The 141,886-nt window shown below is 44.4% G+C and overlaps 9 protein-coding genes across 22 annotated transcripts in view; 2 read left to right on the top strand and 7 right to left on the bottom strand.

The window, feature by feature from the left end:
- The window catches only part of LOC134032553 (serine/threonine-protein phosphatase 2A 55 kDa regulatory subunit B gamma isoform-like), a 13,711-nt gene extending 8,926 nt beyond the window's left edge, over positions 1-4,785 (bottom strand). The window contains 2 exon segments of the mRNA XM_062476549.1: positions 4,036-4,226; positions 4,610-4,785. Of these exon segments, the coding sequence (XP_062332533.1) occupies positions 4,036-4,105 (70 nt within the window). The 5' untranslated portion in view covers positions 4,106-4,226; positions 4,610-4,785.
- Positions 4,786-9,088: 4,303 nt separating this feature from the next.
- LOC134032496 (zinc finger protein 648-like) lies at positions 9,089-13,428 on the bottom strand. 4 transcript variants are annotated; one of them, XM_062476477.1, is made up of 4 exons: positions 12,411-13,428; positions 12,237-12,286; positions 11,865-11,970; positions 9,089-11,734 (listed from the first exon to the last, which is right to left on the bottom strand). In XM_062476477.1, the coding sequence occupies exons 1-4, from the start codon at positions 12,700-12,702 to the stop codon at positions 10,824-10,826; spliced, it is 1,359 nt and encodes a 452-aa protein (XP_062332461.1). In that variant the 5' UTR covers positions 12,703-13,428; the 3' UTR covers positions 9,089-10,823. The 4 variants fall into 4 exon arrangements, with proteins under 4 accessions (XP_062332461.1, XP_062332459.1, XP_062332460.1 ...); XM_062476475.1 differs by having other exon boundaries at positions 12,171-12,286; XM_062476476.1 differs by having other exon boundaries at positions 12,237-12,289.
- Positions 13,429-13,740: 312 nt separating this feature from the next.
- Positions 13,741-17,510, bottom strand: LOC134032677 (zinc finger protein 28-like). The gene is made up of 5 exons (XM_062476695.1): positions 17,331-17,510; positions 16,033-16,358; positions 15,732-15,874; positions 15,585-15,645; positions 13,741-15,262 (listed from the first exon to the last, which is right to left on the bottom strand). The coding sequence occupies exons 2-5, from the start codon at positions 16,331-16,333 to the stop codon at positions 14,118-14,120; spliced, it is 1,650 nt and encodes a 549-aa protein (XP_062332679.1). The 5' UTR covers positions 16,334-16,358; positions 17,331-17,510; the 3' UTR covers positions 13,741-14,117.
- A 165-nt stretch (positions 17,511-17,675) lies between these two features.
- On the bottom strand, positions 17,676-18,686 carry LOC134032681 (macrophage migration inhibitory factor-like). Its single transcript, XM_062476703.1, has 3 exons — positions 18,484-18,686; positions 18,056-18,228; positions 17,676-17,974 (listed from the first exon to the last, which is right to left on the bottom strand). Exons 1-3 carry the CDS (start codon positions 18,589-18,591, stop codon positions 17,887-17,889), a joined length of 369 nt encoding a protein of 122 aa, XP_062332687.1. The 5' UTR covers positions 18,592-18,686; the 3' UTR covers positions 17,676-17,886.
- A 1,246-nt stretch (positions 18,687-19,932) lies between these two features.
- faf2 (Fas associated factor family member 2) lies at positions 19,933-25,065 on the top strand. 3 transcript variants are annotated; one of them, XM_062476697.1, is made up of 12 exons: positions 19,933-19,951; positions 20,192-20,347; positions 20,983-21,051; positions 21,267-21,401; positions 21,591-21,667; positions 21,776-21,914; positions 22,097-22,182; positions 22,305-22,396; positions 22,609-22,786; positions 23,192-23,363; positions 23,444-23,587; positions 23,759-25,065. In XM_062476697.1, exons 2-12 carry the CDS (start codon positions 20,285-20,287, stop codon positions 23,939-23,941), a joined length of 1,338 nt encoding a protein of 445 aa, XP_062332681.1. In that variant the 5' UTR covers positions 19,933-19,951; positions 20,192-20,284; the 3' UTR covers positions 23,942-25,065. The 3 variants fall into 3 exon arrangements, with proteins under 3 accessions (XP_062332681.1, XP_062332682.1, XP_062332680.1); XM_062476698.1 differs by lacking the exon at positions 19,933-19,951 and having other exon boundaries at positions 20,039-20,347; positions 23,790-23,953; XM_062476696.1 differs by lacking the exon at positions 19,933-19,951 and having other exon boundaries at positions 20,044-20,347.
- A 1,140-nt stretch (positions 25,066-26,205) lies between these two features.
- Positions 26,206-35,295, bottom strand: rnf44 (ring finger protein 44). Of its 4 annotated transcripts, XM_062476701.1 has the most exons (12): positions 35,211-35,288; positions 34,973-35,065; positions 32,401-32,594; positions 32,056-32,287; positions 31,696-31,863; positions 31,038-31,211; positions 30,749-30,910; positions 30,465-30,580; positions 30,167-30,254; positions 29,893-30,014; positions 29,688-29,787; positions 26,206-29,595 (listed from the first exon to the last, which is right to left on the bottom strand). In XM_062476701.1, exons 3-12 carry the CDS (start codon positions 32,505-32,507, stop codon positions 29,533-29,535), a joined length of 1,332 nt encoding a protein of 443 aa, XP_062332685.1. In that variant the 5' UTR covers positions 32,508-32,594; positions 34,973-35,065; positions 35,211-35,288; the 3' UTR covers positions 26,206-29,532. The 4 variants fall into 4 exon arrangements, with proteins under 4 accessions (XP_062332685.1, XP_062332683.1, XP_062332686.1 ...); XM_062476699.1 differs by having other exon boundaries at positions 34,973-35,295; XM_062476702.1 differs by having other exon boundaries at positions 31,744-31,863; positions 34,973-35,294.
- Positions 35,296-38,913: 3,618 nt separating this feature from the next.
- On the top strand, positions 38,914-52,935 carry cdhr2 (cadherin related family member 2). The gene is made up of 31 exons (XM_062476443.1): positions 38,914-38,967; positions 39,622-39,696; positions 39,955-40,020; positions 40,121-40,264; positions 40,362-40,411; positions 40,509-40,598; positions 42,667-42,756; positions 42,839-42,958; positions 43,142-43,285; positions 43,550-43,625; positions 43,707-43,825; positions 43,916-44,125; positions 44,244-44,399; positions 45,859-46,023; positions 46,178-46,239; positions 46,330-46,585; positions 46,990-47,229; positions 47,463-47,532; positions 47,664-48,257; positions 48,410-48,481; positions 48,747-48,796; positions 48,879-49,030; positions 49,185-49,281; positions 49,691-49,779; positions 50,045-50,113; positions 50,295-50,430; positions 50,672-50,793; positions 50,894-51,010; positions 51,150-51,233; positions 51,774-51,825; positions 51,956-52,935. The coding sequence occupies exons 2-31, from the start codon at positions 39,639-39,641 to the stop codon at positions 52,100-52,102; spliced, it is 3,897 nt and encodes a 1,298-aa protein (XP_062332427.1). The 5' UTR covers positions 38,914-38,967; positions 39,622-39,638; the 3' UTR covers positions 52,103-52,935.
- LOC134032473 (uncharacterized) lies at positions 52,605-57,933 on the bottom strand. Of its 5 annotated transcripts, XM_062476448.1 has the most exons (4): positions 57,615-57,933; positions 54,914-57,030; positions 54,528-54,565; positions 52,605-54,461 (listed from the first exon to the last, which is right to left on the bottom strand). In XM_062476448.1, the coding sequence occupies exons 2-4, from the start codon at positions 56,953-56,955 to the stop codon at positions 53,995-53,997; spliced, it is 2,547 nt and encodes an 848-aa protein (XP_062332432.1). In that variant the 5' UTR covers positions 56,956-57,030; positions 57,615-57,933; the 3' UTR covers positions 52,605-53,994. The 5 variants fall into 5 exon arrangements, with proteins under 5 accessions (XP_062332432.1, XP_062332429.1, XP_062332431.1 ...); XM_062476445.1 differs by having other exon boundaries at positions 52,605-54,565; positions 54,914-56,980; XM_062476447.1 differs by having other exon boundaries at positions 52,605-54,565; positions 54,914-57,025.
- A 3,510-nt stretch (positions 57,934-61,443) lies between these two features.
- Positions 61,444-70,843, bottom strand: sncb (synuclein, beta). 2 transcript variants are annotated; one of them, XM_062476988.1, is made up of 6 exons: positions 70,692-70,843; positions 69,570-69,703; positions 66,060-66,089; positions 65,680-65,786; positions 64,033-64,122; positions 61,444-62,247 (listed from the first exon to the last, which is right to left on the bottom strand). In XM_062476988.1, the coding sequence occupies exons 2-6, from the start codon at positions 69,688-69,690 to the stop codon at positions 62,215-62,217; spliced, it is 381 nt and encodes a 126-aa protein (XP_062332972.1). In that variant the 5' UTR covers positions 69,691-69,703; positions 70,692-70,843; the 3' UTR covers positions 61,444-62,214. The 2 variants fall into 2 exon arrangements, with proteins under 2 accessions (XP_062332972.1, XP_062332973.1); XM_062476989.1 differs by having other exon boundaries at positions 69,570-69,700; positions 70,692-70,842.
- Between the last annotated feature and the right edge of the window lie 71,043 nt (positions 70,844-141,886).

The following is a 141,886-nucleotide window of genomic DNA, read 5'->3' on the forward strand; positions in this document are numbered from 1 at the left end:
CCGTGTGTGTCCAGTAAACTGAACACATGAACACACTGCTCAGGAGCTGATAAGGTGGACGTAGAGAAGGGAGTGTTTCTGGGGACTGGAGGAAAGTGTGTGTGTGTGTGTGTGAGGGGGAGGGGTGTGTGTGTGTTTTATTTTTTGGGTGGGGGCGGGGTGTCCTACTGTTCCAATTATAGATGTCTCTGGTCTTGGTAAACACTAGTCCTTAAACTACAGCCAATATCTCTGACAGCACGGCCAAACTGACACCCAGCAGGGCGCGTGTGTGTGTGCGTGATTCACGTAGGTGTGTGTGTGTGTCGATGTCTGTACGTGTGTGGGTGTGGGTGTGTTCAATTACCCTCCAAAAAATGAAAAGAGAGGGGGTGAGGGGGGGGAGTGGGCTGCCTGTGGGAGATGTTAAATTGATCCCCATCCCCACAGTGGAGCAACAGAGGGGGATTTGAAGCTGAACAGCCAGCAGTGGGGGGTGGGGTTATTGGAACAGCGGGGGAGCTCCAACAACTGCGCAAATAACAGTGAATCTACAATAACTGTAATGAAACAGCAAGCACCCACGGACACACACACACACTTCTTTACGTGTCTAATCAGCCATGTTGAAATGTGAACTGGCGTCTGATGTTGCGTGATGAGTTGCTAAATGGGAGAGTTGCGTGCAATTTGTAGGCTCAAAATTTGTTTTAGCTCTTCGTGATCTGCCATATCGTGTCATTTGGTGGGTATAATCCCTGGGCTAAGTGAATGTGTGCTTTGGGCGTGTGTGTGTGTGTGACCCTCAGTGATAGGACTGGGGGGGTCCTCTCTATCAGACTTAAGTAGGAAAAGTGGGGGCATGTCCTCTGTGGGACTGGGGTTCGTCTAGTCAAGCGCTATTTAAGAAATAGATGGCACCGCACACACGAGCACAAGGTTGGACTTGAATGACCCAGACGTAGAGACAAAGACAGACAGACAGACACACACACACACACACACACAGTAAGCTGTCCAATTTCTTGTGACTGAGTACTTGTATTAAACACACACACACACCTTCAGTGTAGAGGCAAACGGCTCGGGCTCCAGAGGAGAGGGAAGTGATGTCGGAGCAGAGGACCTGGATGGGGTTCAACCATCCTGGGGGAGGAGTCCGGGAGAGGGGAGGAGAGGCGGGGCTCTTCAGGCTAAAGCCAGGAGCAGCCCTGTAAGAGGGGGGGGGGGGGGGGGGGCAGGGTGTGAGTTACTGCAGCGACAACCAGGAAGACCTGTGACATGAGGGTTACAATACTGGGAGGAGGGGGGGTAGGGGGTGCAAGGGGGCAGGGGGTGTGTTGGGAGAGGGGTGGGGGGGTCAAGGGTGGGGTGTGGGGGGTCAAGGGTGGCAGACTGTCTCCCCGTTTTTGTCGTTAGTACAAAACATAGTCAAATGTGTAAACAGAGCAATGATGGCGTTCTCTTCCACCATGCCCTCGTCGATTGTAAGACCTGTGGACCATTATCTGGTCACCATACTACTGACACAAATAATGTTTAGGGCAGCTGTGGCAAGGGTAGAGGCAAGTATGGAATTAGGCCCAGGGACCTGTTCAGTCATTAGTATTAGGAACTAGTTGACTAGAATGATTCTACTCATCCTATCTCCTCTGTCCTTAACCCACACAGTCAAAGGACCCAGAGAGAGAAACTGATCAAAGGAAGGAGAAGGGGAGTGTAAAGGTCAGAGGGGGAGGAGGGGGAGAGGGGAGGAGAGTGATGGGGGAGGGGTTAAACATCTCTCCCCTCAATGAATCCAGGGGAGGGAAACCCCCGTTGGGGCCCTTAGACCTGACATGGCTACAGACACACTGTTGTGTATGCATACACATACACACAGATGACGCACACACCCACAGATGCACACACACACACACAGATGCACACACACACAGATGCACACACACACAGATGCACACACACACAGATGCACACACACACAGATGCACACACACACAGATGCACACACATACGTACGCAAACATACACACATACCTTTGAATCTATAAAAGGCCACAGGCACAAACATTTAACTTAAGCACACACGCCATGACTACCAGCACATCTAAATTAACAGGGACAGACAAAAAGACACACATGTACACACAGACACACAGACACGCACGCACGCACACGTTGTCTTTGAGCAGGCTTAGTACACTGTTGGAGAATTGTTTGGCAGACACACCACTTCATCACCAGCCAATAGCGTGAGCACCATTAAAGAGGGGGGCCGAGCATGGAGGGATGGAGAGAGGGAGCAGGAGGACGGGAGGGGGGGGGGCACAGAGAAGGTAGAGGGGGGGAGGGGGGGGCACAGAGAAGGTAGAGGGGGGGAGGGGGGAGCACAGAGAAGGTAGAGGGGGGGAGGGGGGGGCACAGAGAAGGTAGAGGGGGGGAGGGGGGGGCACAGAGAAGGTAGAGGGGGGGAGGGGGGAGCACAGAGAAGGTAGAGGGGGGGAGGGGGGGGCACAGAGAAGGTAGAGGGGGGGAGGGGGGAGCACAGAGAAGGTAGAGGGGGGGAGGGGGGGGCACAGAGAACGTAGAGGGGGGGGAGGGGGGGGCACAGAGAAGGTAGAGGGGGGGAGGAGGGGGCACAGAGAAGGTAGAGGGGGGGAGGGGGGGGGCACAGAGAAGGTAGAGGGGGGGAGGGGGGGGGCACAGAGAAGGGAGAGGGGGGGAGGGGGGAGCACAGAGAAGGGAGAGGGGGGGGAGTACAGCGAAGGTAGAGGGGGGTGATGGACGGGTAGTAGAAGACAAGGCTGAAATGATGCATGTCTTTATGTTAGGAACCAACTTACAGGTGGAACAGAAACGCTAAGTGACAAACAGGGTTGTTTGTGTGTGTGTGTGTGTGGGAAAGTGTGTGTGTGTGTGTGTTAATTCTGTCGCTCTCTTGGTTTCTGCTCATCAGCAATTCAGCCAGTGAATAATCACTGACTCTGCCCTGGATCTGAGAGCATAATTAATACTGCTATTATTAGTGGGCGGAACTGACCTGTCACTCATCCCAGCCCACTACCAACAGAATGCATGTTTATTTTAATGTCCTGTTGCTATGACGATGAAGGGATGGATGGATGTGGGATGAGAGCAGAATAGCATGCAAGAATGTGAACACCTTGACCACTCCTGTGTACAGTGCTTTCAGTTTACACACAAAAACACTTACACACACACACACACACACACACACACGCATACATACATACATAACACACACACAAATCAATGAATTCATCTATGTTAAGTGAGAATGTTAAGAACTCTATATTATTATTAGAGTAATTCCCTTATGGGAAATTGGGATTATGCTAATTCACAACATGCCTATAACCCCCAGGCATTCCTCGTTATAATTCCCGCGTCTCCAAGACATGATGAACAATGTGCCGAGTGTATGCGGCCCACAGTTCAGGTCAGATTAACGGTGTAACTCAGATTAGCAGGAAGAGAAGGAGAGATTGGGACTATAATCCCATTTCTGATGCCATTATGAAACGAAGGCAACTTCCTCTCCTGAACCTGACACAGATCTCTCCATGATCTGCCACCAACACTCACTAATGCCCTCAGAAAGCGTGCATGTGTGTGTTTGCCATACAGAAGGAATAGTCTTAGACAAGGTAACAATGGGGTCATACAAACACAAATGATCTGATTTCAGGAAGAAAAACGGTCGAGAAAGAGAGAAGTACATTAGAACGATGCCAGAGAAGATGACAGGAGAGAGGGAGGGGAGGACAGGGTCAAAAGGGATGGACTGTGGAGAGGAGGGCTGCTTCAGACCCTTTGAAGGCTGGCGCAGATTCTACCCGTATCAGGGAGTTTACGGAAGCTTACACATGAACCCGGAGTAGAACTATTCTCTCTTTCGCTTGTCTCCCTCACACACACACCCACACCCACACCCACACACACACACAGGGGCACACACAGAAGCTGACGATGAGGCTTTCTCTTTTCCCTTACAATACCATCCATACACACGTACACACACAGCTGGCTCCTTACCTTCTGTCACATAGTTGTGGTGTCTGAGGAAGCTGTGGTTCAGTGTTTGGGTGTCAGTGTCCTCGCCCATCGGCAGGGCTGCTCCGTGCGCCCGTCCTGGAGGGGGCAGCGTAGATCCGTGGGGGGTGTCCCGGCCAGCGCAGCGCCCATACTGCCCAACGCCTCAGCACAGGGGCGCAGAGCAAAGCATCCTGGGACAAGGGGCCGGGCAGGAGAAGGGGGGGGGACGGGGACGGGGGGGACAGAGACGCAGACCTCTGTGAGACGGGGACGCGAAACGCACACCCTCACCCACTCTGGGAAGCACACACGGCCATAGGTTCACACGCTCGCTCGCTCTCTCACACCCACACACACACTCGGAGGTGGAAAAACGCTGGCTTCGCTTCCACCTCGATGTTCCCGGGGGGAGGGGGAGGGGAGGACGAGGCCAGCCCCGGTCTCTGAATCTGCAGTGCTGCTGCTCCTGCGCTGTGATCACACGCACACACTCACCACCCAGTCGCACTTGCCCCGCACTCCAAATCCACCACTGTCTCTGGTCAGGTCCACCACTGTCTCTGGTCAGATCCACCACTGTCTCTGGTCAGGTCCACCACTGGCCTGTCTTCATGCAGTCTCCCCCCTCTCTCGATGATGGATGCCGTTGTTGTGGTTCCGAGGGGATGAGGAATAAATCCTGTTGGCCGGTGCTGCAGTGCGAGAGCTGCCGTACGTGTGTGTGTGTGTCGAGCGTGTGTGTGAGAATGAGAGAGAGAGAGGTAGGGGGAGGGCAACTGGAGGTAGAGAGAGGGGGAGGGAGTAAGAGAGAGAGAGAGAGAGAGAGAGAGAGAGGGAAAGAGAGAGAGAGAGAGGGAAAGAGGGGGAGGGTCTATCCTGCTGTTGTGGTACTTGTGCGAGACATCAGACAAGGCTCCTCCCTGCCCGGCCAATCAGAGGTGAGCACCGATCTGCATGGCCACTGACTGCAGGTGATTAAAGAGAGCGATGGAGAGAGGGAGAGACTGACAGGGACAGAGGGAGAGAGAGAGAGAGGGCTATTGGGAGAGAAAGAGAGAGACTGAAAGCGTGAGAGAGTAGGAGAGGGAAAGCGAGAGATTTTGAGGATGGAAAAAGGATAGAAGGATAACGGAGAGAGAGGGAGGGAGGGAGGGAGGGAAGCGAGCGAGTATGCTCCTCCAGTTCAGTGAGAGGAGTGAAATACAGCTGAACCATGACACTATGGCTCCAGGATTTACTGGAAGCTGTGCCCTACAAGCTATCTCTCATTCCTTCCTTCTCCTTCTCTCTCTCTCTCTCTTTTGCTCTCCCCTCTCTCACACACAAGCACACAATTTATAATATGTGAAAGCACAGAGCAGCGGGGACAAGAGGGGAATATTGGAAGGAGTTGGGATCCAGCGAGGGAGGGAGGGAGGCAAGGTGAGGACACACATAGATACAGACAGACAGAGAGAGGTGGCGAGGGGGGAAGGGGGAGGGTAGAGGGTGATGAGGTGGCAGTGACAGTTGGTGCCATCTTTTCTTCTGGCCAGCTGCCACTAGGTTTTAACCCTCCCAGCAGGGAACAGTTGCTGTTTATCTCCCTGCCTCAACACCGTCCAACATCCGTCTCCCCCCCCCCCCCCCCCCCCAAACACACACTCAACGGACACATCCACAACACACACATCCACAATAAAAAAGACCCCCTAACCCCATAAATATGGACTTCAACCCTGAAAAACACCTTCCTCAACCCCAACCTCCCACTGAAACACCTCAAGTGTTAGGATACCGCAAGTAAGGCATGAAACCAAACAACTAACATCCTATCATTCTGTCACAGAATACAATACATATATTGAAACATTTAATATCACCCATACATACATACATGAATAGGCAAATACACACACACACACACACACACACACAAAGCCAGAGCAGGACTGTGTGTCCTTCCAGCGCTGCCGTCCCTGACGCTCTCTCTGCATGTGTGCAGACGTGAGGGACAGACCCCAGGCTCGTCTCCCGTAGCGACGATGCCACTCAACCGTGAAAGCCTTGGCCTTGGACGGGGCCTGTTGCCTTGGCGATGCTGGAACACAGCCACCGGCTTGGACCAGTGGCAGCCAGGGTGAACCTCAACAGTGTACAATTGTTCCCTCCTCTCCATCTCCACCGAATTAGCAACCTTACGAAGGTGGGATCCAAGACGGGAGGGAGGAAAGGTGAGACCCAGCCTTCCTGGATACCCATCTGGCTGTTCCACATCAGCGCAGATCGACTGGAGGAATAGAGGGGAGGAAACAGCTGCAGACTATCGAGATGCGGCCACAGGGTCCTAAATGACGGGGCAGCCCAGCCTCCCAGGGGAGAGGCCTGGGGGGGGGGGGGGGATTAGATGAAGAGTCAGTGAACAGGCTGATAAGCTGGACATGCTCCAGACCAACGGTGAAATCTCTCCTCAACAGACAACGCGTGCCAAAGCCTCCGACCACTCGAAGGAAGGGGGATGTGAGTTGGTACTGTCGATTCACTGTCGATTCACTGTCGATTTACTGACGAATCACTGTGGTGATTCAGTCGTGTTTCGCTGTCGCTGGCTGTTGCCACGCATCGCAAAAACTCTTGCTGCGAGGTTCAGTCCTGAATAAACAGGAGAAGAAAAAAAACGGTGTCTGAGTTCTAACTGGACTAGCAGGCCAGACAGCATGATAATGATCCAGCATCATCATCCATCAGGAGGCTCCAACTGTCCAATCAGACGGCTGAATCCAGGCAACTGTCTGTTCTCGCTGACCCGGCGCTCTTCCCCTTCCAACCCCCACTCCGCTCAGCCCCCGGAGTTGCCTAGCAACCCCCGGAGCAAGCCGCGGAGCCTCACTCGGAATACCCGGGAACTCCGGAGCGGAGATAATGAACTCCCACTCCACCAGGCTCTTCCCATACCCTGGATCGCCTGGAAGCCAGAAGTTCCTGGCAAAGACTCCCATCTACAGACGCAGCTTCTCCCCTGCTCTGCTCCAACCCCTTCAAAGCGTCCTACATAAGGGTATACCCACAGCTTCCGACAATCTGAGAAGACGACCAAAACCCAATCTCCAATGTGCTAAAATAGGTCAACCTAGACTTTAGAATGTTCCTAAAGGATCTCTGTTGGTGTTGAAGTGAGTGAAACCCCTCAGCCCTATGTTCCCCCCACACAAAGGGTTTAAGGTCCTGAAGACGGAGCCGTAGTGAGAAAAGTTGAGAAGATTGCATCTCTGGACTAACACTATTAGCACGCTAAGTGAGTGCTTAAGTACAGTCTGGGGCATGATGGATCAGACCAGGCCCCTTCGGTCTCAGACAGAACCGTAATCCCCTAAAGGGGGATTCAGAGCAGTAATGGCAACCCAAATGAAAATACATCCTCTAGGGACCAGACAGGCAGAGCAGATTATGATTCAGCCTTGGGCGACACTAAACCCCTTACCCCCACTGCTAATAGTAACACACACAGACACACACGCACGCTCAGACGCACACACATCCAGGGGCTGTCATTCGATTGACTTCAAGTACCCCCAACTGAGTCTTGGCAAATATTTTCATTTCTTCTACTTCCATGTTTTCGAGGGAGGGGGAGAGGGGGTTATTTTACTCCTGGGGGGCAGATGTGGATGGAATGGGACCGCAGGTGGGGGAGAGGCAGTGGGAGAATTTTCTGGAAAATGTAACCACCATCCCGAGGCGAGGGAGATAGAAACAGCTACACAACATTAAAGAACACAGGACATTACTGTGTGATCCCCGCAGGAACACAGAGCGATACACAAGAACCAGGGTGATAAAAATAAACATGAGCTCAGGCAGGCTATCTGACTAGAGTAAAGAAATGTTCGGACCCACACAGAATTCATAGTTATGGAAGATAACCAAGTATTAAAAGCATTAGTAGCATTAGTATGACTTAAAATACGCGACACACACACACACACCACAGCATGTGTCTGAATAACTGTTCATTTGTTTCCAGTCCCTCCGTGCAAAGCAGCTTATGCTCAAAAGGGTATTACACACCCGGAATAAATAAACAGAAAACATAGCAAAGCCTGTGAACCTCCCCTACACACATACACGAGCTATTTTAAGACCCAAATCTGTGTATATCTCTGTCTGACCCCTCTCTCTCTTCCTCCCACATTGAAGCTGTGTAGGGTTGTGAAAGCTCTCAGGAATCAACGCCACACAGGCCTAGTCCAACTCTCTTAGCGCATACACACCCCTATGCATCATTACGAGTCAGGCCGAGCCAAACATAACATGAAGTGACTTATTAACCAGAGCACACTGTGTCTAGAACTTCACATTATTTCTGTGTGGGGAGGGTGGGTGGTTGGAGCACTCATGCAGGTTGTGTTCTGTGGTGGGGGTGTTGAGCCCAGGAGAGGCCAGGGCAGGGCCAGGTGACCTTGGGGGAGGGGAGGCAGGGGAGGCAGGGGGATTGCCATTGGGGGTCAGAGAATGCAATATTTCAATGAATTCAAGGACTCAGCAGTCAGGGGAATACTCACCCAGGGCAAGCCTATTCAGTATTCAGCTCTGCTCTGAACGTGTGTGTATATATATAAGGGAACAAGGAAGAAATGGAGGCAGAAAAAGAGAGAGGGGAGGAAATAATCACAATCAGCCCTCCCTCCTTCCTATCCACAAGCCACGGAAGAGTACAACAGCTGAAGTAGCTTTAAGGAACAGTATCAGCCCTGGACTGTTAACACTCTGACCCTGGGCTATGAAATGACCAAGGTAAATAAGAAATAATGTGTAACCTTCCCTCTCTGCTTCCAGGGGTGTGACAGCTGTGTAGACGTCAGGGCGCGGTCATGTTTGGGAGTATATTATTTGAAAAGGATACTTTCCAGAGTTGAAACTGGGATTTATGGGTTATCCGTAAGGTAATCATGGATGTTCAGTTGGATCAAATAAAATGAACGTGTGCAGTAGAGGACTGCAGCATGAAGCTGGTGATCTAGCATGGCCTCTTTTCACCCCTCCTATACACACACATACACACAGAACGCATGCTCCCCCTGGCTTTTTTATATCATGGACAAACTCTCCTGCCCTCTGGTGGCGACAAAGGAAACTGCATTCCCTGGGCAGGGTACCGAATCTGCAATCCAGATTCTTCTGCCAAGAATGAAATGCTAATTTCTCCACACACAGCCTTCTATATAAAAGTAGGACATAGCCATCACGTTGCTTGAACCATGAATGCACTATTTATTCATGTCAATATGAATAGCAAAGATGGAAGATGGACATTATTGGAGAGAGTAGGCAATGGTTACAGTTTTCATTGATTAACAGTTTTGAACATTTGTCAACACGAGGAATGTCTTCAACGTCAAAGGAAACCGAGTATGAGTATATGAACACAGGGGAGTTACTCTACACACACACATCTCTGCATGCAACTCAATACTAAGTAGCTATAATACCTTCATCTTCCATTCTCCTCCCCCCCCCACCCCTCCCCCCTCAAGAGCAGTGTTCCAGACCAGGGCTCGGCAGCCCCAGGGCTAAATTGTGTGGCTCCCACACAATTTAAGGGCCAGTTGTACGATTTAGAGTCGGCCGCCTAAAAACGTCATAGGTCACACACGGGTTTTGGAAAGGTCCCGACGAGCGTCGCGGACCTTTTATGAACGTGCGGATTTCGTTAAACGGGGGGGAAATACGTTGTACGGCACATAGCGTTTAAAAACCAACCGTTCGTTTTGGCAGTGCCATTCAACTCCAGCAGTGGAGCCCGGACGATCAGGAAGACAGTCGAGTGAGTCAGGCGGTCCCATTAAACGTTTAAATAGCCAAAAAACGAGAGGAAAAAGGGAAGACGGAATGCAGACGTGTCAATGAAGAAGAGACGGACTCTTATTCAGCCGTAGCTGACGTGACTGGGCTGCCAGTGTGTTTGCTCTGCAGTGAGAGGATCTCCCAGAACGAAACGTCTCAAATGAAGAGACACTTTGATAGACACCACTCCTCTTTCAGTGCAAACAACCTGCCTGGAGATGGCAGGACAGAGGCGGTGGCCACAGGACTGCTTTCTGTCCTTTTACAGACCTATATGAATTGGGGGGGGGGAAGGGCTTGAATCCAGTCAACCAGAAGATCTGTTTTCCTTGTGATTCTTTTGCATTGAAAGTTGACAATAAAAACCACGTTAAAAGGCTACATCTGAGCTGCCTTTGATCTCGAAAATCAAGCTGTTCATCCACTGTGGCTACTAATGCCCCTTATTTTAGTCGAAAAAGGACAAACTTGACATCAAAAGGGTTGCGGACCCCCGGTCTAGACTCATCTAGTCTACGTAGTTTTGCTCCAATCACAAGTTCAATGAAATGTTCACTGTTCTCAGGTCAGTGTCCTCTCACTCGCATGACTACAGTTTAGGAGTGGTCCTATGTAATACAAACAATACGACAATAACAAACTATTACCATATTCATCATTTCAAGTCCAAAGTTGATCTCTACAGTATCTGGGATGAGCTTGGGGGCGGGGCTTCACTGGGGGTTCCGTCGCCTGCTGGACAGTCTTGAACGTGACGGCCCGGTCCTTCCTTCCTTCCTTCAAGTGGATCTCATAAGACGGGATAGGCCAGCTGCCTAGACCAAACGCATGCTTTCACCTATCCCTCACATGTTGAATCAGATAGTCCGGAGTGAAGGAAGGAAGGTTGTATTCTGGGGCTTTTCAAACAGAGCCAAGCTCATTCCCCTGGGGCGGCGGCGGGGGCGGCGGGGGGGGGGGAGACGCTACCCATTTGAGGGCAACGGGCTGCCGTCCTGCAGGGGGTCTAGGAAGTAGGGCGCTCCCTGGTGCACGCGGTGGTGATGCACCCTCAGGTTGCCGCGGTGAGCGAACCTCTTGCCGCACTCGTCGCAGCCGAAGGGCCTCTTGCCCATGTGGACGTCCCTCTGGTGGGCTCGCAGGTTGCCGCTGCGGGCGAAGCGCTTGCCGCACTGGCTGCAGCCGAACGGCCGCTCGCCCGTGTGCACGCGCGTGTGCACCGTCAGCTCCGACGGCGTGAGGAAGCTCTTGTCACACACGGAGCAGGGGTGCAGCCTCACGCCCGTGTGGCGCAGCAGGTGGCGCCGCTGGTGGGAGGGGTAGGTGAAGGCCTTGCCGCAGTAGGGGCAGGTGTACGGCCGCGCCCCGCCCCCGACGTGCCCCAGGGGGTGGGGGTGTTTGTGCGTGTTCGGGAGGGCGTTGGGGGTGTGGGGTCGGAGCGGGTCCCTCGCGGCGTTGGCCCGCCTGGGTCGATCCCGCGGTCGCCACGACGACGAGGCGCCCCTCTGGTTGTGGTCCTGTCGCGTGTCCCTGCCGGCCTCCGGGGCCAGGTCCTGGTCGGGGTTCTGGTCGAGGAAGAGGAGGGCTGGGTCGTCTTCCTCCTCCTCCTCCTCCTCCTCTTCTCCCTCCTCCTCGTGCCCGAGCGCAGGCCTGTAGAAGTTAGCCTCGCCGTCTCCTCCTGTGGTACCCCCAGATGGAGGATAGCCTCCCCCCTCTGCCAGCAGCTCCAGTCCAGCCTCCCCACTGCGCCCGGCGTCCAGCCCAGGCAGCCAGTCCCTCTGCGGGGCAGAGCTGGGGTCCGACCGGGCTGAGGTGCCCTGGTCCTGGAGGGGTCTGGGCCTGGGGTCATCTCTGGAGGCCTCCTCCCAATGAGATACTTCAGGGAGGAGAGCATGGGTCATTACTACTGACAAGAGTATATAGAGAACCTAGGAAAAGCCAGACCAAGTTTGAGGTAGTTTTTTTTTTTTTTTGGGGGGGGGGGGGGGGGGGGGTTCCTAACTTACACACTGGCTTGGTGCCTCTTGTGTCAGCCAGGGGGTCTCCCAGCCTCTGGCTCCCCTCTGAGGTATGGACTTCATCAGCATTTGGGCTAGGGCCTGATTCCTTAAACTGTGGAGCAGAGCAGGGAGGATTACCAAACAGGGCAGTTAGGTTGGAATGGATCTAGACAGCACCTACGGCATCCACCAACACATTCATCATGTTTGATGAGACACGTGTGGGTCTCATCAAACATGGCTGACTATGGACAGAAAACACCGCACAAGACGAAGGAAAGAAAGACCCTTCGAGGAAGGAAAGCCCCTGACCTCCTGTTTGAATGTGGCTCTTCCCTGCTCTGTCTCCTCCTTAACCCTGAAAGGGCTCTCACTGACCTCCTGATGGTGAGGATCTGTCTCGCTGAAGGCATCCTTTCCCGAGCTCCCTGCTGGACAGAGAAGAGTTACTGGGAGGAAGACTGGTTCTGATTCTGATTCTAAAACCCATTCTGATTCAAAACATAACATTTCAGGACAACGGGGTAGTGTGGACACAGTCGGTGGTCTTACCAGCTCCTGGATCAGCCCGGTGTCTGGGACTGTTATCTCCTCCTCCCTCTCTCCTGCCTGGTCCTGGTCCAGTCCCCACATCCCCTCCATCTCCTCCCTTCCTCAGTTTCCTCTCTGCCCGTTCCAGCCTGCCTCTTAGCGCCGAGATCTCCTCTCCTCTCTGCGTCAGCTCTGCCTGCTGCTCACACAGGCTGCTCTCGAATATCTTGGCGATCTCACACACCGCCGCCGCCAGGAGTGAGTCCATGACGGTGGCTAGCTGAGCGTGGAACGTATTCCTCACTGTCTCCATCGCTCTGAATACGGCCGACTATAACTTTGTTGTGGCTGTCACCGCTCACCAAGGTGTAAATAAATAGCTAAGTACAACTGACCACTTAACTGGACCTATGAATTAACCTATGATACTGTCATTCTAGGCTTTTATATGACCATTTCGCAACTATGCGGTCGGCTGGTCGCTGCTTTAAGTAAATTAAAAGTACCTGCCAGGTTCAATACAAGTCCACACATGGGAAGACACACTTCCAGTATCAGTATCTTTGGTTAGTCAAAACAATACCTTGGCAAGCATCCAATATACAACGAGTACAAGTGGAGCTATATAATTTTGTGTATAAAAGAGCATCTGTGCATGCCTTATTTGACGAGAACGTACATTTGAAAACGAATTTAAAAAACGAAATATTCGACTAAATGCACAGATGACTGAATGCAATGAATTGTAGCCAAAGAAGGCAGCCGCTGCCAGCGAGCTAGCGCAGCAAGCTAGCTAGCCAACTAGCTAAAGAAGCCAAATGAGCTGGATACCTAACGTTCCTGAAGAATTTTCTTCTAGCAGATCTTCTAAAGATATAACATCGATGAACAGCAGCCGTGTCGGTGAGAAAATTATCAGAAAACGCCGCACACTATATAAAACCCGCAGAGGTGTACTTCTTGCCAGCGTAGCGACGGGTGTGAAATGATGTGATGGTTGGGTCGGTCTCGCGATAGCCGTAGATTACACAGGATGGGGGCAGGGTTGTTTGTAGAACGATGCTTTTTAATCTTTTCATCCCATTTTCCTTACTGAAACATGCGCAAACGATGCAATGCTACGTTTAAAAAACCTTTTCGTTTTGTAATGAAAACACCGTACTTCACACTTCGGATGTTTAGTGGTGCCAACTGACTTTGTATTGTTATTTCTAGTGCCGACTAAACTGTATCCAGTGCACCACTTGCCATTCAGTGTCAAATTAGATTTATACTCATTATGTTAATCTGTGCAATTATGTAATCTAGTTAGGAATATAATTATACAGATGCTATGAGAACACCATTACTGTAAATATATTTTATTCACTTTCTATACATGTAAAATGGCTATTGAACTAAATATTTGGCTGTATTTGTCTCAGTTAATGCACAACAGCAGTGAAATAATTCATTTGATGCAATTATGTTACATGCGTAAAACTTTCATAAAAAACTACATAAAAAAAGCTTTCTTACAAAGCAAATCTAATAAGATCAAACAAACAAAATCCTTCACTAGATAAGGGACATTACTGTCATCTTCATGACATTAATTTTCAAAATAATCAAATATCCTAAACATGTAACTTTTACTCATCTGGAATGGTACGGCACTGTAGTACAATAAATGACTAGTATTTGATGAAATCATGGTTGAATTCTATAGGAGATCGGAGAACCGAGTTATCAGGCATGGAGTCGTTTATAGTGTTCCCTCAGGCTCCCCATGTATGAGAAGCCCTTTCCACAGATCTTGCAGGTGTGGGGCTTCCTTTTGTGGACATCCATCATATGTCTGCTTAGCATTATCTGGTTGGCATATGTTGTGCTGCAATCCTCACACTGCAAACTCTTGAGTGGCCCAGTGCAAATCCTATGATGTCTGGACAAGCGTGCGTGAATCCGGAAGCTCTGACCACAGCGTCTGCACTGAAGCGGCTTGTCATCGGTGTGGAGGGGTACATGTTCTTTAAAGAGGCTCTTAGTGCAGAAAACCTTCTTGCACACTTTGCACTTATAGCCATTAGAGACCCTCTTACCAAGAGTCTCCAGTACATTTCCTTTGCCCTTGGGATTCAACTTACTCAAAGCAGCTAGATTTCTGTGTCTCCTGCGAGGGTTGGTGGTGTGCGTCTGGTGTTCTGTGTTCTCCTCGAAAGGGACGGTCCAAACCAGGTCTCTCTTCCTTCCGGGATACTTCCATGGTTCGTCGTGGAAGTTTTTCACATGCATCCTTAAATAGGCCTTTGTTCGGAACTTGCGAGGGCAATGTTTGCAGGTGTGCTGTTTTGGGGAATTCGCAGAGGTAGTTCCCTCGTTTGCCAGGTAGTCAGGGAGATTCTTCTTCTTCTTGCGTGGAGAGGTAGGCGTAACGGTTTGACTGTTGGTGTTCGGTTTCCTTTCTGTGGTCCCCGTCTCCTCCTTTACCCGGCAGCACATCTTAATATGCCTTCGGAGGATACTAGGGAAGGGGAATATGTCGTGGCAGTTTGGACACTTCTTGTGCAACCATGAGTGCACTTTCAGGCCGACTTCTGTCTCGAAAACTCTCTTGCAAAATTTGCATTTATAACTTATTTGTCCTTCGTTTAACTTTGGCGGTTTCATCTGTGACATGTTGGTATTTTGGGATCTTTTGTGGTGCTTCGATTTGCGTCTTCTTTTAAGCTTCGGTGCTTCAGAGTTGATGGTGGTTTCACACTCTTCTTGCTTGATTCTACCTAACATTGCCGGATTTTGACCACAGGCATACTCTTCCGCGATCAGAGGAAGGTGGAGCTGTTGAATGCTGTCCCTGAGTCGCCCCTCCAGGCCACAGTCTGCTTCCATCCCTAGGGAGAAAGGAGAGAAAGAAAATCAGTCAAATTTCCTACTAGTACTCAATTATTGATTGGTATTTGACACACATTAACCCCTTCTCTTCTAACATGAAAATATTTTGTATTCATGTTAGATATTTTCTTCACTTCTCTCCATACAGATATGACCCCAAGGACTTTAGCTGTCTATTATCAGAAGAACAGATTTGAAAGAACAGTCTAGTTAACTTGACCCTTGAGTAAGTACAGAGCATAAATATACGAGGAACATGTGGATTTGGTTCAGAACGTATGTGGCGAATATATATATTAAGTAATAAACTGAGAAACTCACTTATACCAGGAGGACTTGTTGTAAGGGCTGTCATCAGGTGTGGTTCAAAGTCATCTTCTACCTGAAAACATAAACAATACAAATTCCTAACTGTTCCTAAATTCAAACGACTCCTGAGATGACCACCTATCATTGTTAGTCACAGACCTCCTGTTTGATGTCGGGCATGCGCCACAGTGTCACAGTCAGCGGCTTTAGCGTCACGCTTGGACACTCGTTCTCCTGTCCGGCATTGGAGGACGAGGCCAACAGCTCATCACTCTGGACAGGAGCGCACCAGTAGTCAGGAACTGTTTGCAGACACGCGTACGCATACACGTGAGAGTCAAAAAGAAAGTGAAACAGACCAAATGTCAAAAAGACAAAAGTGATATACGTAACAGACCAGTGTTTAATTACTCCAACCAACCCATCCTTCATCCAACAACGACAAAGCATTTCAAATTACCATCATCTCGTGTATCTGGATCTGTCATCATTGTGGATATGTTTTTGCTGAAGGTCTCTACGTCAACATGCAGTTCCACTGCTGGTATCCGTTTCCCCTCATCGCCCCTCAGCCTCCTCTCTGCCTTGTCCAGCTTTCCCCGGAGCATGGAGATCTCCTCCACACGCTGAGTCAGCTCCAACTGCTGCTCACACAGGCTGCCCTCGAAGATCTTGGCAATCTCACACACAGCAGTCTTCATAACGGCATCCATGATGGTCCCCAACTGCATCCTGAACGCCCTCCTGGCATAGTCTGACATCTTCACGAGCGGCAGAGCTGTCAAACTAAGTTAGTTCTGGCATTAAAAGATGGTAATATCAGGCCATACATAAGTGTGATGCTGGTTTGCTGCCCTACCTCATGGTATAGTGAAGTTTATGTATCTGGTCATGTTTACTGTGGCCCTGAGAGCTCCATGCATTGCAACCTTTTCCAAAAAAACGAATGCTAAATAGACAAAACGTTCAGCATTTAGAAACCGCGGTACAAATTCAGACAACATGACACATTACAGGCAACACAACACATTACAGAAATCTGTTACAAATATTAACACAACACATTACAGACAACACAATAACGCGTTACAATTATACCAAACGACAAGGGAGGTGTTTTCAGAGGACGCTTAAGTGATGAACACGTAACAATTATTATATTGATACATTTTAGCACACACACACCACTGACTGTCGGTCATGAGCGGTCGTAAGTGACTACGTGATGTGTTCATCACTTTACGCATCCTGAGGCTCTGGTTTGGTGTCATTACTACGCGTTTTTGTATTTTGTTGTCCGTAATTGCAGCGCGTTTCTGTAATGTGTTGTCTGAATTTCACGGGTGTTTTCTAAATGCTATTTTCTTTTTCTTTCATTTCTTAAATTGCTTGTGTTTTGTCTATTTGCGTTCTTAAATGGCAGTGCGTTGAGTTCCGTACTGGCATGTAGCCTACCAGTGCGTTAATTGGGTACCAGGGCCACTGTAGACACATACCACTATGGAATGAAGCTGGTTAGAGCTACGTCTGCAGTTAGCCTAGCTAACCCCTGGCTGGTTAGATATTTTGAATGTTTCAATATGGCTGAAAGGTTCATTCAAATGCAAAAATACATAATCATATTTCAAAGTTAGTTAGAAAATCTAAAACAGCTAGAGCATCCACGGATGCTACGTAAACAGCTAGCAAATACATTGTTGTTGAACCCCTAGATTACAGTATCAGCTAGCCTATTCAATAATAAAATAAGAAACATACACCTGATAGAATAAAGACCGTAGAAGACTCTGCACTTCAGAGTTTGTCGTCGACGTTTAGATATCAGAAGCCAACATGAACCACGAACTACACGAATTTCACATTTTAACAGTCCCAGAAATTCGATCACCCCACTGTCCCTCCGTTTTCCATGTGTTAGCTTCTTCTGGCTTCTTCCAATTCTTCAGCGTTATGTTGCGTTACCGCCACCAACTGGGCTTTCCAGAAAAATACATGCATGGTGCCTCCTTTGAACGTACTGAATTATTCTGTGGTGTGGTGAACTCTATGGATGAACTTGAAACTCGTTTTTAATTCCACTTTACAGGATCTTTAAGGTTTTGATGCTTTTGTCTGAGCATTCACTTTCAGTGTGTAAGCAGTCGGCAAAAACGGTAATTAAATTGGGCTCTTGGGTTAAGTGATGAGCACAGACAATGATTAGTAGTTCACTTATATTGAAACATTAAACTTCACATTCATTATTTTATTAATGAACTTAATTCGATATCTGGAACTGAGATAGCAAATCATTTTGGTGTTATTCACATAAAAGTTAGGGTTTTCCAGACAATATCACGCTGAAGACTGAGTTGTCATGGGCCACATTCTGGGGATTGAAGTCGAAGAAGTCGACATACATCCTAAAACAAGGTTGAGAATTTTTGTGAATGTACAGGTGAGTGGGTAATTCCATTAAAGATAAATAAGGAGGAGGGGTGTACCTGTTAGATGGAATACCAAGGTGTTTCTTTAGCAATCCACACAACAGTTTTGAGTACTTAATGTTCTGTTCCTCATTAATTCTCCCAATAGTACGGATGTCACAGTGGGCACAGGGCTCTGACGTTCCCCCAAAAGTCATGGTCTGGCTTCCAATGATGTTGATGCAAAAGTACTAATGGAGATAAAGCACATAGGAGACAACTGGACAGAATGTTTGGCTCTTATCCAACACATAGTTGGCCTTGTGGATATATGGTCGATTTAAGGTTACAAAATAAGTGGCAACTACAGTTTCAAAGTGAATCACAACTGTGTACTGTGAACTATGGACTATTATCCCTAGTATTAGTAGGATTTCAGAAGAGCAGCATGCACAAGAGCTAGGCATATCTAAAAGCAGCCTCGCTCACAGGATTTGGAAACTCACCTTTTCTGGTAAACACATTGCTTTGGCCAGTTCCACGGTCGCCTCAGAATAAAGTTCTTGCGGGACATCTTCTTTGGCCACATTGGTGTGCACAACGAAAACAGGCATTATTGCTGTTAAGATACTGAAACACAGCCAGGTAAGATGAACATTTAGCAGTTATGTTTGAAGCACCCTATTTAAATGTTGGCATGTAGGCAAGGAGTGACAGTTACAGACCTGGTAAATCCACCAATAGACACCAGAGTTTTGTTTCAACATGTGGCAGTAATTTTCAAACCTGTTACATCCTGTTTCTAGTTGGGTTTGGAAATAATTTCAGTTAAGGACAAACAGGTTTTTTAAGGACGCCTGTAGGCATTGTGTGTGTGAGGGAGGCAGGGGTAAAACCTGCCAAGTCATTTTGTATTTGTTTTACATTTTCATATAAATGTAGTTATGGAACTTTAAGAAGTCGAAGGTGAGGTGAACAATATTTGTAAATGTTACATTAAAAATGGAAACAAATATTTTAGAATAAAGTTCCACTCAACCTTATACTATTTAACCCTTGTGCTGCCTTCGGGTCACATGACCCAAAGGTTCATAACGAACCACCGTTGTGTTTACCCAATTTTACCCAATACAAAAACAAATAACAATTATTTTCTTTTAACCATTGCAATGTGGGGGGTCTGAGACAGCCCGACAGTTAAAAGAAAATGCTTCACTTTGTTTTTGTAGGAGGTAAATTTGTCGCAATACGACGGTGGGTCACAATGACTGATGGGTCAGAATGACCCAAAGATAACACAAGGGTTAAACCTAACATCGAATATTCATTTATTTAATCATGTAGTCACACATGATTTTTTTGTTGTTGTCTTTGTCTGAAATAACAATCAGGCATTATTATTTGCAATAACGCTGTAGGGGGTTTAATATTGGCCAAACAACCCAAACTAATTCCCCTGTTTGAAGGAAGATGGGAAACTGAACAGTGTATATACATGAATCAAATAATGCCAATAACAATGGAAATTGCAGTTATTTGACTCTATGGGTTAAATCAGAGCAAGAATGGTCAATGTATGGTTAAATTAAAACATACATATTATAACATTGAGAATAACAAGTGAATGAAATCAATTACAAGGCAAACAAGTTGCAAAATTAAAGCTTTTTTATCTAACCTACTCTACCTTGATTATTGTAAACCAGAGAGAGAAAGCTAAAGGTGAGGAAGCCAGAGCTTGTCCTACTCCTCCACAGAACAATGCTTCACAATTCCCTTTATACCCAAGAACAACCAATCACACCACATATTGACCCTTATTTATCAACATATGACTAGCAATGCTACAGTAAGTTACGCAATGAGGTGTGAGAGCCATCAAGTAGAGCCTGTCCAGCAACTCCAGATTTTTGCATATGAGAGGTGGGGGCCAGGTGACACCCAGCCACAACACCAAGCAGCATTCTTGGAAAGATAAGTAGAATAATACAAATACTACTACTACTACTACTACTACTAAAATATAAATAAGATACATACAAATTAAATAAATAATATTACAAACATACAACAATCATTTAACATGGTCTAATCTATGCACTCTTCTTTTCCAATAGCTTTAAAGACAAGCTATAGATAAGATCTTTTATTGAGATTTAGTTTTTATGTCACAAACCAATGTCATTCAGACAAGGTTTCCAATTATGTATACACGCCTCCCATCTGATAGGTGGCAGTAGTGCATTTGCCTTTGACCACCGAGAACGCTTACGCCTGTACGTTTCGGTAAGGGATTGGCGAGGTAAGATGGCGGCGCCAGAGGAGCAAGAATTATCTCAGGCGCAGACTGAGAAACTACTTCAGTTTCAGGTAGACAGACCCAGTTCCCTTAACATTGACACCTGTAACATTCCATTTACAATAAAGATGCATTGTGTATGTTACACTGTTGTGTTCAAGCTAAGTCACAGATGTTAAAACCTGTTTTTGCTCAGATCATTTCGATACCCCTAGCTAGGCTATCGCTAGCTATGTCAATCTAGATAGCTAGGCTAGCTAGCTACAGACAAGCTGTCAGATAGCAAGCTATATTGGAGCTACAGTGACTTGCCATATAGAAAGGAACTCCGAAATTGAGTCTAACTGCAGATTTGAGAGGCTACTAAACTTTTCCTTCACTGCAATCACGAGAAAATATATATATTGGGTTACAGGTGCTGCTAAGCACATTTGAAAATCATTTGAAGTCGTCTACATTGAGCTAATCATTATATTTAGCGATCTGGCTAAAGTTAGTTAGGCTAGCTCTAGGAGAACGTAACGCATCTGTCAAGGCAAAATGCATTGTCAGTTGGTGACTGGTTACCGTTAGACCGCTGGTCACCTCTGGTCTTTATCTTAGCCCATTTGGCATTATTATCCGTATTTGAGGTTAGCTTCCTAGCTAGTGTCTTTGTAGTTGAGTGTAGTTTTGTAATTAGTCTCTCCATTTGTTCAATTAACAGGACTTGACAGGCTTGGAGTCTATGGACCAATGTCGTCGCACATTAGAACAACACAATTGGAACATAGAGGTAAAGTCCCTCAAGCTTCTGACTTACAAGCTTGGCGACAGGACAAAGTGGATAATTAGCTGTTTGAGTCCATCCATTCATTTGTTACTGCATAGTATTGTGGGGTTAGTACCTTGTGTCATACAGTGCTAGCTAGCTATACACTTTGTATTGCTTTAATTAGACTAATACATCCTTTGACAACTTCACACAATGCATGTTCACCTCTATTTCAGGCAGCTGTACAGGACAGACTCAACGAGCAGGAAGGAGTTCCTAGTGTGTTTAACCCTCCACCCTCCAGACCCTTACAGGTCAACACAGCAGACCACAGAGTGTACAGCTACATAGTCTCCAGACCACAACCCAGAGTATGGTCATCATATTTATCATACTTTATAATAAGCACAAAACATTTTAATATTTACGATAGTAAATTCTACATTGTTTCCTTCTTGCCCATCTTATCACATACTGCCTGTATAAGGTGACATGTCCCTGCCTTCTTATGACTTTATTTGAACAACTTGTTTTTCCTCCTGGGAATTTGTATTTTTCAGGGATTGCTAGGATGGAGTTATTACATGATAATGCTACCGTTCAGATTCACGTATTACACTCTTCTGGACATATTCAGGTACTAAAAAGAGAAACATAAATAACCCTTCCCCCCAAAAAGAAGAAAAATCAATCCTGTACTTGTTTCGAGCCCCAGGACAGTGGTTATGATGTGTCCTCTTGCTAGGTTTGCTCTGCGGTTCGTCCGACCGGACCCTCGCGGACGCGTCACAGACCCTGTGGGAGATGTTGTGTCTTTCATGCATAGTTTTGAAGAGAAGTATGGTGGAGCTCACCCGGTATTTTACCAGGGTACATATAGTCAGGTGGGTCCCCTTTTAGACCCCCTTGCACTGAACCACAGACTCTGAACAACTGACGCTACAGAGTTGCCCAAACCTCAGCGTGTACATTTGCCTGCCGTCCATCCACTGATCAATTGACGTGCAAATCTGTTGTTTGTGGGGTTGTTGCCACTCTGCTGTTATTGATCCCCGTGGGCTTGTAGGCGCTGAATGATGCCAAACGTGAGCTACGCTACCTGTTGGTGTATCTTCATGGAGAAGACCACCAGGACACTGATGAGTTCTGCCGGTGAGCATTCTCTATGTCGCATCCTTGGCTGCTGTTCTGGATATTCCCCCCATTGTATTTACTTATTAGCATTGTATTTGTATTTTTTTTATCGACAATCTCTGTGATCTATGTTTTTCTAGTTCCACGTTATGTACGGAAGAGGTCATCACCTTCCTCAATGCACGAATGCTGTTCTGGGCCTGCTCCACCAGCAAGCCTGAGGGATACAGAGGTAGCCTGATGAAACCAACTGAAAAGACAGCAGGAAATATTCTGTCTCTCTCCCTTTCTCTCTTTCATGGTTTTCAGCTGGAAAAACTGTTACATAGTATGTGGGACAGGAAACTTAATATGCTATGCCAACTCTCGTGTCCTCTCAGCCACGATGAAACCTTTGGATGGAATGATTAATTGAAGAGTCTCGCCCCCTGTGTTGTGTGACAGTCTCCCAGGCCCTGAGGGAGAACACCTATCCGTTCCTGGCCATGATCATGCTGAAGGACCGTAAGATGACCGTGGTGGGGAGGCTGGAAGGCCTGATCCAGCCGGAAGACCTCATCAACCAGCTGACCTTCATCATGGAGGCCAACCAAACATATCTGATGTCAGAGCGACTTGAGCGGTAGGGACTCCGGCTGACTAGACTCCTCTCAGTGTGGGACTCAACCTTCAACCATGCCAGAGGCTTCTGATTTGCAAAGTCAACTTGTTTGTTATAGAGCAATGTCTTATTGCTAACCCCCTTTGTCCTGGCAGTTCAGTTTCTCTTTTTATGACGTTTTTATTCCTCTCTTCTTTTTTTGATGAGCAACTGAATTAAACCTGAGAAACTAGGTTAATGGCATGGACCAATGGGATCACAGGGAACCGGCAGACGCTATGCCTCTTGAGGTGTTGGTTGCAATACAGTGTTTGCTAGCATTCAGAAGGATTCGTTGCAGGGATGAGAGGAACTTGACACCCTTGTGGTGTAGTGGCAGCAGACGGCTTTCCATAAAGTGGATGTCCGTGTGTGTGTGTGTCCCAGGGAGGAGAGGAACCAGACGCAGGTGCTCAGGCAGCAGCAGGACGAGGCCTACCTGGTGTCTCTGAGGGCCGACCAGGAGAAGGACCGCAAGAGGAGAGAGGAGCAGGAGCAGAAGAGGCTTGAGGAGGAGAAGGTCCAACAGACCGTCCTCGCCGAGGAGAGGAGACGAAGGGTGAGGAGGCGTCCGTCCTTCATCTTTCTCTGCGGCCGACCCGTGGTCGATGTGCAAATGGCCGACTGCTCTCGTTTCAGAACCTGGAGGAAGAGAAGGAGCGGAAGTCGGAATGCCTGCCCCAGGAGCCTCCAGCAGATGACCCAGACAGTGTCAAAATAGTGTTCAAACTGCCCAACGACACTCGAGTAGAAAGGAGATTCCTCTTCGGACAGTCTTTGACGGTGAGTTTTATGTCGGTTGGACTCGATCACAGCATTGGGTGTCGTACAACATCATTCTTGTGTGCATGAAAAGGAGGATGGCAGTAGAGACTGGGCATGAGCCTGTGCCCCCAGCTGAAAACTGTCACTTGAACTGCTTTCTAACCCTAACCGTTTTGTTTTTGTGGTCAGGTAATATATGACTTCCTGTTCTCGTTGAAAGAAACCCCGGAGAAATTTCAGATAGTCACAAACTTCCCCCGCCGGGTGCTGCCATGCCTCCCCACCGAGGAGCAGCCCAACCCCCCCACGCTGAAGGAGGCTGGGCTCAGCCGCTCAGAGGTCCTGTTCGTTCAGGACCTCACGGACGATTAACACCCATCGATACCTCCTCCATGTGGAACTTTTTCTTTTTCGCCCCCCTTTATGTTTTATTTCCCTTTGTAAAATCGCCATTGTACGCAAGGGATCACAGATAACAATCTTACCTGGAAGAGTGTAGGTGCCCCCACCCCCATCCAGTCCAAATTTGGTTATGTTTACAGGGTTCCCACCAACCTGGAAAGTTCTTGAATTTTAAGAAATAAATAAATAAATACGAAAAACTTGGACTTGTAAGTCCCTCTTTGTAGGCATCAGTGTGTGTTTGGTAGGTAGTGTCCTCCCTCTACCTGCAGTAAGCAGACCTCTCTCCTTGCCAGTTTACCCCCCCCCCCCCCCTCCCCTCTGGCTTAGCTGCCAGTATTTTAAGTAGTACTATTGTTTTAACATACTTACTGGACTTGAAATCCATTCTGGCCATACAATACTATAATTTTGTACGAAAACATGCGTTATCTAATAATGTTTTCACTCATAAAGGCCGGACCTCCTGTTGGTCAGTCCCTAAAACACTTCCCGGGTCAATCAACTGCCGTTGGTCAAGGAGAGCAGACAAGCAAGCCCGTCACTGGTCTCAGCAGATGTCCTAGTGTCCTAAGTGTTCAAGGAACAGTGTTGTTACAGAATGACTGCATTTAACAACCATCAAGGGGCAGTGTAACCTTTTTTTGGAAACATGTTTGCTAACATGATGTATGTCTGTGGTGTGGGAGCCCTGGTTTGAGAGGAGGGCTAACATGACCCCCTTCACATGCCCTGTACATAGGTTAGATGTCTAAGAACAAGCCTAAAATTCACATTTGCTTTTTATTTTATTGTGTTTTCAGTTTTTTATGCAATCAAGTTGACTATATAATGTAATTGTTATGAAACGACCAAATAAGGGTTGATTGGTATGTCAGAGAGAAGTGGGCGGCCTGCAGTTTCTTTTGAAGTTTTAAAAAAGACAAAAAGATGCCACAGCTTTTCTATGTGGCTGTATCTATAGTAATAGTACAAGTCTGCCCATAGTGTGCCTGTGGTTATTCATAGATGCCTATTTTGCCTGTCTAACAACTGAATGGGCTGGTCATGTAAAGATGTAATTTTCCAACTATAAATTAAACATTTTAAAATGTCGTGGTACTTTTCATTGATATGACAGGACCAGCATGGTGATGCGTTTGACCTCATGTTGTGGTGTTCTCACAATTTAAACATTTAACATTGAAATGCTGACATCTTTACAGTGCGCAAATAAGTTTAATAACACAGACAGATGTGTAAGATGGAGTAGTGTAATACTGGGCCTTCTAAACAGTCCAGTATGGAGCTTTCTTCAGAGTAGTGTCCTCTCAGGGAAGCTTCATCTTCACTCCATAATCACTGACATGCAGAGATACTCGTTTTAAGGTGGAATACAATGTTTACTGATGGTTATTAATTCTGTGACTTTGTAAGTAAAACTCGGCAGTGATAAGTGAAACTAGACAGTGGCAGTTATGTTGGTATATACGTCATACATTTATTAGTGAACAACCCTCTCAAATCAGCCACAACAATTAAAAAAAATATGATTGCACTACTCGATAAAGCAGAACTAGCAACTTTCATTTAAAAAAAGTACAAATCTTAAAAATTTCAATCAGTATACAGATGTATATATAATACACTATAACTAGTTAGAATTATGTTGAATGCTACAAACAATAGGATTCCAATGGAATGAAAAAATTCTAGCATTAATAAAGAACCATTTTCCTATATATAATATATATTAGCTTTGTTTTTTGTTTTTATCTTCCCCAAATACAAACATGGCAAAATGAGGTAACTGTAAATGTGCAAGTACCAAAGCAAAATATCTTCCTAACACACAGAACACATGCCCCAGCCCTGTTGGCAGGTGGCTAGCCAGTAAATCAGGATAAGACTATTAGGGGCCAGGGAAAGTAGGAACAGTATACCAGTATACAAACCACTATCCCACCACAGCAAAAAAAGAAATAAACACAAAATAATAAAAGAATCATTGGTATCTACGGAGCAATCAATAAATCACAAGTCCTAAATAACTGGTTTTAACTGCTTATTGGAACACGATTATTTGCACCACACAAGCTGAGAGATAATTCAATAATTGGGCAACAGAAAGACTACAAGACTATTTCATTTGTTATTTTTTAATTTAGGTTATTACTAGATATTGCCAATCCCCTCCGAACCCTTGAGTGCTGTTTTTCTGAATAGGATGTCTAGATGTTAAAAGTACATTTTACAATATTAACAGTTAGAACAAGAGGTTACTAGGCAGGTGTAGATTAGCAATACTGAAATATGTATGACAACCTTTTTTTTTAGAGATTTTTTTTTATTATTCCCTTAAAATATGATTGTAACCGACCATGTTCAGGGGTATAAGTACAACATGCTTCAAGAATACATAAGACCCATTGCAAACTATTGCATTCCTGCAAGTGACAGTATAATACCTAAACGGAACATCTAGCACCATTTCACTATATGGCTTTTAATTAACTACAGTTGTTTCAAAGCGTGAAGGCTAATTTTCAGTCTCTGTGGCAATAACAGTAACACAAATATACTCTTAAATCCCAGTTTCTTCCTAGTTTACAAGTTCAGGCATTATTCTTGTTTTTTCCTTATAAAATTAACTTAGCGTAATAAAATCTTGTAGTCATTCAGTTCGATTACAAATGTGTGCAGTACAATGCGTGGCAGTAATCAGCTGAGCAGTAAGATCCAAACCCCCGAACCCAAAGCCAACTAGAGCTAAACACCAGCTGGGAGCTGGTCAGACATGCAAGAATATTGTGCACCAATAAATAGGTCCGAACCCATTTCTAGATATCTTTCACTGAAAATACACACTTTTATTTGACTTTTTTTTTCTTTTTCATGCAAACACCTTGAGTAGTTTGGAAGAGGTTTAGGTAGGATAGTGTGCGCCATGGAACATTTAAAACGGGATCACAACCGCTATGTCAGAACATGTGGTTCAAGTACAAGAACACAAACAAAATGTTTAACAGGTTTGAATAATACACTTGTAATGGTTTGCAGTGTACACATTGCCTCTTTTCTGCCAATAGTCATAACTTCTCTATTTTCAACTCTTTTTCTTCTTCTAGCATGCCTGTCTTTAAATGATGTAATATCCACCACATCTGGCAAAATTGGTATTAGTTAAATTGATTACATTAAAATATCTATGGCCTGAGGAAAACAGCCAGATGTAAATACACCCCTTTCATGGCATCCTTTCCACTGTAAATTGACTGTTTTCCTTTTTTCATATATACTGAGAGGCCCTGAGTGCTTTTATATATTTTTTTCAAACTCACAATATATGCCAGTGAACAGATATGTACACATAGATTATTTCTCAAAGCTGTGGGTTTAACTAATTTTAAAATTGCTTTTTTTTCTTAAGGTGGCACAAACGTCACAAAGAGACTCACATTCGCTATAAAACATGGCAAGGTCCCTTTACACAAGAAAGCAAGTCTCTGACCCAAGGGTTGCCTCATCAGTGCTTATTGGGGCAGGAATTGAAAGGAGTCTCCTACTTATACAACACATAGGAAAACACCCCAGATTAACATGGCGACCCCCCCCCCCCCCCCCCCCCTGAACTAGATTCAGTTTTGGAAGCCTGACCAAGATAAGCCATGAGCTGGATGTACAACAGTGTATTACACTACAAAACACTCAAGCTCCCACTTTGTCACTTGAATCCCTTCCTGATCACCATAGTTACAGTCAGCTGGCATGAGCAGGAGTGCCGCCCCGGGACTTTTAAAAGGAGTTTCAACATTCTTATGTCTTCAAAACAAGACGATTATCTAAAAACCATTCACACTGAAGCTATGCAGAAGCTTATCTTTTAAAACACCTTTACCATAGCCTAAGACCTGACCAATTTGCCAGAATAAAACACATACCATACACAATGTTAGTGCTCTAATATCCTTCACTCTGTTCTCGCTAAAAGATAATCAATAAATAACACCATTTAAAACCAGACTCAGAACACGTGGAAAGTGTTTTTTTTTCTTTGTTTTTTTCTTTAAAATTAGTAATAGGTTTGTGCTTGTCAAGGTCTTCAAGGCAGGTCTGAAATATCGAAGAGTATATATATATGTATATATATATTGAATATTTGGCTCACAAACAAAGAAAAAAGCCTGGTCTTCCAAAAACAGGAAGCAAATGTTTACTTTAAAACTAGTCACTCATTGCACATATTGCTTCTGCACATACCAACCACCCTCCACCCCCAAGTCTTCCAACAGCGATCTGCAGGGTAACTTCTTCTCCTCACCAATACAAAGGTGAAAACACATGCTCACCTTGAGTCCTGGATCCCTCTGGCTAAGCTAGCAGTCATTTTTTTGTTTGCTAGTTGTTTTTTCTCCATAATCTGATAAATATGGTGGCAATGCTTGGTTAAAATATTGCTAGTCTGAATCAACAGTCCATGCAAATCCTACTGTGCTGCCCTGAATCCAGTGGTCATACAATGCATTGTCTCTATGGACAGGAAAACACACGCACGCACGCACACACACACACACACACACACACACGGCAGGGGGACAATGAGGAGGTGGATGTGGCACTTGTAGTGAGGTTTGATGACCCCAGAAAGAGGGGTGCTGTCCCCTCCTCTTCAGGGCCAAACTGAGGGAGGACTCCCATCAACATCTCCACCCTTCCCATCCCTCCATCCAAGGTTTCGTTTGGGAACGTGTAGAGAGGGAGGGGAGAAAACTGAAACCACAGATGCATGTCCATCCTGTGCAGTCCATAACCTCAGGCTTAAGAGAAGCAGTACTACGAACCAGAGCAAGTCATACCTTCACAAAAGCATTCGCAGATTAAAAAAAAAAAAAAAAAAAAAAAAAGGATAGAACTATTGAAATCATCAATACATTATTGCAAAACATACATTATTAACAAGTCACTTGGCCTGTCTCCTACGCAAACATGCATCCATGAAGGTCTGGATTCTCCTCCAGCCAGTGGAATGGCCCAGTTTCCTACAGCCATGGTGAAGTATTCCTATTATTTGTCTGCTAATTGCACAATGTGTCCAGCCCACGTCAGGCCCAAACCTCACACCACCATCATTACAACTCCCATCAATCATGAAGAGCAATCAAAACCACCACATAAAAAAAGAAACCTTATAACCCCCCCCACCCCACCCCCAAAAAATGTAAACGGAAATAAAAACACATCATAGGTAAAATCTTTGGAATCTGCAACGCGGGGGGCAGAATAGGAGGAGGATGGCCACCCCAGGACTGGAGCTGTGCAGCTTCAGCAGACAGGAGCTCTCAGGAGACAATGAAGCACAGCAGAGGTACAGTACAACAAGCTCCAAGCACAATCCTAGATTGCTTATAGTTGAGGTGGGGCAAGAGTGGTGGGATCGGGTGGCTTCTCTTTTTCTCGTTGTGTTTATTTTGTTTGTTTGTTTTTCGCCGGAGGACCACGGGTGAGGTGGGCAGGCGCGCACCGGGCTTGTGACAACTCTCTGGTTGGGTGTGGCTTGTTCATCAAGCGCTCGGAGCCCGGACTCACTCGGCCTCGCGGTGCACCTCGGACGCGTCCGCTCGGCAGATTGGACAGGTGCGGTTGGTCTGGAAGGCAAGGTCATCCAGGTGAGCCTCGTGACAGCACCCGGTGGAGCGGAGTGGGGTGTGTCTGTGTGTGAGAGGGGGAGTCTGCTTACCTTTAACCATTTGTCGACACACTTGGCGTGGAACTCGTGGTTGCACGGTAACACCCGGAGTAGCTGCCTACACTCAAAGTCGCTAAAGCACACAACACACCTGAGACACACACACACAGGGAGAGAGAAGGACCAATGATATAGCACGGTGACGACTATGATATCAGGGTAGCATGTTGGGAGTGGGAGACTTAGCGGGGCTCACAGCGTTTGTTCAGACTGATGGTTCTCCAAATTAAGCCTGTAGGACGGAAGCTGCTCGATGTCGGCCTTGGTGAGTCCGCGAGGCTTGGCTTCCCCGAGCCGCTCGGCCAGGTTCAGTAGTGCCTGGGGGAGAAAACGCAGGTTAGGACGAGCCCCAACCACACGCCAACACACAGCATAACCCCAGAGCCCCAACATGCAGCTTTTCAGCTCTCGGAACATTCCAGAAGTGCACGAGGAGGAGCAAAGGAGTGGAGACGTGAGGCCTTATGTACCTCATAGTTCTCCATCTCCACATCGTCCACGTCCAGGTCCAGGCTGATGGCTGGACCCACAGCTGTAGGAGGCACAGGAAGCATCGACCTGAGGGAGGACAGGACAGTGAAACACCACTCACACAGAAGGCTCTTCATAAGAGCAACGCACGGCTCGCAATCTGGCAGAACCCTGATGATGTAGGGTTAAGTTCACAGACTTTACCTGTGGCTCCAAATGCACTACTGCATGGTTCTACTGTCAAGGGTGGACATTTGGCACGAGTTGTTACATGTGTTTGTGGGATGAAGTACTTACAGGAAGTAGGGCAGAAAGCCGGGGTAGTAGGGCGGAGGGGGCGGGGGAGGGGGCAGAGGTTGCTGTAACCGATATCTCTGGCCACTCACTCGTCGGGGCAGCATGTGAGGATATGGCTGAGGACAGACAATTGCATCAATTCGATGGAATCCACTATAGATTTGACTGGTTGTTGCTGTTACTAGGTGCTTCCAGCTAGACCAACAGACATTCCTTTACAAATATATACCGGAGCCAAACAGCATCCACTGTAATGAGTCAAACATAAAGTAAAGGGGTCTCACCACTCCGAAGGGCAGCTCCTGGTGCAGTGGTTCTTGGGGGAGATACTGGAGAGGCAAGGAGGGAGGCATTGCTGGTGGGTGATGGGAGGGAGGGTAAGAGAAGGTCCCTATCGGGTGCTGGTCCCCTCGGAGCTCCACGTCATTCTCTCCCCTCTGGAGAGGCTGACGAGAGACACACACACAGCGTTTAGACTGAGCACTGCCACAACTGGATATTAACCCCACGTTCTACAGAGTGCTGGGGTCCTACCGGTGTTGTGTGTGTCTGTGTCCAGGTCGCTGTACTTACCATGCGTGGGTGCTGAGGTTGTAAAGGGAGAAACTGGCTCAGAGGAGTAAGGTGTGGTGGCTGGTGGGGGGGTACGGGGGGGCTAGGGTGCAGTATAAAATGCTCACTGGAGATCAGGGGTGGGAAGGCTTGGTAAGACACTGGCAAATGCTGCATTGTGCATGCTTGGATGAGCTGGAGAGAACAGGGGGGGGGGGGGCACACAAGAAGAAAACCACAAAAAAATACTGTTCATTAATAGAGTTGAGGGCCAACCAACATGGAAGCCAGGAACATACTACTTTCCCCTAAACTCTCTAAGCCAGTTGAATACACATATGGCTATTATCAAGCTCTCCGAACATTGCATGGCAGGTGCAAGCATGTGGTAAAGCATTATGCATCACAAAACACAGAAATACAGGACATGTTGTTAGGCCAGCGAAATGATGGTTCACCTTTCAAACTTCCCACTGACAACAATGCATAAAGCATAAAGCCATCCCAAAATGAATAACCCTCTACACAGCATGAAGCACGGCATGTTGACTCAGGCTAAACAAAGTAGCTGAAAGTAGCTAGTACTTGTCCCTAAGGGCAGCTGATAGTGAGGCGCTGGGGTGGGATGGTACGCTATGTGGACGCCCCTGACATTCACGCTCTTCCTTTTCAAACTCACTGGAGGAGGAAGGCAGCAGAGCAGAGAGAGCTGTCCGCTGAACATTACCGAGCATGCTGGGAGCTGCTGAGCGTTGCACCCTGGGATTGGCTGCCCGGTGTGGATGGGGAAACCGTGGGTTGTCACCGTGGTAACTGTGTAAGATATCGGGACAGATCCTTGGTGCATCTTCGAGGAAGAAGAAAGAGGATAAAGTTATTGGAGGATGAGGCATAAAACAAAATGACTATGCATACAATGTATTGAGGGAAAGCCCAGTGTCTCCAAGTCTCTTTGACCCAGCACAGATTTGGGGGGGAATTCTAAGTCTTTTGAAAGAATGATTGCCCCCTGCTTCCGTTGCTTCCTGCTTTCGGTTACCTGCTCGTGTAGATCCACCATGATGGGGTTCTGCTGAGGGGGGGGTGCGGCAGGGTGAAGCATGCGTGGTGGTGCGCTGGTGTGGCTGTACTGACTGGAGTCATCTATAGGAACCTGCTGATGTTGCTGCTGCTGCTGGGAGAAGAGTGAGTGGTGGAAGTTCTCATCCTGGAGCAAGGAACTGTGAAGTACAGGTCTGTCTCGTCTACCCCACTGTTGTCTCACTGGCGGGCTGGGAGAGATGCAACACTCCTCGATTAGCATAATTGATGGGTGGCGTTTATTATTAGCATGGTTGCTGGTTCTTAAGAAGTGTGTGCTGCTCGACTTTAGCCAAATATTCACCTTCTCCTGAGATGCACGGGGGTGTTGCAGGGGTCTCCAAGGAACCGCCTCTGGTTTAAAGGGGCTGTGGGTGGCCGCCTATTCACTGCTATTTCCCATGGTCGCATTGGTGACGTCGTGGAGACGAGTCACGCGCTAGAAAAGGAGACCAGTGGCGTTGGAGGCACTTCTGTTTGGTAACCGATTGTCTTAACCTTGTAAAATGAGGAAAACTACGTTACAACATTGAATAGCATATTTACAGTAATTTATCATCAACAATGTGCGATCTGCTCATTTATTTAGTAGAGAATTAAATTCACCATTTACTTGGTGCTGGCTAAGGAAAACACCGATTTCTGTTGAAGTCATTACAAGCAAATTCACAAAAGGGGGCGCTGTGGTCAAATTAAACAAAAACAAGGAGGGCCATGTGCTCGGGGAAGAAACAAAGCAAGCAACAACAAAGGATGAAGAATATTAACGTTAGCTAGACTGGCTATCTAGTTAGCTCGCCACATAACGTATAGACACATGTTCTGCATAGCAAATCATAGTAAACCCTTCCACTTCTATTTTCACGTTATGTGCGAAACAAGTTATCCACTTATATGGCCTATAAGCAAAGTGAACTATTAGCTAGCTATCTGCCCAGCGGTGAATTTAATGTTGCTTCCACTGGCGACAACCACACGCAAAACGCTGGCTGGCAAGCTGCCATTGTGTTTAATTTAAAGGTAGCTCTAGTTAGTAGTTAATAAATACGTTTTTAGAATCAGCAAGTACAGTAAACTAACGTTAACTACTACTACGAAAATTGCAAGCCAGCTAGCCTACAGTACAGTATGTGGCTCTCGTCTTCCAGCTACCAGTACACAGACATTAACAGCTGGCCATTACTAGTAATCAGCAACAATAAGCCAACTTCAGCTACCTACACTTGAGAGATGAGATCGAAGTGTTGTTTTGCAATTGCCTCTTTATCCACTGTGTCTTGGAGTTTAAGTTGCGGAGACTGACAGGCAGAGGTGGAGTGGATACTTGTCCGATGTGATAGCTTATTTGGCTAGCACTAGCTAGGAAGACGGAGCGAGCAAGTCTCTAATGACAGAGCTAGCCTAACATTAGCGTTCACTAGCTATTTGTTTACATAGACTTCCGTCCTATTAGTTGTCAAATTATGAAGTCAGCTTTTTTCAAGCTATGTAATAGCTTTCTTCCAGTTAACAAATAAATGTTAACGTTACTTTTCAGAATTAGTAAATGTTTATACATTCCGATAACAATTTAATTGGCATTCCTACGCGCGTGTGGTCACTAAAAGTAAACTGCATTGTTGTGATGAAGCCACTCCTCCTCTATCCAACTACTGCGCACAACCAATCACAAGGCAGCCACCATCCCAACACAACTTGGCTATGAAGTATCTAAACAAAACTTTTTTATATCTCACATCTAAAACCATTGGTTTCAATCACCATAATTGACGGGGCAATAACCCATGCAACACATGCTTTTCTAGAGACTTGCCTATACGGGTTAATGTGCAACAATAAGCTTACGCTGTGATACAAATAAAACATAATCCAATATGCCTATACAAATATTGCAATTTAATATATGATAATTACATATTTATAAATACATATGCTACTCATATGGTATGGTAGCCTACCTATGGTACTCATATTTAGTTTGTGAACGTTTTAAAATGTTTATAGGCCTACATGTTGTGTGATGTGATAATATGAACATATTCCCCTTAATTGTGCAAATATAATTCATTAAAAATACTACAGACTACAGTTTCCGTTCCATTTGTGTAGGCCTAGTCTTCATATTAGTTATGTTTAATTCCAAGTTATGTCACCCAGGGTCTGCGGTACGAATAGGCTACTGTAGTTACATGCAACATAAACTTGATAACCTAGCCAAACCTCTATGGATCCACCAATTATGTAAAAATAAACAGCACTCGTTGTTCGCCTCGGTAAAGCATGGGTTTTGTTATAAGTGACTAGTCTTAACCCACATTGCACTTTTTGAAGAAAAGGGTTGTCTTTCTAAAGCATTATTACATGCGTATCCGTTTCATAGGTTCGCTACACTGGGTGAACGGTTATTCAAAGACTAAGGATGTGAGGATGTAAGGGAATCGGTTTTACAACTTTCCATTCTTCGTGAATGTTTTCACAATCACAATGAAATCATCATTATTTTGCACCTGCATGAGGCCTGACCATTTTCTTCACTGCAGAGCATCACTGCAATGAGGCAGACCGAAAACACTGGGACATTTTGTCTCGTGAAAATCTTTAGGCCTTGCCATAAATGTGGGCCTGTAGCCTACATCAGACAGTATCTGAAGATTGATGATTATAAAGAGCAAGGGGCTACTTTCTACTCAGCGCTGAATGTAAACATAACGTCGCTCTCAAGCAAGCTGCAAAACAAGGAGGGGCTGGAAAGACATGGGGAAAAGACGAACAGCAAAGCCCAGCGCGTAGCTCCTGGAATAACTGAGAACAAGCTATCAGACACTGAAAAGCTACGAATCCTGTAGAGAGGGAGAAAAAGAGTCCCGCTTCGTTACCTGATTGTTAGTAAGAAAGCATTTGATTCACTGATATTTCCCCTTGTAATCCTTCACATCTCGTTCATATATTCGGTGCGGTATTGTCGTCAGCTGTTCAAGTATGGAACATTCGGTGGGTTTCACCATTATTGTAAAGAAAGGTACAAACATGAGACTTGCTACTTCAAAAACATATTTAAAGAAAATATTACATTGTACTTCACGATAGCAAGTGCATGTGATATTAGCTACCTACTCTAGACGATTGTTTATAACTGGTAAAGCAACCGGACACTTGTTTGGAGTTTCGGCAGGAAAACGTTGTACCCCCATTTAGCTGTTATTGTGAGAGAGCGCTTCATCCTGTCAAGTTTACCGTAATGACTGTATTAGGGTGATAACAGCGCCACAATGTCATGTACAAGCAGATCGCAGATTATCAGAGGACATTCACTTTATTTTCTATATCGTTGTCAAAAAACCTATAGTAGCTTAATTGTCTTGTTATTTCACGTAGCCTATTTGCTATTTTCCCTATCAGATCAATCTATTATTATATTTTGTCCTATTTTTACAATTCAATCCAGTTTCGTCACAGACATTTCATATAATTAAAAGAAATGCAACAAAATACAGCACATGGAAAAAATGAATCAGTTGTTGGTTATTTGGATTAAGAATAATAATTTAAAAAACGAATCAAAGGTGGCTTTGCTTCCCTCTAGCGGGAATGTTTTAAACTTTTCTTTGAAAAAAAAGGTGATCTGCCTTTATATCAGATGTTAAAAGTATACCATTTGAAATGTCACCTCCACTTAACCTGAAATGAGCTGCTTGTATAGGCCTACGATAAATAGTATAATAAAAATGATTCCTCAGTTTCCATCATTTACACCTGTCCCCTCCCATCATATATCTGAGATAGGCTGGTGTTGGCAACAGAAGCCATGACATCTCTATTTTACAGTAGTTGGAGACATGCATAAAACAACCAAGTAACAACTTAAATGAGAAGATAATATCACAGTGGAGGGATGACAACAGTTCTGAAAGTCTGTTTGGTATAGACCTTTTTGTATATACAGTATACAGATAAAAAAAACAAACACCAACAGAAAATCTGAGAATCCCCAAAATAATGATGTGTGTGTATTTGGGGGAAAGTAGTTTGATTACTGTTTAAAAGTGAACCAAATATTAAATGATGATGTCACTACAGGAGTGGTTCACAGGCTGTAATTATGATTTGTATGTACTTATGGTGTGGACCTTTGGTCTGCAGAATGGCGGGTCACTGTTGCCTGTCATAAAATGACAGCAGTAAAGAAAACAACAGTGATGTTGCCTGTCTTTTGGCTCAGGAATAGATATTACCACGAAGCTTCAAATGGCACGGCTTATACATTTGACAAAACAGCTGGAAATCACATCTTGGTCAATGAAGTCGGTATATATATTGTTTTTTTGAGTCTTTGTTTCTGTTTACTGGAAAATGAGTGTTTACTGCCCATCCTCTTTTATTTCCAGGCACCACCCATGTTCACACTGAGGGGAGTGTCAGAATGTGTCAGGAGCCAAAGTCTTATAGGATAAGATTAGACATGACAGTATTGGCAGTTCCTCTAAAACACTATAAGATCAGAATGGGTTTGTTAGCAATGGGGTAGCAGGTCACAATCTTTCCCAACATTTTGACATTGCATGCCTTGTTTTTTTAATTTTACATATTGACCTGTGGTTGACAGAAGCCATGACATCTCTATTTTACAGTAGTTGGAGACATGCATAAAACAACCAAGTAACAACTTAAATGAGAAGATAATATCACAGTGGAGGGATGACAACAGTTCTGAAAGTCTGTTTGGTATAGACCTTTTTGTATATACAGTATACAGATAAAAAAAACAAACACCAACAGAAAATCTGAGAATCCCCAAAATAATGATGTGTGTGTATTTGGGGGAAAGTAGTTTGATTACTGTTTAAAAGTGAACCAAATATTAAATGATGATGTCACTACAGGAGTGGTTCACAGGCTGTAATTATGATTTGTATGTACTTATGGTGTGGACCTTTGGTCTGCAGAATGGCGGGTCACTGTTGCCTGTCATAAAATGACAGCAGTAAAGAAAACAACAGTGATGTTGCCTGTCTTTTGGCTCAGGAATAGATATTACCACGAAGCTTCAAATGGCACGGCTTATACATTTGACAAAACAGCTGGAAATCACATCTTGGTCAATGAAGTCGGTATATATATTGTTTTTTTGAGTCTTTGTTTCTGTTTACTGGAAAATGAGTGTTTACTGCCCATCCTCTTTTATTTCCAGGCACCACCCATGTTCACACTGAGGGGAGTGTCAGAATGTGTCAGGAGCCAAAGTCTTATAGGATAAGATTAGACATGACAGTATTGGCAGTTCCTCTAAAACACTATAAGATCAGAATGGGTTTGTTAGCAATGGGGTAGCAGGTCACAATCTTTCCCAACATTTTGACATTGCATGCCTTGTTTTTTTAATTTTACATATTGACCTGTGGTTGACATTTTTGGGGTGATATGTTTTGGTATTACCCAGTACCTGATACGTATTTCCTGTAGTTGTTGAGCGAGCCACATTACAGGAGGATGATCTCTCCCAAAGCGTCAACAAACAAACTTATTTGCTCTAAGCTCCTCTCAAAGCCATTAGTCTTCTTAATAGAATAATTGACCTATAAGTACAAGTGGACTGCATGGTACTTAACATCATCTCTAGAATTTGGTCCCTCAGGTCAACACAGTTTTCCCTTGACCTGCAAAGTTATTTTCTCTCATTAAACTCTGGTAATTTAAACTCCTCCAACTATTTAAATGTTTCATTTTTAATTTGGAGACATCTCATTTGTCGGAATAGAGCGAATTTATTAGTGTGCACCCACACAATACATTTACTTTGTTGCAATTAATCAGAAATTGTGTTAGTCCTCAGATTAGTCAAAGGTGGATACCTGTTTCTATAGTTGAACTGACTACTCTCTGAAGTAAACCGAGGGGTTCATCACCTAATATTGTCTCTGTTCAATACTGTACATTTGGTCTGGAGGCATTGTTGTCCTCCCTCGCCACAAAAAAATGTGTCCAGCATCGCTTTTGTTTCAAAGGGAATTTCTGGCAATGAGCAGAGGACAGTGCACAGGAAAATCCTTTGTGTGGCTCATGTTAATTATGAGGAGAGGTGAAAGAGGGGAAGGGGGTTTAAGGGGGAAAGCTCATTAGTATGGTAGGAGGGTCTTTACCAATTGAGAGAGAGATAGTGGCCTGCTGGTTGGTAGCCATTCAGTCTGTAGGATTTTTCATGACCCATTATGTTCTCAAACTGGACGTAAACACCACCCAGGGACAATGGAAACATCTCTTCAGACAAAAGAGGACTCCTACTCCTCCTGGTGCACTGGTATGTGCCTGGACTATGGACCAGGGTGACATGACATGGCAAACAGACACCTAGTGTCTTAATAAAGGGTTATGAGTAGGCCTTCATCTCCTCCCTGTACACCCATAGATACCTTTGAAATCAAGGGTGATTTGTGTGCACAGAGAAGTGGTAAATGCTCATTTTCCATAGTGTGAAAGTGACGTTAGTAGAAGGTTTGTGTTAACATGACTTTAACTGCTAGTAAGTATTGCCATGTCTGCGATGAACACCGATTTAGGAACAGAGATCTCATGTTAACTAATCAGCTTTGCCGTGGATGTACACACACTGTGAGAGGAAATGTGCCGTGCTGTACCGTCAGTGTATGTGTGTGTTAATCATTCACATTTACAGCCTAAGGACCACAATCTCCTGAGCAAGCAGCAACAGGCAAAGGTCTCATCGAGGCTCCTGAACTGTCCTATCATTCTGGGAGAAGCACCTGTCTGGTAGGTCTCAAAACTGTCATCTAGGTTTTACTATTTGTGTTTCACTCTTAAGTAACTGTGACTTTTTGAATACCATGTCTGAGTGAATTGCTCCTCGGGTTAAGAGGTGGGTGTTTTGGTGGGGGTGGTGAAAGTTTTGAGAGTTATGAAGTATAGAATGATTTATTTATTCCATAAATAGATTGAATGGTTGGAAGCTACTTGATTTAAACATGATAGTTTTTATATCATGTCAGAGGCCATATAAAAGCCATTTCTGAGGAAGGCTTTAATCAGAATAGTCTACGTATACTCATGGCTGTACTTCCAGATGCTCATGCTGAAACATTTTATTTGTATTGTCGATTAGAAATAAGAATATCAGCGGTATGACTTATACATGGAAACATTTATTTAAGGCCTGAATTTGTTGCTGGGAAACGTAGTCAAATATTAACTCCCATATAGCAGACTTTATAGCTGATCTCTGTCATCCAGATTTACTGATACCACATTGAACTGACTGACATTCATTTTGTGGGAGAAGCTTTCATGTAGCATCTCAATGTTGAAGAGTTGAATATCAAACACACTAGTTTGTCTGTGAGTGGGCCCATCACATTTTCAAATCATGTTATCACTGTTCAGTGGGTTACCCACATAAATGTATTCCATATTTTACTTAAGTATGGTAATAGGCTTGACAAAGGATTCACACAGCTGTGATTCCCCTTGTGAAATGTTGTAATGCTAAAGTGAGATGTACACTGTGTTAACATAGGTATTTTTGCAGCGTCGATGGCACGGATGAAGGGAAGCATGTTTCTACTATGTGTGTCAGTCCTTCTCGCATGTGGTGAGTATACTTAATACACATTCTGTTAACATGTCAGTCAAATTCAGTGTGTTCATGACAGTAGATCACAATGTAATAGGAAACACAGTCAATTTATGATGCCTTGGGTACATTTAAGAGTCTTTTCTACTTATTTAAAAAATAAGATTTTTCCCATGGCGTTTCATGAACACAGGAATATTTTTACAGTGAAGGGATTGTTTCACAGAATAATGATGATTAGTCCTTTCTTATGCGGTTTTTGTGCATTCTCAACAGCTCAAGCCAATGTCCTTCCTGACATAATAACAAATCCCATCTCTTTAAGGGAAGACCTGGCTATAAGTATGTGTTTCTGCCCTTGACACTTGTCTGGAAATATCAGTTGGTACGGTATTTATGTTTGCACTGCCACATCAAACATTTTCTCTGTTTCTCTCAACAGATGCTTTTGCATTTAAAATAGAAGCTACAGATGCAGATGGCGATCCCTTAACATACAGAATTCTAGGAGTAAATGCAATCTACTTCAATTGCGACTTTAACTCTGGGAACGTAACAATTCGGACCTCCCTGGACAGAGAAGTGGGTCTTCCTTGAATGGGTTAGTTCTTATCTGAACCTTACCATGCATGTCATAGTATAACATTAATTTTCTTTTGTGGGTTATCTTCTGTAGAATGGAGAAGAGTTCTTCCCTATCGAAGTTGCTGTTTCAGATGGAGTAAACACAGATGTAAACACAATTCTTTTAACCATTGAAAGCTCCATATAACCCATTGAACACATACACATTTCTTTAACCTTGTCCTATATTACCTTGTTTCCTTTAGGAACTAAAGCAGATCTTAATAATTTTAGATGATGCCAATGACAACAGGCCCATATTTCAAAATGCACCATACAATACAGTAATCAGAGAGGTAAGTAAATACATGGATCTTTACCATGGTAACAGTGCATCGTTTTCCACTCACACTATTAAGTACTGTTTTATTGTCAGTATAACATGTACTTAACATGTAAGCAAATTGTGTAAAAGCCTCGGATCACGTACAAATAAATGCAAAGCACCAGTCTTTCTCAGCCTCTTACTCGGTTGTAGTGAGGCTCTTTCCTATTGGTATATTACTATATTTATTGGGTGTGCTCAAGCCTTCGGCGAGAGCACAACCTTTGTTCTCTCACATATATATTATTGGGTGTGCTTTGCCTTCGGCAAGGGCACAACCTTTGTTCTCTCACATATATATTATTTTTATTATTCTTTTTGCCCCCCTAAAACTCAGTCAATATTTGGCCTACATAGACAACCTAGGTGTCAAAAGTTTTGTCTTGGTACCGATTGAGTTGCTTGTATTGGGATTTACGTTCCGTTGCATGGTTTAGGCTTAGGTTACGTTTTTGTGGCGAAAAGTGAAGCTAACGGTGGCTAATTTGCTAGCCACAGTCACTGACGTTACTAACGTCACTACGTCACTAACGTCACGAAAACTCGCGTGACTACCTCTAGCAGAACATTAGTTTAGCAGCTCGTTAACTTCTGGGAGATAGCTAAGCTAACTACTTTACTGCAAGGCAGCTGCAGAAACGCCACAAGCAAAGAGGCCAGGGTGATAACTATTTACTAATTTTACTTTGTGATATGACACACAATTGTGATGTGTAATGTACAATATAAGCTGATATTATTAAGGAAGTACATCTACTTTCGGAAACAGTAGTTTACTATTTCACTGAAGTATTAGCATCATGACATTAGCCTGTGTTGCCCGGGCAACACATACTACAGTGGTCTATGATGTAGCGTTATCTGTTTTCAATCGTTAAAATAAAAATTCCTCACATATACATTTTCGTTGTAGGATTTATTCTGACATTAGTAAACGATTTGTTGGTGAAATTACCATTACCTGTGGTTTCAAACCAGTGTTGTTCACTGCAACGCTGTAGCCTACGCGAGACACTACAAAAACATCTACACAGCTGTAGGAAGTCAAATGGCGACAGAACATGTTCGGCACTCCCCTTACTTAAATCAAAAGTCTATCTAACTACTAACCTGAACTTCATTGCCACAGCCTAAACGTTGTCAATCTGTTCATGAAAATAATTAATTTCAGTTTAAACCGTACAACGGAACGTTAAATCCAATTCAACCAACGCAATCGCTACCAAGACGAACACAGCAGTAGTCTAGTACTGTGCGGTAGTAGTACAATTTACCGGGGCAGCTTCTCCACACAGGGCTATATCGCATTTTGCGTTGTTACTGACAATGATCGCTACCAGTGAGCTTTTTATGAATGAGCGATTTTCCACTAAATAAATGTCAATCTTATTTACGTTTTGGGGGGCATATTTTCCGTTAGCAGATGGTACTGTTTGAATCGCGATTCCATCTTCTACTGCCGGGCAACGTCGTAGAATAATCTTCAAAGGGGGTTCTTTATTAATGAATGAATGCAATGAGTAGGCTAAATGCCTGAAAATATCATGAGAAGGGAAAAACTTAAAATGACGTTTAAGTCATAGAGATTAGGTCAATTTTTACACCGGTCTGCCCAATTTATTCGTTTTGTTTCAACGATGAGGCTGCCTCTTGCAGGGGAAATGAGAAGACATCTATTTCATTCTACACTTCACTCGTATTTTCAGTTGTAAATGAGCAGCAAAAAAAAAATGCTTTTAAATCTATGTCATCTTTATAAATAATAAGTATGCATTTTTATATAAAATATACAGAAATATCAGTTGTAAAAATGTCATTCAAAAACGGACCCCTGTGCAACCGATGCAAGCAAGCACACCCTACAATTTCCCCAGAAATTGTACCCTCTCTAGTTAGTATTGTATTTGCAACATTCTAAATGATAGGAATGATTGACAATGTGATTACAAGTCCAGTACATGTTACTTCATATTAAAAGCATGTTTTTGCTTGATAAGGTGACAGTATAACCTCCTGGAAATCTCCATGTGTGTTTCTAGGACACTGCTGTAGGCACGGTGCTGTTTGACGTGAATGCCACTGATGCTGACTCAGGTTCATCTGCCATTGTGTCATACAATATTGATGAAGTAAGTGATTATTGCTCAACTGGTCAAACTTATTTAGAACTCTGATATGTAAATGTCATATAATATTTGCTGTGTCCAATAGGTTGTCCCGAGTGGATCCATCCCATTTCAGATTGAAAACAGGACTGGAGAAGTCAAACTGGTTTCAAAATTGAATTACAACAGTCTAAGTACCTTCTACCAGTTAAAGATAAATGCCTCTGTAAGTAGGATTCTGAAATATGTCAGTTCAAACATTTTCATATTTTACTAATGTAACTAACCCAGTATGTCATACAGTTTGAAACAATTTTATTAGATTATAATGATTTTAAATGTAATATAATTGGGAATTGTAAAAGACCATTATTTTTCGGACTCTACATGATTGTATATTTCATAACAGGATGGTGGAGGAATTCTGAATGGTAATCGTGTAGTCCAGTCCAGCATGGCCTTTGCCTTCATCACTGTGGAGGACGTTCCAGACCTCGACCCACAGTTTCTGAGCCTTCCTTACACAGCAGGGGTCCAGGAGCACTCCCCTGGGGTACGGCTCATCCTCAACACTGACTTCACCAGTGAATGACTTTGAGTAGCTGTAGATGGAATTTGTGGGTGGGCCTCGATTTGAAATCAAAATGCCATCTCTCCTCATTTCTTCTCTGACTATGGGTAAACAGTTGACTGTGAACTGAACACATTAGTGTTGCTGAATCCTAAGAAAACACAGCATTTGTTTCGATTGTACAGAACATGTTTTCCATCTCCTTCCAAGTCCTGTTTCTGAGGCCCTGTCTTGATTTTCTCCCAGGGGACGTCTGTGATTAGCGTGCGTGCCATTGATAGGGACACAGGCATCAATGATGATATCAGCTACAGCATTGAAAGTGAGATCTTTTTCACAATGTTTTCTGAAAGGCTTTCGGTTGACTAGACTGTGATGGCTAATGCTGGTGTTTGCTTAACAGGTTCCAATGCAGCAGATTTGTTTGACATCTCAGAGACTGATGGAACCATAACTGTCAAAGGAGACATTGACCGTGAGGCTTTGCTTGACATCAATTACCAAGTAGTCCTTGTTGTGAAGGTGAAGTTAAACAATGATTCTTGATAATAGTATTGTATCTTGATTATATTATTGAATCTTCATCTACCATTTTAAACATTTGCATTCCAGGCCACTGAGGCTAATCCAAACATCCAAGGGTTCCGGGCCAACACCTCTGCTGAAGTGTCTATCTCCATCAGCGACATTAATGACAACAAGCCCCGGTTCTACAGCTGTGAGGTGGACACCTGCACTGAGACCAGCACTTTCACTGTTGATCTCCCGGAGCACTCCTCAGGGGCTGTACCCCTCACTATCACAGTCAAAGACCCGGATCAGGTCAGACTCAACACAGAAAAGACGTCTTCTATGTCACTGTCATCGCACATGCCTTCATTGAAAGGAAATTTTTGCTTCTGTTCTCGCTTGATGCAAAACACCGACTGTGTTTCTACAGGGGGTGAATGGCAGGTTCGAGCTATCGCTGGATGGAGCTGACAAGGAGGCTTTTGCCGTGACTCCTTCAAACGGAATCTCAGAGGGTCAGATTCAGATTGTGATTCGGAACTCCCTGGCGGTGGACTATGAGAAGACGGCCTCCATGGTTCTCCAGGTACAAGAGAGAGAAGAAAGAGTCATCGGATGTATTTATTTTGATGACGCGACCAATCCTTATTTCACTCAATTAAATAACCACCATTCAGACATGCCTCCAATGGTGTTTTCTGTGTTTAAAAATATTTGTTCCAAGTCGGTTGGAACTGAAATCAAAATAACTTCATCCAAATGGGCGTAGAGATATGAGACTGACTCTGCTATACAACCAGGGGTGGTTTTAGGCACGGGCGGATTTTTTCATGTCACGTGGGGGGCGCACGAGCATAAAATAAATAAATAAAAATCTCTGCGCCGCGAAGCGGTTTTCTCTTTTCTATCATTTCACTGTGTGGGGAATTGGCAAATTGGCGCCCCCTTCAGGCAGCTGCAGGCACCCCTGCTTGCTGAGAAGGTGCCGTGCACAGAAGCTGTGTGAAAAAAAGGGAGAGGGACAGACAGCTCACCTGACTGGGTCTCCCAAATGGAACGGACAATTCATAATATTATAAATATAGGCCTAAAGTTCCTGCACATTTTTTTTTTAATTGTGTGAAATGGCGAATTAAAAAAAATGGGTATAGGCTAACTTTTACGTTTGTTAGCCTTTTTGCTATGATGCTTGCTATGCAACAACAATATTTCGGTTTTAACTCAACAAACACGAGATAACATTTCACCATAATAGTGTGCTTTGCAACAAAACTGTTACAAGTTCAGTTATTATTTATTTTCATTATTTAGGTTAGGCCCTGTAATTAGCCAACGGAATTTTCAAATCTGTAGGTAGTTTCAAAGACGTACATTTGCTATTTGCTACAACTATATTTCGTGACAAAGTATAGTTTAACGTCATAACTAAAAGTGTTCCTCCCTAAAAGTTATATTAATATAGCATGTAATAACAGACATTTAGCGTGTAAGGGCATGTTTATGTAACCCTCCTATTATGTTTGGTGTCAATTTGACCCCAGGCTGTTTTAGCTGTATAGAACATAATCGGTCTTACCACAACAGCCTTTTGATTTCAATAGGGGGGGGGGGGGGGGGGGGGGCGCGGGGGGCGAAGGGCGTCTCGCCCTGGGTGTAATTCAATGTAGAACCGCCACTGTATACAACAGGTGGTCAAAACAAATGAAGTGGTTTGATGTTGCCCAATGCCAGAATTATCCCCGCTTAACTGCGATAGGTATTACCAGGATAAGATGAGCAAAGCACTTGAGATCCATTCTACCTGAGGTAATTACGGAGGTTAAGAGGAAAATGTTGCACGCTTCACACTAGGGGATTCCTACACCACAGTGGAGATGTACTGTAGGTCCAAAAGTAATGTCTGTGTTGTAACTTGACAGAATGACAGGCAATGTACAGTATATGTTACTGGCAAGACTGTGAAGCTGACACACTGTAACACATTCATGTGTTAATAGGATTATTGTGTCCAATCTTAAACCCCCAGCATGTTTTCATCTCTGCAGGTGATTGCCACAGACTCTGGAAACCCCACTGACTGCTGCTCCACGGCAACCGTCACCATACAGATCCAAGACATCAACGACAACAACCCCTCATTTATGCAGGACACCTACAACCTGAATCTGCCTGAACACAGCTCCAATGGAACCACCGTGGCCATCATAACAGTGAGTCCAAAATCACAACATCAGTGATTTATAAAGTAAAAATTCAATTTCATGTGTCGATTGCTATGTGGTCATATCCACCATTGGCCACATGTCCGCTGATTACAACCATTTTCAAAACGTGTTGATAAAGTTTGATTTTTTTTTTGCACAGGCAGAGGATCCGGACACTATGGATGTTGACAATATTCTCTACAGACTTCTTCCAGATAGCATGTATGTAACCGATGCAAACATTTTTACATTTTGTACACAGAGTAGTACTAATCATTCTTAAAGGTTTGTTTCCCCATTTAATATTTTCAGATTGAAACGTTTCAACGTGGAACCAAAAACAGGGAGAATATTTGTGGTAAACAGTGATCTGATTGACCGTGAGGTAAACTCACTGTACTCTGCAACGTTGCAAGCAAGAGACCAGGCCAACAACACAGGGACCACAGTTCTGGAGATTACACTTACAGACATCAATGACCAGCCACCAATCATCAACAGAGATTTCTATAACGAATTTGTGAAAGAGGGACCAGGCAAAGATGGGGAGCTGGAGATTTCCATATTTGTAAGCATATGTTCTACTGTACCTAGCCTGCCATCGAAACAGTACTTTAGTCCTTTGAATTACAGGTTCCTTATGCGGTTTGTCTGTGTGAAAGAAACCTCAGGTAAAATAACTGTTGAAACCCTTTACATGTTGTAGTTCTAAGTTCCAAGAAATTCCGTAAGGGTTTTCAATTCTCCCGTAAATCCTCTTAAGGATTCTATGTAATGCATATCTATCTGAGAAAGTAGTTTCCATTTCTACATTGCCTTGAGTGAGCAAATTTGGCATTTTTGTAGTTTATTCAGCAATAAGCTTTGAGTTCAAGATTAGATAACTGCAGTGGTTTGTTATTTTGAGGTGACAGAGCTTCAGAATGAATTTTCTGGATGTTCATGCATGGCTCTGTTTTTAAACCATGTCAGGCTACTGATGCAGATGATGCAGACTTGCCCAACAGCCAGATCCAGTTTGGTATTGTAAACAGTGAGTACAGTGGTAACTTCACCATCGATCCCAACACCGGCGTACTGAAGAACAACGGATTGCTGGATCGGGAATCTATTGATCCAGACCTGAATGGGAAGATTGAGCTGAATGTGACAGCTACTGACCTGGGTGTGCCAGCACTGTCAACCCGGGTCAGAGTTCTCATCAATGTGGAGGTGAGTCCACCGAAGGACCACACACACAGTATGATACATAACCACGACCTAACACTGCTCTGTTAAATCATCTATTGAATTACCGTATATTCTAATATTGTGATGTCAATGGTGATCATGTTAAGAAGATGCGAAAAAGGTTTAGTTCGTATGGTTTCTCTTGTGAAATAACGATAGTAAAATGTCTATATTGAAACTTCAAGAGGTGTACACTCTTTTGCTTGGGATTTCAGGACATAAATGACAACTCTCCAATGTTTAATGAAACTTCATATGAATTCACAGTCGATGAAGGAATGAAAGGTACAGACTGATTCGTTTGTTGGAACCCAACATTTACATGTGTCTTTACCAAATGAACATCCGAAACCAGCCCCATGCTCTGGGAGCAGGCCAGAACTTTGCCTGCTGAATTGGTTTCTTTCCATGAACAGGTGTGTTTGTTGGCTCTGTCCTGGCTGAGGATCACGACCAAACCAGGGAAAACAACCGGATCTCCTTCAGCATCCTCGACGGCAGCTTCGGCAGCTTCATCATCAAGACAGAAGCGCAGGCAGACGGAGTCTACAAAGGCAGCATTTTCGTCGATCCGGACGTCCAGCTGGACTACGAAAGCATCCACAAGTCCTACTCATTGCGGGTGAGGGCGGAAGACCTGGGCCTGCTTACAGCCACTGTGATGGTGGAGGTGATCGTGGATGACGTCAACGACGAGAGGCCCGTGTTCAAACCCTCCGTGCCCCTCAGCGTCAAAGAGAACACCACCTACACCGAGGCTTTGGGGAGGTTCAATGCGATGGACCCGGACACCAACCACTCTCTGGTGTACCAGCTGGTGTCCACCCAGTGTCGCTGCCTGGGCGTTCTGGGCCCCTGCAAGGAGGACTGGTTCACCCTGGAGCCCTCGGGGGAGATCATGCTCAGCGAGGACTTTGTGATTGACTACGAGAGCTGTCAGGAGGTGTTGATAGAAGCCCAGGTGGTGGATGTTTACACAGAGCAAGGAGACAACAGCAGCATCACTACTGGTCAGCCCGAGATTTGTTCATAGAGTAAAAAAAAAGGAGGTGTTCATTGATATATATCCGTTCGCCATTTTTCTATTTATATGTACTGTTTACAACAAATGTATGAAGTTCTTTACATGCATGTATACACATACACTGTTCTTGTATTTCAGGAAACATGGTGGTCAATATTTTAGACATCAATGACAATGCCCCAGAGTTTATAGAATCAGACAGTGTTTTAGGTAAGTCATCTTACAACACCGTTTTGGATTACCATGGTAATCCACCATTTATGGATTTAGGTGGAAATTCCATTTGTAATTTTGCAATTTATCAGACGTATGATGTATTTACTGTTTTACAATGACTGATTTATCAATTATAACTGTTTATCTGTTTTACTGTATAATTATTCAGTTTTTATTTTAACTTTTTTAAACACATTAAACAATTGCATTTGGTATGTTGGGTTTCACAGTGTGTTAACCAAACCTTTTGGCCCTACAGTTATAGTGTCAGAGAGCGCTAACAAAGGCACCACGGTCGCAGAGGTTACTGTGAGTATATGTTTGAAACACATTCATTGCATATCTGTCTTGCGGACTAGATATGAATTGAAGTTTCTCTTTCCCAAAACAGGCAAGTGATCGGGATTCTGGAATCAATAAACAAATGACCTTCGAGGTAACAGATGTGAAATTCCTGGACTTGAACAATCACATAACCCCCATGATCAACCTTTTTGGAGCCCGCACAACACAGGAAGGGGACATCTTTGTTGGAATTATTCAGTAAGTGTCCAACAATACAAATACAATACCATATCATGAACACATGTTTAACGGATAAACGCCAACTGAGTAAGTCTTATGAAAGTCAGGAAAGACACTGCAAAGATACAGCAAAGCAACATGCGAGTGAATGACAACCATTTGAACCACACAGGTCTCTCCAGGCGCTTGACATTGAGCTTAGGGGGAAGTACTTGGTAACTGTGTCAGCTACTGACAGTGGGAAACTGTCCACTGACACCGTTTTAGAGGTGAGCTCCCCTGAGACACAGCTATGTTATGTGTCTCCTTATTCTCTTCCTATTTTGTCTTTTCCTTCATATCTGCCTACTTGTCACTCTCCCTCTCTCTCTCTCTCTCTCTCTCTCTCTCTCTCTCTCTCTCTCTCTCTCTCTCTCTCTCTCTCTCTCTGTCTGTGTCTCTCTCTCTCTCTCTCTCTCTCTCTCTCTCTCTCTCTCTCTCTCTCTCTCTCTCTCTCTCTCTCTCTCTCTCTCTCTCTCTCTCTCTCTCTCTCTCTCTCTCACACACACACACACACACACACACACACACACACCCACACACACACACACACACACACACACACACACACACTCTTCTCTCTCTCACACACACACATGTATATTTGCTCTCTCCCTGATAAGCTGCTTCTTTTTCCAGATTTTCACAATTGATATATCTTTGAAGATCGAACTTCGATTCAGTACTTCGTTGGCTTATGTCAATGAAAACATCAACCCGATTAAGATGTGAGAATACAAGTTTTCCTCTTTAGACTGTCACATTACCTTACAGTAGAGTACAATTTAAACACTAAGCATGCTAACTCAACCTTAGAGTGGTTGTGAACTATCCGAATACTGTACTATGTATCTGTAAAAGGATACAACTCAAATTGATGCACTTTGTTCTGGTATTATCATGACTGTCTTTGTAAAAGCTTTTGCAATGCTGCTGACTGACTTCAACTGTGGATGAAGACCCCAATTTATATTTGTAATTTTGTTGTTTCAGCGCTCTCACAGCTGCCACAAAAGCAGCTGTTCAGGTGTTCACCATTAAGGAAGAGATAACCTCTTCAAGGTCTGTGTTCGAGGTTCAGGAAAATTGCACCTTTTTTACAATGAAGCTAAATAATATAAAAAAAAAAAAATCATTTCGTTGTACATCTTCTTCAGCTTGCTGAATTTTAAGATTTCCTCATTAAAGAGTGTGTGTGTGTGTGTATGTATGTCTCCTGACAGTATGCTATATCTTTCTCCAGGGCTGCAGGGGACACTATCATGGAGGTGTATTTTGTGTATCCCAACGGGACCGCCCTTAAGTCTACCACTGTGGAAAACATGCTGTCTGTCCCTGAGCACGCAGTCATCCTCAGTCAGTATGGTCTCAAACACATAGTAAGCTCATAGATTCATAGCACTTCTCATTTCATTAGACATTCAGCCGATCCTTTACTCATAGTCCATCCTTGTTGATGGATAAACTCATAGATTTGAATCGCTTGATGTTTAAATGAGTCCAGAACACTGAACACTGCCGGGTCTGCCTTAAGAAGAACCTGTCTGACCCTTCTGGTGTGACAGTGTGTGTGTGATGCCACTTCCTGTCTCAGCCTGTGTCCTTCCTGCCACATCTCAGGGGACAGGAGTCCAGGACGCCAAGAAGTTCGACCCGTTTCTCTTTGGCCTACTGGGCCTGGTGGCGGGCCTTATCATTGTCCTGGTTGTTTTGACAACATCCCTGGTGTGCATGCGAAGGAGGTCAGTCAGACAGTCAGTCAGACCATCAGTCAGTCAGACAGTCAGCCACTTCTGACCTACATGTGACTGCTTTTCTAACTTACTGAGGGCTCTGTCCTAGCTACCAGACCAAGCTGAAGGCAGCGAAGGCCATGAAATCTGCTGCTGCCTTGTCTGCCAATGAGAACCAGAAGACTGGGCCTGTGGTCCCTGGAACCAACAAGTACACCATGGAGGGGTGAGGACAGAGATTCTAGCAGTTTAGGGTTAAGAACCTTCTAGAATCCTCTGTATCAGTATCCTACTGTATTCTACGGTGATGAGGATCATTATCACAACCTCAGTGTGTGGACCTGACTGTGTGTGTTTGTCACCAGAGCCAACCCCGTGCTCAACCTCAACCTAGATTCTACCACCGACCTGGGCTTCGACGAGGAGGGGACCAGTTCTGACAGAGTCAGGTACAAACTGCACAAGCACACACACACACAGACATACATACATACATACATACATACGTACACATTAACAAAAACACATAAACACATTCATATTTACAAACATACACTCACACACACACACAGGGAGAGAACTGCTTACATATTTACAGCCTGCATGCAGTGATTAAAACTGGCAGATCCACACCATGGTTATGGAGGTCGCTGAACGGGACACATTCCAGTTTAACATTCTGTCACAGTAAGACCCAACAGCATGGCTTCTGTGGTGAGATGGAGAACTGGCAGACACTAAGTGACTTTTCACCCAACCTCCATTTTGTTCCACACAGTTGTCCCTTCTGTGACCATGAGCAAAACCGTTTTCTTCTTCTTAAGGGAGCAATACAATTTCAACGAATGTATCTACTTGTAATGATCTTGTATGCGATTCTTATGATTTATGATAGAATTGAAAACAAACCACAACATTACTGTAACGTGTAAAGCCTTCCTGTTTTTCTAATTGAGCCTTTTTTCCCCTCCTTTTTTTCCTCATGAAAGTCTCAATTCGTTGGACATGAGCTATTGTGAGCAGGACCCGATGCCTATGACGGTACAGCCTCATCACACATCTCTTTGTGTACACCCCCTGTCCATGATACCCACAATCCTTAGCAGCTGTGTGGATATGAAATGTCCATCTGTGTGAGACTGACCGTGTTTGTGTGTGTGTGTGTGCCCAGATTATAAAGGAGGAGGATGAGGACAACTATGTGCAGGATGATATTGAACCTCTAGGGGCAGCATTGGCCGAGCGAGGAAAGAGGAGAGACGCCGACAGTCCTCTCCTCACCTTCACCAACCCAGCCTTCAGCACTACCGACCTGTAACACAGTTACGCAGTCAACAGACTGTGAACACTGGCAGGGATAAGCCACTCCACAATGAACTCTCTCAAAAAGACGGCTTTACAATACTATTACATCTTAGTCTGTCTTTTTTATGAATTCACTTCAGGTTCTATGAAAATGATTTTGTCATTTATTTAGCATTTGCTCTGATTATTTTACAGCAATCTTGCATCACTAACTTATTGTACAACATTATTAGATTAATTGATTTGCCAAGCTGTCTTTTTGAAGTCATAATTTCTCTTAACAATAACAGTCAAACTGTTGATGCAGTAAGAAGCAATTGAAAGGTTTAAAGTATTTTGCGGAAAGCAAACAAAATGAAAAGTTAAGCTGCACATGTGAGTTTCTTTATTGTTTTACAAATGTCTGATACAGTTTTTGAATACATTTTGATTTCCAGTGTCTGTTTTTATAATTGTCTTCTTCTTTTTGTCTTTTTTTTGCATTGAAAACAATGCAAACATCTGGCACCATCTTGTAATGATACAAATGTTTAATTTAGTCTCTGTATTAGAATTTTGTGATAAATTACTTTTTGCTCTCAAAAGCAATTGGAATACAAGAATGAAATAAACATAACATTAAATGTATTTCCATTGTGTAAAAAAAAAAAATACAGACTGGCCAAACGTTCAGCAAAAGAGTGCTTATTTCTAAGATATTCCTGTTCTTGGGGCCTGAGACAGTTCTAAACGACCTTGCAAACCACTTTCCTGTGTTTAATTCGGTATAAAATTGGCCTAGATATCTATATATACATATTTGAATATATGTAGGGCAAGTGCAATTGAATAAACAGGTTTTCTCTACATGTGCATTTCCAAATTATTAACACATGAAACACCACAGAAAGATCGACACAACTTAAACAGAAATGATGTACACATACAGGTATTAAGAATTATTTCACTTCACAATTAGCCAATCAGCCACAAGTGACCACAATAATAATAAATAAAATAAAAAACATAATGATTGTGTAACTTTGTTGTGATTGTTATTTCTCAAGAACATTACCATGATTGTTCGATTGCCAATAAACACCTTATAAAATGTATCTGTATCACAATAACACACTCACATTTTAGTATGAAACACGATAGCCACACACTGTACCAAAATGATTTGAAACAGGACATCTAAAATGCACTGTTTTGTGGCTAGAAGGTGCCTCTCATGTTTACACTGTGCATCATCAAACCCTCTCCAAAACATGACCTGATCTGACTGAGATTGTGAAAAGGTTGCCAGGTCTGTTCAGTGACAGATTGTCATTCTCCAGGAACGCACACACAAACACCCCTTAATCTCTTCAATACTAGATCTGTGAGGACTAAAGACTGAACCCACACCAAGTACTTCTTTGTCTACCTTTCAACAGGAAAGACATGATCGATGGACATGCAGCTGCATGCAAACTTTCAGAGCGCAATGAGAAGCATCTGAAATGAGAAAGTTCATTTCTGTAGCTCAAAGTAAGTGAAAACGTTTAGAAGAAACACAGATAAACACAATCAAATGAAGTCACCTTTCTGTCCCTGTCTGTAACTGTCTTTCTGAGTTCCTGATTTGAAGTCGATCAAACAAAGAGTTATAAGTCGATTGCAATGAATGACCATGGCATGGTGCTCTTTGACGCTCTCAAACCTCCTCCCCGTCACGTGGACTGTACACTATTAAAAACGGATTGATTCTTCTCCTACCTTTGGTCAGACATCTTTAGAGTCAGCTAGCCTGAGCTGTAAACCTTCTCTTGAGATAGCGTGCTACACCTGCAGTCAGTTGTAATGACCTGATCCCAGGAACTGTGTCTGAGGAGGAGGGTGTGTGACGATGCTGCTAGCCTGTGCTCTCCTCTCTCCTCAGAGTCACTCGGCGGCGTGGGCTCTGGAGCAGCAGTGAGGCTGCTGCATGTTCTGCAACAGCAGGCGGAAAGGGTTGCGCCTCTGGCGGCCCCTCTTCGCCCCCCCCCTCCTCCCTGCCCTGCTTTTCCCCTCTTCCCCCTGGCCGGGGCCTCCGGCGGGAGGTGGCGTGGCGGGGAGGGGAGTGGCGGAGGGGCTGAGAGGGGGAGGGGGAGGCAGGGCGGAGGACGGCTGCTTCTTGTGTTTCTTCACCTGCTTCTCCAGGTGCTTCTGGATGGCCGAGCCCAACACGGCCACCTCCACCACGGCTCCGTACACCTCCCAGGTCATCCCCTTCTCGTCCCAGCACACCTCCTGCACCAGCTCCTCCGAGTTCTCCTCGGACTTCTGCTCTGCTGGCTTCTCTGATTTCTCCTGCTCTCCTCCTGGCTCTCCCTCTTTCTCGCCCACTTTCTCTCCCACTTTCTCTCCCTCTTTCTCTCCCTCTTTCTCTTTCTCTCTCTCTTTCTCTCCCTCTTTCTCGCCCACTTTCTCTCCCACTTTCTCTCCCTCTTTCTCTCCCTCTTTCTCTTTCTCTCTCTCTTTCTCTCCCTCTTTCTCTCTCTCTTTCTCTCCCACTTTCTCTCCCTCTTTCTCTTTCTCTCCCTCTTTCTCTTTCTCTCTCTCTTTCTCTCCCTCTTTCTCTCCCTCTCCCTCTTTCTCTCTCTCTTTCTCTCTCTCTTTCTCTCCCTCTTTCTCTCTCTCTTTCTCTCTCTCTTTCTCTCCCTCTTTCTCTTCCTTTTTCTCTCTCTCTTTCTCTCCCTCTTTCTCTCTCTCTTTCTCTCCCTCTTTCTCTCCCTCTTTCTCTTCCTCTTTCTTCACTGTCTTGTTCTCTGCTGGCTCTCCCTCTTTCTCTCCCTCTTTCTCTCCCTTTTTATCCTTTGACGTCTCATTCACCTTCTCTTTCACTCCAGTTACGTCCTCTTTGCCGTCAGTTTTCTCTTTTGTTTGGAAATTGATTCTTTCTTTTCCTTCCTTCTGTGCCTCCTTTTCAGATCCCTCATCTGCCTTTTCTTTTTTCTCCTCCTCTGACCCCCACTCTTTTACTTCCATTTCCCCCTTATTTCTTTCCCCTTCTGCCTTCCCCTCTGCCCCCTCCTCCACTCTCCTCTCCTCCGTCTGCACTCGCTCTCTCTCGCTGATTTCTGGGAAGGCGAGGGTGGTGGGCGTCCTGGGGGTCATGGGAGCCGTGGCGACAGAGCGGTACTCCACCTTTCGACCCGCATGCATCTCAACGCCCCCGGTCTCCATGTCAACAGCCCCCAGATTGGTGGAGGAGTACAGGAAGTGGAAGGCGCCGGCCCCCTCAGGGGGGGTCATGGGGCTGGTGGCCACAGAATGACACTGGACCACCTCCAGACTGACCTGGGTCTGGATGTGCTGCAGTCTGGCTGGAGATCCAGGGACCTGGTCAAGCCTCTGCAGTCTAGCACCTGGCCCTGTGCCCTCACTGGAACATGCTGTCTTCTTAATCCCTTTGCCTTCTGCTTGCTCTGAAGATTCATTTTGATTTGGGGACTGCAGCACCACATGCTCTTTGTCTGTTTGGATGTTTCCACTTGAGTTAGGGAAGGCCTTCTCTTTCTGGAGAGTGTTGTTCTCGTCTGTTGGTGGGGTTTTCCTTGTCTCATTGATTATCATTGCTTCCCCGGTTCCTGTAGCTGCCTGCTCTGTCGTTACTATGCCAACCACTGCACTGTTAACCTCCGTGGGACTGTCTTCAGCGTTCAGCTCCCCATGTTCATCTACCCTCCACAGGTCAGGTTCGGCAGAGACAGTCTGCTGTCCTGCCCCTCCCTCTTCCTCCTTCGCCTCCTCCTGGTCCTCAGGGCTGTCATGGTGGGTCACCAGGATGGTGATATCTTGATCCATGGTTCCCATCCTCTGCAGGTGTTGATGTTGCTCCTCCTCCGCAGGGTCTTCAACACTGAAGTCGCAACATCCGTTGGAATCCACCGCCTCGGTTTGGGGGCAGTTCACCGAGGTATCTGACGGCGGGTCGGAATTCGAGGCAGTCTGTTTGGTCACCTTTTTCGGAGTGGTGCATTTGGCGGCAGGAGCTAAGTGCAGGTGAGGATACATCTCCATGTGGCTCGTCTCCCATTCAGACACACGCTTGATCTTCTCCCCTTCTGCCTTCCCCTCCGCCCCCTCCTCCACTCTCCTCTCCTCCGTCTGCACTCGCTCTCTCTCGCTGGCTTCTGGGAAGGCGAGGATGGTGGGCGTCCTGGGGGTCATGGGAGCCGTGGCGACAGAGCGGTACTCCACCTTTCGACCCGCATGCATCTCAACGCCCCCGGTCTCCACGTCAACGGCCCCCAGCTTGGTGGAGGAGTACAGGAAGTGGAAGGCGCCGGCCCCCTCAGGGGGGGTCATGGGGCTGGTGGCCACAGAGTGACACTGGACCACCTCCAGACTGACCTGGGTCTGGATGTGCTGCAGTCTGGCTGGAGATCCAGGGACCTGGTGCTCTCCTGACGACCCCCCCACCACCTTCTCTCTCTCTGCCTCGGTGTCTCTCTCCTGGCTCCTCTGTTTCTTCGTGGTGCAATGGAAGGTCTCCTTCTGACTGTCTCTGTCCGTGTGTGAGGCGTCGGTCTCGGGGAGCTGTTCCAGAGATGCCCGGGGGCTGCCTGGTTCCCCTGCCTCCGTGGTGTCTGCTGGGGTTGGCAGCTCCACCGCCGAGTCTGGAGGTCCCGCCTCAGGCTGCTCTGCTGCTGGGCCACTGCTGGTCTGAGTGACGTCCTCCACGCAGCCACAGTCCAGGTCTGGGACTTCCTCAGGAGCAGGGGTGATGGTGATGTCGCAAGCGCTCCAGAAATCTCCACGGGGAGCACAGGAAGCGCTGGGAGAGCTGGGGTCCTCTCCCGGCTCAGGTTCAAGGAGGGCTTCAGCTGGACTCCTCGTCTCGTCTTTGAGGCTTCCCATCCCCGCTGACTCAACCCACGCTCACCTGCACACAAACACAACACGACACGCGGGCACTTGGTTTGGACCACTTCACTATGACAACAGACACGATGTCAACACGATCCGAATGGTGACATGTGACGACATCGAATGAGAGCGAGGGAGAAAAAGCGTCATTGTTTTGCCAAATCTACATCTCAGCGTCTTTCTCGATGCCTACGTGTGTGTCACGTCACGACTAGTCTGAAGGCACCCTGTGTTGAGCTGCTGTGTTCAGTGTGAACGAGCACAATGATTACCTGCCATCACACACATTTCTATTTGCATAATGCTTCATATTTCAGAACAGTTTAAGCTGATATCAAGGCTCCAGTGTTGTTTAGAAAGTAGCAGAAGCCTTCTGTCAGTTGAGTAGGTACACATCCAAAATAACACCCTGCGACTGGCATTATCGTCTAGCACGTACTGTAAAATATCACATCATTAGATTCCATGTGTTTTAGGTGTGAGCTAAATGTAACATGTACATAACCTGGAACAGTCTAATTAAACTGTATCATTACAGCCTCAAAAGTAATGCAGCCGAAACATGATTTTTGGTACACATGCACTGGACAAAGACAACATTGGATCTATTTTTTGGACGCCACACAATTAAACGCTGAAATGATACATACCTCAACACTCAAACCAAATATGAAGTCCGTCCATGTTACAGTGAGAGCCTTGAGATTAACGTCCGTTAGACATCTATCTGTAAATCAACACGTATCTTTGTCCCTCTATTTTTCTCTGTCTGTCTCACTGTCTCTTCTCTCTCTCTCCCTCTCTCCCTCTCTCTCTCTCTCTCTCTCTCTCTCTCTTCTCTCTGTGCCTCTCTCTCTCCTGTTGATGGCTGTTGATTGTAGCTACAGGTTTAGTTTCTGGAACAATCTTTGTGTAAAAGGCAATCCTTGGGTTGATGCTGTGCCTGGGAGTATTGAAAAGATTCAGGATTCCAGTTTCCTTGGAAACCGCTGTGGGTTTCTGGCAGTGAAAGGTAATGGTGATGAAAAAGTCTCTCTGCCTCCCGCTCTCATCAACAGCAAATGATAGTAATTAATGTCAAGTTCTCATAGCAACACTATAGTTTTGGAGTATGATTGTGCTACACGATTAAAAGAAACAAGTTAACCCTGTAGGGACAATCTATAGATTATATAAATACCCCAGCATACAGGGGAAACCTGGGCTGGTGACTTGGATGTGTCTGATCAATAAAGCCAACACTTCCGGCAGTGTTGGCCACACTGGTGAACGGCTGCATTCACACTCTGTATGTATCTGTAGAGGCATGGACTAAGGGGATAGAAACATATCATTGCAAAAACATATAGAGAGAGATGGGGCTTTCGTCTTGGGAGACCAAACGATACGAAGACACAGTGTGTGTGTGTGTGTGTGTGTGTGCATTCATGTGTGTGTACATATGTGTGTGCATGTGTATAAATGTGCGTGCATTCATGTGTGCGTGTTTGCTTGTGTATACTTGGTGATGGAAATGGTTCACAAAGTGCTCGAACATTGGGCCCAATGCTTTCAAGAAGGGATGGGATAATGTCACCGTTTTTTAAAAAGGAATGTGCGTGTGAAATCGGCATTCATACAGTATGTGTGGACATGCATGAATACCACTGTGGTGCGTGTGCGTGTGTGTGTGTGTAAAAGTGTGTGTGTGAGTTTGTGTGTGCATTAGTTTGCGTGCATGCATGTGTGTGTTTGAATATGTGTGTGTGTGTGTGTGAAAACACACTAAACACCATGCTCATGGGGAATCTGGTGGGGGAGAGCCTTGGAGGGATGAATATTCTGTAGCCTATGTCATCACCCACGCACACAAGCTTCTCTACAAAACCCCAAACAACAGTGCACAGTTTTGTGTCATTGGTGTGTCAAGTGGATTTTGTGAAATGGGTTGCACATAGCTATCATATTTCTACACATGTTGTTGTGAAATTGTCTAGGAAGCTTTTGATCCTTTATTTTCCCCGTTTCTGACGTCTTCTTCAGCAGCTCCGAGCGAGTGTTGGCTTGGCCAGAACATTGCGTTCTGCCGATAGAGTTCTCACCATCATTTCCAAGGCCTCCACCAATCCCTGGTCGTCTCTGAGTTCTGTTTCCTAGCAACCGCTAGTGTGATGTAGGGAGGTGAGCTGGCGAGGGCCAAGGTAAACTGTTGTGATAGAACAGAGATCTGGAGCCGTGCTGAACACTCCAGTCTGTATCATTGCAGGGATGGTTATGGTGATGGTGCTTCACTGATAAACTGCCCTCAGCAGGAATGCTAATTATTTGTCTCACGCTAACTGATTTATTTGTTGCCCATCTTCATTGACTGTCATTTGTACCTTCATATTCTTTCTCTTTAGATTCAATCACAGTTTCTCATCCAACACAGACAATTTGAATGTGTCGTGCTAAATGGACTGTATCATGTCTGTCAGCGCTGGTTTTCTTTTTTTGTCTGTCAAAAACGGAGGTATGACATTGGCCCAGTTTGAGAGCTCTTTCCGTCACGCTCTGTGTGTAACGTTTAAAAAGGAACACCTCGAACAAGAGAATATCTATGTTTATTGTGGATCAATTAGATATTGCAATTTGGAATTGCAGTTTCAGATTTAACACTTGATAATGAGGCAAGTGGGAAAACGGGTGTCGAGTCAGAGATGTCAGTAATGGAATGGGTCCTCTGTGTCACAGTCACAGGGATGATTTCTTTCCCATCCTCACACACGTCTTTCCTCCATCAACGTCGCCAGACTCACATCTAAAACCAGACATACTTTTTAGGTGTGTGTGTGTGTGCACTTCTGTGCACAATAATTGGCATAGAGTGCACAAATATGTGCTTGCGTGTGTGCATCTATGTGTATCTATGTGTGTACACGTGTGTCCATGTGTGTCCTCTCTGGAAGCTATTTGGTCCCCAGTTTCTGTCCGAACTCCTTGATGGTGTCGGTGGCTTTGTCTGCAGCAGTTCCAATGGTTGTCTGTGTCTGTCTGCTGGCCTCCTGGGCAGCTGGGCGGGTCAGGAGACACACAGGGGGGTTATTAACCAGTAGGACACGTGTTCTTATTACAACATCGCATGATCTCACCACAAACGCCTCTGGAATCCCGGTAGACATTTGTCACATTTGTAACGCTAACAGGTGTAATCCCTTTTCATGGGCGGGGGGGCATTTTCACTCATAAAAAAGACCTGAAGCTTTCAGTGTGTGTGTGTGCTCAGATCCATTTTTTGTACTGGTGTTGCACATCGTCAGTAATTAGCTGCAGGTCTCAGATCAGCGTGGTTCTTTACCTGTGTGGGTGGTCTCCTTGGAAGACTCTGCCACCTGCTGCACGGCGTCCTGAGCTGCCTGGACTGCAAGCACATCACACGTGGGATTCATGGCACTTCATTCACATGATTCATTTTCGCAACAGAGTCACACGGGATTCATGCTCACACAAGTCACTCCTGATTCAGATTCCAACGATTCCTATTCGCACCAGACACAGACAATTTCAATTCAAACCATCAATCATATACAGGATTTACATTCACACCACCGTCACACAAGATTCAGATCCATGCAACTCATACAGCGCACATTGTCCACATTTCTTTGAATACCACTCTTACCACCAAGTCTTTTCCAGGTCATGTTACTCTACCTGCACTCTCTGTCACGCCTTTCGTCGCTGACTGCGTAGTGCTTTTCAGTCCATCAAAAGACTTCTTGAACGAGGCCATGGCTGTGGTCGCTGCCTGTGTTCTACCGGAGGCTGGACACAGGCTGGACTTGTGGTGGGAGGAGAGGCAATTTAGTACCCTCTGTTTAGGTCGGACACCTCCCAGGTTTGCACACGCCAGCTGGATTAGCCAGACAAAACCCTGCCACAGAGGGAAGATCAGACAGGCATCCCAGCTATGGCACAGACCTGGCACGGGGACAATGCTCTCCCTCCTCCCCTCAGACCACCTCAGCACATTCTACACATCCCCTCGGCAGACAGGCCCACTCCAACATCCTGGGTGTTTGTGTGTGTGAGAGAGAGAGAGGGAGAGGAAGAGAGAGAGAGAGAGAGAGAGAGAGAGAGAGAGAGAGAGAGAGAGAGAGAGAGAGGGAGAGGGAGAGGGAGAGAGAGAGAGAGAGGGAGAGGAAGAGAGAGAGAGAGAGAGAGAGAGAGAGGGAGAGGGAGAGGAAGAGAGAGAGAGAGAGAGAGAGAGAGAGAGAGAGAGAGAGAGAGAGAGAGAGAGAGAGAGAGAGAGGAGAGGAAGAGAGAGAGAGAGAGAGAGAGAGAGAGAGAGAGGGAGAGGAAGAGAGAGAGAGAGAGAGAGAGAGAGAGAGGGAGAGGAAGAGAGAGAGAGAGAGAGAGAGAGAGAGAGAGAGAGAGAGGGAGAGGGAGAGAGAGAAAGAACAAGAAAAAGTAAGTAAAAAAGGAAAGTATATATAAAATAAACTAACAAACAAACAGGTTGTTTTCTTTACTCTCACTTTTTATTTACAGAGGATTTGTTGTCTGAGTTGACACATAAATATATTGACAATTCCTGCATTTTAAAGCACATATTGATCTGACAACCATTATGATTTCAAGACATATTATACTGACTTTAACTTGTTAAAATCTTCACACAAACACACGCACACACAAACATGTATCCATTTCTAACAGATAGTTCACTGGAATGATTTCACAAGCAACTATAAAGACACAATGTATAAAACCTTTACTTGAAAAACTTTAAATAAATAACTTGCTTTCAAAATAAATGCAAAAGAGAAACCCACAAACAGGCATTGTATACACTTAGAGGATATTATTGGAATCATATCTGCTTTCAAACTGACTTTTTTTCCATTCCCAACATCTTGTTGGAAAATGACATACATCTATCGCACATTTATGAATACAGATACACACAAGTACAAAGTCACAAGCCTGGCCCTGGTCTCACTTCGTTGGGAGGGATTCAAGGAAGTTAGACCGAGGACGAGCGCACATCTCTATAGATACCTACACCCAACACATTACAGAAGTAACATGACATTTACATTAAGTATCATAATAAAAGATCTGTCTTGGAGGAAGAACATTATTATTCTCTGGGAATGCTTGTCGTATGTTTGTTAGTTTTTTGTACTTTTTTGCAACAGGGTTTTTATTGTGGTAGTTTCAGCGCTTGTCCTTGATATTGGTAGAAACGTATTGTGCTTCTGGTTAGACGCAAACATGGAATGGGTGGACTTATGCTTCTGGCTCGTAGTCCTGGGTCTGCTCCTGTCAAGAGAGGAACACCACGATGAGAACCACACTCAGCATCTAGTGAAACGTGATAGGAGGGGAGGTTCCACATCCAAAGATCACACCATGACCAAAAGATAATATACTTTTATATATCGGGAATAATAGCTCAACTGTCTATTTTCGGAATCATTTTTTCAAAATTATTCCACACCGTGGCAAACGTTCAGCCATTATTTGGCTGCTGCGTCAATGTATCACGTTGGCCACTAGAGGGCAGGATCGAGCTGCACCACAGCAACACCAGTTCCAAGGACATGCCTTGGCATACACACATCTTCTTACTAGCCCCTATTAACACGCTGGTGTCAGTCACCGATATGATACACAATGGCTTTGGGGTGTTTATTCAGAACAAAGGAATGCGATTACTTCTGGACGCATTGTATTTTCCTCCCCTGTGGCTTTGCAATAGGAGAGGAAGTGGATTTTTTTCTACAGCTGGGAGCCTCCATATTCACATCAATGCAGGGAAGACCTGGCTCTACCCACAATGCACTGCAACATACGGCGTGTCACCACCACACCCATTCGGGCAGCGCGAGCACACTGCTTGTGCATGGGTAGGGGGAGGGGAGAGACAGAGGGGGAGGAGAGCTGGAGAGATGGAGGGGAGGAGGAACAGGAGGGATGGAGCAGACATTACTGCCTGTGTGAAATACGATGCTACACGGCGTAACGATTCAGGAGTCATTTGCATCTCCAGCTCAAATAGCCTTTTTCTCTGCCATTGATTGGAAGATTCCAATCTTGAGGGAGGAAATGGCAGCACTTTGTGGAGAGAAACACCACATCTAATGGCTCAATACATTAAATATATATTGTGCAGAACAGTGGTGTCTACTGGAGGAGTGTTTGCACACCCTGTCCACAAGCAGGGTTTGAAACCAAGTGAACAGCACACCACTCTAACTCAATGGTCTCAAATCTGAGCAGTGTATTAACACACTCAATAATGGACAGACACACGCAACAGACACACCTAACGGATATCTTCTTGCCAAATACATTTCAAAAAGCAATAATAGAAACAGGATATTAGATTTTTCTTTGAGAAAGCGTGATGTTTCGTGTCGGTAGTGTAGGATCTACAGTTGCTTCCTGGCTGGCCGTCATGGTGTGGTGGTTCATTAGTCGTTAGCCTGGACTCAGGTTTCAATGATATGAGCTCAGTAGAGTACGTCTTGCCCTTGAGAGATGCCTTCCAAAAATAACCATGTGTCTCTGACTAGCATCCCTCCCAGACACACACACACATAAACACACAGACACACAAAGACACATGAACACACACACAAACACAAAGACATATAAACACGCAGACTCTGACACATGGACACACACAAACACACACAGACACACACATGCATACATACACACACACCATGTAAACACAAACACACACACTCTCCAATTCACTTGTCGACCCTTTCTTTCTACAAACCTCAGGCTGTTAGCTACTGTTCAGACTGAGAAGTAGGAACAGATGGCAGAGACACTACAGGCATGAATCTACAGCAATAACTGGTGGGGTTATGGATGTGTCGCACATCCATACTCAATCATTCGATCCTATCGCACAGACATTTTCAAACAACCAATCCTAACACGTTGTGAAACCCACTGAATCAATCCTAACACATGGTCAAAACCAATCTACCAATCCTAACACATTTTCAAAACCAATCCACCAATCCTAACACATGGTCAAAACCAATCCACCAATCCTAATGCCTGGCCAGGTCAGCCCAGAGTTCTTACCTGCTGGGTGTCGTCGTACGTTCCTCCTTCTGGATCCATCAGTGCCTTTCCCTGGGCCTCCTCCATGGCCTCCTGCCCATACTCCTCAGGCTGTTGACACACACACACATACACCATGCACACACACACACATACACCATGCACACACACACACATACACCATGCACACACACACACACACACACACACACACACACACACACACCATGCACACACACACACAATAGACATGCACCATGCACACGAAACACACAACATTTGTATGATCCACATCTTTACAAGTGTAAGATTTACTAATCTAATTGCATCTGGCTATCTTGGAGCCACCAAGATGGATGGTGCAGGGCAATCATAATAATGGCTTTAGCTCAGATGGTTAGAACAGTACCTCATACCATCAGCCCTGTGAATAATGCTAGTGGGTCAGAACAAAGGTATTTTTAAACCCTCCATTTAATTCAATTAGGTCAGAGAGGAACTGAGCATAATCCAATGTGCTCCATTAAAGCTAGCATACTGTCACCACTTGCACCACACACCCACAGAGGCTGTGAGATCAGCCCTGACTGGAAGCAAAGTTGCTGCGCACATCAGCTAGTGGGCTCAAAGAGGCTGGTCTGGCCTTGGTGTACATATTCAGATCAATCACTGTGAAGGCTCTCTCTCTCTGTCTCTCTCTCTGTCTCTCTCTCTGGCTCTCTCTCTGGCTCTCTCTCTCTCTCTTTCTCCCTCTCAGTCTCTCTCTCTCTCTCTCTCTCTGTCTCACTCTCTCTCCCTCTCTCTCTCTCTTGGCATGTGTAAAACCATGCTTTCTCTGTCTGAGCTAGTTGTTCAGACCACGCAGCCCTCACCAGAAGCTTCTTAAGACAGGCCAGGAGAGATTAGTAGCTTAGTGAGTTATCGGGGGGATTCTCCTGTTGAGAGGGTTGGGGTGTGGTGTGGTGAGGCGTGGGCGGGGTGGGGAGGGTGTTAGCGGACACACAGGTAGGTGACCGACCGCCAGAGCTCTGTGGCTGTTGTCGTTTTCAATAGATCATCCTATGGTCAACTAGCTACTGGTGGGCAAACATAAAGAAGTGGGCTTGGAGGGAGCTAGTGACCCTCAGCTCTGTCTAGGCCTCATGTTCTTCTTGAACATGGGTTGTATTTTGGGGGGTGATCTACACTATTGAAATCCCAATACTAGAACACTGGATGACAATTCCTCCTGCCTCTTCTTTCTGTGTTTGAACTGAGAGTCAGCTGAGCGTGGAGGTGATGACTTTGGGCAAGGTCACCCGGGGAGCCGGGGGCCGGTGGGGGAGGGGGGAGAGGAGAGATGATAGTCCCACTGAGAGACCAGCAAGGTCAATAAATGCTACCTGGACATTTACACTGTGGGCCCTTAATGTGTTTCCCAGCCCTCTGCCCCCTCCTCTCTGTGTCTCCTGTCTTTGAAATCCGTCAGGGGGTACATCTTACAATGGTGAGTGGCCAGTCAGCTCTGTCATCCACCCCACTCATGGTGTGAATGGAAATATGAAAGCAGAGATGGATGACATCCACAGCATGAGAATTGCTGTGCCCATTAGATGCATCTCTCAGGAGATCAATGTCGGTTAGAGAGATGATGCGTGTTCTATGTGCGTGTGCGTGTGTTGGACATACGTTCATTTCAGTGGGGAACTCGTCCTTCTTCACCAGGCCAGTGGCAGCAGCTATGTTCCCCATGGCTCCACCAAAATTAGAGGCCTGCTCCTTCATTTTCTCAGCCCCTATCACACACACACACACACAAAGATAAAAAAAAATCAGTGCAATCAGATGCAGCCATATATAGAAATACTTGCATGCAAACAGTCTAACAAAGACACACACACACACACTACCCTGTCTCTTCTTGTTAGGCTCAAACGGCAGACACAACAGTAAACAATAACCCAGTGGCTTACTACTCTGATTTTCGAATCAAGGCTGGCTAACTTCCTAAGCGTCTTATCCTCCGACACACCTGACATCTTAGTCAGAGTACGACACTGTAGACTTACCAGAGCCAACGCTGTCTTTGGCCTTGGTGCCTGTAGACAGAGAGGAAAGATCAGTTACCACCTGTACTATAAACAAACAATCAGCTCAACTGCATGATGGAGAACTTCGTTTACAGGTGATCTATCAAGTATGATATGAAAACAGACTGCATGCAGCACGCTATACAAGGATGTTTGGCTAAACGTCATGCAATTGAATTGCATAGCTATTTTTGTGTATCAATGTTTTTTTTACAATAGATATTGCTTTGTAGCTCCATGGTAGCGTAAAGTGGAGGGTCTTCTTGTAGTGTACCTAACAGCACTTTCATGGTACATGAATTTTCAAAATGGGCTTAATCCTCACACTAAGAGTGCAGTTGCAGTTGAATAGAGGTCTGTTGAAGGATGAACAGTCATCTGAGTCTGGGGCAGGATTTACTATGTTGTTAGTTCCAGACCTGGGACTGAGGCTTCTTGCAAACAAAGATCTGATGTGCTGAGTTATTGAGAATATAACTCAGCAGGTCCCAGCCCTGTCATAACAACTCTGAGTTGCATCCTGATCCACAGTGAATGAAGTAGAATCAGTAGTGATGTACAACAGAGACCGTGAGCTCAGGGTGACCTCCTTGAGGCATTACAAGGTAGCAGGAGAAGTCGTTCAACTACAAAGCTACCTGCCATACTTGTCCTGTGTTACAGCTGCTTCTAAGCATTGCTACCAGTCTCACGTTCTTGATACAACCATGGATTAAACATTGGCCATTTGTAATATTAGGTAGCATAACCTTTACTAGATTTATTACCATGGTTTTTCTGAACCGTAACAGATCAATGTCAAATCCTTGGTAACCTTTGACATACTCCATTACATAACACAGCGCCTCGCCCGCTCGTGGGGGTGCGGCTCTGCAGTCCTGGCCGGTCCTACTTAGTCATCCTCTCTGTCTCTCCTGTCCCACATCGCTCACGACACCCTCAGGCCACGGAGAGCCGGTATAGGAGGAGAAAGGAGGCTAAAACCGTCTCTTTCTACAGCGGAGAGCCATCGCCGGTAGCCACAGGCTCATCTGAGAGAAGCTTCTACTGAAGGAGTGGCTTGGTTAAATGAGGCAGAGAGTAGATCCTGTACGCCCTGGTTGACGACCCTGGCAGACCGGAGAAGAGACCAGCTAGCCCTCCAACCGGAGACTCTCTCTGGAAACAAGGTGGGGTACTCCCCTCACCGTGACATCCCAGGGGGACGGGGGGTGTGGGGGTTACAATGAGCTCCTCAGAGCAGTAGCCTCTCACAGGAGCATCCTCACTCAAATCCCAAAACAGGGACTACACATGAGGTCTGATTTCGCAAAGCCCCCCCCCCCCCCCCCCCCCCCCCCGAGTGTCCCAAACACATAACGGTGAGGCAGTATATCTAGTGCCAAATATATGCATGGTTCAACTAAATGATTGACGTCCTCCAAAGGGAAATCACGATGAAACCTTTAGGATGTCTAACATGATTGTCCCACTACAGCACCCCCCCTCCAAAACTGATCACAGCACACCTTCAGAAACAACAGGCCCATACGTTGCCATACAGATCTATTAAGTGTTCTTCTGAATGAGCAATGTCCTCCATGCCCCTCTGCATTCCCCCCCACCCGCACATCCCCCCCAGACGACCCTGCGGCCATATGGCGGTAGTGGTGGCGGAGGGCCTGTTCCTTCCTCTCGCTGGGGAGCCCGACTGCTCAGCTGGGCGGGTGGCCTGCCGCTGCGACGGCGCGCAGCTGTCAAAGGTGCGGCGTCAGACGGATCAGCTCCTTCCCGCCCCTCCTCCACCAGGGGCCTTGAGGCGGATCGAGCCACGCTCTCTAGGGCCACCCCCACCCCCTCACCACCCTCCGTCACACTCAACACGCAGGAGGAGACAGAGGCCCCGGGGAGGGAGGGAGGCCTTTCCCTTTCCCAGCCACAGAGGAGGACTCTGGACAGAGGAGCACCGAGAGAAACAGGCCTACACATGTAGAGACTGCAGGCTCACATGCTTTCTGGGGCTGACACTGTCCTTAATATCTAGGCTAATTGGATGCCATCTCGCCGGGGACAGTTGCCTGAAATAGACCAATGTGTCTCCCATTCAGCAGAAAAATAGAGTGGGATCATATCCCATTTTGAGTACCTGTATAAAAGACTAGAATACTGTCAATGTGTAAATAGACTGATGAACTGTATAAGATTGAGTCTAAATGATTTCAAGAATGCAATTAAAGGAGAGCTTGGCTTGTACAGGGGACACGATTGACATGCGTATTGAAAAACGCATATTTGCTAAGACACAATGATGCTGAGGGCATATTTCCACACATGCCATTGAAAGGATGACAAAGGTGGAGCTGAGCTGTGGTATTGTTCACAGTGCCATGAATAGCCGCGTCTCTGTGACTCTGACTGCTTCTAATTAGGCAGCCCAACAGAGGACAACATATAGGATGTCGTCTGTGTCCCTCTGGTCCTCAGGAGGGGATCACTCGGGTCCCTGCTCCACAATCTGTCACCATGAAACCATAGAGTCAGTGACATGTGGCACTAAAACTCCCCCCCCCCTCCCCCCAACCCACATTTTCCAGTCTGTTTTGTTGTTATATTTTGTTAGCACAGCTATTACATATCATGCTAGCGTTCATAGGGCTTCTATGTAAAAGAGACCTAATGTCTCAGGGACTATAAATAGGGTATACAGAAATAAACATTAATGTGTGTATTGGATCCCAAAGCACTGGATTAGCAGTATTCAAATAACTTTGTGTTGGTTTCATCAAGATAAAAGTGGCAGGTTAAATGAAGCAATTATAGTATACATTATGTTTTACATAAATACACAAATATTACATTACGGCATTCTATCAAGAAGACATTAGCCCCTTGGCAATGTCCAGTTACTGCACAGAGACAAGAGAAGAGGGGGGAAGGGAAGTCATCAGAGCATGGGCAACATCTAACACATTTCCTGTGATATCAGCCCCTCGACAATGTCAAGTACAGTATAGCCTAGTCTACTACAGCAGGGTTTCATTTGTACTGAACTTGCCATGGAATCACTTGCAAGTGCCCCATAACGATGACATGTGACTGCAATCATCTTTCCAAGTAATATGAACATGAAGAGGTGGAATATTTGTTCGTAAACAATCTATTAGTATTTGATATTTAACTTTAAGTGATTTCATTATGAATGAAACACTCAAGAGCGACAGGCTATTAAACCGCTGTAAATTAATTGTGGAATCTCGAGCTCTACAACTTGGAGGCGAAACGTGACGGTTTAGTTCAGGGGTGGGGGAAATACCCCACCCCTTTACCAGCCAATGAACGAAGACTACAACTAACAGTGAACCTATAAAGTATCTGCTTGAGCTAGAGCGTACTTCCAGCTGATTCGTTACCTCACCCCCGAAGCAATCGCTGTCGAACACGACATACCAGCAGTAGGTGTGCTTGGAATTGCGTTGAATCCACGTAATTCGGACACATTCTGAATCTTACCGACAAACATTACTCCTTCTTTGGTCTTCTCTGCCGCTACCGCGACGCCTTCCTTGGTTTTCTCTGCGGCCACCGCCATGCCTTCTTTCGCTTTAGACAGCCCCTTCATAAACACATCCATCTTGGCCCAGCTGCTGTGGAGACATGTGTTGGACCCGTGATGAGCACTCATAATACATCCTAGCTGATCGTTGAGGAGGCCAAGGGAATCTATTGATTCTAGTGATTATTTAATGGGTGTGTTCGTAAGTATCACAGAAGAAACCGCTAAAGCTGTCACTTTCCAGTCAAGCTTCTTATTGCACAAGTAGCTATTAGTGACCTGGCTGTGACAACGACGACAGTAGCAACGCCTCCTATGGCTGGTTGTAGTGGCTACAATCCAGCCATTATAGTAAAACGCTTTATTCGCGCGTTCCCCTCACCGTCAAAGCATGAAATATTCAGAGGAAAAATATTTCAATGAAATGGTTAATGGTGCACGCGCTCATTAATTATTACTCACTTCTGATATTACTCTCAGTGGCCGCGAGTACGCTGTAAGCCCGTGCCTTTTAAATAGCGTCCGATGTATAAAAAAAATCAGCTGCCATATGTTTTTATTGTACATTTTGTTTCATGTGGATCATATGTATTTCATTGAAGTAGGATCAAGTGTGAATATATCATATTTGATGTAGGCTAGTACACGATCTTTTTCAACAAAATGTATTATATAGGCCTTGCCTATATAAGTCCATATCGCCTAAATATATTTATGGCAGACAATTCAAACGACCATTTCTGCTATAGTTTTGATTGAATTATGTCGTAATTGCGACCACTCACAAGGTGTCACCTTTGAGACCCCTTCAAAGCAAATAATGAAGCAGTCTACAATTACCAATGAATGCAACAATTGTTCTTTCGATCCTTCATCGTGTTCTCATTCAACTGTTGTAGATTCAACTTACATACCAGCGGATATATTTGATTTAGGCTGTAAATATTTGTTGTAGTTTCCAATGCCTTTGTAATATCATCCCGTTACAAGGTAGTAATATCATATATGCTCTCAAAATGCGGTTATGTCTCGACGACGCCAAGTGTCGTAGTAAAAACATGCATGCAAAGTGTTCTTACCTTTTACAAATCTGACGCGTCCCCTTATACTTCGATTGCACAGTTGATTCAAATATCGTCTGAACGTGAGATATCTGCGAACGATCACTAGGTGGGCCTTCCTTCTGATCCTCTCCACCAATAGGGACAGCCCTCTAGACCGCGCGCCTGAGACAATCACGTAGCCACCATTGAACACAGGAAGATGTCAGAGGCTGAGCACGGGAACGCGTCGTGTATGCCTGGACTGGGACCATGGCTTAATAAGCTTAGTGTAACTGGTGAACACCAAGTCCTCAATTTAAAACGACCCGCCTTGTTGGAGAAAGGAATGTGGTTTCCTACACCATGTGGCAATGTAATGGTGTAATTGGCAGCTAGTGTGCTAATTGTACACCTTGAAGCGAGAAAACCAATTGCCGCCCAAACAAAGTGATTCTGTGTATTTGTGCCTCAGCATAGGCTACGTGTTTTGTGTAGCACATGAAACACGTTTACATTGTAAAAGAAACACTTTAAGTATGTGTCACTCAGTGTACATTTAGAGATCCCATGACGCATACCTCATCATCTCATGCACAGGAACATGCAATGACTAATAAGGGAAACACAAGGAAGAGACTCTGCTGCATAGGGGTGGGAGCACTGGGGGAACGAGTGGCCTTGCATACACTGGCACATACACATTTAATTGAGCAACATTTTCAGGATAATTTCAACAGGGAATTACGTTGTTTCCGCATCCTTTCCAGATATAAGTATTAGATGGGTATTCTACACATTAATCTGAGTGGCGTTTCAGCGGACATTTAGTCATCTTTTAACGGTGTCTACGCTTTCAAATTGTTGCTGACTTTTCAACAGATCCTGCCGAAAGCTGTCCAGGGTCCTGAAAGCCACTGCTCAAGATCCCAAGTGGGACTGAACAGTCAGCAGCCTTTGCCGCTCTCCATGGTCCTGATCTTCTCAAATGTTTCATGTGCTCACTAGTGCTGTTAACTGGAAGGCATTGGCCTATTAGAGATGTATCTTATAATGACACAAACTGTCATTATAATTCCTCCGCCAGGACAGGAGGATGCCGATTGTGCTTATTGGTATTCTTCTTCTTCTTATACTAGTACCCTCTTTGGCCCAATAACTCGAAAACAAATACAAATATATTATTTTCTTGATCCGTGGGTCCAATTGACTTGAAATGTCGTACAAATGTGTAGAATTGATGTATTTACATTGTTTACTTAGGAAAAAGGAATACAATGCAAAATGGCTAAACGGAGTGTGTTTATGTTAATGTGCACATTGCCTCAATATCTGTGTTAATAAATCAAATGTCATTTTGACTGATGGTTTTTCAAACCACACAGGCTTCAAGATGACATCCCTTTGCAATACCATACACAATTTCATCATGACATGTCGAAAGATGACTGAATTACAGCTGTTTAGAATTGAACCAAATCTCACAATACTTGCCATAGGAGACACTGATGATTCTTTTATAAAATAACTGAACACGGCATATCACATTTCATATCATATTTTTGACATCTCTTGACAGTTGATCATTTGAAATTATATCTTGACAAAATATCAGCCTTCTGGACACTGGACACTCATTTGATATTACAGTTCTGGACAAAATTGAATTGAAATGAATGGCCGTGTCCAGAAGGCTGACATTTTGTCCAGATATAGTATCAAATGAATGGCCATGTCCAGAAGGCTGACATTTTGTCCAGATATAGTATCAAATGAATGGCCATGTCCAGAAGGCTGACATTTTGTCCAGATATAGTATCAAATGAATGGCCATGTCCAGAAGGCTGACATTTTGTCCAGATATAGTATCAAATGAATGGCCGTGTCCAGAAGGCTGACATTTTGTCCAGATATAGTATCAAATGAATGGCCAGTGTCCAGAAGGCTGACATTTTGTTCATACATATATAGAAAGTTTTGAGTGAGTAACAGAAGGGTTCAACTTGCCGTGGCCTCTTAAATGGAAAACTTCTGTTTCTCACTCAAAATGTCCCTTTTCTACTAAATGACAGTCTTCTGAGCACTGGCCATTCATTTGATATTATATCTGGGCAAATGTCAGCCTTCTGGACACTGGCCATTTATTAGATATTGCATCTTGACAAACTGTCATCCTTACACTGGCCATTGATTTGATATTCTACCTGGACAGTGTGTGAGCCCTCTGCCCTCAGCATGCCTTATTGTTCATGGGGAACTAAAACGTCTTAAGAAACCATCATGTGCGCAGCATCGATTTTTCTCTACAGTGACAATTTGGAAAGAATACAAAAAAAAACTTAAAGTCAGCCATTGCTCCAATTGACCTTAAATGTTGTGTACATGTATGAAATACATGCCTGTTTCATGTAAATTTTGAAATGGTTCGCAATGTAGGGGAGGAATCCGCCATTATTTGTGTGCTGGCAATTGTTTTTAAGCAAAACCAGATGTTAAATGTACAGTGCAGCTGCCTCTGTCATTGATTTCTGGTAAAGTCTCCACAGGTCTTTATTACAGTTTTTCTCAATTGCTAAAACACTAAAACCCATTGGCTGAACAAAGTTCTCAGTTGCCTGAACTCATGTAGCTAATTGTGCAGTCTGTTGTCAATACCTTAAACCATTTCACATGGTAAAACACAATTTGCAGATCTCACTTAGACTTTTCAGCAACACTCTGAACACATTCTCATTCTCAAAACACATTCTGTACTCTAATGCACATGTCATCCATACTGGTAAACAAAAATGGCAACAATCAAATACAAATAGAGAAAACATGTCATTGACAAAACACAACCACTCAAAATTGATTTAACTTGTTTCAAATGATGTGACACAACCAATATAAGCCAGTTCAGAGAGCAAACAGGTTGGTGAAGGTGGGAAAATATTGCTTGTGATGTCGACAAAGTGCTCTGAGTTGTGAGTAGTGAGATGCAGGGTACAGTACTGTATAGGGGTACGAGGAGGAGAAAGAACAAGAAAAATTGCAAAGAGCAAAGCAGAGTAGTAATTTCTGATAAATGTTGAGCTACTATGATAGAACATGTTTTCGTTCATCAAAAGACAATGACGGATAAATATGAAATTTGTTTTGAGATTACGTAAAAATGTACTTCTCCTTGAGGACTATATGTTTTGAACAATGTGTTTTCAGTTTTTGTGTTTTTTGGTGTATTGTTTACTGACTGCTTGATAGTGTATATCATTTTGATCACTTTGTTTATGATTTGAGAGCAGTGTTTGATTTTGAGGACAGGTAAATCTGTTTTGAGGCGAAAGTTTGATTTTGCAAGAGGATTCAGAGGTTTTGTAAATAGTGCTTGAAGATGAGGTTTTGTGTTTACAGTTTTGAGAAAATGGGTGACTGTTTCAAGAATGTGTTTTAGCAATTGTGAAAAACTGTATCAAGTGATTGCTGCCATCTAGTGGTACATTACTGACTGGAATACATCAAGAACATGTTTTTGCCAGTCCCCCCATCTTAGATTCTTATTTTCATCTTACAATATAGATTTTTTGCATTACAGTCATGTACTCAGTATTTCCCCATGTCTGAAACCCGGAAGGACCCGGAAGGAAGCTGTCAGGACCATATATGAGATCATGTACAAGGACTGCCTTATTGTATTGACCAGCCTTCATTTCTTTAAACCGGCTGTTGTTCTGTGTTTATTATAAAAATAATATCGCTGACCTTCATGCCTCATATATATTTTGCAACAGACCACATCTCTGTCTTTGACCTAGTCATTGTTTTGGTATGCTGTTACTCTCTTTCCTCTCAGCTGACTGACACATACTCAATTATCACACTAATATAATAATATGTACATCCCAAAACCTAAATCAGTTTCCTACCATGTTAAGCATTGTCTAGTTCCTACTCAGCTGTGTATAGCATACCACCAAGCACAGTACTCTGTACTAGTCCTACCATGTTCTTCTAATACTCTAACAGTTCTTATTCAATCCCACTGTGGCTCATGTTTTGAAACAGTCTTAACATTATCTTAGCTTTTTGTGCAATTGTTTGATTTGTCATCAATCTAATGTAAGTTTTGCGTAGCTGTTTGCTATTGTGTATCAAGCTAAGATTGATTGTTGACATTGTGGACCTTCTTGCATAAAGCTGTCCTCTCCCACCTGCCTCCATTGTAAGACCATAGTTTATGACATGGTCCACAGTTGTGTCTCTGATGACATCAGGAACTCTTATTCTTTGCCTTGTAGATCTTCCTCTATCATGTCTTCCTCTAACACCACTACCACGCATTCTTACCCCTCCTCTTACTCCTCCACCAGCGCGGAACTGTGATGTGGGCAAGCTCCATTTGCTTCAAAACTAGATTGATTATTAAATAGATCAGTGGATGGCTCACATGAACGAATGTTGAGAACTTGTGAAGGGTATGACAATTTCACTTAGAATCAACTCATCCGTTTTGATCAGCAAGCCATGTTCATGTAGAGATGGTACAAATTGTAGAAAATTACACTTACTCTTTTGCACTTGTGGCAAAACTTGTTGAACTTGCTTATGTGAATAAATAAGAAATTCAAATCTGGTGTGGACCAGAAAGTCATTGTTCCCCCCACACCTCACCCCCAGCAGAGGAACAGAAGATAAGGCTGTGTCCTAACCACACATCCCAGAGAGGCTGGTGGTGAAAGCTAAGGGCTCATTTCCATCTAAGGCGTGCCGGGTCGTAAACCAGAGCAGGTCTAATCTCACCCGGTCAGCCAGAGATTCTCACCTCCATCCCACTGGTCCTCACTATGGGATGTTTACGACGGCTGCCTCCGGCTGACGCTTTTACTTCGGATCCATTGAGCGGAGTCAATCAGACAGGGCCTGGGCACCATTTACTTTACATCAATCTACCTTCTAAAACCTAGGCAGGAGCTGAGGCCACACACTGTCTGGGATTTACAGCAGGCTGGGTCTCATTTACCAATGACAGGTGCACACACAGCACATCCACATTCTCTAGGATAAGGCTGCAGAGAGCAGGGAGGGATATGCATCTAGATGAGGGTGTGGATATTAGAACCGGATCCGGAAGCTACATGGTGTGGATCGACTTCATCAGATACTGAGCATGCACGGTAATGAAGGTTCTGGATAGTGAGAGGGACCGGTCAAAGGATGATGCTCTTCACTCTCACTAGAGGGCGCTACAGACTGTGTGATCCTCTGCTGTGGAGCCATCGAGACGTGTGCCATGAAAGGGGGAGTTGTTCACCCTAAAACCAGCAACACTGTGTTGATGAAATAAAACTGTGTTTTCAAATGTTTTGAAAATTTATCTTACGTCATTGTCAGAGATGGTAATGGACAGAACAGTGAAAAGTGATTAGTCTATTAGACAAAATCACCTGTGCTTAGGAACATCACTTCACTGGTTTCATCCTTTCACGCCCACCAATGTGTGTTTTACTGTACAAAGCACTGTCTCTATGATATGGGCCTGTGAATATGAATGCTTAATTGCTTTTGTACGTGATTTGTGCTGTTCATTAGGGCCTGCCCACACTTTCAAGATGGCCTGTCAGGCTGTTTCACTGAGATATCGCTGAGATATCACTGCCACGTTCCACAGCTTTGCAGGAGTGCGTAGGCCGTCAGTAATTCTCATCAAATATTATTATAAAAGGACATCTAGACTAGGTGATGTGTTTAGACTATTAAAGCGTTTGAAATGATTTCCCTGTTTAAAGGACATTTGCTTTTCCTACTACCTCTATTCATTTTACATAATTGTAATTGATTGTGTGTCTATAAAGGCCCTGCAGCGATAAAGGATATATTCTAATTCAAACATTATGTAGATTTTACATGTGAAGGGCTAGAAGCAAAACTTCTTGTTTATGCAGTCATCGTTCATTTCTTTTCTCAGTGTTTTTCTCTGTTCACTATAACATCACCTGAAGGGATGCCGTCTCAGTTTTAACATTCTGGAAAAAATATAAAAATGAGGTCATGGCAATTTGTGAAACTTACCGTGTCGACTCAACATACTGAAACTACTAATACTAACAAATCAAGATGATATACGTTTAGTACATGTGTCTGTGTGCATTGGTTTATAAGAATGAGCTTGTGTTTGTGGGGGGCGTGTCTTCTGTGTCTGTGTTTCTCATAAAAGGTTGGCCCTTATCATTCCTGTCATTTTTGGCAGTTACATAATCTCATTCCTTGGATGGTTGCCTGAACAATTGGCTGCTATTAATGGTCATACATAATTGCGTTATGTAATATGTGTTCTACTGTCTTAGTGAAAAGGCAAACAGCTGTGGCTATTGGCTGTTCCCATTGTACACAGAGACAAGCTGCCTGTACCCATGCACTGTGGCAGAAAACAGCATGATCACAGACAGGATCTGGTTTAAAACCAATACCAACCATCAAAATGTGCCTGAACGGTAAATAACTGTCCAATCTGTAATATTTGGTAGTCCAATGATATCCACGGAAGATCTGGTCCCCCTGCTTGGAGCCAGGGAAACGCAGTGAGGCGAAAACATGACCGAGTCAAAACACATTCCATCTGTCCTCATCTCGGAGTGGTATCACTTCCTACGGTTGACTGTGTACGTGTGTGTGTGTGTGTGTGTGTGTGTGTCGGTGTGTGTGTGTGTTGGTGGGTATGCCTTCCACCAGAGGGCAGCACAGCCTCACCAGGCTTCTGTCTGCCTGGGACAATGATGCAAGAAACACGGTGCTATGCGATGAATGGAGCAGATTCCCAGGTAGCAACTAATTGGCGAATACGGTAATACCTCACTCTCACCATCATCACTGTCACATTCTCCTACAGAAACAGATTCCAAAATGACTGCTGTACATCTTTCAACATCTCACATATGGTGTATCTAGCAGGGGGTCGATTAAGAGAAGAACTTCATGTTGAGGGTTTCAAATGGATGTGTTCATGTTGCTGCAGTTCCGAATCCAATCAGTTAGATAAATGGGTTCCGGTCTGAGTCTAATAAGAATCCAACCCACAATTTTGACGTGTTTTGTGCGTGTTGTTCCGTAATGAAGATGTCAAGTTAGGCTTTTTAGAATCAGACAGGGAAGGGGAGTCAAAGAACAATGTGTTTCACGGTGATAAGTCAGAAGTGTGGGGCAGCATTTGCACTACAAAGAGCATGTTTTGTTTGGATTTGTCAAATGCCAACTAACCCATGTAGCTCTGAAGCAGAGTGTGCTGAAATGCACTTTTAAAAATTCTTCATACATCTTTGCCAGTGCCAGCTTACCCCTTCTGAAGGAATACAGTAGGATTCAGTGTGTTTCTTCATGTCTGAAAACAAAGAGATCACTTCGGGAAATCACGTTGGGGTGCAAAAAACATTTCCACCTATCTTGCCACAAGCCCCAAAGCTAATTGTTCCTCTTGGGCTCTATTTGCCCTCAATCGTGTTTGTATCTAGCCTCTGGGTTGTGTAGGTGGAGGGACAGAGCCTCAATTTAGAATGTAGATGCCCTCTTAAAATGGATGTACACAACAACAAACTTAGCATCATAAAATAGCATGCGAAGTGGCCATGCATAAAAATTCAACATTTCACGTGCTCCCCAAAAATAGAAAGGGGGAGTGAGAATGTTGCTGCTCTGCTGGAAGTTCAGAAACAGTTCATGGATAGAGACAAAATCGGGTTATTGTTGAAAGAGGGAAATAACTAGCAGTCTGTGTCTGAAAGAACAAGGAGGATGTCAAAGCTGCATGGGACTGAGGTCTACAGGAAAAACGGGAGCCTTTGAAGTCATGCATGCCTGTTATCTTACGAGTGGGCCGACTGAGCCTTCTGTCAAATAAAACACTCTTGATTGGGAACCTGGTAAGCTAATGAGTTTGCACTTCTATCTTCTCTAATTTGTTCAAGCTTTTGTGCCAAGGCCTTTGAGAGCTTTTTGTGCCAAGCTCTGTAATGGTGTTCTCATTGTTTGCTTGAGAATCTCACTGATCCTAGTTGAACTTGGGGATTCCAAGCCATGAAATGTTTCACATGGGACAGCAAATGAGGGAGTGTACAAGGGTGATAATTAGATACTGTTACAGTCAAATTAAGATGACATCAAATCTATTTCACACGAAATCATTCTCCACAGGTATGTCATTTGAAAATGGCGACAGGGCTACATTGCAATGCAACCAGCCACCAGTTCTCCTAGTTTAGAACTTAGAGACATATTGCTCCTATCTCCTTCCCCCTCCTTTCTGTGTCTAACTGAATTTGTGCTGTAGACTTGGGTTTTCAGCTGTCCATAACCAACTAACAAAATGTTACAGCAGCAGATCAGAGGCTCTGGATGTCATGGCTGTTTTCACTTTGCACTGTTTGCTTAAGGGGGGTGGGTGGGGGGTCGGGGGGGTGGCAGGTAGCCATCATGTCTGTCTGAGCCGACTATGATGCAGGCTAAGATTTGCCTGGAAGCGACTCCTGACCTTGTTGGGGTTCTCCAGGCCTGTCCATTCCCATGTATTCAGCCATTACTGCCTGAGAGAACACCGGGGTGGTGGGGGGGGGGCGACTCAAGTGTTTTCTTCCTCCGAGCTTTACTTCTGCTCCCAGGGCTCTGTTCGGACCCCAGTGTTTATCATCCAACACAGCAGAGAGCTCTGGAGGTCCTGGTCACTACTTCTGGATCAACTGGAGTAACTTCATGATGAGTAGCACTTGTGTTCCATTAAGATACTACACAGAGCATGTCAAGTGCATCTGTGTTTAAACCCTCTGCAGTACATAAACAGTGAATGAATGAGATCCACATCTAGCTATGTGAGATAGAGCTCGAACTAGGCTGAATGTAAGATGGTTCTGAGAATATGTCTGATATTGATGTATTCATCTTGGTTATTCCTTGTGAAATAAATCACTGTTTATTACTTTGATATTACTGTAACCCCCCCCTCAAGCACACACACAGCTCACAGAATGGTGGCGTGTTCTGCGGGACTCAAGGTTGGCGTTCTTAAATAATGAAATATATCAACTTAACCACTGATGTCATGGATCAAAAAGCCAATTCCAGTTCTATTATTATGTTAGCTTAGATTGCCCAATGACTTTGTGAGGTTCAGCCTCTTGGTAAACAGATCCAAAGCTGTCCATTAAACCCTGGGAGATTATCAAGGCTCAGTCCAACAATTTGCGGATATTGTTCTAAACACCTATCTGGTGACCTTCCCCCAGCAGTTGAAAGTCAATGGGAAAGATGGCCAGGAGCCCACGGCCAGCACCTCGTTCACTTTAATTACTCTGCCGGCCAGCGATTCCCCCTTCCTCCTCCCTGTCTTTATATAACCATCTATCCCTATCAATGCCCAGGCTCCACTGATACACTCCAGATGTGCCATAGGCTTAATAGCCCCCAAGATACTGCTATCCGTACTTAGTCATGACATCCTCTCTCTATGATAGATATGCCAACCGTGAACCGCCAATTCATCGGAATTAATGGCGGAGGCTGCGGACGGGGGCTGCTGCGGCCCGCTTCACCACGCTCGGCGCTCCAAGGCTGATTGTAATGTGCCTGATTGTAATCAACTCTGTTGTATTGATACGGTGATGCGTACAAGCGATCAATGCCACTTCGAGGACTCCGCGTCGAGCGCAGAGGTTTGGTGGTGGGCGAGTGGAGCTCCTGATTCGACAGTGCTACGGTCTCCCCAGCCCTCGTTAGTCTCTCCAAACAATCCCAGCTAAACTAGTCTTTTATAATAGAGAAAGTTCAGGTTACAGGAAATAACTGGGGTCAGTTTGATTAAACAAATAATAGGCTTATGCAACTTGTTGCAGCTATAAGCTCATTAAGTGCCAATGGCACAGACTGGAAATGGTACATACAATATTATTTTGAGCAGAAATGCAATATATTTGCTTAGCTGATTAAAACATTGTGTGTACAGTCCGGTCATGTCAATACTTTCTCTTTTGTATTTATCTGTAGAAGCTTCACCCAACATGAATTCCTTTCATATCAAAATGCTTATATGTAATTAGCACAATTACATATTGGCGGCCTTTTGGGGGTGTTGGAAGATGTGTCCTTGTGATATCACAGGTTCTGTACTCACCAGGAGCTGAAGATGTATTCATATTACTATTGTGAAACAAACTTTGTCATGTTATCAACACCCAGCGGCCTTGAGTAGGACTCATAGATCAGGGTGAATTCAAATAAAATGTTGATATAAGGGAGACAGCTGACAGTTGGTATCTCAAAGACACAGGATGCCTTGCACAGTCTCTCCTTGACAGCTGTAATATTTTACCGTGATGTCCGTCACTGGGGTTTTGAGCATTATAATATGTAGCATTATAAAACAGTTGGCTCTTGTTTTAAACAAATCACGACTTGGCAAGTGTTCCCTGTGTAAATGGGGAATTTCAAGCCAAGGAAATATTTTTCATCTCAGTGAGACGGGGCTGGAACAACTTTGCTTAAGTTTGAATTTCTGCCTTCTCCTCTCAGATCCTAATCAATAAACAGATGGGCATTGTGGATGCCTCTCAGTTGTCAAGGCAATGTAGTTGTGTAACGCTGAACTTGCACCTGATCAGACAACATCCACTGTTGGACAACATGTAGGTGTTGTAGATATTTCCGGATGTTTAGGCAGCAGTCATTATATTTGTCTGCCCAGTGTACAAGCTGGTGAAGGATGAGAAGTCGCTTCGCCAAAAAGCAATTTTCCACACCTGCATTATCTTTGTCCTCAGACACAGCATTTGTTCCTAATGGATACAGGATGAAAGAACAAATTTATAAAGATGAAAAAATACATGAAAGACTTTCAGCAAAACAAGTTTCCTTTTGTGGGATTGTTTACCTTTAGCCAGGACTTTAAATAGCCAAAGAGAGCTGCCCTTTTTTAAGAAACCAGAAGGAAAGGATGTTATTGAACCTGTTACCTCAAGTGTTAGACAATTTGTCTTTCTCATCATAGTGTAAGTGCCTGTATCTGGTTAAAACCTTTTCCAGAGTAGCGATGGGAACAGGTGCTAACCTAATACTCACCTGGAAAACACATTCCAACCTCCACCCAAACATTTTAACAATCAAACAACAGTAAATTCAATAGCAGGAGGCTCAAACTGTATGTGCCCCTCACATGGGTAGACATGGGTTCTCCTTCCTGCTGGGGAAGATCTAGATCCAACAAAATACTTTTGAAATCCAAAGGATTTATTATTTGTATCCCAGCAAGATTCAGGTGAAGGAACGACAGTGTCAGATTGAGCCCTTTTATGGACAACTCTGATTCCCTGATAGTGTGTAAGTATGTTCCTCAGACAGGATGAGAAACAGTCTTGTCTCACTGGCATGTGATTGCCCTTGTGAGTCACATGCGAAAGGCTGGAAGGGTGACACCCATTGTGCGAACACAAGGAACCAACAGATGGCAATATTGCCTCTTGGAAACTCTAACCAGGACGGGTGACTTTGAGGTAGACTAAATGCTCAAGTGAAACGACAAACAAAACCCTTCAAATGACAACAAAGTCATCAAACACAAGAGTGGGTGGTGATGATGACACAAAGAGTTACCATGGTGATCCAGGCCCCTGAGGTGGACTAATTATGGTTTCAGATGAGGAGGAGGAGATGGAGACAGAAAGGGAGACAGGGGATAGGAGGAATAGAGAGAGACCCAGGTTACAGTGACTAGAGCAGTTGATTAATGGTATTGTAACTGAGTGGGGAGATTTGTGGCATTGCTTGACATTTGATTCACTTCGGAGCCTCAGCTTTTATCTCTCTAATAGTCTGAGAGGATCATGGGGATGAGATCCCCCCTTATTACAATCCCCTGGGGAAGCACAGGTGCATATTCTTCTTCTGGTCTGTCTGCATACTATACACATGTGCAATGTGGTGGGAGGGAGGGAGGGAGAGGAAGAGAGAGGAGAGGGGAGGTGGGAGGGAGGGAGGGAGGGAGAGGAAGAGAGAGGAGAGGGGAGGAGGGAGGGAGGGAGAGGAAGAGAGAGGAGAGGGGAGGAGGGAGGGAGGGAGAGGAAGAGAGAGGAGAGGGGAGGCAGGAGGGAGGGAGGGAGGGAGAGGAAGAGAGGAGAGGGGAGGTGGGAGGGAGGGAGGGAGGGAGAGGAAGAGAGAGGAGAGGGGAGGCGGGAGGGAGGGAGGGAGAGGAAGAGAGAGGAGAGGGGAGGTGGGAGGGAGGGAGGGAGGGAGAGGAAGAGAGAAGAGAGGGGAGGTGGGAGGGAGGGAGGGAGGGAGGGAGAGGAAGAGAGAGGAGAGGGGATTGAGCAACAAGAACAGAGACAGAACAGAGCGAGAGCAGGTGAGGGAGTCCTCATTTTCACAGCGAAACATCATCCCTTCCCTTTGTACAAAACCACAGACTAATCCCTATCTGTCCCAGGGCGAAGGTCAGAACGGTAATGGGGGTGCTCTGCTAGGCAGAAATCATCACCAGGCTACTACTACTTCCCCCTTCCCCGTCCCCGACCTGAGACTGCAGGACCATCCTGTCACGCTGCTTATCACGGGGGCAGCGCCCACGCGTTCCCACATGGTGTGTGTTATATGACAGCCTGCAACCAGACAACTTCCACAGGGGCTGTGTGATAAGAGCTGAGGTGCAGATAAGACTTCCAGCATGCTGGGACCCGGCCAGAAGCTCATGTCGTTTACATGGTGACGCTGGGATGGGAGTCACTCTCTAGTTCCTCTCTCGGCTCAACAACAGAGAGCAGGTTCCTGCTGTAAACTGATCAGTGTTTTCATTCGAATTGAATTCAGCTTTTGTCGCCTGATAGGGAGGATTGTTCAAGCAAAACATGACACTTAGAGGTTACACAATGACTTGTTATTGTCGGTGTGTATGCACGGCTCATAATAGAAAAGGAAGCACAAACAAAGCGCCACCTACCTATGCTGCACAGTGCTAATCAGTTGCTGAATCAGTCAGAGAGGAATGGTGTTGTGTACCGCACAGGATCTAAACACAAACCCCTTTTAGCGTCCCAATTCTTTCGTAAAACAATGTGCACAATCGTCACTTTTCATCAAAAGTGACCAAAACGTAAAACATCGAAGCAGTAATCACACCATCCTGGTAACAGTGACTCGTGTTCATTTTGTCCATCATATCAACATGAAGCAAGTTATGTGATGAGGAGACTGGTTGCAGTTTGTCAGCAGTGAGTGTGCTGGTGTAGATCTGGCTGCAGTGCAAGGTGTGCAGTGGTGTTCGTGTTGATGTTGACTATCAACACACACAGTGTGCCCAAACAAGACCTGTGTGTGCGTGCATGGACCACGATTTACTGCCACAGCCAACCCCATACGCGTGTGTGTGTGTGTGCTTTCTACATCCCTAAACCAGGCAGCTGTGAGAGAAACCACGTAATAGCAATCAGCGAAGACTTCATTAAAATGTAAATTCCACTCAGGCCTCTTGTGAGCTTTTATGACGTTTCCAAAATAGCCCGTCAAAGGCTTGATGGGGGACGCACGCGAGATCTGATGGGATCCGTGCGACTAAACTCGATCCTTGCTCAGAACGCCCGCGCCGCCCGTACAATCCGAGGGGCCGTCTGATTAGGGGACAGAGAACTCTCGGGAAGCTGGCCTGAAACCAGGCCCCGGTCCGCTTTTCACTGAGTGTTTGTTTTTCAAGAGCAGCACAAAGCTAATTAGCCAGCTGGTGCCTGTCCAGGCCGTGTCTCTCAGTCTGTCGTTTTCCCTCATCCTGCATAATGCAAACGGGTTTGTTGACATGACACGCCGCCGCTACGTGGGCCACAAGTGGACATTTGGTTTGTTGACGTTGGCCCGACGTCGGGAGACTTGGACGGTCGGGACGGCCGCTGGTGCAGGACTTCTAACTTCATCAATTATCCGTTACGATCATTCAGAACCGAATGTTGGTTCTGTCAGTCTAAATCCCCGAGGAGCAGCATTGGGAAGATACATCCAGCACAGTACAGCGCCTACATCCTTCATCCATGACATCAACATGACAGGAACAGGACAACCTTCAGGTGTTTCTCGTGAAGGGATGAGGCAGCATTCGAACTGCTGCAGCTTTTACACACTGGGTGTCATATTTATCCATGGTAATTATTGAACCGTCTGTGTTTGAACAGACTTTCCACAATCAAATTATTCAGTGTCTGTGTCTGTCTGGAAATGTACTGAATAAAGAGAGAGACAGACAGAAAGAGAGACAGATTTGAAGTGAAGCGATGAAAATGGCAGTGCGTATATAGGAGTGAATGAACAAGGACTTTATCCGTTCTGTGATGAGGCCTCAACAATTTCTTTTGGATGAAAGGTGACATCTAGGAGGAGTGCATGGGACCTTCAGACGGAGGGATAATTAGTTTCTCAGGGACATCTGGCAACCCTGGCTGGACTCGGAGGGGTTAGGCAAAGGGAGAGCTCCCCCGCTCAGGACACCAATGACAGTGAAGCTCTCTCATTTAGCTCTGCTATTCAAATCACTGCAGAGACTGCCGAGGATGATCCCTCAGGCACCGTTTAAGGGGCAAACATTAGTGGCTCTATGGATGATTCTGTCCTCCTCTGGATTGCCTTGGCTTCTCCTATCCTACTCCCAATGTCACGTCATTTGGATATTAATGAACGATTTCATTGGTGAAAATCATCCTTATGATGTTTTTTTCTGCTCATGTCTGTCTTTTCAAATCAGAATACCACCATGTGTCTCGGTCTCTCATCTCTGAGCCCAGAGGACAGTAACCCAACCCCCACCATCACCCACCAATTGCCCTCCAACCCCACTCCTGCTGTTCTTTTATTTTACAGAGTATTCATAGACCTACAAGGCCTGTCTTTCACATTTCACATCTCTTTCTCTCTCCATTCTCTATCTATCTGTCCCTCTCTCTCTCTCTCTCTCTCTCTCTCTCTCTCTCTCTCTCTCTCTCTCTCTCTCTCTCTTTCTGTAGGATCCTCTCATTGTCTGTGTCGTGTGATTAAGTTGTCATGTACTACGTTGTGTCTGCTAAGCATAAGCAGCCTTATAGTCATCTGACAGTAGAAATGTCTCTGTGTTGAGCAGGGTCACCACCCCTGCATGATTACTTCCAAGAATGAGGCTAAAAATGGTGGTGCTACGCTCACTTCCTAATAATCTCTATCTTCTAACCCAATTATTCTAATCACACAGTACAGTCCTGGCGTGGTTAAATCACACAGCGTGTCAGAGGTTTGTGTGCTTGTGCTGCACGTATGTGTGTGTCTGTGTGAGAGTGCTGTGTACTGTTTTGTACATGCTCCCAGAATGCATCACAGGAGGAGCTGTGGCCCGTTTGACTAAGAGCAGTCAGTCATGGCCACTAAAGAGAACATTCATCAAGCCTTCGTACAGCAAACACCTGCTTCTGCTGGTAAAGACAGACATCCCAGGATGGCCATGATGTCACATCACTCTCGCCTCGCACTAAAGTGTTCCTCAGGGGATGCAGACAGATAGGTTGCTTCCTCCCAGATGCCTCAGACATGAGCTCCACACATCCTGCATGCCTGTTTCGAAAAGGATATAACCCCGGCCCGCCTGTCAGGGAGACGCCAGCGCAGAGCTGGAAAACAAACCAAGGGCACCCACGAGCTGCGGAAGCTCTCCGAGGTTGCGTTCGCTTACAACCATGTTGGCGGCGAGGGTGATTTTCCAAATCGGTTATGGCCGTTCCTGTCATCCACCTCGTATGTTACCCGTCGCCTGAGAGCCGCATGGCCTCTCGGAGCGCTCAGGGGCCGCCAGCTGCACCGCGTGTGGAGGCCTGCCGAGGGGCTCTGATTGGCGGGAGGGCTGTGGGTAATGTGACAGTAGGGTTCTCATCACGATCAGGGGCTGCCAGCGATGAGTGAGGAAGCTCAGAAGTTCTGTCTCTCGCCCGCTCAGCAAGCTGCAGTGCATCATCAGGAACTTCCCTCCTCCAGCCAGGACACTCGCACTGGCTCTGGGCTTCTCGAGGCAATTACTAGACCGAGATATATCCCCGCTCATGGTGGGGTCCTGCTTCGGCTGGTGCGGACGTGATTGTGTGTCTGGGTGTGAATCTGTGCATGCTCGCATGTACAGTCCGTTCATGCGTACTTGTGCGTGTTTGTTCGCACATGCTCGCTTGCATGTTTAGTTCAGTTCTTTTGTGTATCTCTGCGACCGTGTCTGTTTGCGTGCTAACGTGTGCATGCTTGCATGGATGCTATGCGTGTGTTCTGATGTTTCTTTATTTCCAGCTTCAATTTTTAAGGATTTCTTTTCTGTGAAATCTAATGGTGCCGCTGAGAGCACAGGACCTCTTCCTGCATGCAGCACACACTCACAGCTCTATTGATTCCCTTCAAAATTGTATTTTGTGAAGAAGAAAAAAAAAAACTGAAAGACATGGGCTTTAATATTTCCTGCTCTTTACAACACCTGGTCTGGGGTTGCTAGGTAACGCATTGTGCAGCGATGTTTGATGTGTGTGTGCTCTTTGCAAATGGCTTTGATCCTCTGCACGTTGACAGACTTCTCCACACAGTTATCTTCCCCCAGTAGGGCTGGCAGTTCATCAGACCATGGAAACTAAAACGCTTTTGAAAGCGCCAAAGTGTAATGGAATAACTACCTTGTTAGGCAAAGTAGAAAAAGTGAGCTGTCCAGAAAAGTTTCAGCGTCGAACTAAAGTCTTTCATTAGAAAAGTTGCTGGATTGAACTTGTTTCTGCCAAGGGCACCCTCCACCTCCCTTTACAGGAAGAAGATTGAGATTACCCAGGAGTAAAGCAGATATACTTTTTGACTTGCACTACCCTGCTACCATTATAAACCATCTGACATATAAGGATTCGCTAGAAAAATGAAAGATTTCTTCACAGTGAATCGTTACTGCTGTATGATTATTTTGTAGTATTACGTTTTGAAGTCCAAGATTTGTTATACAAGCATAATGAGGTCCTGTTAATTGACGTCTAAAATCCTTTTGCCTCATCGGAAAGATTAGGACTAATCTCTCAGAAAGCACCCATATAGATTAATTGATCTGTTGTAGGATTTCCCAAAAGTATTGCTTCATGGAAGCCGTCGTTAAGTGTGCTTCCCGAAACACTGCCTGTTGCTGCTGCCTTGGCATTCTAACTCTGTCATAATAAGCTGGTCCCCCTACCCACAGGGAGAGCAGAGGAGAGATGTCTTCGCCCAAGATTCACCATCTCCAATCACCTCTCACACGGAAGATTGACAAGGAAATATAACAGTAGTGTTGTGGGAAGAGATTGAAAAAGATTTAAACGGTCGATTTCTCAAAAACAAAAGTTGGAAGCCTGGAAGGATTATTTCCATCATGAAACTTTATTTTTTAAGTGGAGAAAGCTTCTTCCCGCGCAAACAACATCTCTTTTCAGCAGCTAGGAGACAAATGAGCTCAGCAGTGACTCAGAGATGGTTGGATAATTATTAATATAATACAAATGAATGTTTTGGATTTTATTTCCCTCTCCCTACAGACAAGTTCAACATTTCATGAAATGATTAAGGCTGGGCCTTCCTGGGGCGCTGCAAGATATAACGTTAGATAGTAGGCTACAAGGTCTGGAAAGAAAAAGTAATGTAAATGCTTCAATTGGCCATACAATTTCTTTATGTTGGTTTCAGCCCTCAGGATCAACAGAAATACACTCACACAGTGTTGCATGTTGACCCAGTGTTCTGCGTGGACAGGATTACAGGTAAAAGGGGACTAGCTCCTACAGTATGAAAGGAACCCAACAGAAGGTTAACTCATGCGGAAGGATTTGTAGAAACAAGACTTCTACTGGGCCCAGAGTCAATTCTGCTAACCACAGAGGAAATTAATTGGACTTGCTTCGCCATGCAGAGACAGAGACAGAGAGATGCCGGCTGGCGGTCCAAAAACCCAAGCAACCGTCCGCTCCCCAAAGGGTCGCTGTGTGCTTATTACATGTTTGATTATGGGGTTCTGCAGGGCGATTGGCCCAAATGAGAGGTGACAGCTCTGTAGGGCCGGAAACCCATCTGGAGGGCCCGTCCCCCTGGCTGCCACTACATTAGGACCCCCTCTCTCCCAGGTGGGAGCGGAGTCTGGGCTCTGTGATTACGGACGACTTAATGAAAAGTTGATGAAAATAATCAGCAGCCAGCTCAGTAGCAGACGCTCTGAGAATGATTACAGATGTCGCTCCCATGAAGCGCTGCGCTGTGGAGATACTTGCTGGTGAGGAAAAGAAATAATAAATGAATGAATGACGCCTACGGCAACAGTTTACCAGGAGTGGACAACCGATGAGCTGAGAGAGCCAGGACCTCAGTTATTGCGAAAATTGGGATCATCAAAGCAATTAGGACACAGCACTGCTCTCTATTTAAATATTGAGTTACTGCCACAGCACGCACTTCTCAGGTAAATATTCCATCCAGAGGCTTTAATTAGGAATTTTCACTCTAATAACTTATGCTGTATAGTATAACACTGTACTGTACTGGGATTATATTTGTTTTCAGTGGAGTACAGTAATGATTGGTCTCCTTTGTTTTCCTGCCAGACACAATATATATATGTACAGTATATATATATGTACAGTATATATATATGTACAGTATATATATATGCTGAGTTATCTGGATACAGTACACTCTGCATGCCATCTTGGCATCAATAAAATAACATCTTAAAATAATGTCAACTCACAACTGGATGGATTCTTCTACTGGAGCCCTGGCGGTAGTCAACCAAACCACACCAGGTCCTCCCTCTGTACAAAATGTTAGAAGAACAGATGTTCATTGATTTGTACTGACCTTGTATTGACATAATCAAGGCTATGGGACGCTTCACACCTGAATGTAGTAGTTGACGGAACGTAGAAGACAAACAGTCCAACGAATATTGTTGAATATACGTCTGTTATGTTCTGTAGAATGCTAATGTTGTGGTAGCGTCACAAACTAAACATTCTTTCATTTTCCCATGGTTTGATGTGAGAAAACATCAATAGACAGCATATCCTGGTGTTAGCTTGGGTTCTTTTGTTCAGAATAACCCCAGAGAGCCCAACAGTGCCAGACTCTCTATAATTTATTTCTAGGGAAATATCTCTCTCTATGAGATAACACCTGTTGCTGTGCTGTAGTTTCAAACAGTAAACAAGACATACATTAATGATTGAATCATAAGAACACGTCACACTCAAACAGCTGTCGTCTATGCTAGTTGAAAGAGTTTACAGCGATAATATTGCAAAGGAGAAAACTGGAGCTTCTTTTGAGTCTTGCCCGCTGACTGGACATGTCCTAGTGACAAACATGAAATCATCGCAGAGGAAAGAGAGAGATACGAGAAGCTGCTCGCGAGGTGGTTTCCATGCAATATTCATCCTCAGCTGGAGAACAGAGCTGCTTCGAGTTGTTTTAGATCAAAAGCATTTTCCTTCTGCAACACACTTGAGTGTGGGGGTGGACTCCACTGAGTGTCTCTGTTGGCTTTGATATTCCATCTTCTATCAGACTTCAGCCATGGCAACCGCACTATGTGCAGGCAGCTTAGCATGTGCCGTTGTCTCTTCAGACATGGCTCTGTGGCTCACCTGTAAGCCGAGACCTGCCAGTCTACATTCAAGATACAACTCCACCAGCCGTCTCGGGTCAGGACAGAAACTGGAGGAAACGATGGTTGTGTAAAGTGAGGGCAACTTCTTTTCTTCTCTGTCTCTGGCCTTGTGGCTCCTCTGGGGGCTCAACATGCTGCAGTAGACAGACCATAGAACGTCGAGTTTGACCTGAGTTATTTTAGTCTGTGGTATTCCCTCGGCAGCTACTTCCTGTACTGCTGACATGCTACTTACGATACAGTACGTGTAGCAACGCAGTAAGCAAAGGACCAGGCAGCTCTAAAAATAGCTCTGTCATATCTGTGCCTGCTAACTCTCAACATGGCAAACCCGTATAGAACATATGCTCCGCCAGTCTTGATTAAAGTGGTCAACAAGGGTTTTTTTTTATTACGTTTTATCTGGTCTATGTACAGGGTTGGAAGGAAAATGTGTGAAGCCCTTGGGATGGCTCTGGAACAGGGTTGAGAACCTCACAGTCTTGTCTCTGGGGTGTATGAATGATTGAAATCCCAGAGGATGAGAAACTGTTTGTTCAACGACACCATATGATTTCACCGCTCTCTCCATTTCCTCCTACCATGTGTTACATACGTTTGAAGTGAAATATTGAAGTCCCACCATCAAATATCCATCTGTAATTTCCGGGAGATAGCAGGCCTATTGAAAATTCAGCCTGCGCTCGTGGACACACTGTCATCTGAGTGCAGAGAGATGAAGAGGAGAAGTTACCAGGAAACGGACATGAGATCTCCCACCAACATAGTGGCCACATTTTATTAAAGAACAGTCGGCCAAGAATTTATTTCCAGGGCTTGTTTCAAGGAACATTGAGTGTGAGGGTTCAGATGCAAACATGAGACTACTGACAGTACATACTCAAAGGTTTGGAGTGTCCTTGTACTGTTTGAACTTCTTGAGTTTATTTACTCACCGGTTTACAATGGGTTTTCACTGCATGCTTCAGGATGGACATTAAGTATATTGATTAGTGCAACATGTTAAGAACTGGGAAATGGAGAAAATACAATATTATATCTAAATGAAGTACTGTACTAAGTTGTTTTTATTTCTCCCTGGAGCAATCTGAGTGGAAATAACATGCTGAAACATGCAGAAACCCATGTCTTAGCCCCGAAAACACATCCCATTACATGGTCTCCATAGCAACAATGTATGTTGTCATATAAATCGGCATATATTATCCACTTGGTGGCATTGCTCATACTATAATATTCTCACTATGCAATTTTCTTTACTGTTACAAGGTTTGTGTTACTGTTTTCAATTCAATTTAATATGAAACATGGAAATAAGTATTGTTTTATGTGAGGGATTTATTTTCTGTTCCGGTCCCTCCACCGCCAAGGTCTAAGGCCCTGATGACAGCGTGAACGTGTTTGATTGATGGCAGATTTGACCCCTCAGTTAAAGACACCATTTCAGAGATAGGACAGCAAGACCCTGAAAGGAAAAAAAGAACACCTCACAACCCTTAAAGCCTGGGATGAACTAGACATTACTACTACGCGTTCCAGATAAACGGCTGTTTTTTGGAGAACGCTCTACCTTTTGTTCTGGGGACAAGTTTTTTTTTAACCCACTTTAGAGTGACAGGTACTGCTGCAATGATTCTGGAAAGAGTAGAACAGCATCGGCCTCCGAAACCATTACTGTGAACAACACTGTTCATGACAAACATGTCATTTAAGAGTCATCTTAACCTCCAAAATATCTGACCTCTAATATCTCTCTCTCTCTCTCTCTCTCTCTCTCTCTCTCTCTCTCTCTCTCTCTCTCTCTCTCTCTCTCTCTCTCTCTCTCTCTCTCTCACTCTCTCTCTCTCTTCTTCCTAGAATATACAAAGGACTCGGTAAGGTGTGTCCTTTTTGCTTGTTGTGAATTCCTCTGTTTGTCACTGTCTTCTAACGTTAATGGCCCTAATGTACTCAGAGGTAAATAAGCCTATAAATAACTTTTGAATCACTTCTCCTGCTAATGGAGAAGCTATTAATGGTTAAAGATACTGTAGCGTGTGTGTGTTTGTTTTATGACGGGGGGGGGGGGGGGGGGGGGGGTCAATGTGATTCATAGCATATTATCTAGATGGCCTGATTAAGAATGACGTAAACGTGTGCCTGACAGAACATTGGCTCTGCCTCATTTGGTTGATTTGGCCCTCAGTGCTCGTCAGCCCTGCTTCTAATAAGCTTTATGGGCATTTACGACAATCTTCTCCTTTGTACCTACTTCAGGCTGTGTAGTGGAGTGAGAGACACCGATTTTGACAGATGGAGCCGAGGAGAGAAAAAAGGACTCCTCCGGAACTTTTCTCAGGAAAAACTTAAAGAGGGATTCATTTCACGTTCTTTGATTGTCTTCTACAATCTAAGAGAACGTGCTCAACCGAAAAACTTCAATATTCAAATTAGCAACACGGTTACTGTACAAACTTCCACGCAACTCTATTTTTAACTTGACTTGACAATCTTTTTACTTAATGTCCATAACTATTGAACCTTTTGTTAATCAGTTCTGGTGTCCCTGATCATAAAAGGGATCAACGCAAAGTGTTACATTTCTGGGGGGTCTCCTGATGGCGTCTCCTTCAACCCAACTCCCGCAAAAGGATTCCTGAACTTTATCATCTTGTCAGAAAAGCCAAGGAGGGGAAAGTGATGGAAGTAGACGACCACAGTGGTGCATGGTTTCACAAAAACCCTGCGGGCGAAGGAGATAATGTCAAAGAGGTGAGAATGTGAGGGGGTGGGGAGATGGTGGTGGGTGGTGGTGGTGGTGGTGGTGGATGGAAGGGCAGTAGAATGAAGTCAAAGTATGAGGTCACCAGGAAACCAGCTGAAACAGGAGCGGTTACCTCCTGACGGCGGCCCTCCCTCTCCAGCAGGGTTGTTTATTCAGGTGGCAGATGGTTTGCCCACATTTCATTGTGGTCTCAACCGTTCTAAACCCAACTCAATTAGCCAGCCACAGCTCCCACTGTCACATTATTGTGATCCATCACAGCAATGGGGCAGATGTGCCATAATTATTCGATTTTTCCTTTGTTTTTAATTTTTTTCTTATGGGGGGGGAGGGGAAGGGTGCAGTGGCTAGGGTACAAGTACGTTATTTTTCTACATTTGTGTGTTGAGTGCAAGGCTCGTTAAATAATTAGCTTGATTAATACAGCTGCAGTTCAGCAAAAATGCTTTCCCTTGTAAAATGTGTCTGCTGGCATCCTGGGCTCAAGGAGGGGTACTGTGGTTCTGTGTTAATGTCTGTGCTCCTGGATGGTTAGCTGGGAGATTACAGGAGAGATGGGTATTTAGAGCAGGACCATGCAATGGTAAAGGATGACGTGCCACAACCACCATCAGTTAAGTCTGATTTAATTCAAGGTAACTCACAATGGCAATGGCTTCCAATTGCACACCGCTTTCAGCACATCTCCATCCTCCCTGCCAGGTCTCTCCCCCTCTGCCATCTCCCTCTGCTCTCCCTCATCATTCTTTTAGTGTGACTCTCCCCTCTCTCTCCCTCGTTTATTTCTCGTCCCAGCTGACTTACTCCCTCAGCCCGGAGCTAAATACCTCTGTCTCTCTCTCTGTCCCTCTCTCTGTCCCTCTCTCTGTCCCTCTCTCTGTCCCTCTCTCTGTCCCTCTCTCTCTCTCTCTCTCTCTCTCTCTCTCTCTCTCTCTCTCTCTCTCTCTCTCTCTCTCTCTCTCTCTGTCTCCTTCTCTGTCCCTCTCTCTCTCCCTCCTTCCTCCCTGCCGGCATCCCTCCCTCACTTCATCTTGCCCTCTTTCTCTCCCCACCAGTGAATCCAGCCTGGAAGGCCTTGGCCCTCTTAAATGCATCATTTCTTCAGAGGGATCTCCGTCTGCGGTGACCTCTGTGCTGGCTGGCTCTCCGCCATCTCCACTCAATGGACTCATCAATCCATCTTGGTTCTTGAATGGCCTTGATTTTATTGTCTCACGCAGCCCTCTGTCATCCCAGTCATCCCTCATCCTTAATGTCATCCTCTCAAGATTTTAACATGTCTGCATTTTATGAGCACACACCATTAGATGGTTCTGAACCGAGGAGGCATCTGTCCAGCAGGCTATTGTTGGGGAGTTCCTACTTGGTTTGATCCATCTGACTAACAGTGAAATAGAAGTGTCATTCAGTCCCTTTTACTAAATGGCCCCTACTTTAAAACCTGTACTTTTTTTTTCTCCTTCCGCTGAATAGCTGTTGATTAATTCGGTGATATTTAATGCGCTGACGTTGATAATACATCAAATGGTCCTCTGTCCTGGATACAGGCCAACTTCCCAAGCCCTCTGGAGGAGAAGTATTAATTCAACTATTACGTCGCTTTACATTCCCCTCTGCTGTTTCTGGTGGGTCTGGTTCCATGGTGAGCTTACATCATATGATTGAATATGAAGTAAATACTGAATTACGCACAAAGTAGTATGGAAGCAGAGAATGTCTCTTCTATTTGGAACAATCATCACAGTAAATGTGAACACAAAAAGTCACAAGGCATACAGTATCTCCAAGCTTTTTACAACCCTGAATAACGATGGCTTTGAGTTCTTCATTGTCTCCTTTCTATATGCGAAGTGAATCAGCAGAAGTATTAATAAATGCATGACTATTTAAGCTCTCCTCCTTTTTTCCAGGGAAAGGCGAATATGAAGCATTTGCAGATCGATATATACTCTTCTGTGCTGCCAAAGACTTTATTACCACAGGACAAATACAACTTCTAGGCACGTCTTAGTGAGTTGTGCTGTTATATATGGACATGCTGAATGTCAGTCATGCCTGACTGGTGCTCTAAGGCTGTCCTCAATGTTTGCCATGTGTACTATTGAGCTGTTCAGTATGTTTAGTTATAAAACACCTGATCCTCCGCAACATATTCTGCTAAACTGAGCATGAGGAAATGCCTCATTTCATCAATTTTTTCACCCTGGAACAGGTGAAACATTAATAACATGTATTAGTTACTGTACTATGTAACTAGGTAAACAGTCTCCCTCCGTGTTGATATGGAATGTCTCTCCCATCTCTCCTTCATGCTTTCATGAGAACACATACACACACCACTGCCAGCTTTCACTTGAAAAGAAGAATGAAAGAACATACCTACACATTCCATCCTCACCTCTGCTGGGGCTATCATTATCCATCCCCTTCCATCCCTTCCCTCCAATCCCTTCTGAGACCTGTGTGTTGTGCTCATCCTGCGAGGTCTTGAACTAAAGACCAGAGGGTTGTGTTTGTGTTTGTTCCCCTACTAAAACCCCAGGTTTGCCTTCTTCCGCAACAACAGCAGATCTCATCCCTCTGCTGCCGCAATGGGATAAACAAACAGGAGAGCAAAGCCTGTATGTAAACATACTGAAAGAAGAGAATGCTGTATCCTGTAACAGAGATCTGACTTCATACTCACCATCGTCCTCAATATGCTCAGTGCAAAATCAATTTTGGAGTTCATGTAAAGTTATGGACTGCAACACAATAGAGCCATGGTATAGTCAATTATTTATAAGTCCAACACTTACTTATAGATAAAACAGTGTTAGTAGTTCTAAAAATGGTCTTCAACAACATGGAGTGAAAACACAAATAACTGAGGAGCAAAATCCTCAATAAATAGATGCAGTTGTTGACAGTAGCCTGTGCTTGTTCTCTCATACACAACAGAGACAGTTCTATAAAAAACAACACTTGATGTAGCAGACTTCCAATGGCTAAATTACATGTAATTGCTATTTGAAATGCATATCTGTTTTTCTAATGTCATTTGGAATTGCGGGGCCTGCGGTTCTCATGGCAACTCTGTCAGCGTGTAGTGATTGACCTTGGGGAGAAGAGCCTTTTTATTTCACACAAACTGCATGGACATCCCTATTAGGTAGACCGCTGCAATTCCCTAGACATTTTAATTTGTGGTAAACGACTTCTCTGCTGCAGCCAATGGCGTGTCTGTCCCCTCCTCCAACTCCCCCTGATTGGGCTTAGATTGCAGGTATTTGTCATCTATTTTCAAAGTCAATCAGTACGGAAGGGGCCTTTATTTTCCTGTCTCATTTCAAGACATGGCTGTGAATTGAAGCAAGGTTTGGACTAGTTTGTATGCTGTGTGATGCTGTGTAGCACACGGCTTTGCAGGGAGAGACGGAATTTCACAAGTGATTTGGTTTGGTGGTGGTGTTTCCCTAGTCCTCTAGGGGGCACTGCAGCACTTTACGCCTTCTCTGCCTTAGTCTGCCTCTCAGCTCTCTTCCTCCCTCCACATCTCTCTCCCTCCTCTTTATGCTCTCTCTTCTGTTTCCACTGTTTCTCTCTTCACTTTCAATGTTGGTGTTCTCTCTCTCTCTCTCTCTCTCTCTCTCTCTCTCTCTCTCTCTCTCTCTCTCTCTCTCACACACACACACACACACACACACACACACACACACACACACACACACACACACACACACACACACACACACACACACACACACACGCTCTCTCACTCTATTTCTCACACTATCTCCCTGATTCCCCTTTCCCCTGACATCCATAAGCAATCAAATGTACAGACATAAAAGAGGAGGCATAAGCAGCCTGACCTTTTCCTACTGGTCCTCCTCGTCATTCATTGCATTACCATAATACAGAGAAATATAATTAGTGTGGCAATCCGCACAAGAACATTAACAGTCTGCTTTAAGATAGAATCATAATAATTGAAGTCTGGTGATAATGTGTTATTTTCGCAGCTCGTCAGCTCTTCCAGGGAGAACGGGGCGTCAGGTGGCTGAGCGGTGAGGGAAGCGGGCTAGTAATCTGAAGGTTGCCAGTTCGATTCCCGGCCGTGCCAAATGACGTTGTGTCCTTGGGCAAGGCACTTCACCCTACTTGCCTCGGGGAGAATGTCCCTGTACTTACTGTAAGTCGCTCTGGATAAGAGCGTCTGCTAAATGACAAAATGTAATGTAAATGTAACATTTCTCACAGGGATAATGCCAAGCTACCTCGGCCTCATGTCCTTCCATACTGGACATTGTTCAAGACAGTACTGTAGATGTTGGATTGGAGTGGGATATGTGGGTGGAAAGTGATCAATTGAATCATTCATCCTGTAAATTCATGCTTGATTGTGTTGCAGATGGGAGCAGTTAGTGTGCCATGCATTGTATAGTATGTGGGCAGCAATGAGCACCTTGGGGAACATCACCTGTTTTGTGTGTGCTAATTTCTTCCTTCCTTGCCAAAATATAATATTTGGTCTCATCTTCCAAAGGACAGAAACATTGTAAGTACTGTTTTTGTTCAAAATCTTCTATGCACTCATGAACAATAACATAGCCCGTTAATCTTTTGGGAGCTCTGGGCTTAAAAGTGTCCTCTCACGTTGACAGATATTTATCTCAAAAATGTCGCCGCGCCCAGTGTATTCATTCATGCCAGGAGTTGTAATGGAGTTGACAACATCTCCACTCCAGGGATTAAGTGAAAGAACACAGGAAAACGCTGGAATAGATCAAGCAAATCATATTCAATCACTCTGTCATGGGGAAAACGGAGCCACTTAAAAGTTAGATGTGACTTTCCTTTGTGCAAACGAACTGTCAGCTGTACCTACCGCACATAATAAGTTATTATGAAACACTATTGATTTCTCCTTTGCCATAAATTGCATTGAACAGCGTGCCGTGTCAAGAGTTAGTAATTAATGATTAGCCCCGATATGTATTCATTTGTCAGGAAATGGTTGATGGTTGCTTGATGGCTTGTGTCCATGACCTTGGCACAGGTAATGGCTGCCAAGGGGCAAAGTCAAGGAGACAGGTTCACTTCCATTGGAGAATGTGTGGCTCAGCTTAGTTTTACTCAAACACTACCTTCCTAATTATTGACATGTACAAATACTGTACTATATCTAATCCATGTGGCCTCCTGGACTGAGCGATGTTAGCCATTTCAATGAGTTAAATCTACAGCATGATATAAAACACTGTTTTAAAAAAATAATCTGCTACAGTCTGCAACAAGCTACATAGAGCATTTACTGTTTGTTCCCATGGCATTTCAGTGTCCAGGTAAATGTTACTGAACAGGGAATAACAGGAATCATTTAGCTAATTCAGTCATTCAAAAAAGCTTGTAGGCAGTAGTGTAATGTCAGCAATTTCCGAGCATGATTTATAATGTATACCATAGCTCATGTGGTTAAAAACAAGGTATGTTATTCTGCAATAAGTAATAGTTCTTTAAGTAATTCAAATACTTTTCTCCTCTGCTAAATTAAAGTAACTCACTATCAGCCAGTCTCTAATGAGATTCCCATTTAAATTTCTTCAACTAATGCGATGACAGTCTTCCACTTTATGGGAAAACACAGAGGATTAGAGTAAAATACACGTTCACTTACAAAGCATTTGATGACTGATAAAACAGGGAGTCAGGTGGCTGAGCGGTGAGGGAGTCGGACTAGTAATCCGAAGGTTGCCAGTTCGATTCCCGGTCATGCCAACTGACGTTGTGTCCTTGGGCAAGGCACTTCACCCTACTTGCCTCGGGGGAATGTCCCTGTACTTACTGTAAGATGCTCTGGATAAGAGCGTCTGCTAAATGACTAAATGTAAAACGTATATTTTGTGTCTGTCCCCATCAATCTCTCTCTCCCTCTCTCCCTCTCTTTCTTTCTCTCTCTTGTTCTCTCTCTCTCGTTCTCTCTCTCTCTCTCTCTCTCTCTCTCTCTCTCTCTCTCTCTCTCTCTCTCTGACACACACGTTCCCACAGAAAAACCGAGGGAGCGGGTGAAAGGTGCTTGGTTCCAAAGACAGGTCTAATCTTTCCTATAAATCTCCAGCAGTCCTGACCTGAATCAGGACTGTCTGAGAAGAGAAAGTCCATTATGGTGTCTGACACCACAGTCAAGCCAAACATGCTTTGGGTTTTTTTCTGTCTGTCAGTAATATAAAGAAATTCAAATATGTACATAATGCATAGTATGTCTGGGAAAGTGTGGGAGAACAGCTTTGCGTCGGTTACCCTCATGCCAAACACCCCTCGGTTTCTGTGTGTGGAGTTCTCTCCCATTCTCAGTTTGTGCTGAATCAATTATCTGCAATTAAAACAATCTAGCAGTCATGGGGCTGCTAAGCGGGAAGTGATTTATAGTTATCTGTCCGCCAAGTTGGAGACAAATAGGCAGAACGCCATCATCTGCCTTTGGTGATGAATCATCTCCTTTCGTGAGATTCCAGTGGGTGAGTATGCATAGGAACCTGCCTGTTGACATCTCAGGCTGAACCATGGCACAAACATAGTTGGAAAAAAAAAAATTAGGTGTTGTTTTAGTTTGCGTACTGATGTTGTGTAAGGACCAATTACCTCTGTTTCTGCTCTTATAACCTATTTGATTACACAAGTTGGAAAGACAGCTTTTCATTAAAGTTCAATATACTTGTATACCTAAATCATTTTTTAAGGCCAATCCATTGGAACATTTAAGTCTAATCCATATAAAGGGCATTTTTGTAACCTACTTTCATATAATGTATTAGATTTTTGAACAAAATAAAAGGAGGTTTAGTGTTACTAGAAGAAACCTTTAGGAAGATGATATTTGAAGCAGTTCGATGGTATCCAGGTAGCTTCTTCACTATATCATGTATCCAAAAGCCAACTTGCAGTATGAGACAGACATACATCATCCTTGAAAGATTTCCTAGAACCAGTGGATGCTTTCCCACAGTCCTCCCAGTCAGTTCTCATTTCTGCGATGCACTAAAATTGTTTCTAAACAGCGAGCGTTTCTCCCCTGGCTGTCCGGAGAGCAGGACATTGTGCATGCAAATGGTGGTGACTGCTCTGACACCAGTCAAAGCAGTGTGGGCCAATGGCAGCAGATCATCTGTTTCGAGTACTAACATGACTTGGCTGTGAGTCTGGCATTCCCCTTCATCCTCAGTGACAAAGCTCCTCCAACTGGGGGTTCTGTTCGAACTGGGAGCTGTGACAGAGAAGACACAAGCTACGTGTTCGTCACATCATCTGTCAATGAAGATATGTGACGACCCGAAGCGCTCTCATTCTATCTCTATATCTATATGTATATAACATTCAGGGATACTAGTCCAATAGCTGCTATTAATATGTATATAGGTGAGTGTTCAATGTTTCATGAAACTACTAACAATGTTCTACCATTGATTCCTCCTATTTCATCTCAAGGTTCTCTCAAGAGAACCTTCGCTTTGCATCGGGCCAACCAATGCCCCTTAACTGTGATAAAATAATGATGTACCATGCCCTGTTGTGAGCTATTGCTTAAATAAATGTAATTTATGTATATACAGTTTTGTGAAATGCTACAAAGACCCTTAGCAGATCCCTCCTGTGGTAACAGCTATGATCTCCAACCAGCAGGAAACCTAGCCTTATCCCCGTTAGCTCATCAGTAAGATCTACCTCTCTCTGACAGAGCCAAGAAACTTCAAACGTGCCAAGAACCTGCAGAAGAGATGCCGGAAAGTACAGGAAAACTGCTTAAATGACTGTTGTTAGACGGTAAAGTTGGCTTATATATGGATTGTAAACTATTTTCAAGACAGCTGACTTTGTTTCTGTTGAAGGGCTTTGGGTGACAGTGGATTGTGACATCACGTTGTGAGGCCTGAGGCTTAAATATTCTTTTTGTCCTCCCATGACTCTGACAGATGAGCTTGGGGAGTTGATACACAGAGGGCTCTCATTCATCATACATCTCTAGATATGCAAATGATTTTTATAGGTGTAGAGGTTTGTTAGGTGTTTAAATATTTAAGAATATCCTCCTCTGGTTTAAATGCACTAGGTTGTGTTGAGTAGGAATCTTGCCCATGTCTGGCTTAAAGGGCCGTTTCAAGAATTTAAACATTTAGTTTTTTACAATTACTGGGACTGAAGAAGAAAGATGCGGATGTATTTGACTCTGGGCCACGTGCACAAAAAACATGATTGTTTTGCTTGTATTCAAGGATTTAGATAAATGATTTCAATGTAAATTAATTGGAAAGTTAAATGATTATGGACGACATTTCTCCAACAACCCAAATCATGGTAGATGTGTCGTGGTAATGTGAATTCTAAGACAATAGTAGCGCATGCTCAGTGTTCAGTTAAAAGTATTCAAAATAAATATAGTGATTTAATGGGCTTAAGGCATTCCAATTTAGCATGGCTGTTTTGAAAAAGGATCTCTGATATCTTAGTTTCTTTCAGCAAGCCCAGATTCATTACATGGAATTTATTTTTAAATGCTCACCATGCAATTAATGCACTACAGTCGAGCAATCAGAAAGTGCACAATGGGCAGTTTTTTAAAGCAGTTTGTTGTAATGAATACTCAACGGCTTAATTTGCTTTGACCAACCAAGCTGCTTTAAACTGCACAAATAGCTGATTAGCTATGCCTAGACGCATAGAAACCCACACATTATGCCAATCAAAAACATACAAGTCTGGAGCAACTAAATTATACTGGTGTTTTACATGAAAGTCCCTTTTTTGCATTTCTTTCAAATCCTTTTTAGTTACACGTCTATCAGAGATGCTTTTGAAGTGGTTGCATGAACAACAAATCAGGAAGTAAGTTATGCAGGGAGTGATGTGTGTCGATAACGAGAAAAGGTAATTTCTCCTGCAGATGGGCACCTAGTAGTTTGCTCACAGACTTAATTATACGCACAATTTGTCATGCAATGTGACGAACCATGGCAGTCTCCCTCTCTGGGTCTAGATGCACATCTCCAAACCGATGAACGATGCATCATGTGGCTGTCTTGTTACTTGAGCAGGCACAGTAGGCCTGAAATTCTTCCAACACATATACATCCCTAAAATATCTCGGGCAGTTTCTGTCCAGTCTCCCTCCCCAGACCATCACTAGGTCTCCTGCGCCACTACGACTGACTATACTCACAGATAGCCTTTATGCCGAATCTCATTATCAAATTGGCTCCCCTTTCTCCTTTCTCCCTAAAGAGAACCTGCAGCAAATGCCAGAAAAAACTGCAGGAATCCTGAATAACTGTGAACACAGTGCCGCCAACCCATTGTGTGTCGAGCTATGTTTAGACGCTAGCATGACAATCCTACCTGCCTGGATGTTCAACACAGAGAGTAATCAGAGCTGTGGGGATTCAATGTTTCCAGTGACTCCTTCCAGGAGTTTCAGTCTGTGTAGGGGTTCCAGACTTTGTTACAATGTCCACCTGTTTTATCCTGGCAGAAGCACAAAAGACAAGACTGTAATAGTCCACTGAGAAGTTGGCCAAAAAATAATATGGAGATGCCTCAATAGAAGAAAAAAAAAAGCAGTTTACATTGCCAAAACTAAAGCTTGTTGAAATACAACAGGGAAAAGAGGAACAATGGTCTGGCCTGAAAAGACAAAACATAATGACAAGAGAACAGCTCATTAGAACCCAAGGTCTTGGTTGTTCTAACGTGTCACTATGCATTTAAGAATGCTGTCAGACTGAAAGTCACTGCCAGCCGAACCTGAAGCCTATCTGTTCCCTTTCTTTGTTGAACTAAAAGGAAACATAAAAGCACAAAGGCATCAGGGCTCTCTGCATTGAGGAGAACCTCTTTTGCGTGCTTCATAATAGAAAGTATGGTTTACAGCCCCTTAGATGCCTTTGCTCTTTGGTTTCGGGATGATCTTAAAGAGAAACTGAAGAGGGAAATGGGTATTCAAGTTGTATTCTAAATAACCCAAAATACGGTCCCAAAATCCCTTCAGCTGTGTTTTTCCAGTCCGGTTCTCTCATCGTAGAGCAATAAAGGGTATGGTTGGGCTCATGGCAGTTTCCACATTGAGCTGTGATTTATGGCGTACCACAACAAATCAACAAGTTTAACTTTAATTGTTTTCTTTGCAATGGGAGGTTCGGTAGTTAATACAGCCCAGTGATTGATGGCACAGGGCAGCATGTTTGGCTCGGCACTTTGTCTTTTGAGCTGTGGCACAGGAATGGAACGAGCTGATAGAGGCAATTCATTTGGGAGGAAATTCTGATTTGGAACAGGGGATAAAAATATTTTTTTAATCTGAACATACCCCAGGAAATTGACTGGGAGCAAGTTCAAAGACATCTTAAAAATTATGAGATATTTTACATTGGCCTCCATTATCATTTTATACTCTGCTTTCCTCATAACATGGAAATAACACCCATCTCTATGTAATGAGTCGGTTAGAATGCATGAGTACAGTCACCAACCCCAGTGGATGATGTGTTTTGTGTGTTTTGATAAAGCTTTGTTCTGTTGAAGCTACATTAGCTAGCCGAGTAATAGAGACAACCATTTAATTAAACGCTCTGCTGATGATGCTCCTCTCAAAGCTTTGACTGTTAACCATTAATCACTGGTGCACACCTAATTTGCAAGGACAACAGTGCTAGGATGGAGTCTGCACAGGGCCAGAAAGGGTCCGGCCTCTCCAGTAAATCTTCACAGCTAATCAGTAAGCACAGTTAATAGCAAGAACACATTCTAATCACACTCTCTCACCAAACATGACATACTTGAGGATAATCAGGGCGACATCTGGTACCATAGAATTATCTAGTGCCTTTTTTTTTTCCTTGTGTGTTTCTCACCTACGTAATCTGGACAAGGGTAAGGCTTCACTTCTCAAGGGTGCCCACGGTGGGCTCAGCGGAGTAACCTGGCAGCTCTGGGCCCTGCGTAATTCAGGCCATGTGAGAGTGAGTCTATTCTTTTTTGTTGTTGCATTTGTTCCAGCCTGCTGGCGACTGATGCAATAGACTGGAGATGATTTACTTCTGTTCATTATTGAATCGCGGAAGAAGCAAAAAAAAAGAAAGAGAAGAAAAGAAGAGACTGCCTTGCCCAGAATGCACTGCCTGCATTTTAATTAAGTTGGGACAAAAACGGGTCTATCCTCAGTCGATTCATAAAAATGACCTTCATTGTAAATTACCGTAATGAAATATGAAGAGGCCCAGTTGGGGGTTTGGCTGGACAGTGGTGTGATTCTGGAATATAACCCATTGTGGTGCTGCGAGAATGAGGACATTTCTGTTTGTCTCCATGGCTACTCAGTGGTACATTGATACAGAAAAGACAATAAATCAAATGGAATTGAACAGAATGTTGTCACGGCATGTACTTGTCCACCATCAATCACATTTACAATCAATTATGAGGATTATTGTTAATGCTTGTGATTAATCTGTACAAAGAAAATATTATTAATAAGATCATGGGTGAAAACACTGTGAAGAGATAAATTGAGTAAGTTAATTGTTAATTGTTTAATTTGTTCATAAACAAATTAAAATGTATAATGAAAGAGTAGATTTTATCATTTTGTAGAGCAGAGTTTGTAAATCTCAAAGAGAGATGTCAAGAGAAATCTAAAAGAATATAGACAAAAATTGCCTCAAATGCTTCCAGGAACACACTCCAAAAGATCAATTTAACTGACCGTTTTGCTGAGAACAAAATCATTCCAAGTGTGTCTCAGTAGAAAACTTGGGGTATGTTTATAATGGAACTAATGATCCAGTGAGCATTTTAAAAGGAACAGGACTTTCTGCAACCTAGAACCTTTGATCTTCTCTTAGAGAAATACATCAATTGAAAACTCAGCCATGAGCTTAATTCATAAAAACGATGTATATTGTAATATAAGATTGACCTTCTGAGGACAAAAAATCATAATTTTGGCCTCCAGTAAAAGTTGTATATTTTTCATCATAATAAAATGCTATTTTGATTGATATTTAAGAATTTCCCAAACAACCCCCCAAATCTTTTCAGCTTTGTTGCGATTAAGCTGTCACAGTTCAATGTTTAATAGGTAAAGCTCAAGGTTGCTACAAACGGCACTCAAGATTCCCTGGGCACAGGGCAGTGAAGCAGACACATGCTCAAAGTAATCATGCTGCGCTTGAATATCATTTTTCCACAGCTTAATGAGTACATAGGAACAAAAAACGTAATTCTGAATAAACCTCCTTCACTGTCCCTAGTGAATTCCTCACTGAAGTCCTCAGTGCTCCTCCTCCTGCGTTTAAGGTTGGCTTTATTCCCTACCCAGACACTTTCCTTTTGACTCTGAAACACTGTCAAAATTCTCTCTTTGTGAGTCTCTCTTTGTTTAATGATGCATGTAAATGCAAATAAACACACACAGACAAGTGGGAATATTGGCATTTCCCTGCAGGGACTCTACACAGAGGGACAGAGCCTGCTCCCTCCAGCAGGGTCTGTTTCTACCTCCCCAGGTTGGAAAAATACATACATAAAACCTGTACTCCAGGAGAAACCAATTACCGTCCTCCCAGCCCCATCCCTCTTCACAACAAACTCTTTTATTGATCTTGCGATAATTACCTTAGTCACATCTGAAAGCACCTGGAACAGATTGGTGGCTCACGTTATTGATTACCCCTGGGCTACCCTTCGCAGGTCATTGTGTTGCTACTGTACATTACCAGATGATATCTGTTCTCCCCTGCTCTACCCTATAGCCAGCTCTTATTGTTGCTGCGCGAGGGGCGGGGCGGCGGGGGGGGGGGGATTACATTGACAAAGGTGTTTTGCCAGTGTCGAACGGGCACTTTCAAAGTCATCCATCATCTTCCTCATTTGTTAACATTCTGTGGCTTTCCCCTCTTCAGCAGACCCCAACATCAAGGTTGGCCAAAAACTCAGAGCTTGCTCTGCCTGACTCACTTGTTCAGGTGTTTTCCCCCCCCCCCCCTTACGAAACTGCTATTTTAACCCAAAACAACTTTTTTTAATCTGAACGTGACCTTTTTGCAGTGGACGTGACCAGCGGCCTGCCCTGGAAAGCACCAGCTGTGTCTGATGCTTCATTACCCTCTTCTGGGCTTGCCGGAGCGTGACCCTGGAACTTCTGCCTGCTAGCCACACAAAAGCCCACCAACCAAGTGAATACACAGAGCAGGCTCCTCCCATGACCTCCACACTGCTCCGTCTCCTGCCTCCACCACAAACCATGGTGGTTTTATACATTCGCGTTTAGAATCAAGTTGAACTTGTCTTTCAGAGTTGGTATCTGTTTTCGAGAGCTGATTCTGGTTTGATGTAGACATAAAGAAAAAAGAGAGCTGTTGTTTTCCTCAGAGTGGGTCTTCTGGCTCTGCAGAAGTTGGGTTCAAAACAGGAAAGCAACTTTCTTGCAAACAAATGAAAGCTATAGGCTACCGTATGCCACATATTGTTTCTAGAGTGGCTGCATCATTTCGCTGTATGTCTAACTGGTGCCATTCATTGCATACTAAACTTTCTTGTTTTTATCACACCTCATGGATGTTGCCAAAGCTTATTTTTACATTAAGTTTATAAATCGACTTAGAGAAAATACAGTATTAGTAAACATGAATTAAGTATTAAAAGGGAGTGCTTTATTAGTGAAAGATTCATAATGTATGGAGGAATAAATCAATAGGTCTAGCAAAGGGAATAACTTCTAATTAGAAAACCCAATAAATGTTGCATGGTGAGGAAGGCAGACACAAATGTAAAGTAGTTTCAAGATCTGTAATTATTTTAGAATTGGGACTGTGTTTTGTTGGGCTATATAGAGACACATGTCTTCCCATAATTATCAGCGGGGTGTTAGTCTCCTGTGTAAGATAAAGAGAGCCTTGAATGACTCCAGTTTATTGCAAACAAATTCATGTAAGCTGATAGCGGTGCTATCACAATGAGTGTCTTGATTAGAGTACTGAATAACACCAATGTGGCTGCGAGCAGAACAGAAATCGTCATTCACAATGTCTCAACTATTCTATCACTGTCATCACATTCAGGCTGCTGCCTACTTGAATTTTTTCCACGGAAATGAAATGACTGGATTTGTTTAGCTCCTTTTCCTGTGTTAATGAATTTCTATGATGCCTCAGTGGGGAATCGTCCTGTCTGAGCGATGTGGTTGAAACCAAGGACTGGTCTTTTCGGGGAGGTTTGCTGTGTAGACGAGAGGGTCTGTGTTGTGTGTCTTTAGTGCTGTAATGTCTTTACATAATGTTCAGCAAACACACTGCAGACACAATAAGGCAGAAACATTAAACAGCAATTTTCTGGGCTAACCAAAAAAGGATCTGTAACTAGTATAAATTATTCAGCTGGGCATAATGTGTGGTTGTTAGGGAGAAACAAGGGTTGTGGAAGTGTGTGTGTATGTGGGTTGTTTCTGTTCACAGTGTGTTTCCAGTGATCTGATATAGAGCTGTAACACTGTTATTTTTTTCCACGACTGTCAAATCACATCTATTGTTGTGCGAGAGAGGTCACTGTCCGGGCAGGAGTTGGAGGGGGATTTGGGTTGTCTGCCTCTTGAGGTGGCATGATGTGCGTTTCAGCTCCGTTCAGCCGGGCGGTGCACGGTTCACGACAGCCAGGTGCAGCTCAGACGACAGGTGCGCCAAGAGGGGACGTCTCACCTGAGCCATCTGGGGTGAACCGGGCTCCGGGCAGGTGTTCAACACCACCAGGTGGAGAGCAGATGTGACTCCCCTCCTCTGTTTGTCACTAGGAATAACAGTTGTTCTCTCTGGATTACTGTTGGACAGGAGTGAGCACGGAGCCAGCTTCCTTGTTCTTTGCCCAATTTAGGCAATTAAAAACAAAGGTCATGTGTGGAGCCTCAGATGGTGAACTTGCGCTCAGGTCAGAGACAGAAAAGGACAGTTGACATTTTTCCCGCGCCATTCGCCAGCTAAGGCAGACAGACGATAATTAAGCGAAGAAACAAAAGAGCAAATGTTCTTTTTTAACCTTTGTATTCCATTGAATCATCCTATATATTTACAGTGTATATCAGGATTGCACTCGTGAGGTAAATCCCGGAAACATCTTTAACATTCTGAGAGCATTGTCTTATGTAAGACGCACCATACATATTTACATATTTGCTCTAACTTTAATGTTTATTGCCCGGCACGGGTGATCAATATGCAGTTGATTACAAGAATAACCTTCAAGAAAACAGTGTTTTCCTCAGTCACATCTCTGACATCATTGCATCACTCCACAGACTACAGAATCAATGGTTTGAGGAGAGGAAAATATCTTGCGTTAATAATTAATTCCCGTAAGGCACAAAAATCTCTGTCTGGAAAAGAAGGAAGAGCATTGCGGGGCGATTCAGAGAACCGTTGCAACGCTTTTATTCCACGTCACCATGGAGGACGGCTGAAAGAAGGAGCTTTCAACCTGACGGAGAGAGGAAACAACAGAGGTCCTGCCTCAGCGTTTAGTGGCAGGACAATTACAGCCAAATCATGTCTGCTTTTGAAGTAGGCTGGTGTGTGATCCCTGGAGGCGACAGGGAGCAGATCTGGGTGGCGAGGAGGGTAGACACCAAACAGGATGTTGTCACTGCGGCTTCGTCTGGACTGGAGGTAAGGAGAAGAGACGCAGAGCTCTTAGTCAGGGGTTCTGCTCTGGCCTGAGGGCTGCTGGCTGGACTGCGTCTCATACGCGAGGCTGCGTGTGGCCCCCGCTGTTGAGGTCATTTTCCGTCGATGTGTGATGGCCTAATTCTGGCTAGTCACTAAATGGCCATTCTAGAATAATGTACCATGAGGCGATGCACTCCAGTTAGCAGTTCTAAGGACTGCAGCGTGACCTATTTGTTCTTGATTATCAGTAAAGGAGAGGGTTCAGTGGTTAAAAGTTCAGATCAGAGACTTGTCAGGGTGGGATGATACAAATGAATTTACGGCGAGAGAGAGAGAGAGAGAGAGAAGTGCTTTGTCTACCTTAATGTCAAAGTAAGTCTGTTTTACTCCCAGTAGTCTGAGAGCTGTCCACTATTTTGTATCGCTGTCCGTGGTCCTGAGGCCCCTCTGTGCTGGCACTGGATCAATAAGGAATCACAATGGTTTGCAATAATATAGCTGTATGCCCTGTCTTCACTCTTTATTTCAATAAAGTTCAACAATTCAAAATATTGACTTACATAAAACACTCCGTAATGGTTCCTTAAACCTATACCTGCTGTATCTACTGTAAGAGCTTCCTCTCCCCATTACTAAAACCATATTTCTGGGAGTAGCTTTCACACTTTATAGACCAGGTGTAGGTTTTCAACCACGGTGAAACCAGCCAGGTGTGAAGTTATGGAATGTTAAACCTTGTTAGTTCATTGGACATATGGACTAGTCTGGAGAGCGGTGCTTGGAGCGGATGACGTGCTCCATATATCAGTGACAGACACAGGATGGCAGGAAAAGTGTCTACGCTGCTCCATTCTGACCTGGATCTGAGGGGAATCTTAATCAAAACAGGAGCAAAACGTGAGGCTCTGAGGCCGTAAAGAATGACTTCTGCCAGTAATATGTAGACATTACTTTTACAGTTAAGAAAAGTCATTTGGGACTGGGGTTTATTACCTTTCTGCCCTTTCAGCCAGATATGACCTTGCGGGTCTCCCTACCGAACGACCAGCTGCGATCCATGATTCATTTAACACCTTCTGGGCCCTGCCAGACCACAGAATCCCTCCAAGCACGTGTGCTGTCGATTAAACGCTTTGCGGAAGAATTCATATTTAAAGCGTATGCTTGATGAAAATTAATGATATTCAGCGACGCGGCAGAGCACGGTACGGAGGGGCTGCGACGGGGCAATTTATGAGAGATTCACCTCAATTTACAATTCAGTCCGTAATCATCACACGGCCTGCCTCCGTACACAGCAGACTGCGGAGCATGTGAACGAAACATTAATGGCGGAGAGTGTTTGGAAAAAGGGGGTGGAATTAGGAAAAGTATGAGTACTTCCTTCCACGGAATGATATAAATGTCATTACAGTGCATTGAAGCAGGAAATCTAGCCATGGGAGCTGGGGACTAGCCTGTGGGTGTGAACGCTCCAAATATGAGCCATGAAAGCCGGACACAGAGGGGACATGAGTGATCGAGCGGAACTCTGCTGAACTCTTTATCATTTTGACATCATTGTGCAGAGCTGAGACAGGGACTGGCCAGAATCACCCGGGGGATTCTCGAGCCCTTCTCTGTAAAAGGTGAGATATTGTAACTCTCTCTGCCAGGGTCAGACCAAGGCACATCCAATAAACACATTGTCAGGGCTAGGGATCCCAATCATGGAATCATACCACAGAGAAGAATCAGGTTGGAATACAATAATTTATAAAGTTGGTTAGAGTGGCACAGGTGGAGAAAATTGCCTTTCAAAGCCAAATTGAATCTTCTCCCGACCTCCAAATGTTTACAATGGCAGCAATGCTTCACAATGAGTTCAAAGATGGAACCAGAGGTTCAACAGGTCAGCCATTCACTCTCATGCTCTCACGTGTGTGGTCTCTGCCCCCATCACCTTCTGTGCTGTGTCTCGGCTCCAGAGGTGGCCCTGCATCTGGGAGGCTGCTGGCTCAGGTCACTTCCTGTTTTCAACCATGATGGAAAAACACCTCACAGCAGGTTCTAGTGGCAAAATCGCCCTTGACTCTCCCTTGGGTGGCAAACATGCTGCTAGGCAGAAAGGCAGAAACAAAGCTTGTTCCAAATGCTGCTTTCCATTAATACTTTCAAATGCTGTTACATGAATATGACATAGAGGGCAGATGGCAAAACTCGAGAGCCACAGAAGTTACTTACAACTTTCAATGGTTGTGTTTGTGTCTTTTTTAAAATTCCCAATGGTTATTTATAAAAAATATAATGATGCTGTTTATTTGAGAGTGAATAATAACATATGTTAGCAGGTACAGCCTTTGCAGTCAGACCCGTAGCAGTCGTCACATGTCAGTTTCTCATTGTTGACAGAGAAAGAAGGTCACAGAAGGTGTATTAGCCTCTATAAGAATCGGGTAAGTAAAAAGTGAAGAGAATCCATTAAGGTAAATGGTAGGAAAAACACGTCAATAAACCACAAAGTTCCATTTAATTCTGCGTTTAAAGGTCTAAATGGTTTCATGGTGAGTTCTGTGTGAAGACACAGGCGTCGGAGCCTTTTCTCTGAGATTACATTTAACCATCGCTAAATGACACGGAATCATTAGTATTATGCAGACATTCTATTCATTAAAGTCTCTAATCACTGAGAATAATTAAACTGATAATAATGGAACTTGCAAAATGAAAACTAAGGTCTTATCTTTGAAAGCAGGAAGCATTTTAATGAAATTATGAATTAGAGTTAAATCAAACCAGCATTTTTTTTTTTTTTTTTTTTTATAAATATTTATATATATATATATATATATATATATATATAAATATTTATAAAAAACATAATCAACACCTTCATGTATCCTCTGCATATTTGATATTGTGACCCAAAACATGCTTTTGTTTCACAAGTCTGGGCCTTTGTGTGGCCAAAACGACGATTATCTCAAGTTCCTGTGTTCATGATTAAAACCCCTAAATTAACCCCCATAATGATGTTTTCAGAGACGTGATGAGACACCTGCTCACTGATGGAACCTCAGAGGATCCTCAGCTCTGCATCGGAGTACCTGATGTTCACCACAATTAAATATTGTGTTATAGGCAGTCGATGAGACCTCACCACCTCTTTATCACTGTAATGTCTCTCTCATTGTGAGTGAAAGGGTGGACATAGGGTGAAAGGGTGGCGATAACTCGGCTATAACTGGAAAAACTCTCTCGGTAAACTGCTCGCTATTTCAGAGCCTGACTTGTGTTACATTCTGTCATTTCACATTCAGTGCCAGACTTTTAGGGGCAGACATTGTGCAATGACCATGACAAGTTTTCAAAAAAAAAAGAATAAAGAAGACAGGAGACGACCCGCTTGGGGGGGGGTGGGCGTTCGTCTTTCTGACTCAACGTTAGTCACATGGCAGACAGGATTTGGGTCAAAGTTTCTATTATGCCAGCCCAGTGAGGCTCTGAAGGCACGCTCACACACATAACAACACAGTGCTGCCGATGCTAATGCTTATCAGGACAAGCAAGACACTGTGAACACATTCTGACTCATGTCCAACCGGTTTGAACAGTCTGTCTAAAACACGCACAGACCCATGACTAAAACACATCCTTTGTGATGTTTGTTCACCTTGGAGAACAAATACGACGCAGAACGACACCGGGGGAGTGACCCCCATACAAGGCCTGATGTTTTCCCGCGTCAGAACCGTTTAATAAAGATATAATTCACTTCATTCATTCATGAAGACAACAAGCAGAACAAACGTCCAACAAAAAGGGTGTTTTGTATGAATTAAGAAGTGTCGGCAGTGTGTCTGCACAATGTGTGGCCCTAACTACATGTTGTAGGGCTTGTTATCACTTTGGTTCACCATGGCAACGGGCCCTTCTCTAAGGTGCTTGGAGTAATATGAAGCAAGCTCAGGAGAACAGGTTGACAACACATCCGCCCACTAACATGCTGAAAGGTTTGTTTAATGAATAGTCTTCTCATCAAAGACAAAGGCCCTTTTAACCTAACTATAGCATACATTTCCTTTTTGAATACGTTCATTAGACTGCAACCCCGACTTTCTCTGGGATTAAACCTATGGAGAACATAGCTTACTGATATTGAAAAAACAGGTCTAGCGTAGCATGCGATAATGGTTTGCCAGCATTAACATGAAAGCGGCCCATAAAAAAAAATATTGTACAAAAAAAACAACCTGCCATTCCGCCTCTGCATTCAAGCTGTTAGAAGAGTCACAATTTTTTTAATACATGCAAATGTCATGCACTAAATCACATTTGTTCCAATACACACAACTGCAGTTTAGACCGACCCTGATGTAAAACATCTGCACAGAATTGTAATTGGTACCTTTTTATGACTAGAACAGGGGCATTTCAGGGGCCTAATTAGAAGGATATATGTCTATATTAATGCACTCTATATTATATAGCCACGCAGTAAAATATAATAAACTGAATACAATATATATATAGTGTACAATTTGTTGCCCCAGGCCATTTAACTCACTGTGTACAACGGCTTTAATATCAAAGAGTTCAACGCTACACCCTGAGCTCTGTCAAGTGCTGAGCGTTTAGTTGATCCTTTTTCACGAACCCATCTTAACCCATGGGTGGGGTGTGATTTACGTTCCGTTGTAACGTCAATGGTGCACATTGATCTCCTCGACACATATTGAGCCCTGTGGAAATGTGTGTTTCAGCGTGATGTCTACCGTGTTCCGTGATAGGCACACACGCTGATGACTCACTGCGTGCAGCACCTGCCCTTCTACAGCAGCCCGAGCCACCAGAGGGAGGGAAAACGGCTCCTTATTTAATGTCTGACCGTTAGTCCAAACATTTCGATGTGCGTTGTGAAGAGTGAGTTCACCTTCGGGGGTCGGGAGCCTCAGGGAAGAGAGAGCCTGAGGGGGAAACCATCACAGCAGCGCTGCGGAAGCTCTCTCCTTAACGGTAGATGAGGCGGTGCTAGGTCTTGTTTACAACAATGCTCGGTATAGCGCACAGTGTCTACCTGCTCTGTCTGCGTGTCCGCAGCAAGCCTGACGCCACAGCTACTGTCAGACCTTGCCCTGGCTGTGAATGGAGCTGTGTATGTGCGTGTGAGCATGCGCGCACGTGTGTGTGTGCGTGTGACGTGATAGTCTCCATGGTGTGAGGCTAAAAGACTGCATCCACTTAATTCTGAAGTAGACATTTACAACTGAATACTCTGGAAGGAAACACACAAGGCGTCAATAGAACTCACAACTGCTCAGGCAGGTGGAGTGGAAGAAAAAGAAGGCAGATGATCATTTGCAGCCTCAAACGAAATAGCGGCTTAACCTTGGTAACTGAATGCACCAAACGTCTTTTTGTTTTCGATGACGGATAAAAGGCTCGGGATAGTCAGCAACACTGTGAGAGAGTGTGAGTTCACACTGGCCTATGAGAGGAAGTGAACCCACGCCTCATCCTGCCACACTAACACGTTGTCTTGGCTTTGAAGGCGAGTTGTCATACATGTTTAATCGTGGACGAAAAAAAAAAACAACTACTGTCACGGAAATCGTTGCCCCCAATCTGGGCACAACCACACAGAAGTGGTAATTTTCTAGTGCAGTGGTTTCAGATGTGACTTATTAGGATGTTGATCCCATGCCATCTCTAGATTTCCCCAGAACATTGCTAATGACCAAACGTACCTCCAGCAATAAGCTGAGAGTGTGAGATCTCCTCCCTCACGGCTGGCCTGTCCCCTGAGCTCCCCTTCCTCCTCAACACACACACACTTCCCATGGCACCTTGCGGCATGCTACCAAGGGAGGTTAGACTTGGTCTGGTTGATTCTTGGCAACAAGTGTAGAGGACAATCAAACTGAAGATTGTAGGACACAAATAGGTTATTAACTTATTGATTTCTGCAAGGGCAGAGTCTCAGAGTCAGTGTAATGATTTGTCATTTTGTGGAATGTGTGATAACCTGGGGTGGAGTAAAATTGGTAAACCTGGTGTAATGACCAAGATCATAAGTAATAGAGCAGGAAGACTGCAGGCTTTCTTTCCTTCTTTTTAGTCCCTTTTCAAGGCGCAGCCTTCTTTCTGTGGCCTGTGATCAGACTCCTGCTTGTAGAACAGAGACATGCCCAGGGTTTGAAGTATGGTCTGGCCACTGGGGACCCTCCAGAGCCCTTCTAGAAAAATACAGGCCGTGAACTCATATTTGCATTCATGGAAAACGAAAACAAACCCCCCAAAACATAGCATTGAACCTCTACCCTACCAATGTCTGTCTCAGAGCTCTGGTTGTGCCAAGCCCTTTGTAGTGCTATTCTTCTAATGACATATTTCTTCAGATTGGGGAGCGCTGGAGCCAGCCCAGGCTGAGTTTAGATGAACAGAGGAGTGGAATGTCACGCTGCATGACTGACAGCAGTAATGGATGATAAATCCAAGGTTCAGGTGCTGTTTGATCATAAATCAAACTCAGACTCTCTGCCGAGTCAAATCCATCAGCCTTTGGTGCAACAGGGACCGCTGGTTCAGAGAGCAGTATGGGTAGAATACATTTGGGTCCGGGTAATAGTTCGGCCTTGAAGCAGACGCTATATGCAGCGAGAATTGAGACGGACAAATTGAGGGTCCTTGTTGTTTATTTTCATTAAATGCAGATTGTGTAAAGAGACACAACAGACAAGGAAATGGTACAAAACACAGACCAAACAATAAAACAACATAAACAACCAACCAGCATTACAAACAGATTCAAACAGGGTTATTTACGTACCTATGATGTTTAAATCTGCATTCGCATATAATGTGCCATGGATGTCGGGTTTTCAGTACGTTTTGGATCGAACAGCTTATTGTTTTCTGCACAGCTCAAGGTCACAGTGTCTGTGAAATGCTCCATAGACAACATTTAATCTACTTGAATCTTTAAATCTATTTGGAGAATAGACTATCCACTAATATAATTTGAATGGCTCTGATGTTCATATATATGTTTTGCCATATCTATAATGCCAGAGGGGTCCATGAAATCTGAATACAACATCTGCTCCATATAAGAACCCAAAACCGTTTAAAGGAAGTGGAAGGATAGTTCGCTAATATGTTGTTTGGCTGCTCTTTTTTTTTGCAAGGTCATCATAAAGATAAAAATAATCCCCGATGACAAATTTGTTTTCTAAAGGTTTCACTCTCCTTCTCTATCGCACCGGAGAAACGCTGCCCGATTCTGCTGACTCCAATGGAGCGCTTTGATGGGGCCTGATGAATTGGCCTGTCTCTCCTGTAATTCACAGGCCTCCAACGCTTGTTTTGGGCTCAGTAAATAAGTGTTAGAAAATTGTCTTTTGGGATTCCGTGCTCAAAAGGGAAAACAGCTGCATTGTGTCTAGACACATGTTGGGGCGTGTCAAATATCTAATCTGATGGAGAAAAAAACACCAGCAAACTCTTGACTGCGGGAGGTAATTGTGCAAATGTAAATACACAAAGCTATGTAGCAGGAGAGACAATCTGTCAATTTAGCTTACTCTTGCTGACAACAATATGCAAGTTTTGGCTTGGGTTCAACTTTTGATGAGAATACGTATGCTTCCAACACGGCTGATGAATTTAGGCGGGACTGTGATAGAATAGAGAGAATATAATTTCCCCTGCCGTGTAAAGGTATAGCTGTGTAGTGCTGGATATTCATTGAGATGAAAACACCATGTGGGAAGGGATCACTGCTTAGAAAACCTCAAATATGAATAATAATAGACAAATATGAATGTGCTGTAGTATGTGTGATACAGAATGTGTGATACAGTATGTGTGATACAGTGTGTGTGTGGTACAGTATGTGTGGTACAGTGTGTGTGGTACAGTATGTGTGATACAGTATGTCTGATACAGTGTGTGTGGTACAGTATGTGTGATACAGTATGTGTGATACAGTATGTGTGGTACAGTGTGTGTGGTACAGTATGTGTGATACAGTATGCGTGCTACAGTGTGTGTGATACAGTGTGTGTGGTACAGTATGTGTGGTACAGTGTGTGTGATATAGTATGTGTGATACAGTATGTGTGATACAGTATGTGTGATACAGTATGTGTGGTACAGTGTGTGTGGTACAGTATGTCTGATACAGTATGCATGGTACAGTATGTGTGATACAGTGTGTGTGGTACAGTGTGCGTTGTACAGTATGTGTGATACAGTATGTGTGATACAGTATGTGTGGTACAGTGTGTGTGATACAGTATGTATGATACAGTATGTGTGGTACAATGTTTGTGATACAGTGTGTGTGGTACAGTATGTGTGGTACAGTGTGTGTGTGGTACAGTATGTGTGATACAGTATGTGTGGTACAGTATGTGTAGAACAGTATGTGTGATACAGTATGTGTGATACAGTATGTGTGGTACAGTGTGTGTGATACAGTGTGTGTGGTACAGTATGTGTGGTACATTGTGTGTGATACAGTATGTGTGATACAGTATGTGTGGTACAGTATGTGTGGTACAGTGTGTGTGATACAGTATGTGTGATACAGTATGTGTGGTACAGTGTGTGTGGTACAGCATGTGTGATACAGTGTGTGTGGTACAGTGTGTGTGATACAGTATGTGTGATACAGTATGTGTGGTACAGTATGTGTGGTACAGTATGTGTAGTACAGTGTGTGTGATACAGTATGTGTGATACAATATGTGTGGTACAGTGTGTGTGATACAGTGTGTGTGGTACAGTATGTGTGGTACAGTGTGTGTGATACAGTGTGTGTGTGTGGTACAGTATGTGTGGTACAGTGTGTGTGGTACAGTGTGTGTGTGATACAGTGTGTGTGATACAGTGTGTGTGGTACAGTGTGTGTGGTACAGTATGTGTGATAGAGTATGTGTGGTACAGTGTGTGTGGTACAGTATGTGTAGTACAGTATGTGTGGTACAGTGTGTGTGGTACAGTATGTGTGGTACAGTATGTGTGATACAGTATGTGTGGTACAGTATGTGTGGTACAGTATGTGTGATACAGTGTGTGTGGTACAGTATGTGTGGTACAGTATGTGTGATACAGTGTGTGTGGTACAGTATGTGTGGTACAGTATGTGTGGGTGGTTGCAGTTATACGATCTGGCCTTTGAATCTGTGATGGCATTTTTCATTTTCATTTTGATATCTCATCCCCCTAAATGTTTGTATAAAACAATCTAACCACTTCCTGGTAATTGGTCATCAGTGATGTCATGTCACTTGTTCACCAATAATGTCTTTCAAAGACGTGGGCAGATTTATGCCAAAGCACTTCTGAGCGAGCCAATTATGTGTCTAGAGAAGACAATGTTGTAATGAGCCGGACTTATAGATAGTAAGCCAAAGATGATTTACACGTTAATTTGAACACTAACAAGGTGTCACTAGCCAGGACAATCACTTCTCAGAAAGACAACTGCATTTATTGGGTAGTGGGTATTTGTTGATGCAATCTAGTAGCCTTAAAAGGTGGTCTATAAAGGTTAAACGCTGTGAGTACTCATATCAATTAGAGCATATTTTCTGCTCACTATAAATACCAGAGCCTGGATCCGAAAGGATCTACTTGTGCCTTTCTGCAAAGTCAGTCCCAAAATTTGCCGCTTTTGTTGGTGAATAGATTTTTTGAAGGTATTCCTTACCAAAAAGCCTCTTTGAGTTTAGTGGCAAAACATTTCCAAGTACTCATTCAGCATTTGAATAGATGTTTTAAAGAGTCTGCCTTCCCTAAGAGGCTGTAGTGTATGTGGTTTCTTAAATGGTTGTGATTTTCAATGAGCCATTTCTTTCATTCCTACTTTTAGGTTGAATCCAGCTATGTAATGGTCTTTGCAGCTTTGAAAATGCCCTTTTATCCCATGCCTGCTCCAAAATTCAAACATATTTATTCTATCCCACTTTTTTCATCATTGAAATCATCCAGTGCAGTATCATTGACAGAAGGAGCTGAGCACCGCCATGTAAATGCATACAGCGAGGACATGGGCACCCATCAAATACCTTTGTGAGGAGACATGCTTTACACATAATCCATTCTGACTTTTGCTTAGGTAAGCTTGGCTTCACCTTAGAAAACAAAGAAATACACAACAGGAGTGCCAAACTCCCATGGTGGGGGAACATTGATGTCTCACAGGGCCCTGGCAGCTTTGCTATGTAGACATATTGCAAAGGCATGCCTTGTGAGCAACCCAGCGGATGGAGATAAGTGTTTTTCTGTGTCTCTGGGGCGTAGACAAAACAGTCCCCTTATCTTATATTCACCACACTAAGTGAAATGAAATGTAACATGCTGTGTTCAAGTGTCTAAGCATAGATTTGCTGTAAATCGTGCTGTAAAGTGTGTGTGTGTAGGTCTGTGTGTGTGTTTATATGTGTGTACGCCTGTATGTGTGTGCGTGAAAGAGAGACATGGCTGTACTGTATGTTCATAACTTTGCAGTGTGTCTCACAGCTCTTGTTAAAGGGACCCACAGTCAGTCATTGTTTCTGCATCTGGATCAGAGATATTTCTTACCAACCACACTTGAGCCCTGCTCAATCAACACCGGTCACCAAGGTTGCACTATCAGACTGAGAAATCCATCTTATTCTGCGAGAAAAAGGTTAGTAACCTTTTAGAAAAAAGAAAGAAAGTAAGAAAACTGGATGGACTGTGCCACCCACCGCCTAATTCAGATGTGATTGTTTTTTATTGTGCGAAAAGAAGACAAAGAATAGTGTGAAGAGGAGCTTCAAATATCGATCGTTCCTCCTCAAGAGATGTTTCTGTCTGATTGAAACTCCTATTGACTAAGTAGGTCATTCTACAGTGATCAACCAAGAGCTAACCACTCAGTGAGGTCATGTTACATTGTCATCCCCTGCAGTTCCATAGGACGGAAGTCACTGCCAGCACTGGGAGTGTGTTGCAACATACTTATCTCCCATTTATCTTGGATAACATCACAACAGCCGGATATAACAGACTGTAGTTCTGTCGTCATTCTTCCATTTTTCATCCGACGCTTTCTCTCCCTCCCTTTCCCCCCCTCTCCAATCCTCTATGGCACTCTCTGACGGTCTTTGCACCCCCCTCCCTTCCAACGGTGCCCAGCAGTGGCTGGTTGAAACATCCCCTCCTCCAGCCATCCTCTGTGAGTTGGCAGAAACTTTCTCCCTGCTTTTGGCCCAGGATCTGTGGATCACCTTGGGCGCAGAACAACATATGAAACCAGGACGCGAGAGACAGGCACAGCCCCCCCCCCCCGCCACTATCTCCTCCCAAGCAATTTTGGAAGCCTGGCTGTTTGGGTGGGTTATCCCCTGTGAAATACACCACAGAGCCCTAAGCTGCTTCCACAGTGGAGAGCCCTTGCTCCTTTCTGTGTGAGTCTCTGGTCTGTCAGACGAACACACACACAATCTCTTTTCTCTCTCGCAGATTACACAGCTATCAACCATGATCATTCCTACTGTATACAGTAGACACTTCTCCAAGCTGGCCACTCACATGAGTCATTGTGAAAAGTAAACTACTCGTGGCAGTCGAGAGCTCTGTTCCTGTACTGTACAGTATATTATAGTGCACACTGCATGGAGACTCGAGGGGTGGCATGTTCTTTTGTCTCTCTTTCTCTTTCTCTTTCTCTTTCTCTCTCTCTCTCTCTCTCTCTCTCTCTCTCTCTCTCTCTCCATTGCTCTTTCTCTCTTCCTTTCACGTTCTCTCGCTCTCTCTCTCTTTCTTTCTCCCATATTGGTAAAATGACAATAATAGAAAAAATCCCATTCACGAGCCGACATATTAGTCATCAGATCCACCAACTGGAATCACTGAACACGCTCCACTGTTGTTCATTTCAGATCCTATATTTTCCTGTTTGCTTTTGAGGAGGGGAAGAATAATGGATGAGAGAGCCAGGTAGTTGGAGAGATAATGGCTAGAATATAAAGATGCCCTTTCCTTGTTATCCTCCAACACCCTACTTCTGCATCTTTGAAGTCTGTGTCTGTATGTGGTTGCTTGTGATGGCGAATGTACTTTCATCACCTGTACTGTATGTTAGACAAAGACTCTATGGAGGGCCGTCTTCCTGGCTCCTGAATTGTAATCAGGGAGTCAGATGGCTGAGTGGTTAGGGAATCGGGCTAGTAATCCGAAGGTTGCCAGTTCGATTCCCGGTCATGCCAACTGACGTTGTGTCCTTAGGCAAGGCACTTCACCCTACTTGCCTCGGGGGAATGTCCCTGTACTTACTGTAAGTCGCTCTGGATAAGAGCGTCTGATAAATGACTAAATGTAAAATGTAAATGTAATGGCGGCAGCAAGCTGCTCATGTTCTTGCAATGTGTGGAACCCAACACTACACACCCAGACCCCAGGATCAGTCTTCTGTCAGAAAAAAAAATTGTGGGCAGGCACGTTATTATTATTGCAAATCATGCATCATGTATTCATGTTCAGATTCATTTGCATGTTATTAGCATAAGTAATTATTGAACGTAAAAGTATAATTATGCATTCAATCAGTCCACTTTAAAAACACAAAATACTTCTCACCCAATAGAAATGTGTGAATGACAAACTTGGAGAAGGAGGAAAAGGAAGTTCCAGATGCTACTGTACAGTATACCTGCGTAACACAACTGGTGTTTCCTAGTGTTAACAAGCTGTGCCCCCTGCCCGAGGAAGAGGGATGGGGTTCCACCAGGAGACTTGGAATAGGAGCCTTTTTTTAATGAACGCCTCTGAGCAACAATTGATCACAGAGAACATGTGATATCACCAGCGTTTCATGTGTTCTTTCAAGCATTCTCCTCCTTCCTGCATATACTTGATTGTTGTGCTGTCACGTGCAGTTCATGCAACAAATGCACATCAGTTAGCGATCAATGATGCCAATCAAACGTGGGATGCTTGGTGTAAAAGCCTACTTCGTCAGTGATCTACAATGATACGAATCAGTCTTCTGAAATATTGGATGCAGGAAGAGGAAAGAGTAGTGTCAGTCTTTTTTTCCCATTAAAGAGAATATTTTTGTTATTGAAGTCGAACCTCTATCAGGGTTGTGCAGGCAATTACACCGAATGCTACCATGCATGAAATCCCAGCTGGTTGTTATTGATAAATTTCCAAACACCTCCAAAGACTTTTCGAATTACCTCTCTCCTTTATTAAAACTTTACTCATGCATTTTAATTTTTTTCTCTTCCTCCGCTTCCATCCAGAAGGTGAGTGTTCGCCCACAAGGACCCTGGGTAGTGTGGATGCCGAGGTGCGGAGCGCTGGCCATGAGAACAGACAAGCTCCATTTATCTGGTCCAGACATTCAGATGGACAGCCGCTCATTATAAGTAGAGGCAGAGTACAGCCAAACACACTTAGTGGCTGTATCTGTATTCTAGTGGCGTCCCTGGGTATTAACACAAGTCATTTCTCTTTACATGGCTGAATGAGATTCCTTAAAAAAAAAACACACTCTGAAGCTGAAGGTCAATCTGAAGACAATGTTTTTTCAAGGTGAAGAGTAATCTGAGTTCTGGCTTCCTGAGCAGCAGTAGCTCTGCTCCGTTTTCTGCCGTTTCTCCAAGGAGGAGGACATGCTGCTGCTGATTATGCTGCAATCTTAATTCGATTGAGTGAAGAGGTATGACTGAAGAAAATGCATATGAATAAGTAAAAATAGAACATAAGTTATTTAAGTACGCCAGAGAATTGCCCCCTTCACTGAGAGGTGACATGAGTATTGCAAGCCTTTCACTCCGAAGAATGCACTTAACGAAGCATGTCTTTTTTAATGTCTCAAACATATTGGAAACGCACTTCAATGAACACACACTAACAACATCCTCTCACTGACTCTAAAATGAGGCATTTAACTATAGTGGATGCTTTTAGTGAATTACTTCACCGTCCCCTGTAGCCCTACAGGCAGTATCTACAGCAAGATGGACAAAAGAGTTTCCTTCTCCTGCAGCAAACCAAGTGCACCCTATCCCCTCTCATTGTGTGGGTGAGTGTGTGGGCCGCGAGTCCTCTTTGCTAGCTCGCACCCTGAGCTCGGTCATCCTGCCTCCGCAGTCAGAAATAGGAAAGCCTTGTCTCAGTTCCCAAAACTCTTTTGGGCTCCAACACAGGAACCTAACCTAGATAAGAACATGCTGTGTGTGAGCACATTTAAATGTTAATGCAGCTTCTTATGGAAGCCTTCATGAATAAAGACACTTTGAGACTGCACACCAGTCTTTTATGACACAGTAATTAATCAGAGCATTGGACTGGAGATTAAGAACCAGGGAAAATGAAATGCACCTTTGAACACTCTGGAGAGATTGACTGTGTAACCCACAGAAGAAAATAAAATAATGCAAGGTGCAATATGATTAATATGAATTAGATCCTGTTGTGTAGGGCTCTCAAATATTTACACAGTGTAAATATTCATCAATGAGAGTGTTGAGGAGATGCAGAACACTGACGCCAGGAAGGCTGCTAATGCAGAGCAACGCCCCTCCATCAAATCGATGTTCACTTTTTAAAAGGCCGCTACCTGAACTAACGTATGTGTGCTCTGAACCACTATATATTATTTGAAAGTGCTACATAAAGCCTCACGTAAACAAATGTGCACAGGTCTGTATTGTGAGTACTCTGAGGGCACTGCTGGTCATGCATTAAATATACCCTTCTCTCACTGCCCCTCTTTAAACTCCCCCTCATTCACCTTTTATCTTCCCTTCTCCCTCCTTTCCCTCGCCTCCTCCCCCTCCCCTCCTCCTACTGGAGATTCCGACGGTAACTCCAGTCCATAAAGTAAATGCATGGACTAACCTTTCACCTCTACAGCTTCTGTGGCTTTCTGGGATGTCAGTGGCCCCAGCAGCACACACAGGGAGGCCAGGCGGCAGGCACACAGCTGGGCAGGCCTTCTCTCACCCTCTGGTAGCTCCACAAGCCGGGGGGCGCGCGCGGGGGGGGGGGGGGTAGTGGCGTGTGCGGTGGGTGGAGGGGTGGAGGGGGGGGGGGTGAAGTGGGCGGTCTATGATTGGTATGCGACTTCAGCCTAGAGTCATCGAAGTGTGTCACGCCTGAAAAAACCCAAGAGAGGGAGAGGGAGACTGGGATGAGCTGAGAGGAGAGAGCGGGAGACTAAGATACGGACATAGAGAGAGAGAGAGAGAGCGGGAGACTAAGATACGGACATAGAGAGAGAGAGAGAGAGCGGGAGACTAAGATACGGACATAGAGAGAGAGAGAGAGAGAGCGGGAGACTAAGATATGGACATAGAGAGAGAGAGAGAGAGCGGGAGACTAAGATATGGACATAGAGAGAGAGAGAGAGCGGGAGACTAAGATCCGGACATAGAGAGAGAGAGAGCGGGAGACTAAGATACGGACATACAGAGAGAGACAGCGGGAGACTAAGATACGGACATAGAGAGAGAGTGAGAAAGAGAGCGAGGGATGAAGAGAGAGGTGAAGAAAGACATGGCGACCGCTAAAACAAACAAAGGCCGGTGACTCACGCTGCTGTGGCACCCAGTCTGTCACGGGTCTCTCGCCCCGCGTCCCGTTCTCCTGTCTTGCCGCCTGCTCCCCTTGCTGTCAGGGTGGATGGGAAGGTGAGGCCAAACTTTGATTGGACACGTTTCAAACTGGAAGCCTGAAGAACACGTTGTTCTTCGAATAGAACCTCCGAGAGTGACGATTGTCACATTCCCATGACGTCAGTTAACATCGTCATGAAAGGGTTTTTATAATGATAATAAGGCTGAGATAAGCTGATGTTCATTTCAGTCCACTTTTGACACCTCCTAAAGAGAACGCAATTTACTGCTGCACTGTCTGCTGTGCCTCACAAACGGCTGCCTGCTTCCCCGGAAGAAAAAAAACTGCAGGCAGATTGCGTGTCTCATCAATAGTGCACTCCATTTAACAGGGGCCGACAGACAGATTGCAATTTGTTTTACACACAACCTTTATGACAGAGGCCTTTACCAGCCAGTAAACATAATAGCATGTAGGTTCCTAGTCTGGGATTTTGCCTTTTCCCTTTTGACCTTGAAACAAGGTATGACATATTAGTCTAATGCACATACAGACAAAAACGATACACACACACACACACACACACACAAAAGCACATCCAATTAAACATCTGTGAGTGTGTCCTTGATGTAACAGTGATGAAAGCTGCAGCTGTTGACGTTGTAGAGCCCATTTTGCCTGCTAGGGAATAATTACATTGTTGCACCCATGATTCCATTACCTGGGAGATTCAAAGGACATCCTGCTATCAATGCTCGCATCCCCCCCCCCCTAAAGAGACACACATGCACACACACTTTCACTCACTCGATTACATTCACACACTCACACACACACAGACACACCTGCTTTCGCATAAACGCATACACACACCAACACACACACATATCCACATACACACACCAACACACACACATATCCACATGCACACACCACATCTCACTTTAAGTTTGAGTTTGATCATGTTAAAGCCTGGCATGTAAGGAACTCCCCCACTGTGTAAGACCTTGCATGTTAATTCTGCATACAATCTCTCAAGACAATCCTATATTGTCAGGTTACATTAAAGTGGACACCCCCAGACCTTTGTCCGCGCTGTGCCAGGTCTTCACTGTAATGTACATCTCAGGTAGCATCGCTACAACCCATGGACATGCAGGAGTCGCTAAGTTGTACTGTCGGGTCACGTTAAGGTGAAGGTATCCGGCCACACAGGGGCTACACAGGAGGTCCCAACCACCGTGTTCCCTGCTGCGGTTTGGATCCTACATCCTCTCTCCTCTCCAAGGGATCTCTGCTCCTTCTGCCAGAAGGCAATCATGGACTGCTGAAGGGCCACTGTGGAGATTCCTGGAAGTGGCAAGTTGGTTATTTCTCCCCCTCGTTCTCGTACAAGACATTCATCAACAACCGCGGGGCATCTCTCTGGAGCATCTCGCTCTCTGCCCTTTTCAAAGCTGGAATCCGTTCTCTGACGCCCGAGCGTTTTTGTTTGTCTCTCGGATGGTCATTTGAATAAAACTCTGAATACAAATGTCTGGAAATATCAGTGTGTACGTTGAACAACTTCAGAATAGCTTATGGTCTGGAGTCACATAACTGAGCCAGATCGATGATATCCTCGTCTTTTTACTTATGAAGACAGAGAAATGAAGTAAAGTACGTGATCCACTTTAATGCATGTACCCCTGTTAATTGTTCAAAAAGGAGTAATTAAACCCAAGGCCATGATCACAATAACATAAAATCAGACAAGACACTTGAGACCTTTAAAGGTCACCGTGAGCCTTTGCCTCACCTGTAAATGTTAAGACTTTTCATTAACCAACTTTGATGTGGGCTTGGTGAGGCTGAGGTGAATCCCTTGTTCAGCTGTTTGTGGATTCCGACGTGGCCCCGGGAGCCTGGTGGGCTCTGAAGCTGCTTCCAGGGGAGAGGTCCCTGGGGAGAACTCCCAGGATGATTAAAAGGGCCCTACCTCTGAGCAGACAGATGTCCCGCTCACTTCCGCCTCTGGGAATTGTGAGATTGCTCGCTCTCTCTTCCCCCGTTTTCGAAACGTACAGAGGGATCAAAAGACTCTACGGATTCCACTCCGACCGGAGTTTGCTTGAGATCCACCTGGATTGTTATGCAGGACGTGTGTGTGAGTGTGTGTGTGTGTGTTGGGGGGGTGGTGTTCATGGGGGGTTGTGTTTGCGGGGGGGTGGGGTGGTTAAGCTAAAGCAATCATTGATCCAACATCTTGAAGGACATCGAGATCGAGAAAGCATGCAACAAGGAAGAGCACTCTGAATTTCTCCTTTTGATTGGCCGAGCGGTTATGGTACATTATGGTAGATAACAGACGGCAGCCTACACTGCATAGGAAGAGCATGGCTGCCGATAAGCTGCGTTGTGAACTCAAACAGAAACATCATCAAATTGTTCACCATGAAAGAGATTTGATGATATTTTGCAGGCAGACATTACAAGGCACTGGAGAGCTGGAAGCAGAGTGCAACCTCAAAGAGAAGTCAAATCCAGTTTCTCACCTGAGGTAAAGGGGTGGGGGTGGGGGGGAGTTGTGTGTGTGTGTGTGCGTGTGTGTGTGTGTGTGTGTGGGGGGGGGGTGTTCTGTCCGCGGGCAGACTCAGAGCTCTGTTCTGGCCACAGGAGATAAAGACTCCCCAGTCAATCTGCCCACCAGTGATCACTGGCTCAAAGCTGTTCTTATCTCCACTCAGCTGACCAGGAATAAAAACCTGCAAGTCCCCACTACCTTGGCCTTCTGAAAGTAGAAGAAGAAGGAGGAAGAGGAGAGTGGTAAACCACTAAGCTAAAGGCTTAGCCACGGAGCTTAAGGGGTGTTTTGGTTTAGCTCTTCAAAGGTGACATTTTCACAACACAAAGGGCGGGATGTGTTTGAGAGTCTGTAGTACTCCATTTGAAAGGAAATGTCTCATTTTAATTGTAAAGAGTTTAATGTACTGTCGAAGTCATTCAACCACTTAATCCTAAAGTAACACATGGCATGAATTTCATTTGGTGTGAATGAATTACCAGCTTCTGTTAGGCTGTTGTCAACCCAACTACTCAGGGACGAGGGTAGGCCATGTATCTCGTGATCCATCTTAAATGGACATCCCCAATGAACCCAAGAGACCAGTAGGGTTTATACTTAAAGTCTGAAGCAGGAAAATCAAGCAACTTTTTAAAGCATTGTTTGAAAACAACAGCATGACATTCGAAAAGAAGGTCAACTTTTCCAAGTCCAGTTGACCAGTCCTGCTGTTAATCCAGAGGAGTCTCTCAGCCTTTGTGAATGTGACCATGCTCCGCTCATATGTTGTCCAGGACCACCACTGGCCGTTCAGCACAGTCCCACTCTGACCCTCGGCCATCACACCTTCCCGTTTCATCATGTCATAATCGGAAAGATAAATTGGAACATTGATGGATAGCGCATCAAGGATCGGTGTGAGTTTGTGTGTTTAATCATTTCAGTGAAAGCCGTGCTCAATCAATGGTCGTGACTTGACCTCTCGCCTCTGACTGAAAACAGGCTTTAGCTTGGTTTGCCTGACACACCAAGACAAATGGGTGATAGTCAATGGGCAGGGGGTTTGCAAACACTGTATACTTCTCAATGTGGCTGATGTCTCTGGACCTACTTTGCAACTTGGCTTGTGGTCGCTCTTTGGAGTTGCCATAAGCCACAATTCGATGAACCTGGCAACGAATTGCCGTGTTTGTCAAGCCCGATGTGAGCCCGAACTATTCCTGAACCAAATGTCCAAGGTGTGGTATAATCTGTGAACGGTCACATACGCGGTGTGGCTTCTCTTGTGTGGCTCAAAAAAGACCAGCCGCAGTGTTGCTGATGCCAGGAGTGTAAGCTTCAGTGTTGTAATAAAAACCAGTGGTGTCCCCTCATTATATCCAACCTTTCTGCCCTGTGAATAGGGAACACCCATATAGTCACAAAGTTTGTGTTTCTTCATGCAAATTAAATGTTGGGTTTAAAACTCAATGAAGCTGCTTTGTTTTAGGGGTGACAGTGGGTAATTTTTCACAAGGGCAGTATACAGAACATTGAAGGTGTGTAGTACCGTATTTAGTACAGTACCTTTGATCTGCATTTCGGTTGTTGAAACTAAAATTACAGCAGACCGTGTGTTTGTTTACCTCCTGAGATAACAGGATCAGAAGTGCTTGAGGCTAATGCATCGTCATGCCAATTAGCTGCTGTGTTCTTTAGTCACAGGAGGGTGTGTGATGGTAGAGTGGCGCCGGGGCTGTGTCGGGGTGCGCTTTTAATGTTCACCAGAGCAACGGAGAAGAAACGAAAGCCCTCAGGAGGTAGTGAAGTGTGTTTCAAGGCAGAAGATCCAGATGTACTCTGGAACGACCCTCACCCTCCAACTTCAGGATAAAGGATGATGTGTGAGGGCCATGCCTGTTGGATGACAGCGAGTTAGTGTTCTTCATCTTTTTTGTCCTTTTTTACAGGGGGAACTCTTATTCCCCAGGCTGTTACATCTGTCCCAGAGAGCCAACATTCCAAAAGCAATTAGCCTTGGTTTCCCATAGGACTCTGTCCATAGGGAGAGGAGCATATGGTTGTTATTTGTTAAGTTCTTAACTTTCAATTGACATCAATGCTAAAATAAATTACACGTTGTCTGTTTTCTCCAGGTCTAGGGAATAGTATGTTTTTTTGTGTTTTTTTTACCTCCTCTATTTCCCAAATATCAGACTCTTATTTCTGCCTGACTGCACAGCTTTGGATAGAAGAGAGTTTGTCTTGATTAGCACAGATGTAGGGGAAACATGAACATGAGAGTATAAGCAGAGATAAGTCATCTTAATTGCCTCGATTTAGTGTTTATCCTGTAACTACTTTCACCAAAACAAGTTAGAATTATGCAGTAAATAAATCTGCCTGCATTTCATTTGCAACACCCCACCACACACACACACAAGCGCACACACAAACACACACACATGCATTCCATGATGTGGCAATTTCCAGTCATGGTCAGGGCTGCTTCAAGCAGAGAGTTGTATTCTCCTGTGCTGACCAGCACAGGCTGGTCTCCATAGATTCATTCTCAACACATGTCTTCCCTTGGCCTCTCTGAGGTAATGTGCAGACTAAATCCTTCTATGCCATGTTCGGCTGCGACTGTCATATCGGAAAATGGAAACGTAATAGCTTGTGCCATCCTGAGGGTTCACGACAGAATCTCATTTCCAGCTTTTCATACGGAGGAGCGCTGCGATAGTGTTTGGAATTTCGGTCCACAAAGATCATGGCACTATCTCAAGGACTTTACTATGCTGTCTCTCTCTCTCTCTCTCTCTCTCTCTCTCTCTCTCTCTCTCTCTCTCTCTCTCTCTCTCTCTCTCTCTCTCTCTCTCTCTCTCTCTCTCTCTCTCCCTTCCCCTCCCACTGTCTCTCTATCTCTCTCTCTCTCCCTTCCCCTCCCACTCTCTCTCTCTCTCTCTCTCTCTCTCTCTCACACACACACTCTCTTGCTCACTCTAGGTTAGTCAGGACCTGCTTTTGTTTACTAAACGGACGTGAAAGTACTCTTTCCATGTAGACAACACAAGGGACGCAGCAGTGCGTCATCTGGTGTACTCACACATCCCTGATGTACAGTGACTGTTTTGCTTTCATATCAGTGGCAGTGACTATTGAGCAGGATGAGACTGAGCTGCGTACTGCACAACGATTCACTGGGGTTCAGAGTCATGAGTTTGTAGGGCTGTTTTGGCAGCCCCTTTGTCACTGGTCACCCAGACACTCGTCTGGGACAGTCGTTGATTTGCATGAATGCTAAAATGACAATCACACCTTAATGACACACCTCTGGAAAGGTGATCTCAACAGTTGAAGAGGACAGCTTTTAATGTCATGTTTGATATGATTTTGTTTCTTATTTTATGTATTACATTCTAGAAATAATTCTAATTCTGTAACATGTACATTTACAGGGTTTACAGAGTTTGTGCTTGCAGCAGACCAACATGTGTTTAACATATTCCCTTGTCTTGCAAGGGCACCACTTGGTCTACTGCAGCCTTGATTAATAATACAATTTGAATTTGTATGCGTTAGACAACTTTTCAGTCATATGACCGGTGTCCCAATTTTAGTCAGGTTTGGGTGTATATAGGAAGACGTTTTTACCACTCACTTGGAGTTCTGTTTACGATACAGCTCCGGTGCGTTAGGTGCCTAGTCTTCATTGTGAATACCTTTGTTAACCATTGCTCTGAAGGTATGTTTTGTATTTGATGATATTTCATCATCATTGTATTGATTATCTTACTATTTATATAATAAACTATTATTGTGCATTTTAAGTTACTTGTTCTCCTTGAAACGTATCTATCACGCTACGGCGGTGAAAACTTTGATCTAGTCTGGTTGATGCGGCTAATACTGATTATAAACATAGACTTTTGAAGTAGGTTTTAACCTAAGGCCTCTGAGTTACTTACGGTGGATCTCCAAGCTCCGAAGGAATTTACCGGAGCCCCTGAGTGATTGGTTTACGTACTAGGTCTACTATGGTTAAATCCATATTATAGTAATGATAAACGACTGATTAGTGAACACGCATACTTTATGGTCGATGCTCTGATCAAGCAGACAATTTTTACCTACGCCAGAGTTTCATGTCATTAACTGTTTAGCACTCAAGGTTACAGGTAACGCACTTGTGCACATTTCTAAAATTGGAGTCAGATATCAATGAGTCAATAATCTCCCTGAACATCTAACCAGAATTGAATTGGGTTTCCCAAGCCGGGGACAAACACCAAGCGTCTCAATCAATCAATCAACATGTATTTGTATAGCCCTTTTTACACGCAAGCATGTCACAGAGGGCTTCACATACACCCATAGAACTGCTCCTCAACCAACCTAAACCCTCAGGGAAGACAAGGAAAAACTCCCAGAAAAACTCACTACAGGAGAAAAAATGGAAGAAACCTTGGGAGGAGCAATTCAGTGAGGGATCCCCTCCTCCAGAGACGGTTGGTGAAAGAGAGGAGCAGAACACAGGCTTAACATAATCATACAGCAGGGAAGTGTCAATGGGTTTTGAAACACCAACATCCATTGTTCGACTTGGTAGATGTAGGAAGGGACCGGGAAACTCGCTGTTGCCCGTCATGGAAACTGGTTTCCGGTTGGCGACCAGGTCCAGCATTGGAAGACCGACGACCAGGCAGGTGCTGACAGCTCAAACCCCTTACACACCACAGGGGATGTGTGGAGGGGGGGCCAGAGAGGGGAGAGCAGAGATTAGAGAATGCCAGGAGCAGCTAACAGTTACAGTCATATTTAGAATGAGATACCCACCGGTCAAGTGTGGACTAGTGCAGCAATTTAGCAGAGCAAAAAAGGGTATTTGATGCAGCCCTAGACATTAAGACAGCGCCAGCCCCCCTCGGTTGGAACATGAACTCTGTTCCAGGGGAGAAAACTCTAAAATAAGTTATATTTATAGAATAAGGGTGAGAAAGCCCCGTCCCCCGTTGTCACCAACTACTAACGGAAACTATAACAATAGCAATATACAGTAACAGGTTAACTTTATTTGTAAAATCTAGATGTTACATGTAAAAGTTACATGTGATACACACAGACAAACACACACCCCAGGTTTACATAGAAAGTACATACACACACTTACATTTAACAGTCATAGAATTGACTAAACAAGATAGTTTTTAACCTAATTTTGAATGTTGAAACAGTATCAGCCTCCTTAATTGAGACAGGTAATTTGTTACAGAGAAAAGGTGCTCTATATGAGACTTATGAGATTTCTTAATTTTGGGAACCACCAGATAGCCGGCATCTTGAGATCTAAGTGTCCTTGCGGGTCGATAGGGTGCAAGGAGACCAGAGAGGTAAGGTGGTGCCAATCCATGCAGAGATTTGTAGGTTAGTAATAGAACTTTGAAATCAGCTCTGGCTTGGATAGGGAGCCAGTGTAGAGAGACGAGAGTAGATGTTATGTGATCAAACTTTCTGGTTCTCGTCAATTCAGCATTTTGCACACGCTGTAAATTTTTTAAGTAGGTAATTGGAAGGTCAGAGAACAACACATTGCAGTAGTCCAGTCGGGATGTAACAAATGCATGTATTAGTTTTTCAGCATCATCCGTTGAGAGGAATCTTCGTATTTTGGCTATGTTAAGTCGATGGAAAAATGCAGTTCTGGTAATTTGCTTAATATGGTACTCAAACGAAAGGTCTGGGTCCATTGTAACTCCTAGATTTTTTACCAGCTGTCTTTGAGAGACTTTGACGCCATCTAAGTCTAAGGTCAGATTGGATAAATGATTTCTGTATTTTTTAGGACCAAAAATTTGAATCTCTGTTTTATCCGAATTGAGAAGAAGGAAATTTGCTGTCATCCAAGTTCTTAACCCAGAAACACATTTTCCATAGCGTGTGGTAATTCTCCAGGCTTTATAGACATATATAGCTGAGTATCATCTGCATAACAGTGAAAATGTACCCCAGAGCTTCTAATTATGTTTCCTAAAGGCAGCATATAAAGCGAGAATAACAGAGGGCCTAGAACTGAACCCTGTGGTACTTCCAGAAATCCCAACATAGTTCTCCATACGTTCCAGGAGAATCTCATGATCCACAGTGTCAAAAGCTGCACCAGGTTTGTTTTTTTAAGGAGGGGCTTAATAATTGCTTGTTTAAAATCGTCAGGGACTTGCGTCTCCGGCCTTACAATCCTCCTACCTACAATTCATTCATGTGTTATGTTTACATGCATTGGGAACATATTTATACCCCATTATGAGGACGAAAACATGCTCTGTGCAATATTGTTGTCATCCGCAGCAGTGGTAGGGTAGGTTGATAATGAGGACAAATTATTCGATGTGGTCAACATTAACCCCTTCAAACAACACAAACTGATTAGCTCATTCAAAACAGTGTTATGATAGTCCTAAACATTTCGCAGACAAATTCCTCTATTTTCCATGTTTTCTGTCTTGATTTTGATTTCTTGACATCCTGTTCCTAATATTCCTGTTTACAAAAGCTTTTCATAAAACAAGTTTCATTTCTTTATTTGCATGTTGGCACTCACAATATAGGCCTGTACACCTAAGAAGTGAGGCTTCCATTATTGTTCATAAAAATTATTCATGTGCCAGTGATTATATCTGCAATATTCTGAGCGGTGCCTCTTTTCCGTGACTATAAACTACTGTTTTCCATGCATGCTTTGGATTTGATTAACACGTTTATCTTGGGAACATGCAATTATGAAACCTCCATTAGCTTCCTGTATTGTCATCCCTTATTGAAATGGATTCTCTCCAAACCATTTGTGTGGAAGCACAAGCCTAATTTAATGTGAAACAGAGAGAGGTAACAGGGAACCCTCTAAGGTCTAGAAGACAGGCGGACAGGCTACCAGGCAGGCAAGCATGCAGGCAGGTACAGTAGGCAGACAGGAAAGTGGGCAGACAGGCAGACAGGCCAACAGACAAGAAAGTAGGCAGACAGGCAGACAGGCAAGCAGAGAAACAGGCAGACAGTCACAGACACAGACAGACAGACTGACACTGAGGCTGCCTGGCAGGCTGCTGAGATGTCAGTCTTAGATAAAGCTGAACTAACTCCATTTCTAAAATAAATGCCCTCTCCAGATAATTGGTGTCTGAGTCTCCAGATCTTGCCTGCTCCATGTTCTCCACAAAAAACAAAGCCTCCATTCCAGCAGCCACATTACTGCATAGTCACTGCGCCAGAATCCCCATGGCAACAGACATGTGCAACAGCCTTCCTCTCTTTCCCTCCCTCCCTCCCTCCCACCTCCCTCTCCCCTCCATCCTCCCCCAGTTCTTTCCCATCACTGAGAAACTCAATGATGTGAATGGCATTTTCTGCTATTATCCATGAAGGGAACGATGCAGTTAAAAGGAGAAAGAGAGAAAAACTGCTTGCCAACAATCTGCCTATTGAACAATCTGCTGTATTTCAGCCGGTTGCTATGGGAGACTATATGAGAGGACAGTGAGCTAACAGCGGTCGGAGCAGCTAGGTTGAAGTAGGTGAAAAAATTTCCCTTTTCTCTGCCTTCCGTGGGGCTGTACCCCACTGCTAATCAATACACTAGAACCTGTATCTGGGGTAAACTATTTTATGACAGGGCGTAATCATGCGCCAGTAGCTGTGTGTCGTCTGCGTGGCACTCGACTCTCACTCTCCGCACTCCCCCCCCTCTCTCTCTGCTCTTTCTCTTTGCTATTTCTAGGTTTCAGCCTGATTGTGCTTCATTTGGAACAAATTGGTTCAATGTCATCAAAGCGCATCACAATCCTCAGAATAGGGAGCTATAGAATAAATTATTCATTAATTATTCAATTGTTTCAGAATTCACAAAGAACATTTAAACTATTTACTGATTTCATGAAAGAGAACATTTTTAACAACACAAAACAAATTTGACACTCGGAATGCTTCTGTATCGGGGAGCTGGTTGTTTACAGGTGCTGTCCCCTTCACTTCATTTTCTCGAAAGACTCTCATTCTCATTTCATTTATCCGAAACTTCTTTCTTTCTCTTTCACTCCCTTACTTCCTGTCTCTCTATCACCCCTTTTCCCTCCCCCCTCTGTCTCTCCCCCTTTTCTCACTCTCTCCCCCTTCTCGCTCCCCCTCCCTCCTTTCTCTATCTATCTCCCTCTCTCTGCCTCCCTCTTCTGTCAGACTGACCCCTGCTGTAATAATGTTGAGAATTGGGGTTACCGCGAGGGAAGAAGCCAGGAAGGGCAGTAACCCCTATTTCCATTACCCACAGCACATCAACCACACACATCAACCACACACATCAACCACACACATCAACAACACACATCAACCACACACATCACCCACAGCACATCACCCACAGCACATCACCCGCACACATCACCCACAGCACATCACCCGCACACATCACCCACAGCACATCACCCGCACACATCACCCACAGCACATCAACCACACACATCACCCACAGCACATCACCCACAGCACATCACCCACAGCACATCAACCACACACATCAACCACACACATCAACCACACACATCAACCACACACATCAACCACACACATCAACCACAGCACAAGAGACACACTACTTCTCAGTCTGGAGGCCGACTTTTTAATGAAAATGTTCTTTGGAGAGTTATGCAACCAGATGTTAAACATCAGGATTATATCTCATTAACGGTGATTAGAGCTTGATTGTGCTGTAGTCCATCCAACATACAGAGACAGTGCACGCTCTGTAATGTGCTGATTACATTATGAAAGCATAAACTTGATAATCCAAGTTGATGAGACCGATTCAAAGCTCAGCTAATTAAGCTAGGTGATTTATCATGTACGTGTGTAACACTGACTCACTGCGTGGTTTAGAACTGTAAAGTATGCACTGACACGCACATTCATTTCAAGTCAACTAGTAACATGATGGTAATAGAGACAGTACCCTGGTCACGCTGTTATTTGCGCTTTCTCAACAATTAGACTACAAGCAGGAATGCTGGTTGTATTTCATAGTAGATTACCCAGTAAATAGGCCAGTCAATTATCACTTTCAGTGATCATTTGCTATTAACCCTTTGCAAGCCGTGCAATTACTGTAATCACACCATGACACACACATGGCAGTATTCTTACACTGTATGTATTACTGGCAGTGCATCTTATTAGGAAAATGAGCTGTTGATGGTTTTTCTGCCATCCACAGTATGGGCTGTATTTGTGTCCATGTGTCACCTGTCACCATCACAGATGTCCCTGAGGGAGTTGAGATGGCCCTGTCATGGCAGAGCGATGTCCGTTTTATCGCTTGTCCTGTTTGATTTAGGAGCGTGGGGGGCCAAGTGTCAAAATGACATGGTATCCAAGGTGATAGTGGGGCGGTGCCTGTAACCGTGGCGATTAGCAACGAAGCTAGATGACTTAAATTAGCGCGTAATCATCTTCGACATTAGAGGTAAACGGCCCTGACGCCTGAGCGATTCTCAAATACCATCCCCCTCGAGCACCGCCGCCAATATCAATGACCACACGAGGGTTCTAGTCAACTTTTCTTCCCCTCCAACCCCCTCCCCCCACCCCTGCACCACCACACCAACTTCCTACCCCCCCCCCCCCCACACACACACACACACACACACACACACACCACCTCCTGTTCCCAGTGCCCTCCTTCAGGACATTCCTGTCCTTTAGAATATGAAGATCAGAATCCCTTGCATGTCACTTACATCACTCTTTCGCCCATGTGTCATTTGCGAAGTTGTGTCAATGCTGCCCTTCTACAGACACTTCTGGTTCATCAGCAGCAAATGTCAAACTCTTTGACAACATAAAGGTCACTAAAGCGAGGTTTGGTCTCTGTGTGAATACGCCTCTGAGTGGCAGCTCCCTGGCATTATCAATATGTCCTGAGAATGAGGGAGACGGTTCCGCTGGCTCTGCCCTAGGGGGAAGAATGAGAACAACGTTTCACCAAAGAATGATACATGCAAATGAGGGGAAATAAAAAAAGAAAAGCTCTCCTCATTTTTCAACTGCTCAGACTGAGGTCACCGACTCTGGGAAGACGGAGGTCCATATTTTGTTTTATTTACTAGTGCTCTCGGTCATTACAGTATTTTCTTCTTCATTTATCGAGACGGCGATGTATGTCCCCTGTGGCTGTTATTCGCACTCTGTGTGACACGCGCAGACACACACGCGCAGACAAATGTGAGATGCAAGCCACATATCTAATTCTGCATTGAAGTAAACGCTCCTCAGTGAGGGATAGTTGTGAGCCAGCGGGTGTGTACAGCAGGACATCTATGAACATGTCTGGGGCTCTGTTCTCCATATTACTTACAATTTGGAGCCTGGAGGAACCCTAGGTGCCCCACTAAACTGCATTCGGTGTCCCCTGCGCTCTCTCCGTCTCACTAATTGGTCATCTATCCTCATTTTAGCCCTCTCTCCTTGGTATTTGCCAGCACCGACACTCTCCCTCCCCCTTGGCCAAGTCGTCCACTTTAAACCTGAAGAAGATTAGAACCAAAACGTATCTTGATCAATGCCGCAACTTGATAATGGAAAGGTTCTTTACCTCTGGATAAACGGATGGCAATTGGAAAGGATTACTGTAAACACCCCTTCTGGTCCCTTGGGCCTTTAATATTTACTTCTGTTGATGGTCGTTTTTTTTGTTTACTTCTGTCTAGTATATCTGCAAATAGAGCCAATCACACGTTCATAGAACTCATCTTCCTTTTGCAACCCAACACAGTATCACGAGTGCTTCTGAACAGACTGTATTGCCGCGGTTTACGACACCATTTACTGACTTGGTGGTGTTGCCAGGTTTGTTGCTGCTGTACTCCTTAACCACAACAAAGATCTATGCTCCTTTCTCTCAATTTCTCAGCTCTCTCTCTCTTTCCTGTTTTCTCCAGGGAGCAAAGTGATTGTTTGTGTAGAAGTATGGCAATGTTTATGTTTCACTGCACACACATGCCCTTGTGAGTCATTTAACTATTCTTGTTTAACGCTCTTCACCTCTCTTTATCCTCATGTCCTCTTTCTCTCTCTTTCTGCCGCTCAATCCTCCTCTCTGTTTCTCTTTCGCCCCCTCTCTTGATCGCTCAGTGTTCCCCTGTTCTCTTCAAACTCTCTGTCTCATCCTCTCGTTTCCTTAAACGTGTCAGCCATGTTTCATTTGAACATCTCGTCTTAATTATTGAAGTGCAGGTCTGTCTGGTCCCCTGCCAGACATTTGGACAATTCAGTGTATTCACCATCCCGGTGCCAAGCTCCCAGTCCTACCCTGAAGCTGTGCCTCCCAATTAACCCACTTATATGGCCCTCTGCCACAGGTCTCTCTGTGTGTGTGTGTATGTGTGCATAGTTGGGTAGGTCTGGACTGCATGTGTGTGTTTGAGTACGCGTCTTTGTGTGTAAGCTTACGAGCCACCTTCACATTATGTAAACATGCTGCTAATGAAGTCATTAGAACAGAGCAATCTAATTGGTAAATTATACCTGAAAATACATGCCACACAGTAAACACATTTACTAGGTAAACATTACAAAGCTCGCAACACACTGAACAGTGGGTGTTTGTGCTGCTTGGGATTATGAAACAGTCCTGATAGAGTCGGTATGTGGAGCGAGAGGTTTCATCCCTCTTTCCCGGGGCTGGGCTGGTTGTGCTTCTCCTCCTCTTCCACTTCCACTTCCATCTCTCTCTGTCCTTTCTCTGTCATCTTGATTGTGGGCTGGGGGGATTATTGTTGAATATTTATTGGTCTTTGTCCCTGCACAACTCGACATTAATCTTCTCTTCTCTAATCCCACCTGCCTTTTATCTTCCCACATAAAGGAGAGCTAATCCCACAATCCCTGTTTATGACACACGCTCCCCTCTCTCCAGCGGAATGAGGTGCCAGGGCTAAGCTTTGTCAGGTAACCACTCAGGGTGCTTTCGGGTGTAGATATCATATCTGAAATGACCGATTCTTTCAGATACAATGGTAGCATAACAAACCAGATTGCAATCAGGAAGAGACCTTGGCCTTTGAATGCATTTTTGGTTTGGAAACTCCTTGTCTGCGTTCTGTCTTCTCCTTTCTGTCATTTCATCTTTAGAGAAACGCAGCACAGGTTTTGTGCAGTGCAGCACAGTGGAGTGGCACTTCCACATAGTACAGTAGTGGTGGCCTACTCTATAACTCAATTTGATGGTTTTACATTAATAATGTAAAAGAAATCCATATGAAGACCCCATTAACCATGCCATCCCTTTTTTCACATCTAACATACGTTTTAGTGTCTGTAACATGCTGGCAGTTAGCATAATCACTTCAAAGACATGTATATTTACTCTGGTGAGTAAACAGTGAGTATTTGACCCATAAAAACACACAACATGTATATGGAGGACTAAATGTGCCAAAATTAAATACTTAAATAAATAAATACTTAAATAAATAAATAAATACATAAATAAATACATAAATAAATCTCTTAAGTGATGTCAACATTTATGTTACAGTTAACATGTGGCCTGTTCTCAGTCACGTTCATTGAAGCAAGCGCATGATCAGGTAGAGGGTCAGAGAAGTGTGTGTGTCTTGGTTGTGCCAGGCTGCCAGCACCGTTCAACAGCTCAATACCAGGCATTAACCTTTACAGGTTACGTTTTAGGGCCATTTAATGTTCAGGAAAATACAGTGTTTTATAAAGCCTAAAACACTGCAGTTCCATGAGGACAGTATCAAACGGCTAATGTCCCGCCCCTTTTCATTTAAAATTAAATGCACATTTCTTTTCCTTTGAAAAGAGGCGGGACATAACCAGTTGCACAGAGCTGTCCTTATTGGACTGCAATGTTTTACTCTTGGAGCACTGTGATTGGACACTGATTGATAGCAAACTGTCAGACCTGAGCTCTCAATCAAGGAACAGACATTCAGTCTTATTGAAACACAAATGGGCCACTTTGAAAACGATTTAACCAGATATGTTATAGTTAACATGTGGCCTGTTCTCAGTCACGTTCATTGAAGCAAGCGCATGATTAGGTAGAGGATCAGAGAAGTGTGTGTGTTTTGGTTGTGCCAGCACCGTTCAACAGCTCAGGTCTGACAGTTTGCTATCAATCAGTGTCCAATCACAGTGCTCCAAGAGTAAAACATTGCAGTCCAATAAGGACAGCTCTGTGCAACTGGTTATGTCCCGCCCCTTTTCAAAGGAAAATAAATGTGCATTTCATTTTAAATGAAAAGGGGCGGGACATAAGCCGTTTGATACTGTCCTCATGGAACTGCAGTGTTTTATGCTTTATAAAACACTGAATTTTCCTGAACATTAAATGGCCCTAAAACGTAACCTGTAAAGGTTAATGCCTGGTATTGAGCTGTTGAACGGTGCTGGCAGCCTGGCACAACCAAGACACACACACTTCTCTGACCCTCTACCTGATCATGCGCTTGCTTCAATGAACGTGACTGAGAACAGGCCACATGTTAACTATAACATAAATGTTAACATCACTTAAGAGATGTCTATTTATTTATGTATTTATGTATTTATTTATGTATTTATTTATTTATTTATGTATTTATTTATGTATTTAATTTTGGCACATTTAGTCCTCCATACATGTATCGTTCCAACTGGGCTCCAACTGTACAAGCTGATTTCATAACTAGATACCGCCACACACCACAGTGAACTACAGGTATTGTACCTTGGTGTCGTCTATTCACAGTGGGCTAGCGATAATGTAACTTGATTAACTAATCTTGGAAGAGAAGCAGCTGTTTGAGATTAACCTCAAGACCTGCCTTCGCCCCTGGACTAGAATGCACTGTGAGAGCTGGGCAGAGCTCCTGTTTTCTAACTACCTCCCTTCCCCTGACACCTCTTACTCACGCTCACCGGTAAACACACACACACAAGCACATGTACACACGCACACACACACCCATACACACAAACGAGTAAACACTGTAGGATAACACATAAACACACGCACAAGCACATGTGCACACACACGCACCCCTCACACACAAACACACACTCACGCACCACCCTATGACCTGCAGTACTGTAGCAGTTGTTTCACCTTGCTCGCTGTCTTAATGACTACATCTGAACTCTAATGCCCTCACTCTTACTGTAGGCGGAAGTACTAGACCTTCTGCAAGGCTGGACCTTTGTCTCTGTGTGCTGTACCTTGAAAAAAGGTCCAGGAAGAATTAGACCTTTTCCAGGGCTAACTTCTGAGCTCACGTGAACTTGAACTTGTCTAAGTGGAGGTGATGTTGTCTATCTCCGTCCTGTACATTCCAGCAATGTTGAAACACCTACTGCACAATCAATAGTCGCCTGACCAGTTTCAAACTCATTTTGACATGGCATGTATGGTTCTCCATCCTTCTAAAACCGGCATTTAATGAAAACCATTACGGTAAAATAAAAATATTACTAAAATAAAACCATCACTGTGAAATAAATTTGAAATGGAACATGGTCTTGTTCCTCTGACTCCAAGTAATGCTGTCCGCTTGAGCATAATCTTGCATGTTCAGTACTACCATAAATGCGTCCAGCAGCAGATGGTAGAGGCAAATGACGGCATTATCTAGTTTCAGTCAGAGCATTTGGAGAACATTGTGGAAAAGCAACTCATTGAAACGCCATTTCTCAAAATAATAATGAAGCCCCTCAAATTTTACATTGAAAGAGAGAATTTTTTTTACTGATGCCTGGGTCCTTTATTGGTGATGCCTCAAACACCATCCCTAATGATCATTAGCACAATCAGTGAGGAGTGGAGGAGAAAGCCAAATAAATATGTTCTGATTAACTCAGAAAGATGTAAATAACACTTGTGTCCGTTTTTTTTTGCACCTTTTCACTTCATTTCCTCTGTTGAAACCTGCTGATGAATATTAAGTGTGTTTACTGCCTCTGCTTTAACTCTGGATATTTACTGCCACC

Source organism: Osmerus eperlanus, chromosome 13 (assembly GCF_963692335.1).
Source record: "Osmerus eperlanus chromosome 13, fOsmEpe2.1, whole genome shotgun sequence".
Classification (NCBI taxonomy): domain Eukaryota; kingdom Metazoa; phylum Chordata; class Actinopteri; order Osmeriformes; family Osmeridae; genus Osmerus; species Osmerus eperlanus.

What these genes read in the sequence shown, in the direction of transcription:
- LOC134032473 (XM_062476445.1), bottom strand. Translation starts at nt 56,955, where the DNA reads ATGGGAAGCCTCAAAGACGAGACGAGGAGTCCAGCTGAAGCCCTCCTT. An exon ending in AAAGAGAAGGTGAATGAGAC is followed by an intron (nt 54,566 to 54,913) that starts GTCAAAGGATAA and finishes AGAGAAAGAGAG; the next exon opens with AGAGAAAGAGAAAGAGGGAG.
- LOC134032496 (XM_062476474.1), bottom strand. Translation starts at nt 12,702, where the DNA reads ATGGAGACAGTGAGGAATACGTTCCACGCTCAGCTAGCCACCGTCATG. An exon ending in GAGCCACATTCAAACAGGAG is followed by an intron (nt 11,971 to 12,170) that starts GTCAGGGGCTTT and finishes TCTGCTCCACAG; the next exon opens with TTTAAGGAATCAGGCCCTAG. An exon ending in AAGAGGCACCAAGCCAGTGT is followed by an intron (nt 11,735 to 11,864) that starts GTAAGTTAGGAA and finishes TCCTCCCTGAAG; the next exon opens with TATCTCATTGGGAGGAGGCC.
- cdhr2 (XM_062476443.1), top strand. Translation starts at nt 39,639, where the DNA reads ATGGCACGGATGAAGGGAAGCATGTTTCTACTATGTGTGTCAGTCCTT. An exon ending in AAGGGAAGACCTGGCTATAA is followed by an intron (nt 40,021 to 40,120) that starts GTATGTGTTTCT and finishes TTCTCTCAACAG; the next exon opens with ATGCTTTTGCATTTAAAATA. An exon ending in AGAATCAGACAGTGTTTTAG is followed by an intron (nt 48,482 to 48,746) that starts GTAAGTCATCTT and finishes TTGGCCCTACAG; the next exon opens with TTATAGTGTCAGAGAGCGCT.
- faf2 (XM_062476696.1), top strand. Translation starts at nt 20,156, where the DNA reads ATGTCATTCAGACAAGGTTTCCAATTATGTATACACGCCTCCCATCTG. An exon ending in AACACAATTGGAACATAGAG is followed by an intron (nt 21,052 to 21,266) that starts GTAAAGTCCCTC and finishes CCTCTATTTCAG; the next exon opens with GCAGCTGTACAGGACAGACT. An exon ending in TCTTCGGACAGTCTTTGACG is followed by an intron (nt 23,588 to 23,758) that starts GTGAGTTTTATG and finishes TTTTGTGGTCAG; the next exon opens with GTAATATATGACTTCCTGTT.
- rnf44 (XM_062476699.1), bottom strand. Translation starts at nt 32,507, where the DNA reads ATGCGACCATGGGAAATAGCAGTGAATAGGCGGCCACCCACAGCCCCT. An exon ending in TCTGCTGCCTTCCTCCTCCA is followed by an intron (nt 31,212 to 31,695) that starts GTGAGTTTGAAA and finishes TGTTCTCTCCAG; the next exon opens with CTCATCCAAGCATGCACAAT. An exon ending in GGCTTTCTGCCCTACTTCCT is followed by an intron (nt 30,255 to 30,464) that starts GTAAGTACTTCA and finishes GTCCTCCCTCAG; the next exon opens with GTCGATGCTTCCTGTGCCTC.
- LOC134032677 (XM_062476695.1), bottom strand. Translation starts at nt 16,333, where the DNA reads ATGTCAGACTATGCCAGGAGGGCGTTCAGGATGCAGTTGGGGACCATC. An exon ending in TGCCCGACATCAAACAGGAG is followed by an intron (nt 15,646 to 15,731) that starts GTCTGTGACTAA and finishes TTATGTTTTCAG; the next exon opens with GTAGAAGATGACTTTGAACC. An exon ending in AACAAGTCCTCCTGGTATAA is followed by an intron (nt 15,263 to 15,584) that starts GTGAGTTTCTCA and finishes CTTTCTCCCTAG; the next exon opens with GGATGGAAGCAGACTGTGGC.
- sncb (XM_062476988.1), bottom strand. Translation starts at nt 69,690, where the DNA reads ATGGATGTGTTTATGAAGGGGCTGTCTAAAGCGAAAGAAGGCATGGCG. An exon ending in CAAAGACAGCGTTGGCTCTG is followed by an intron (nt 65,787 to 66,059) that starts GTAAGTCTACAG and finishes TGTGTGTGATAG; the next exon opens with GGGCTGAGAAAATGAAGGAG. An exon ending in AGTTCCCCACTGAAATGAAC is followed by an intron (nt 64,123 to 65,679) that starts GTATGTCCAACA and finishes GTGTGTCAACAG; the next exon opens with CCTGAGGAGTATGGGCAGGA.
- LOC134032681 (XM_062476703.1), bottom strand. Translation starts at nt 18,591, where the DNA reads ATGCCTGTTTTCGTTGTGCACACCAATGTGGCCAAAGAAGATGTCCCG. An exon ending in CAATGTGTTTACCAGAAAAG is followed by an intron (nt 18,229 to 18,483) that starts GTGAGTTTCCAA and finishes TATCTCCATTAG; the next exon opens with TACTTTTGCATCAACATCAT. An exon ending in CTTGGTATTCCATCTAACAG is followed by an intron (nt 17,975 to 18,055) that starts GTACACCCCTCC and finishes ACCTTGTTTTAG; the next exon opens with GATGTATGTCGACTTCTTCG.